Here is a 144,179-nt window from a genome sequence, read left to right on the forward strand (position 1 = left end):
AAAATTACCCTCCTTCATCAGTACAAAGAGGCTCCTTTTGGAAAAAGCTGTGCATCAACTTTACGCCTTCTCTGAGCAGGTGGTAAAATTCTGATGCAGTGGAGTTGCAGAATGACACAGTAAAATGTTGTAAATTTCACTGCATCAGTTATGCATGGCTTTTTGCACGGGAACAGCTACCCTGCATAAATTATACCTGGCACAGGTATAATTTGATACAGAGCTTTACAAACTGATGCATTGGGCTCAATGCGACAGTTTGTAAATCTGGAGCAGTGCAGTGCACTGCTAGCACCATTGCCCTGTAGCAGCCCTAGCACTGCCTTGGCTTTTTTCAGCTTCACAAGCATCTCAGCAGCAAGATAATTTAAATTGTCATGCAGAACCCTTATTTATTTTCTCCAGTTTCCCCTCCTTGTCCTTCCTTTTGACCTCAACTGCAAATAGGGGCTAATGAGGGTCAACATTTTGAGGTCAACAGGTCATCCCTTGTGTCTGGACAAAGCAATGCCTCTCTGACAACCTCTAATAAGAGCAAAGCATGTTTCAGGGGCTGCGTTTATTAATTCTAGGCTACCTGAAATTACAAAGCCTGAAAAGCCTTTTGCCATTTTTCAGCTCAGCATGGATGGCACTAGATAATCCTATGCTGAAAGACTTTGCTTGCAATATATATATATCTATATATCTATATCTATATATATATCTATATCTATATATACATATATATATATATATGTAGATAGATATCTCTCTCTCTCTCTCTCTATATATATATATATGTATATATCTATATATATATAGATATATATGTATATATCTATATCTATATCCATATATCTATATCTATATATATATATATCTATATGTATGCACCGTTTGAAAAATCCTCACTACATTTTCAAGGATAGTTTGTCATTCACTTCAGCTGCTGTCATAAAAGTTATGAGGTGATTAATCATGCGAGGGCTGAGAAAAATGGGTGTGGCCAAAACTCTTTTTCTGCCATGCCATTTCCATAGGGATTTTCAGACACGACTACAACCCGAACCCCTGGATGGAATTACACCAAGGTTAGCAGAATGATAGGTTTTAGTCCAGAAAGCACCCTTTGTGTAATTCAGTGTGAATCTGGAGAGTAGGTTTGAAGTTATTAAAGAAAAATAAATTTGTATATCTGGGCAGAGTCTAAGCCCAGATTTCGTGATGAAATCTGGTTGGCTGCCATCACTTGAACCAGGATGTGTTGGCAGACATCTTGGCACCAATATACATGATAGCACTTCTAAATGATGTAAAGCAGCAATTGCCAACCTGTGGTCCGCGGACCCCCAGAGGTCTGTGAAATATTCTCAGGGGGTCCGCAGGCATGGGCTGTCAGGAGGGCACTTCTCCAGCTGGGGCCTCTCAGAAACACATGAATGTTTTTATAATATTTACTTCATTTGTGCAGCAGTTTTAAAAGCATTGCAAATTTTCTTGTACATCCAGCAGCTTTTGGGCAAAAATAAAAGCGACAATATAACTCTGGTGGTTAATGCTCCTCCTGGGGAGCGATGGGAGTTTTGTCTAGAGGCAGTTTTGACTCATCTTAGGTAGCGCAGATGGTTAATATGCCTTCTGCAAAGAACGTGTATCATGCAAAGAACAGTATTTCATGTGCTCAACAAAGTGCGTTACTGCTTTTGTGACACAGATTCTTTTGTCACTGCGCAGTTTATAAGTTACAAATGTAATGTAGCACAGTGAGCTATGAACTGCCATCAAAGAATTGCATGCACACTGCATGGCACAAATAAGAAAGTTATGTTTTTCCCCTTGTTTCATTATCCTTAGAGGCAACTCTAACAACTGAGTTATATTCTGAGTCCTGAGTTTGTGCATCTCCAAACCAAGCACTCTTAGAAAATGCCTACCACTATGGATGACATGTGAGTCCTACACCTTGTAGTCCTCTTTAAACTGCTCTGACACCCTACACTGGTATGAGAGGTGCTATAAACAAATGAATTTCATGTGACAGAGAGGCTATGGAGAGAAGAGAGGCCCTTATGGTTTTACTTCCTTTTCCCACCACATATTTACGTGGAAAGCTTTCTCAGATCTTATGTACCTAAAAAATATAAACAGAAATCGCTTGGAAAATGTAGTTTTCTGACCAGAGGATTCAGCTTTCATAAATAAAACCAGACATTGAAAGGACAGTCGTTGAGTTGCAGTGCCAACATTCCCATTCAAATTGTTTTGATGTTTGTATATTTTTTCAATATAAAATAATAATATCTTTAGTAGTTCAAGTATTTGTTTGGCGTGTACTTGTTTGCGTATGTTTTGCAAGTTACTGTTTAAATGTTTGAAACTGAAATCATACAATTTGCTTGGGGTTCCCTGGCTTCCAGAAATGATTCAGTGGGGGTCCTCAGGACTCAAAAGTTTGGGGAGGACTTATCTACAGAGCTGGCTCTGGATCCTTGATCATATGACCAGCACCATGGTAACACCATGTGAAATACTCATAAATAACATAAAGAAAGGACAAACAAGAAGCGAATAACGTCCCCATCTCAGAACAGTCAAAATAAGTCCAAAATGCCCAGGTCACAATGCTCCAACCCAATATGATGTGATATGACCCGATATGATATTTACATTGTACAGGGAATATCTGTATATTATATCTAAAAATTAAACAACCTGTGTACAATTAATTTCCTAATATCACAACAAAGGGGAATGCAAGCATTTGATTTCATATGAATAATTAGCCACAGTGGCATTCGCAGTCTCTATCGTACATGCATCTACTAGACCCCAGTGGAACTGCCAGAGAAGTGCCTGGAACAGTAATAGAGCTCATAAGTTGTATCATCTTTTGTCAACATATAACATGTCAAATTAAAAATTACGTGAATAAATTATTTGAGGAATACATCACTTGCAAAGTGATATCGGCCAGATAAATCAAAGCCTACTCAACTACTTTTTCATGCGTGGGAAACAGGCAAACATTTGTACAAAAAAAAATCCCTGTGTTGCAATTTACCAGTCGGACAGTAAATCAAGCACAAGTGGGCATTTACAAAATTTGATACACAGAGAGATCAATAAAAGCGACCCAAAGGAGTACATATTATTATACAGGGAAGGAAAAATACATTTATCCAAAATAACATAAGGACTGACTCGCAGTGAACTACAATAAAGGCAGAGTCCCTAAAATAATCAAATTAAATGTATAAAAAAAATATTCAAAAAGTTCTTATCTGACTCCGTGTAAATGAAGAAAGGGTAGGGGGCCCTTATAACTCCCAGATGAGGAATCCCTTTCTTTCCTCCTGTTAAAAAAGTGGAGACCAGAAAATACATATATATACATATATATATATATATATATATATATATATATATATATATATACCAAACAAAACCGCCTTTCCTTCAAAGCCATAAAGGGGCACTCTCCAGGTTACAGCTAAGTTCATTTCCCCAGCATGACGCGTTTCAGCTAAATGCCTTTCTCAAATGCCAGCAAAATAAAAAGACACTCCTATTTGGCAGTTTAAATAGTTTCCCTTCATTGTTAGTTTCGATATTAGTCATCAGTGAGAAAGGACTTCAATTCTTCCATAAATCACTCTGCTCAGAGCGCTGCCATTTTAACATGTGTTGTTTATAGTTTAAAAGTCCCAGTTGCAGTAGTGATTCTGGGCATATTCATACTGTCATTGTAATCGGCGCGCTTTCAGCATCAAAACTCAATGTTGTTGTGGATTGGCATTAGTCACAAGACTGCTGCCTTCAGGTATGGAAATAATATGGGCATGAGACGGAGATGAACAGGCTAAACTAATTTGTTTCATGAAAAGACATTCGCATATTTCCACAACAACATTGAGTTTTCATGCTGAAAGTGCGCCGACCACTGGCCTATGAAGTGTAAGGGAGAGCTCCTCCATCCTTCCTGCCCAGGGAGACCCATTCAGTATGCAGATGAATGCAGATGTCACTGAGTGTCTGTGTTTGTGGCTGCCTGGGTAGATTGCACATGGGAAGCTGTCAACCAATCAGCCCAGAAGTGTATTGGAGATAGTCTGTAAGACAAAAATGGCAGTATGTGCAGATAAATGCCCACTTTCTAAAAGTGGCATTTCTAAAAAAGTAATATTAAATTGAACTTCACCATTAAGCAGGATTTTCTATTACCATCCTGGCCATCCTAAACATGACAATTTCCAGGGCCTCGATCAAAAAAATTGTATTGTTATAGAGCTGCCTACCCAGAATAAAATCTCATTGGCTCCTATGTACTAACTCACTGATTATAGGATTCAATCTATACACAAATAATTCCATAATAATTTTAAAACCGGTGGTTTGGAGGCTGGTGGGTCTGTAAAAATTTAAGTTTTCCAGGTTCATGTCCTTCTTGAGAAAACTAGCAACAGTTGTATTATTAAAGGATGGTGGAATATTGCCACCTTCTAAAATGTGGTTACTAAATTGTAATATCTGCAGGCTTAAAGAAGATATAAACTTTTTGTAAAACTCAGTTGGGATGCTGTGTTCACCACATACTACCATTTGACTTAGATTTGATCACCTTGTCCATCTCTGTTAATGTGAACAAGGCAGTCAAATCCAGGGCCTTGCATTGGTTGAATTTGGGGATTGAAATCCCATCAATAAAGGAGCAGAGTTGTCCTATATCTACCCCTTGCTCCGAATTATAAATATGGTTAAAATACCACCTAAACAAGGCATATATCCCTAAGGGATAGGAGGCTTGTGTTTACGTTGCTTCATCATATAAAGAGGGCATAATGTTTTGGGTTTGTCCAGTCAGAGCTTGCCAGGCTAAAAACTGCTGTCATACTTCTTTCTTCTTATGATTTCTGCAAGTAGGCACTATTCGAGATAAACCTATTTCACTGTCTGGCTTTCCTTAATTTGTGTCTAGATTCCCCAGTTTTATTTTGCACAAACTCCTCAGCAGCTTGTTGGAAATCCTGTTCTAGACCTGTTCTCTTTTCAATCAGCCTCTCCTTTCTACTATATTTATTGATATTGAGGTTATTGCTGCACGAACAGAAGCTTTAAAAACATTCCACACCCTTTTTACGCTGGAGCTATTGCTATTTGCTTTGAAATAACTCTCAATTGCTATCTTCATCGCTTGGATCCAGGATTCATCCTCTAATTTTACTCAACTCAAAAACAATCTGTAAGCAAGTCTATCCTTTCCAATACCTATCACCATAATTTCTACTAAAAAGTGGTCCAAAAACCGTTCAGAATATGATGTTATTTACTCACAGGTAGAACTGATGTAATTAATAAAGGCAAGTGTAGCGGGAGACTTAAACCTTTCTGGAATACACGTATATTCTTGTTGAACTGGATTTCCATTCCTCAATGGGTCAATGAGGTTCAATACCTGAATATGGTGAGATATCAGTTTAGCTCTTTGGGGCTTATTTTGTTTTCGGGTGCCTGAAGAGGAGTCTAACGCAGAATTCTGTAGGAAATTAAAATCTCCCCCGAGGATGAACTTACCTGGGATGGTCATTAGCATAGATTGCTGCTAAAGTTTTACTGGCTCTGTTTATTTGAGCATTGACCCAGATCCACCTACCTTTTATTATTGTGGAAAGTAGTCATTTCACACTTGACATTTTTATTTATATACATATTGCTACTTCCTTGTGAGCAACCTTGGCATTTACAATGAATTCATACCCAGACCAGTTTTTAAACATACAAGTCTGCCGATTCATACCTTCCTTAAAATGGTTCTCTTGTATCATTACAATATCAGGTGAGTAAGTTTTGATCCAGTCTTCAATTGCCCTCGCTTTTTATTGATTATTCAGGCCATTAGTATTAAATGAGGCAACCTTCAATTCCGTGCCTTGTCTCTCTTTCATCTTCATCTGCTTACACAGTTTACCAACAGTTAGCCTTTCAAAGACAAGGATGAGCATCCTTATAATAAAGCAGGGCTGATTAGATGGCTGATGTGCCCTCGGAGATGCTAACATGATATAGTTCTCCTCCCTCATGCTCATTTAAAAAAAAAAAAAATCATCCCTATATATCGAGGCAGTCGTCCAAACAAAAAAATCTTGTTCTCCAAAGGACCTGAAGTGTCAAAGTGGTAAAGTATTTAAGTGCATAAATATTGCTTAATCTGGTAAGTCATACAGTGCCAATAAGATGCCAAGATATCGAAAGTGCTTAAAATGCTTGACTATGCCCTACGTCCATAGCTTTGTTAAGTAGTACCTTTGTCACGATGGCCTAAAGGGACACGTGCCAGAATACGATAATACTAAAGTGCCTGTATAGATACCAAATTATGGGCCTCATTACGAGTTTGACGGTCAGAGCTGCAGACTGCCATGTTGGCGGTCCCAAAAAGATCCTCATGTTATCAGTCTTTCAGATATCCATATTACGAATCATACAGGCAGGACGGCCGGCGGCCAAGTAAAAAAGGCAGACCGCCAGTGGCACAGCAGCCTGGACATAGGAGGTTCGACCTCCAGCACCCCAACCAATCACCGAGCTTACTACAAGCACACAGTCGCTGTGGCGGTCCCTCATGTCGGTCAGTCAATAGCGGTCCAAACCATGGTGGTTCACGGTCAGCAAAGTAACAGGCAACTGCACAATGGATGAATTTGAAAACAATACAACTTACACACATTGCCACAGTGGGCACACCTGCAAAGGACACTATAAAATACATCCCTTACCATACCACAATCCTTTGCATCACAAAACACAGAAGCCAGAGCACCTTATTTCCCAAACACTTCAGAGATTAGGCACACCTTTTTTTATCATCCCATAGAACACTCTGTGCACACTTTTGTCCATTTACACCCTTTTAAACTTCCCCTATTTAGTGAGTCACAGTCACCTGTAGTTTTTTTTCCCACCATGTTACGCTTAAAAAATCCCCATTTCTCAGAGGATGAGTTAGGAGTCATAGTGGATGAAATCATAAGAGTAGAGCCATAATTGTTTAGACACAAGCCCAGCACACTCATCTCAGTAGGAAACTCGAAATGTGTCACAGGATGGTCAACAGAGTCAATGCTGTAGGCACACCTTGCACACAAGTGAGGACATCAGGAAGAGGTGAAATTACCTCAGGGGCAAGGTCCATACCCTGGTCTCCAGTCACCAACTTCAGGGCAAGAAGACTGGTAGTGGCCCTCCCAGTGCCCCACTACATCTCTTTCCCTAGGAGGAGAAGGTCTTGGCCATCCTGAACCCTGAGGGCTTGACAGGACTACTTGGGCGAGTGGATTCAGTTAAGTAATGACACAAAAAATGACACAAAAATGCCTTGGCATGCATGCTCACAGCTCAGCTTTTGCCACTTTCTTGTTCATGTGCCACACCAACATTCAATACCCAGAGAATCTGAGTGCTAACACTGTGAATCTGTATTGTAGGGCCCTGTATCACAGCTACCAAGGCCCATCACATGCCATATGTCCAAATGGGGCCTGTCTTTCAATATACAATAATACAATAATAATAACAGGACTCATGGTATGTCTAAACAGGCAAATCTATACCCAACCCTAAATGCAGTCTGCATACAGATATGTAATGCGCAACATTTGTGTAGTGTGTGTAGTACAGAGAGTTACCTGACTGCAACTCCAGGGATGCACTGTTTCTCTAACTCCAAAAACCAGACCAGTGTTCATTTGTCCAAATATCCCTGTTTGGAAACTCACAAATGAAGTGTACCCACCTAGGAGGATAACATCTGTATAGTGTGTATAGTACAGGGACTGACAAGACTGCTAAGGTCATGAGGCTCTGTTACTGTTATTCAACTCACCAGCCCTGTGTTCTAGGCTCCAAATACTCCTGTTCCTCGACTCTCAACTGAAGTGTTCTCACCTTGGAGGATCCCATGTGTATAGTGTGTGTAGTACAGGGACTGACTGGACTACAACTCCCCGGAGGCACTGTTCCTGTGACTCCAACACCAGAACAGTGGTCACTTGCCCAAATAAACCTGTTTGGTAACTCTCAAATGAAGTGGACTCACCTGGGGAGATAATAGTTATACAGTGTGTATAGTACATGGACTGACATGACTGCTAAGGCCAGGAGGCTTTATGCCTGTAACTCCAAACACCAGACCAGAGTTCACTTATACAAACCTGTCTGTTAGTGAACTCTCAAATGAAGTTTACTCACATGGGAGAGTACCATTTGTTTAGTGGTGGGAAGTAGAGACATGAATGCAAAGCCCAATATGCCCCGTTTCTCTAACTCCAACCACCAGCACAGAGTCCACTTGTCCAAGTACATCTATATGTGAACTCTGAAATGAAGTTGTACACACCACAGAATTTTGCTGCCTCGGCTGGAGCTCAGGCTTTGGAACACGAATGCTCCTTAGTTTTTCTTGGCAATGAACTTCATACTTTACCACCTGCCGAAGTGGAAGATTTCCTGTCTTCAATTATCCCGGATTCAATTGGCGATTTGACAAATTTCGACAGCAGGACCTTAGGACAGTCTCTGTCGAAGGGGTCCACCACCTGTGTTCCAAGGAGCATGCTTGTTGCCAGGAGAGGAGTCCAAAAGAACCGGCTTAGGAGGTGCCGTCACTCCACGGGAAATTTATTCAGTCCTTCTGGTGCAGGGTGAAGACAGGGAGTCCCCAGAGAATGCACACCATGGAAACTGTTGCAGATGCTGACTGGAGCTGAAGTTACAGAGGAAAAGTAGCCCTTCTAAATACTTTGTTGCTGTTACAGCGGTGCCTGGAGCAGGCGGTCGATCCAAGGTCAGAGGATGAAGTAGCAGTTGCAGAGGATTCCTGCTGGAAACTTGCAAGTAGAATCTGAAGAGAAACCCAGAGGAGAGACCTTAAATAGCCCTGAGAGGGGGATTGGCTACCTTATCAGGGTTGGACCTACTCGGAGGGGTCTCTGACGTCACCTGCTGGCACTGGCTACTCAGAGGCCTCCAGAGTGTCCCTACACCTTAGAAAACAAAATGGCTGAAATCTGGGACACACTGGAGGAGCTCTGGGCACCACCCCTGGGGTGGTGATGGACAGGAGAGTGGTCACTCCCCTTTCCTTTGTCCAGTTTGGTGCCAGAGCAGAGACTGTCGGTCCCTGAACAGGTGCAGACTGGCTTATGCAAGGAGGGCCCTTCAAAGCATTTCCAGATGTTGGGGAAGGCTACCCCTCCCCAGCCTGTCACACCTATTTTCAAAGGGAGAGGGTGTAACACCCTCCTGCCAAAGGAAATGCTTTGTTCTGCCTTCCTGGGACTGAGCTGCTCAGACCCCAGGAGAGGAGAACCCTGTCTGTGAGGTAGAAGCAGCTATAGCTGCAGTGCAATCCTCAGAGAGCTGGTTTGGCAGTACTGGGGGCCCATCGTGGAGCCCCCAGGATGCCCCAGGATGCATGGAATTGGCTCCCCAATTCCAGATTTGGTATGGGGGGACAATGCCACAATCTTAGACACCTTACATGCCCATATTCGGGGTTATTATTGTGAAGCTACATATAGGTATTGACCTATATGTAGTGCACGCGTGTAATGGCATCCCCACACTCACAAAGTCTGGGGAATTGGCCCTGGACTGCGTGAGAGCACCTTTGCTAGTGCGAGGGTACCCTCACACTTAGTAACTTTGACCCTAGCCTTCAGTAATTGAAGGTTAGACAACTAGGTGACTTATAAGTTACTTAAGTGCAGTGAAAATGGCTGTGAAATAATGTGTGCACTATTTCATGCAAGCTGCAGTCCTGTGAAAGGGTTTTTCTGAGCTCCTTGTGGGTGGCAAAAGAAATGCTGCAGCCCATAAGGATCTCCTGGAACCCCAATGCCCTGGTGTTAGAAATAGGGTCTTTGGTTGGCAGTCAGGTTACCCCCCTGTCCAAGCAAGGACCCTCACTCTAGTCAGGGTGAGTCACACACAATCCAAATTATCCTGTGCCCACCCTCTGGTAGCTTGACACTGAGCAGTCAGGCTTAACTTAGAAAACAATGTGTAAAGTATTTGTGCAATAAATCATACAATAACACCATATAGCACCACAAAAATACACCCCACAGTGTTTAGAAAAATATATAATATTTGTCTGGATAAATGCAGGTCAAAACGATTAAAGATGCAATAAGTAAATGTTGAGATATCACTGAAAAGTGATATAAAGGGGGTCATTTTGACCTCGGCGGTCTTTTTCCAAGACTGCAGAGGGACCGCCGTGCGGAAGACCGCCAGTGGTGGCGGTTTGCCGCTCAACCTATTATGACCGTTGGCAGCACTCCGTCCTTTTTCGGACGGAGAGCCGCCAACAGCCATACTGGCGGGAGGCGGGGAAGTGGAGGTTGCTCCACCTCCACCGCCACGCCAACAGAACACCGCCCAGCGAATCACGTCCTGTGATTCTGTTGGCGGTGTGGTGCCGGCGGAACAGCTCCTATGGGTCCCGTCCCCTCCCGGAGGATCGATGGAACAGGTAAGTCGATCGTCCATCAGGGGAGGGGGGTGGGGGGGGTTTTGTGTGTTGTGTGGGTGCATGGGGTGTGCGTCTGTGTATGTGGAGGGGGTGTGTGAGTGCGTGTATGCTTGCGGGGGTGTTGCGTGTTTTGGGAATGAGTGCGTGTATGTCTGTGGGTATGTCTGTATGGATGTGTGCGTGTATGTTTGTATGTGGGTGTGCATGTCTGACTGTGTGTGTGGATGTAGGCATGTGTGTCGGTGTGTGTGCGTGTAAGTGTGTAGGTGGTGCCTGCGTGCATGTCGTGTGGGTATGGGTGATGTAATGTTGGGGGTCGGAGTGGGGAGGGGCCCTGCCACCTTTGGGGGGGTGGCAGGTTTGGTGGGGGTGTAGGGGAGGGAGTCGGGTGGGGTGTGGGAGAGACCCCTATCAGTGCCAGGGAAGGAATTCCCTGGCACTGATAGTGCTTACCGCCATGGATTTCATGGCGGTTCAAACCGCTGGAAATCCGTGGTGGTAAGCCGGGTCAAAATACCGCCGGCGGTATAGTGATGGCCGCCGGGCTGGAGACCCAGGTCTCCAGCCCGGCGGTCGTCTCCGCCCTTGTGCGCGGAACGGAGAACCGGCGGATGACCACGGCTGTAACCGCCATGGTCATAATACTACAAAGAAAGACCGCCAGCCTGTTGGCGGTCTTACCGCCGCTTCTCCATCTTCTGCCAGGGTCATAATGACCCCCAAAGTGTCTTAAGTCTTTTAAAAGCAAACAAAGTCTTTTTCAAGCACAAAGCACCTGGTTCGCGTGCAAAATTTCTGCAAAGAACCGCAGAGGAGGAGATGCGTGGAAACAAAGGGGTGTGCGTCGATTTCTCAGGCTTCACACGGCAAAGCGTAGTTTAGTATTCATGCAGGGACGGCTGTGCGTTGATTTACGGTGCTCGTCGTGGATCCTCTTCGGGTTGTGGGGTTTTCAGACTACCCGGAGACGGAGGGTGGATTTCTCGGGTCGCAAACGGTGATGCGTTGTTTCGTTTTTGTGCAGGGACAGTTGTGCGTCGATTTCTGGAGCTCGGTTGTGGATCCTCTTCGGGTTGTGGGGATTTCAGATGACCCGGGGACGGTGTGTGGATTTCCTGCGCTAGCAGGACGGAGTCACAGGAGCTGCGTCAATCCGGTGGGTGTTGTGTTGAATTTTCTACCGCACGACAAGCGCTGCGTCAATTCCTCTCTGGAAGTCAGGCTGCATCATTCCGATTTGGCTGTGCGTTGATTCGGTGGGCCGTGCGTCGAAGTTCCGGTCGCTACACTGGTGCTGTGTACATCTTCTTGTTGCGGAGTTGGGCTGCGTCCTTCTGGTTCGGCGTGCAGTGGAATTTTCACCGCGGTGCAGGCTGTGCATCATTTCTGGCAGGATGTGCATTGAATTTCGCACACAAGGAGCCCTTCTTGAAGAGATGAAGTCATTTTGGTTCTGAGACTTCAGGGAACAGGAGGTTAGCTCTATCCAAGCCCTTGGAGAGCAGCTCTTCACCACAGCCAGAGAGCAGCAAGGCAGCAGGGAAACAGCAAGGCAGCCGTCCTTCACAGAAAGCAGACAGGTGAGTCCTTTGGGCAGCCAGGCAGTTCTTCTTGGCAGGATGCAGGACTTGGTTCAGGGTTCTTCTCCAGGAAGTGTCTGAGTTGGTAGGGGCAGAGGCCCTGTTTAAATACCCAAATGTGCCTTTGAAGTGGGGGAGACTTCAAAGAGTGGCTTAGAAGTGCACAAGGTCCCCTTTCAGTTCAATCCTGTCTGCCAGGTTCCCAGTAAGGGGTGTGGCAGTCCTTTGTGTGAGGGCAGGCTACTGTCCTTTGACATGCAAGTGTCAGGCCCTCCACCCTCCCAGCCGAGGAAGACCCAGTCAAAATGCAGATGTGTGCAAGTGAGGCTGAGTATCCTATATTTGGGGTGTGTCTGAGTGAATGCACAAGGAGCTGTCAACTAAACCCAGCCAGACATGAATTGTAAGGCACAGAAAGATTTAAGTGCCTTGAAATGCTCTAAAAGTGGCATTTCTAAAATAGTAATATTAAATCCAACTTCACCAGTCAGTAGGATTTTGTATCACCATTCTGGCCATACTAAATATGACCTTACTACTCCTTTCAGATCAGCAGCTACCACTCAAACAATGTATGAGCGCAGCCCCAATGTTAGCCTATGAAGGGAGCAGGCCTCACAGCAGTGTAAAAACGAATTTAGAAGTTTTACACTACCAGGACATGTAAACTACACAGGTACATGTCCTGTCTTTTGCCTACACAGCACCCTGCCCTATGGGTTACCTAGGGCATACCTTAGGGGTGTTTTATATGTAGAAAAGGGGGTGTTTTAGGCTGTGCAAGTACTTTTAAATGTCAAGTCGAATTGGCAGTGAAACTGCACACCCAGGCCTTGCAATGGCAGGCCTGAGACAGGGTTAAGGGGCTACTTAAGTGGGTGGCACAATCAGTGTTGCAGGCCACTAGTAGCATTTAATCTACAGGCCCTTGGCACATATAGTGCACTCTACCAGGGACTTATAAGTAAATTAAATAGTCCAATTGGGTATGATCCAATGCTACCATGTTTTAAGGAGAGATCATGTGCACTTTAGCACTGATTAGCAGAGGGAAGTGTGCAGAGTCCTAAAGCCAGCAAAAATGAGGTCAGAAACAGAGAAGGAGGAAGGCAAAAAGTCTGGGGATGACCCTACAGAAAGGCCATTTCCAACATATCCCCCTTCCAGCCTAAAGCCAGGGTAGAATAATCAACACTCTGATGGACTTCCCTGCTTAAGGCGATAGAACATGGACAATGGCCCACTACTGCAGGGGCGTTTGCCAGTTCTACGCCTTTCTGAACTCAGTGAGGCTTCTTTGTCTATACTCCCCGGAGCCACTGAACTGACCCATGGAGAACACTTCTCATCACCTGGGGACCCCATCTGTGAAGCTCCTAACTTTAATTTGCTCACAGATGGCTAACAAAGTGAGGTGGCCCGTTCCATTCCTTGGGTCTGACTTCTGTCCCCAACCCAGGGAAAACTCTGTCCACAAGGACAGGAACCAACAGACGCTACTGACAGCTGTCAGTGTCAAGAGCCAGGCCCCAGACCATCCACTGCTAAGTGGAGTCCCTGAGTGGGGTCTTTGGATGAGCTTCTCCTCCAGCCGGGGGGCTGGTAGGGAGCTCCCAACGGGCTCCTGAAGCTTCTCCGAATGGGGGGCGGTAGCCCCAGAGGTCTTGCACCCCTTCTCCATTCTTGCCAGTTCAGGGGTGGGTCCCTGATACTGGTCACTCAGCCCAGGGTCTGTACCCTGAGGCTGAACAGAGGACAAGGGGGAGTCCTTCCTCACCTTGCCTCCACCTCTGGGCTCACGTACCCTCCTCTGGGGAGAGGTAGGGCCAGACAGCTGAACTGTCAGGGCACCCTTAGGGGTCAACCCTCTTAGTTCTCCTGACACTAGGGGTAACTCATTCCCCAGAATACAGTCAATGGGCAGCTGGGGACTAACTATGACCCACCTCTGGGTCACCTTGCCACCCCACTCTAGGGACACCAGGGCCCTGGGGCGGAAGAAATCCTCCCCAATGGCTGGAGTCACTCTACACACCTGGCCAGTGTACTGCTCTGGTGACACTAATCTTTCCACCATCATGGTAAGACTAGCCCCTGTGTCCCTCAGAGCAGTGACTGGGACCCAGTTCACTCCCACCTGTTGGAAATGACGACTCCCACCCTCAGGGATCACCCGCTTATCCTCTGAGTCAACCTCCCAACTAAAGGAGATGAAGGCAAGGTCTAAGAACTGCCCCTGGGGACTACATTCCCCTAAGGCCTCATTGGACACCCCTGTAGAGGTCCCACCAGGGGATGATTTCTTTGGATAGACAGAGTCCCCTTTCCTGTGTCCTAGCTGGGAACACTCAATGCAGCGGGGTTGGGAATGGGATGCTTTGGGCCACTACCCACCAGAACCACCACCCTGTTTCTCAGATGGGGCATGGGAACCCATTCCTCCCCCCTTACTCCGGGACATGTCTGAGTCATCTCTAACCTCCCCCTCACTCTGTTGGAGGGAACCGGAATCACCCTTCTTGGGGTCACTCCCAGATACCTTTTTGGACACTCTAGTACTAGTCCAGAGGTCCGCTTCCTCAGCAAGCTTCCTGGGATCAGTCAGCTTACTGTCAACCAAGTGCTGGTGCAACTCTGTAGAACAAAGACTGAGCATATGCTCTCTCAGAATTAAATTAAATAACCCTGTGTATTCATCTACTTTGCTGCCCCACACCCATCCATTCAGTGCCTTACCAGAGAAATCAAAACAGTCTACCCAAGTTTGCGTGGAGAGTTTGGTGCTGTCCCTGAACCTCTGACGGTATTTCTCAGGAGTCAGCCCAAACTTGGCAAGTAAAGCGGTTTTCACGGGTGCATACATGTTTTGATCCCTAGGATCCAGTGTAAGAAGTGTGTCCCTCCCCACAGCTGGTACAGACCACCACAAGGCTGCCCCTCCTTGCTCTACAGGAACCCCATGAGCCCTTAGTGCAACTTCGTATGCAGCCAGCCATTTATCAATCTCATCTCCCACCACATAACTGGGCCCAACATTTTTAGGTATACAAACCTTTCTTTCTCCTGCAGGTTCTGCATGTATGCTGCCACCATTACTGCTGGACTCAGAATTATTCGCCTTGATCTCCAGCTCCTTGAGACTCAGTTCATGAGCCAACAAAAGTTTCTTCTCAGCCAAGGCTCTCTGAGCTGCAGCCTGCTTGGCTGCTCTCTCACCTTCAGACTGTTTGGCTTCTATCTCTGCCTTCCTTACCACCTGTTGAGCTTCAATTTTCAGCCTTGCCATTTGCAATTGAAATTCCCTCTCCTCTCTCCTTTCCTCTGCGGTTAGGCCCTGATCTGAGACACTGCTCCCTGGTTTTGCAGGGGACACAATTGCAGTGGTAATTTCATCCACTGATGGCAAAAAATCCTCTGAGGGGCCTTCCTCTGTACTCTCCTACTCAACATTCTCATCTCAAAGGGCTTCTGCCCATGGCCTCAGCACCATTTGGAATTCCTCCTTCCTGGAGGCTTTCTGGGTAGGTACACCCATATCCCTGCAGAACGCCCTCAGCTGTTTAACAGTGTAGATCTCCAGCATGGCCAGATCAAAATCTTTATCTCCTGCTTGAGACCCAGCCAGAGGCATGTTGAATGAGGATTTTTGCCAAACAATTGTCAGGAAAAACAAAATTGCAGAAAGAGATAAAAAATAAAGTTAACCTTCGACTGTGGGTAGGTAGTGAAATACTTAGCTACTGTATGTAACTGCACAAATACAAGTCCTATCCTCACCGCTGATCACCAATGTTAGAAATGGGTTCTTTGGTTGGCAGCCAGGTTACCCCCTGTCCAAGTAAGGACCATCACTCTAGTCAGGGTAAGTCACACACAATCAAAAATATCCTGTGCCCACCCTCTGGTAGCTTGGCACTGAGCAGTGAGACTTAACTTCGAAGGCAATGTGTAAAGTATTTGGCAATAAATCATACAATAACACCTTATAGCACCACAAAAATACACCACAAAGTGTTTAGAAAAATATATAATATTTATCTGGATAAATGCAGGTCAAAACAATTAAAGATGCAATAAGTAAATGTTGAGATATCAGCGAAAAGTGATATAAAGGCCCTCATTACAACCCTGGCGGTCGGTGTTAAAGCGGCGGTAAGACCGCCAACAGGCCGGCGGTAAAAAAAAGGGAATTATGACCATGGCGGAAACCGCCAACATAGACAGCCACTTTAACACTCCGACCGCCATGGCAGTACAAACAAACAGCATGGCGGTCACCACCAACAGACAGGCGGAACACAATGTACCGCCCACACTATTATGAGAGGCCAATCCGCCACCTTTTCCGGGGCGGATTCAACGCGAACAAAAACACGGCAGAAACTGCACTTGGAAGGGGAAACACTCACCTCTACACAACCCACGAGGAACCAGGACGCCATGGAGCCAGAACTCCAAATCTTCCCTGCAATAGTTTTCTTGTTCCTCTACCAGGAGCACGGACGACGGCGGCGATGACCACAGTGAGTACTGCACCTACAACACAGGGGAGGGGGAGGGAAACACACACACACGCAACACGCAACACCCACCCTCAACCACAACAACACACACACCAATACATGCTGCAACAATAGATTTACACCCCCCAGCCCCCTGGAAGAACGCAATGACAAAAGGAAATGATTGTAACAATTGTAATCAATAAAAATCCATTATTCAAAACTTTAAATACAGTATAAACAATTATGTACACCAACTATACAAGTCTGGATAGTGCACCATTCAAAGTCTGTGGACCACTGGGCCCAAAAAGCATGAGCGAGGCCCACACTCAATACCACACTGCAAACGGAGAGAACACTGCTGGGGCATCAGATCGAAATGAAACAGGCACCTCAGGGGGAAGGGAAGGGGGGGCACTTCAGCTGGATGAGTGCACGACGCCAGCTCAACGAGAGGGCTCCATGCCCATTGATGCATCCTGGGGAGTGCAAAGCCACAGTCTCTCAAGTCTTTTCAGTCGGTGGGTTGCCCACTGCTTTATCCTGGGGAGTGCAAAGCCGCAGTCTCTCAAGTCTTTTCAGTGGGTGGGTTGCCCACTGCTTTATCCTGGGGAGTGCAAAGCCACAGTCTCTCAAGTCTTGTCAGTGGGTGGATTGCCCACTGCTGCATCCTGGGGAGTGCAAAGCCACAGTCTCTTAAGTCCTTGCAGTGGGTGGGTTGCCCACTGCTGCATCCTGGGGAGTGCAAAGCCACAGTCTCTCAAGTCACTTCAGTGGGTTGGTTGCCCACTGCTTTATCCTGGGGAGTGCAAAACCACAGTCTCTCAAGTCTTTTCAGTGGGTGGGTTGCCCACTGCTGCATCCAGGGGAGTGCAAAGCCGCAGTCTCTCAAGTGGATGCCTTTCTCCACTGGTTCTGGAGGGAGATTTGTGCCCAGAGTGCTTCATCCTGCCAAGGACTGAGGTAGTGGATGCCTTTCTCCACTGGTTCTGGAGGGGGCTTTGTGCCCAGAGTGCTTCATCTTGCCAAGGACTGAGGTAGTGGATGGCTTTCTCAACTGGTTCTGGAGGGGGCTTTGTGCCCAGTGTGCTTCATCCTGCCAAGGACTGAGGTAGTGGATGCGATACTCCACTGGTTCTGGAGGGGGCTTTGTGCCCAGAGTGCTTCATCCTGCCAAGGACTGAGGTAGTGGATGTGATACTCCACTGGTTCTGGAGGGGGCTTTGCGCTCAGAGTGCTTTATCCTACCAAGGACTGAGGTAGTGGATGCCTTTCTCCATTGATTCTGTAGGGGGCTTTGTGCCTAGAGTGCTTCATCCTGCCAAGGACTGAGGTAGTGGATGTCTTTCTCCACTGGTTCTGTAGAGGGCTTTGTGCCCAGAGTGCTTCTTCCTGCCAAGGACTGAGGTAGTGGATGCCTTTCTCCACTGGTTCTGGAGGGGTCTTTGTGCCCAGAGTGCTTCATCCTGCCAAGGACGGAGGTAGTGGATGTGATACTCCACTGACGGTGGTGCAACATGCAAGCTGGCCAGGCTACTGGAACTGACCACCAGCCTCGTACGACTGACCACTGGGGATGACAGCCATGTCTGCGGTGGTGCCACTGGCGGTGCTGGCGGCGGTGTCAGTAGCGGCAGTTCTGGACTCTGTGGCATCGGTGCTGGCGGCGGGCTCTGTGGCATCGGTGCTGGCGGTTGGCTCTGTGGAAACGGTGCTGGTGGCGGTCGTTGTGGCGGCGGTGCTACTGGCGGGCTCACTGACTGCGGTGTTGATGGCGGGCTCACTGACTGCGGTGCTGGTGAAGGGCTCAGCGTCTGCGGTGCTGGCGGCGGGCTCACTGACTGCAGTGCTGGTGGCGGGCTCACTGACTGCGGTGCTGGTAGCGGGTTCACTGACTGCGGTGCTGGCGATGGTGCTGGTGGCGGCGGTGCAGGTGGTGGTGCCGGTGGCAGTCTTGTCAGCCGTGCAGGTTGGCATCGACGTGGCCCTGCCTTTGATTTTGTGGCCCTTCCCCACCTTGGATGGTGGTGCAGCTGTCTTGCCACTTTCCACTTTTGTTTTGCCTGAGCCCTTGGTGGCAGGTGTTTTCGCCTTCTCCCTCCGGGATGTGGGGAACTTTTTCTGTTTTGGAGGTGGGGGAATGTCCTTTCCCTCGCTCCTTGGGACACTGGCAGCCCTGTTGCTTGGCGCACTCCAGAATCCGGCTATTGCTGGCACCACTGTGCCCGGTGATGTGGCACCTGAGGTGCTGGGTTGGGACCTGGAAATGAGGGCCCTAGGGTACAAATGGGGGGGGAGGTGTAGGGAAGAGGTCAACATTTGATAGGAAAAGCTCTTTAGACACACTGGGACGGGTAGATGGAGGGGGTTTGGGAGTGGAGGAAGAGGTAGTGGATGTAGGGGGTGTACGTTTGCTGACTTTGGATGAAGGTGCATGGGCTGGAGGCTATTGTGAGGTGGATGGCTGTTGGGTGGGTGTGTGACTGCTTTTGTGTAGTTTGGGAGGAGGGCTCACAGACACACTGGGAGAGGACACAGGTGATGTGTGAATGGTAGTGGGAGTGGTGAGTGCATGTGAGCGGTGTGTGGTGATGGGCGTGCTGGTGATGGAGGTAGTGGCTGAAGATGTAGTGCATGCAGGTGTGAGTGGAGATGAGACAGGGAGAGTGGAGGGAGATGTAGAGGAGGTGGACACAGTGGAGGCAGTCGATGTTGGTATGCCTGCATGGGAATGGTGCTTGTGTGAGTGCCTGTGGGATGTGTGGTGCTTATGTTTGCCTGAGCCACCCTTGTGTGTTGAGGTGTGTGCATGCTGGTCTGATGGTGTGCTTGGGATAGGCTGAGGTACACGGGATTGGGTCTGGGTGGAGGAGGTTGGAGGAGGGAGGCTGGACACAGGGACAATGGCTGCCATTAGTGCTGAGTCCAGAGCATGAAATGCTCGCTGTTGGGCTGCCTGGCCAGAATGAATGCCCTCCAGGAATGCATTTGTTTGTTGCAAATGCCTCTCTACACCCTAGATGGCATTCAGAATGGTAGACTGCCCAAGAGTGAGGGATCTCAGGAGGTCAACAGCCTCCTCACTGAGGGCAGCAGGGCTGACTGGGGCAGTGGCTGAGGTTGCCTGGGGCAAAGGAGATGCCCACCCTCCTGGGTGAGCGACCACGGGACACACGGCGAGGGGCTGCTGGAAGGGCGGTGCTGGTAGGGGGGGTGGCGGCTGTACCTGTAGATGCGGTGGGCACAGAGGGGCCCACCACCGCAAGGGAGCTCCCATCAGATAAGGAGTCGGTGTCGCTGGACTCTGCTCCTATCCCCGCCGTGGAGCTCCCCTCGCCCTCTATCCCACTGGTGACTTCAGACACCGTTGTCTCGCCCTCCAGTGCCATGTGGGATGCAGCTCCCTCCTGCTCCGGTGGCACTGCTACTCCACCTGATGATGCTAATGCACACAGGAACAGGGAGACCACAAAAAGGGGGGGGGGAGAAAGAAGAAAGACATGTTCATTGCATGCAACACCGCTACCGTTGGCGGACACTACAGACACAGCAGCCTTCTGCACTACGCCATGTACTTAGAGTTCCCTAATTAATCACAGGGACAGGGGGTACAAGGCCTATGCCCGATTGCTGCACACATGGAAGTCACAGCAGCCTGACTAGGTGTAGATGGCTCTTCTACTGGTGGGGTTGGGGTGCCACATAGCCTACCTCACAAAGGGTCCTTGCCTACAAAGCTGGCCCTGGCCTAGGATAACCCACTGCCCATCCCCCCCAACCAGACACCTCCTAATGCGCGCAGAGTCAGATGGATTTGACAGTACTCACCCCCTTGTGGCTGCTGTGATGCCCTCAAGCGCCCATCCAACTCCGGGTACGCCACCGCCAGGATCCGGAACATCAGGGGAGTCATAGTGCGACAGGCACCCCTTTCACGTTGGGAGGCCATCCCCAACTGGGCCTCCTCCGTCTTCTTGTTCCAGCGGCGAATGTCCTCCCATCGTCCTCCCATCTTTTCCGGCAGTGGGTGCTCCAACTGTGGTGGACCCCCAGGGTCCGGACGTCCTTGGCGATGGCATGCCAAATATCCTTCTTCTGGTGGGCGCTGACCTAGAGGAATAGTACAGGGGAAAAGGAAAAACGTTAACCGACCAGACCTCCACAGTCTTTGGCCCACGTTCCCACCCTTGCCCTGACGCACATACACTCACCGTCCGCTCATGCAGGCCTCAGTCCCCCCCCACCCCGTACCTTCCATCCACACCACTCCAAACAGGCATTGCCCATACAGCATGCTCACAGTGTACTCACCTGTTTGTCTGGAGGACCGTAGAGTAGCGTGTACTGGGGGAGGACCCCATCCACTAACTTCTCCAACTCCTCCGAAGTGAAGGCAGGGGCCCTTTCTCCGGACACATGAGCCATCGTCGCTTCCAGATACAGGTCACAGCAGCACTTGCAGTGTAGGTCCTCTCCTGTCGAAGGTCAGGTATCAAGTGAGTGAACAGAGAGAAAATGGCAGTCACGTCCACGGTGGTGCGTACCGTCACCACCGGCGTACATTGTCATTGGCTCCTGGGACCCATAGGGCCCAATGTTAACCAATGCAGGATTGTGCCGCGGTCTTCGACCGCCTACTGTGACGGTGTACAGCGCCAGCGCAGTTACCTCATAGCCCCTTGTCCCACATTAAGGTCAGGCAGCCGCCATTGCAGGTGGCCACATGGCATTATTTTTAAATACGTCACACATATCTAGGCATTGCATACACACAGTGACAGGCACATAGCAGATTGACAAATGTGTGCAATAAATTCTTTTTTTTTACCTCAGTGTTGGCAGACTCTGTGCTTGCTGTTCTCGTCCATAGGGCACATCCGCTGGGGCAGGTGAGAAGATGGCAGCATCCTCCGGTGTACAGACCGCTGGTGGACCTGTCGACAATGGAAGACAGACACATCATTATCACTTACAGACTTGATCGTGCCACAATCCAGGAACTGTGTGCCCAGTTGGAGCCAGACCTGATTTCAGCTATCCCCCATCCCACAGGAATCCCCCCTCTAGTGCAGGTCCTGTCAGTACTCCATTTCCTGGTAAGTGGGTCTTTTCAAACAACAGTGGCCATTGCCTCAGGGATGTCCCAGCCTATGTTCTCAAACGTGTTGTCCAGAGTGTTATCTGCCCTGCTGAAACACATGCGCAGCTACATCATTTTCCCTCAGGTGGAAGATTTGCCCACAGTGAAAGGTGACTTCTATGCCCTGGGACATATCCCCAACATCATAGGTGCCATTGATGGGACACATGTGGCCGTGGTACCCCCCTGCAGGAGTGAACTGGTGTACAGAAACAGGAAGAGCTACGGTTCAATGAATGTGCAGATGGTGTGTTTGGCCGACCAGTACATCTCCCATGTGAATGCCACGTTTCCAGGCTCAGTGCATGACACTTACATTTTGAGGAATAACAGCATCCCTTATGTGATGGGGCAACTCCAGAGGCACCGTGTGTGGCTAATAGGTAAGGACAAGGACCCCATACCCTGTGAATAGTTGTCTGGGTCTGGGGTTGTCTCTAAGGATTGGTGTGTATCTAACAGTTGTCCCTCGACATTTGCAGGTGACTCTGGGTACCCCAACCTGTCATGGCTACTGACCCCAGTGCAAAATCCCAGGACAAGGGTAGAGGAACGCTACAATGAGGCAAATGGGTGAACTAGGAGAATGATCGAAAGGACCTTCGGCCTACTGAAGGCAAGGTTCCGGTGCCTCCGTGTGACAGGTGGTTCTCTCTACTACTCACCAAAGAAGGTGTGCCAGATCATTGTGGCCTGCTGTATGCTGCACAACCTGACTTTGCGACGACAGGTGCCTTTTCTGCAGGAGGATAGTCCAGAAGGAGGTCTTGTGGCAGCTGTGGAGCTTGTGGACAGTGAAGAAGAGGAGGCAGAAGAAGAGGATATCGACAACAGAAACAACGTGATCCAGCAATACTTCCAGTGAGACACATTTAAGAAGACATCACTGCCTCCTAAATCTCATAAAATTGTTAGACCTCTCATATGCCTGTCACTTTCACCCAGTGTATGGACCCTAACCTGTCACTTTGCCTTTCCATTTCACAGATGTGGGTCTCTATGTGAGACCTTGCTATGTTACCTCATGGACTAGAGCTGTGTGACATAGGTATGTTGACAATACAATGGACATTGCTATGTTCCTTAGTTATAGCAAATACACATTTGTGAAAGCACAGACTGACTCCAGCTTGTTTTGTGATTCACTTATTTAAGTGCAAATTAGTGGAGGGGGCTGTAAAATGGTCAGGGGTGATGATGGAGGAATGTCCATGGCAGAGTCCAGGTATTTGTCTCACAGGTGCATTTTCCAAAGGGGCATAGGAAGTGGAGCTAGGGCAGTTTAAGGATGGACATGGTGACAAAGTGGGACAGAAGGATGACAATCGGGGTGGTCTCATTTCTTGGCGAGGGTCTTGGCATTGTTCTCTTTCTTTGTCCTGGATCTCAGGGACCGTTTGTGGGGTGGTTCTCCATCTGCAGGGGGTGGGGTGCTGGTGTCGTGGTCCTGTGGCAGTGCCTCCTGTCCACTAGCGCCAGCGGAGGTGGTGGGCAGTTCATCATCGAGGCTAATGTCAGGGGCCCCTTGTTGTGCCACAGTGTCCCTCCTGGTGTTCACCAGGTCCTTCAGCACCCCTACAATGGTGACCAGGGTGGTGTTGATGGACTTGAGTTCCTCCCTGATCCCCAAATATTGTTCCTTCTGCAGCCGCTGGGTCTCCTGAAACTTGGCCAGTACCGTTGCCATTGTCTCCTGAGAATGATGGTACGCTCCCATGATGTTGGAGAGGGCCTTGTGGAGAGTGGGTTCCCTGGGCCTGTCTTCCCCGTCGCACAGCAGTCCTCCCAGTTCCCATGATTTCCTGTTCCTCTGTCCCCTGAACCGTGTGCCCACTGCCACTGCCCCCAGGTCCCTCATGTTCTTGGGTTTGTGAGTTTGCCTGGGTTCCCTGTAGTTATGAACACACTGCTGCTTGACGTGTCCTGGGGACAGAGGGATGGGCCTGCTGGGTGGGTGCTGTGCTGGTGTTTCCTGAGGGGGAGGCTCTGTGGTGGCATGTGCCAGTGTGTGGGGAACCAACTGTCTCGAGGTCCCTGATGGGCCGGGCTGGTCATCTAGATCCAGTTAGACAGAGCTGCTGTCATCACTGTGGGCCTCTTCTGTGGGGGGGGTGGACATGTCTGGAACCTCCTGTCCAGTGACGTTGGGTAGGGGTCCTGCAGAGGTGTAAAGGCATGATTATTGCATCTGTGTGAGCCATTGTGTGCAATGGGTGGGTGACCCTGTACCACAGTGCTTACATTCTTGTCTAGGACCTTGTGTGATATTTGGTTCGGGGATCTGTGTGGGTATCTGTAGTGGACATGCTTTGGTGATGGGTGTCCATGCTTTGGTGTTGCATGCAGGGCTTGGTGTTAGTGGGACATATGTGAGGTGTTGGAGTGATGGGGGTGAGGGTGGGGGTATGTGATAGCATGCAGGTAGGGTGGGGGATGTCATAGTTAAGATTTGACTTACCAGAGTCCATTCCTCCTGCTACTCCTGCAAGGCCCTCAGGATACAGTATAGCCAAGACCTGCTCCTCCCATGTTGTTAGTTGTGGGGGAGGAGGTGGGGGTCCGCCGCCAGTCCTCTGAACTGCAATCTGGTGTCTTGAGACCACGGAACGCACCTTCCCCCGTAGGTCATTCCACCTCTTCCTGATGTCATCCTGTGTTCTTGGGTGCTGTCTCACTGCGTTGACCCTGTCTAAGATTCTGCGCCATAGCTCCATCTTCCTAGCAATGGAGGTGTGCTGCACCTGTGATCCGAATAGCTGTGGCTCTACCCAGATGATTTCCTCCACCATGACCCTGAACTCCTCCTCAGAGAACCTGGGGTGTCTTTGCGGTGCCATGGTGTGGTGTGGGTGATATGTGAGGTGGTGTGTGTTGTGATGTGTGAGGGGATGTGTTTGTGTGTGTTGTGGGAGGTGCGTGGATGTTGTGTGAGTGATGGTTTTGTGTTCTAAATTTTTGTCGTAGAGGTTTGTGGGTGATGCAGGCGTGTGTTTTATATTGTATTGAGTGTGTGGGTGTGGTGTGTGTATGTGTATCAGGTGTGTGTATTTGGATTTGTCCAATGTGGTTGTGTTTTGTAAATGTGTGTGTATTTTGAGGGTGGACTCGTGGGTCGTGAAAGTGTGGGCATGTTCTTGTTGGCGTGGCGGTGGAGGTTTTTTTATTGCCAATTCATCACTGAACTTTGGTATGGTGGACTTGTGTGGGTGTCTAGATTTTGGCAGATTCCAGCCTGTGGGCCGCAATAGCTGTAGCGGATTTCCGCGGCCGCAGCGATGTGTTGGCGGCCTTCTGCACAGCAGTAAGCGGCATTTACCGCCAATGTTGTAATGGGGGCCAAAGTATCTTAAGTCTTTTAAAAGCAAACAAAGTCTCTTTCAAGCACAAAGTACCTGGTTAGCATGAAAAATCTCAGCAAAGAACCGCAGAAGAGGAGATGTGTGGAAACAAAGAGGTGTGCGTCAATTTCTCGGGCCGCACACAGTGATGCGTCATTTAGTTTTCATGCAGGGATGGCTGTGCGTCGATTTCCAGTGCTCCGTCATGGATCCTCTGTGGATTGCGGGGTGTTCACGCCCCGGGAATGGTGCGTGGATTTCCTGCACTGACAGGGCAAAGTCACAGGAGCTGCGTCGATCCAGTGGGCGTTGCATCGAATTTTCTACCGCACGGCAGGTACTGCGTCAATTCCTCTCTGGAAGCTGGTCTGCCTCTTTCCGAGTCGGCTGTTCGTCAATTCAGTGAGCTGTGCGTCGAAGTTCCAGTCACTACGCTGGCTCTGTGTCGATCTTCTCGTTGCGAAGTTGGGCTGCATCATTCCGGTTTGGCGTTTGGTGAAATTTTCACCACGGTGTAGGCTGTGCGTCATTTCTGGCAGGCTGTGCATCGAATTTCACCGCACAAGAAGTCCTTCTTGAAGAGATTAAGGTCCTCATTTTGACTTCGCCAGTCTTTTTTAAAGACCGCCGTGCTGTAGACCGCCAGTGCAGGCGGTTTTCCGTGCAGCGTATTATGACTGCTGGCAGCCCTCCGTCCTTTTTGGGACGGAGAGCCGCCAGCAGCCATACTGGCGGTCAGCGGGGAAGTGGAGGCTGCTCCACCTCTACCGCCCCTTCATCAGAACACCGCCCACTGAATCATGTCCCATGATTCGGTGTTCTGGTGACGGGGAGCTGGCGGCGGGGCAGCCCCCATGGATCCCGTCCCCTCCCGGAGGATCAACAGACAAGGTAAGTTGATCGTCCATTAGGGGAGGGGGTTATTGTGTGTTGTGTGCATGCATGGGGGTGTGCGTGAGTATGTAGAGGAGGTGTGTGAGTGCGTGTTTGCATGCATGTGTTGTGTGTATGGGAAATGTGTGCGGGTCGGTCTGTGTGCATGTCTGTATGTGTACGGGTATGTGTTGTAGTGTATGTGTGCATGTAGGGATGTGTGTGTATGTGCATGTTGGGGGTGGGGTGGGGAGGGTGTGTGTGTATGTGCATGTTGGGGGTGGGGGTGGGTAGTGGGGTCCTGCCACCTCTGGGGGGTGGCAGGGGTGTGGGGGGATGGATGGAAGACTCAGGGTGGGGGAGGGGGTGTTGTAGGCCCCTATCAGTGCCAGGGAAGGAATTCCCTGGCACTGATAGTGCCTACCGCCATAGATTTCGTGGCGGTTCCAAACCACCCAAAATCAATGGCTGTATGCAGGGTCCTGATACCGCCGGCGGTCTGGTGACGGCCGCTCGGCTGGAGACCGAAATCTCCAGCCCAGCGGCCGTCACCACCCCCGTCACCACCCTCATTATGACTATCCGCCAAGGTCATAATGAGGGCCTAAGTCTTTTTGGTCCTGAGACTTCAGGGAACAGGAGGCAAGCTCTATCCAAGCCCTTGGAGAGCACTTTTTCACCACAGCCAGAGAGCAGCAAGGCAGCAAGACAGCAGCAAGGCAACAGTCCTTCACAGAAAGCAGACAGGTGAATCCTTTGGGCAGCCAGGCAGTTCTTCTTGGCAGGATGCAGGTTGTGGTTCAGGTTTCTTCTCCAGGAAGTGTCTGAGTTGGTAGGAGCAGAGGTCCTATTTAAATACTCAAATGTGTCTTTGAAGTGAGGGAGACTTCAAAGAGTGGCTAAGAAGTGCACAAGGTACCCTTTCAGTTCAATCCTGTCTGCCAGGGTTCCAGTAGGGGGTGTGGCAGTCCTTTGTGTGAGGGCAGGCTACTGTCCTTTGACATGCAAGTGTCAGATCCTCCACCCTCCCAACCCAGGAAGACCCATTCAAAATGCAGATGTGTGCAAGTGAGGCTGAGTATCCAGTGTTTGGGTTGTGCCTGAGTGAATGCACAAGGAGCTGTCAACTAAACCCAGCCAGACGTGGATCGTAAGGCACAGAAAGTTTTAAGTGCAGAGAAATGCTCACTTTCTAAAAGTGGCATTTCTAAATTAGTAATATTAAATCTAACTTCACCAATCAGTAGGATTTTGTATCACCATTCTGGCCATACTAAATGTGAGCTTCCTACTCCTTTCAGATCAGCAGCTACCACTCAAACAATGATTGAGGGCAGCCCAAATATTGGCCTGTGAAGGGAGCAGGCCTCACAGCAGTGTAAAAACGAATTTAGGAGTTTTACACTACCAGGACATGTAAACTACACAGGTACATGTCCTGCCTTTTGCCTACACAGCACCCTGCCCTATGAGTTATATAGGGCATACCTTAGGGGTGTCTTATATGTAGAAAAAGGGGAGATTTAGGCTTGGCAAGTACCTTTAAATGCCAAGTCAAATTGGCAGTGAAACTGCACACACAGGCTTTGCAATGGCAGACCTGAGACGGGGTTAAGGGTCTACTTAAGTGGGTGGCAGAATCAGTGCTGCAGGCCCTCTAGTAGCATTTAATCTATAGGCCCTAGGTACATAGAGTGCACTCTACCACAGACTCATAAGTAAATTAAATAGTCCAATTGGGTATGATCCAATGTTACCATGTTTGAAGGAGAGAGCATATGCATTTTAGCACTGATTAGCAGTGGGAAAGAGAGCAGAGTCCTAAAGCCAGCAAAAATGAGGTCAGAAAAAGAGAAGGAGGAAGGCAAAAGGTATGGGGATGACCGTGCAGAAAGGCCTTTTCCAACACCTGGATATCAAGGTACCATATACTAGGGAATTATTTGCGGAGGTCCAGTGTGCCAATTAAAATTGGTAAATGAAGTCACTAGTTAGCCTAAAGTGACAAACTTAAAAGCAGAGAGAGCATAAACACTGAGGTTCTGATTAGCAGAGCCTCAGTGACACAGTTAAGCACTATTCACAACACATACATTAGACCACAAACTATGAGCACTGGGGTCCTGACCAGCAGGATCCCAGTGAGACATGCAAAAACATACCGACATACAGGTAAAAATGGGGTTAACATGCCAAGAAAGATGGTACTTTCTTTCAGTTCTTATTTCATTCACACCTTCTCCTCTAAATTTTGGCTTAATACCTTCAGCCATACACTCAATATTCTCCAGTATTTTCAGGGGATTCGCGATAACTTTGGCTATCATTGGTGCCAACTTGCTATTGCTACTTTTTCTGTGCAATAGCTGCCACTTAAAACAAGGAGGACTGAAAGCGCCTTCACCAGCGCAGCTGTGTCGTGAATGTATAATGTAGTACTTTGGAGCATCACTCCTAGAGCAATTGGAGTGTGACTGGTCTCTGTCATTTAGACCAGTTTTGCATTGTGTGCAGTCTGTGTTTCGGTGCCTATGGTGCCCCTTTGAATGTGAACTGAAAGTTTGTCTTTCTATACAGCGCTGACTTTCATTGGACGCTGAGGGCTCATTACCAGACATCCGCGTTGAGGGTGCATTTGCTACGGTAAGCTATTTATGAGTTCTCCTTTGTGGATCATGCAGCTCTAAATTCACTGTTGGGCACCCCACGGAATGCTGCTGCCTCGGATGGAGCTCAGCCTTCAGAACACAAATGCTTCTTGGTTTTCCTTGGCAATGAACTTCATACTTTACCACCTGCTGAAGTGAAAGATTTCCTGTCTTCAATTATTCTGGATTCAATTGGCGATTTTAAAAATAACTCTGACTTTTGCAATTCGGCTTTCTTGGCGCCACAATTGACATCATCAATTGTCCTTTTAATACATGCTCACGTGTCTTTTACCTTGTCATTATTGACATTCCCATATATATATATATACAGGGAGTGCAGAATTATTAGGCAAATGAGTATTTTGACCACATCATCCTCTTTATGCATGTTGTCTTACTCCAAGCTGTATAGGCTCGAAAGCCTACTACCAATTAAGCATATTAGGTGATGTGCATCTCTGTAATGAGAAGGGGTGTGGTCTAATGACATCAACACCCTATATCAGGTGTGCATAATTATTAGGCAACTTCCTTTCCTTTGGCAAAATGGGTCAAAAGAAGGACTTGACAGGCTCAGAAAAGTCAAAAATAGTGAGATATCTTGCAGAGGGATGCAGCACTCTTAAAATTGCAAAGCTTCTGAAGCGTGATCATCGAACAATCAAGCATTTCATTCAAAATAGTCAACAGGGTCGCAAGAAGCGTGTGGAAAAACCAAGGCGCAAAATAACTGCCCATGAACTGAGAAAAGTCAAGCGTGCAGCAGCCACGATGCCACTTGCCACCAGTTTGGCCATATTTCAGAGCTGCAACATCACTGGAGTGCCCAAAAGCACAAGGTGTGCAATACTCAGAGACATGGCCAAGGTAAGAAAGGCTGAAAGACGACCACCACTGAACAAGACACACAAGCTGAAACGTCAAGACTGGGCCAAGAAATATCTCAAGACTGATTTTTCTAAGGTTTTATGGACTGATGAAATGAGAGTGAGTCTTGATGGGCCAGATGGATGGGCCCGTGGCTGGATTGGTAAAGGGCAGAGAGCTCCAGTCCGACTCAGACGCCAGCAAGGTGGAGGTGGAGTACTGGTTTGGGCTGGTATCATCAAAGATGAGCTTGTGGGGCCTTTTCGGGTTGAGGATGGAGTCAAGCTCAACTCCCAGTCCTACTGCCAGTTCCTGGAAGACACCTTCTTCAAGCAGTGGTACAGGAAGAAGTCTGCATCCTTCAAGAAAAACATGGTTTTCATGCAGGACAATGCTCCATCACACGCGTCCAAGTACTCCACAGCGTGGCTGGCAAGAAAGGGTATAAAAGAAGGAAATCTAATGACATGGCCTCCTTGTTCACCTGATCTGAACCCCATTGAGAACCTGTGGTCCATCATCAAATGTGAGATTTACAAGGAGGGAAAACAGTACACCTCTCTGAACAGTGTCTGGGAGGCTGTGGTTGCTGCTGCACGCAATGTTGATGGTGAACAGATTAAAACACTGACAGAATCCATGGATGGCAGGCTTTTGAGTGTCCTTGCAAAGAAAGGTGGCTATATTGGTCACTGATTTGTTTTTGTTTTGTTTTTGAATGTCAGAAATGTATATTTGTGAATGTTGAGATGTTATATTGGTTTCACTGGTAATAATAAATAATTGAAATGGGTATATATTTTTTTTTGTTAAGTTGCCTAATAATTATGCACAGTAATAGTCACCTGCACACACAGATATCCCCCTAACATAGCTAAAACTAAAAACAAACTAAAAACTACTTCCAAAAATATTCAGCTTTGATATTAATGAGTTTTTTGGGTTCATTGAGAACATGGTTGTTGTTCAATAATAAAATGAATCCTCAAAAATACAACTTGCCTAATAATTCTGCACTCCCTGTATATATATATATATATATATATATATATATATATATATATATATATATATATATATATATATATATAAAGTTTAGTAGCTTTTATGTACAATTAGGCTTTGAACCACCTTTGAACTAGCAAAGGGAGGGTGTCATGTAGCAATTTTAGCTATACACGTTATTTTAGCAAACTAGCCCTGCCGCTGTGCACTTTAACCTAGATATGTTTTATTTTAGCTTTGTTATATTATTACTTTAACAGTAGCCACATTTGCTATCTTGTTTTATTTTCTCTATCTAGCTGTTCTTCGCCTAGGTCAGCGCTACGTTCTTAAACAAGACATTTCTTTCACTCTGTGCTTTTCTCAAGGCTGCAGTAAGATAGGTTGCCGGCAAAAGTGGTACACTTTGTCTCCGATATTCACAGAAACATACACACTCTTATATGGGGATTCTTACTTGGAATATCAGCTGTTTTATTATAAAAACACTACTTTGACCCATGTACGTTAGAGGGAGATTCCAGCCAGATGACTATGACTGTATGTTGATTGCTTCGCTGCAGCTGCTTATGTAGACTACAGGTCTCTTGCTCAGGTATGAGGGATGATGTCTTCCCAGGGGAAACCTGAAGGGCAGAATTAGAGCTTAACATGCTGTGCTCTAACATAGCCTACGTATGAAATATGCTTAAAAACCTTAGTGACAACATGGTAGCGTTATTTTTGTGTTTCACTCTCCTTGTCACAATTTTAATCCTATTGTGCTTCATCATCCTAGTTATTGCAATACATGCCTTATGACCTAAGATGCAGTTACTTCAATAAAACCTTATTGAACCATTCTTCGCCTCTGATTATCCTTGCATATGTGAGACTAAAGTAACTAAGAGAAATGGATGAGATCTGAGTGACCATGAGTCACCTGAGGAGTCATTTAGGTAATGCACCTGGTTGCCCCAATCATCCTTGCTCTTGGGTAGAAATGAGACCTTGCTAGTTAGCCGGAACAAAACCCGGATTAGGCCACCAGGTTTCACATGGTGCGGGATCAGACTCGGTCCCACTATACAAGTGATTCTGCCGTCCAAATCCAGTAGTTTCATTAGGATAATGAGAACCTACGTGACAATACCATTTGACAGGTGGTGAGAAGTAGAGTGAGTGACCTGACTACACCTCCTAGGAGTCCCTGTTTCCGTAACTCCAACCACCAACACAGTGGCCACTTGCATAAATGCACCTGTTTGGTAACTTTCAAATGAAGTTTACTCACCTGGAAGAATAACCTTTGTCAAGTGTGTGTAGTATACAGAGTGACGTGACTGCAACTCCCAGAAGGCACTGTTTCCCCAACCCCAAGCGCCAGACCACTGGTCACATGCTACAAAATGTATGTTTGTCAACTCTTAAATGAAGTATACTCACTTGGGATGATCAAGTGCAGATTATGCCCAAATCACAGACATATTTGACAACATAGATCCATCTTGACTTGCTAACCCGAGATGAAATTTTCAAGGACAGACATGACACCTTACCCATTGTGTAGAACAATGATCCATAAGGCCTCAATATGTATAATCAGAATGGTATTAACAGCAGACACATTCACACTGCACTGACCACATAGTGACTTTAGTCACATATACAACAAAATCCTGGGACTGCCTGCTTCACAATCAACTAGGCCTCAAAATAGCAAACGCCATATCTTGCCTAGCCACTGTTTTGCATGCACTGGTGGCAAGATGGCATTCTCGGGCCATCTTCCCAAGTGCCAATGTTCTGTACATTTCTGCAGCTGCCTGACTTAAATGGAATTGGCATGCTACACAAATGTAATGTCAATACAATCAATACCATGGGCACTTGCCACAATTGGATTAACTGCAAGTTAACTTTGTGCAAGGTCTCTGCTTACTGTAACACTAAACTGTTGGAGATGTCACAATACAACCAGTAACATTGTACATTTGACATCAACAGGTTGAGCTGCCACTGGGCACACAGAGGCCACAGAAGAGACTGCCACTACACCCCCCCGGATGAAGACCCAAATGAAGAAGACACTCCTGGGCGTCTGGATGTGGAGGATAGCTCTGGCTGCTTTGGCAACCTGGTCAGACACCTGAAGTGAGTATCACTGTGGCCACATCAACACCCTCCAGCCCAGTTTGCCTCAACATCACAGGCATCTATTCACCCCCCACCTGTGTAGCTAGCACATTATCTACCATCTCTTGTCCCCCAGTCCTGGATCCTGAGTTGCAGCACAAGACTTCCAAATATGAGGGTCCAGGAGCAAGTTAGAGAAGGAACCCTGTGGCAGGGCACAGGTGCACGGGGACAGGGTGCATGGAAGGGATGCTCTGGGCCAATGGCATGAGGCTGCTGGGGCCGCTGTCAGCCAGGACACCTTCAGCCATGTCTTGGGGGTTTATCAGGAGTCCCAAGGCATGATGGGCCAGATCTTGATCGAAATCCAGAAACTCAAGTAGCTACATAGGGACATGCACAGAAACATGTGAGAACAGATGGAGGCCCACAATAACAACATGGCCTCCCTAACAGGGGTGCTGAAGGACATTCATATCACCTTAGCAGGGCTTCTAAAACATCAGTCTATCCCTTCCTTTGGCTCATCAACACCAGGCACATCTACATCTGTGCTAGCCATTGGAAGGGGGCCCTGACAGTTGAAGGACCAGCCCCAGACACCCCTGGCCCTGTAGCAGCAGATCCTCCACCAACACACAAGCAGGGACATCCAGCGAAGAATCCTGAAGGTGCAAATGGCAAGACACCCACCACTGCGAGTAATAACCAACTTCCTTCTGGACCTCATTTGCGTACCAAACATTCACTCTGTTGACTGATCCTGAACCTCCTACCAGTTCCAATGAGAGGAGTACTCTGGATTTTGGACTCCCAGTGGTGTGGCATCTACTCCAATGATTTCATTCACCATGACTGACACCTTCACTTTTCTTTTTGATTACTTCCCTAATTTACTTTCTGCATTAGCATTGACATAAATTTACCCATCACATGCTCATTGTCTGCTTGCTTAACTTTCACATTTTTGCTATGTTGAGATGGGAGACCATGTGAACCATATGATGAAGACACACGCTACTTGTGCAAGGAGGGATTTGTTAAAGGCACACAGTGCCCAGCTCAGGATTATAACCATTACACAGAAGCATATTTGTACAAGTGTCTGGTCAAACCAAAAATGTAATTCCAATGTACAACATACAGGCTGTCAATATTTCAGGACTTTTAAAAGGAAGAATGTGTGACTCATACTGAGTCAAAATACATATTTCATTCAATAGGCCACTGACGGAAGGGATTTGTCAGACATTATACTGTATAGTAGGCAAACATTAAAGTGGTTGATGTCACCAGCTTAAGACTTATCACATACAACACCAAAGTAATCCAACATCACATTGTCCAAGGAACAGACAGATGGCAATACAACAGTCCCTGATCACAGGCCCATCATAATTCAATGACCTTCATCCGGTGGTATGACACAAACATATGTTAGTGCTGTGGCACAGGCACTGTGGCCTACAATGATGAAACACATCTACAGCTAGATACAGGTAAGGGAAAAATGAATGCTTAGCCAATGTGAAGGAAAAATGACTTGGTCAAAAGTTAGGACCATATATCTTATGAACACATCACGACACAAATGATGCATCAGGCCCCCACAAGAGACAAAACAAGTCCAATATGTACCTCCACCCAAACACTGTGGAAACTCTCTTGGTACAGGTCTTATACATTCAAACTCTGCAACCTACATTACCTGGAACAATCCACTTTGTATGTCAGAACAGCATTGGATACTTACCAATGTCTCAACTCTGAAATGCCCACATGATGATGCCATGGTGAAGGTACCTGTACAAAGAACAAATGAAGGAGCATAGGCTTGAAACCATATCTATGACACAAGTCACATAGCAAGCAACTAGAAAACAAAGTACATTGCAAAGAAACTAACACAAACAAAGCAACATCATCGAGGTGGGGATCTGCAAAATCTATTTTATCAAACAGCCTTTGGATGATTATTGCAGAGCATCAGCTCTACCGACATGACTTGTACAGTGGGTGGCGTGCTGGTTGGATAACTATTAGCTGGCATCAGATCTGGCTCTAACTGATGGCATAAGTCCACTATTCTCTGCCTATTCAGACAGTAGTACATGATGATATGGTGTTCTCCCATGGTCTAAAGGTATGGCAGTGGACAGTAGACAGGAGGTTGTCACATCCTTCCTCTCCCAGGGTACCTAAATGTGATAAGACATGAGTTGTGACATTAGTTAGTGTGTCCACAGTGACACATGATGCATGCCAATGATACCATGTGACAAATAATTTCTGACTGGATGGATGACACCCACAGCACATTACAGCTGATAACTACACAAGGTGTCCAAAAAACGTGTCCAAAAAATGGATTTGAACCAAAACTCATTGATGTGCGACACAACTGCCCTTCAAAATGTGACTGTATCTTCTGATTGCCAAAATTACTGTTGGTGGTGGTGGACCGTGCACCGCTGTAAAATGCCACCTGTGCCCTGCAACTTACTACAATGGTGGTTGTGTGGAAGGACCTACATGACAAAACATGGCAAGGCTGTTTGTGAAGCAAAAAACAGGTATTGTAGGTGTGACTCAGTTTAGAAAGCCCAATACAGCATTTCAGCCCACCAAAATGGAAAATGCCTGACCTGCTCCACAGGACATTAAGAACCGCCCACTACCGCCGGCGGAAGTCATCATGGCGGTAGGCTGATGCAACTGCGGCGACCACAGCCATAGGCTAACGGTGTTACCAGTGGCAGTCACTGCTCATTGGCTGTGTCCACGAGTGGTGACGACCGCGTATGTGGCAGACGTGATTACCATTTCATGCACATTCACTCACTTGACCCCTGACACTGCTGACTTCAACACCTCCTTCACTTGAACTGCTGAGTGCCCCCTCTGGGAGTAATCATGCCATGTCCAGCAGGTGATAAGGCCCCTGCCTTCTCTCCAGAGGAGCTGGAGAGGCTTGTGAATGAGGTCCTACCCTTGTATGGACATCTCAATGGCTCACCAGAGGAGCAGGTAAGTACCTCATGTACACAATTTTCTGTGTACTTCACCATCCGTTCTCTCTTCACAAGCTACAATGTGTCCATTGACTAGATAAAGAATGGGTGCTGAGGTAAATCCCTGAACTAGTCCATGTGTGCATTTAGCATCATGGTCATTGTGTGTATTTGACAGGTCCCTTGCTCCCACAGTTCTGTTGTCACCTTCACGCAGATCATATTTGTCCTATGCTGGTGTATTACACAAATGCCAGTCTCACAGTGCAGACAGTGTGTTGATTCCTGGGAGGCCATATGTGAGTCAGTAGCTTGTTCACATAGAAGTAATTCTACAATGCATGCCTTTGTATGTTGGATGCCATCTTAGTAAGATGGACATGTAAGTCAAAAGGAGTGTTCTGTGGTACAGGTACATACCACAGAAACTACCCCCTGAAGTTGCATGAATCTGCATTTGGCAGGCCACGTGTCCACACATAGAAAAGGAAGACACTTTCTGTACCCACCATGCCAGCCCTTCTATTGTAACTCAAGGGTAATGGTTAAGTCTGTACTATGGAAGTTGCCTGTGGGACTCTTTGCAGCGAGTCAATCTCACAGAGTGTGAATGTGTTGGTCCATTCAGGCCTAAGGAGTTTACCCTTCAGAAGCCACATATTTGTGTAGTGTTTAATTGTGGCTCACATCACAGAACATGTTTTTGGAGCATGAGCTACCTGATGTCAGTAATCTTCCTTAGTCATTGTGGGAAATGAGCAAGGTAGTGGGTTAGTCTGCAGGTGTAAATACATGTTTGTAATCATGTCCCTGCACTTACTGGCTTGTGAGCTTCACACTTGTGGAGTGTTAACAAATTGAATACTTCTAGCTTAGTGTATCTGACATGTATGTGACTCAACCATTTGGGTAAAAACTTCTGACTGTAATCTCTTGATTTTACTTTTACAACCATGCATGTTAATGCCAATCAGAAGAAGGAGATTTGGAGAGCCATTGCCTGTAAGGTGGGGACCCTGGGGATCCACAGCCTGCAAAGCTTCCATTGTCGGAGGATGTGGGAGGTCTTACACCTGGGGGAAGAAAGAGGCATAAAGGCATGCCATGTTAGCCTCATTTCCTATCACTCACACATCTATTGCATGGCACTCCTATATTTATAACCCAGAGTTCTTCTTTTAAAAGAAATCTCTATTGTTCGGACCCTTCCTACTCTGGAACTCCCAGAAATCCCAAAGATTTGGGCGAGATGGGCATGCTTCATCGTCCGCCACTTCATCCCATCCTGGTAAGATGGTACTACCAGGGCAGACTCGACCTCAAGTGGGGCTATTTTGAGGGAGTTCTTAGATATTATCTAACTTGACAGGAGACTTAGGTCCAGATGCAAACTTAAAAATATCTAAGGATAAACCACAAAAGTGTCCTTTTATTAATGTGGTATACTGGATATGATTAAAATACCTCCATCAAGAAGTAAACCACAGGGTTTTAGTTGGTATTATGCCCACTTTGTAACACTATATGTATTGCCTGCTGACATGTTTCTCTCCATTTGTTCTCAGGCCTAACAGGGTCTCGGGCCTTTCTCAGGGCTTCATCCAAAAGGCTAAACTAAAAAGATTATTTGAGGTAGGTGCATTAAACATAAAAAGTGGACCTACCTTATTTATTCTGTTATTTTGTGCTAGAGTACCCCTAAGAAAGGATAAAATACGCCAACAATAGAAAATAGGAAGTGTAAACAACTTAATTGTAAATGTATTTCTGGCCCAGAAACGGGAAGTATTATTTAGTTCCTCATCCGTGGGAGACTTCTTACTTTATTCATGAAATAAATAGTGGCACTCATGGTGGATTGACACACTCACATGCAAAGTATCAGTGACAAAGACTCAGGGAAATAAAACATGATGACACGTGTAATAAAAGAAAACCTATACATCATCTCAGATTTGTTAATAAAAGGCTAATTACATCAATTATTTGGCCTATTCGCCTCATGATCTGTTCTGAGGGGGCATCTCCTATTGTCACACTCTGCACAGAAAGGCCAAAAGTCAGTTGACAGGGACTACTCCTATAAGTTACATTCAAGTTATAACCTTTATATATAACAATAGTATTGCTTTTATGGTTCTGCATATATTACTTGCAGTGCAAGTGTTAACTAGGCTCATCCAGCTATGTGTGCCCCCCCCCCTCATTTTATTAGTACACTCCAGGTCCCGCTCTGGGTTCAGGGGTAGACTATGCATTTGATAAGATAAAATCATCTGTTAGACCGAGGTCAAAAGAATCGCCATGTCCTGGATAACATAGCATATTTTTTGTAAAAAGGTTTAAATTCTCTCCATGCTACAGCATGTTTTGTGCCTCCTAGAAGTGAATGTGCAGCCCCGTCCTGGAATGCTACTTACTTTGCAAGGAGAAGCTCCGGCAAAATACCTACCCCTCCTACGGGAACAGCCGACTAGGTGTAAATCCCAATTGCAACTGACTGAGAAGGTGAAAAACCTCTTCTGCTTTGTCTCGAGTCAGGCACGAGAGTGGTCCCAGCTGTTCATCTCTGATTGCCGTGACTGAAACTCCGAAACCACCGTGCCATGCCCATAAGCCGATACCCGCGCATGTGCAGGGGATTCTCTTAAGTTTGTCTGAGTTACCCAGGCATTCTTATATTACCCACTAATAACTCAGATAGCGATGATAGGTGAGGCATGTGAGTCTTTTTTCAGCATATTCAACTGTTTTACTTTTTAATTTTAAACACATTGTAGTGCCTCCTTTATTCGGGACAGGAAGCCACAAATATCTCCCTTTTAACCTCAGCTCCATTTTTTTGCATACTTTAAACTATTAGACAAAAGAGCAGTGAATAGCTCCCTTATTCCAAATACGAACTGTAGGATACATTAATCCACATTGTATTCTGGGATAATAATAAAGAATCCTTTTACTCTCTTTTTTTCCATTCCTTTTGCCTCATTTCTTGGTAACCATGCAAAATATCACAGCGAGGCTGAATAAGAAATGTTGCTGCTTACCGATGGAGATACATCATTCTGGCTATGTGTGTACCCACTATAGGCTGTCTAGTTACAGGCTCTAATCACCAGCTATAGAACGTTCATAATATTCCAGGATGGGGCGCCATATTCACTTCTAGGAGGCACATACAATTTTAGGGCACAGAGAAAAATGCAACCTTTTTACATGCTATATTATCAAGGACATAGAGTTTCTTTTCTGCAGGTTACAAATATAGGTGTGCCACACAATAGATGTGTGAGTGAAGAAGTTGGAGGACCTAAGAAACTGGGCCCAGAAGATTGCAGAGGTCCAGCTGGGGATGTCCACCAACTGGTGGACGGGTCATCAGACCATGACCGCCCCCTAATGGCCCACATTCTGGCGGTGGCCTACCCAGACCTTGATGGGTGTTTGAGGACAGCACAGCAGTGACAGGGGGTTGTCTACAGGGCATATTCCTGCCTTTCACATTGCCAAGTGAGTGTGCTAGGTTCTGACAGCTCTCCTTGACGATTAGGGATGAGCCACATTTAACACAATAGATGATTGATTGTTTGTGTAGACATGCCATGTGGTGCATACTAATGTGCCTTGCATATTGGGCCAGGGACCTAGGACACAACTGTGTACAATCCACAAACATTTTTCTCTCCATGGACAACATATGACCTTGTACATTATTCAATCAAGTATTGTTTGTTGTTCTATGTAACAGACCACTGCTCCGGAGTGTTACAGGCCAAAAGAAAGGTAGTAGTGGATCACTGTCCTCAGCCATCTGTCTGGTGAAATGAGTATATTGACATCTGCCACCCAGAGGCTACATGTCTTCAGCGTGTGATGGGTGCTGGTGCCTCACTACTGTCTGTGATGTGAAGATGGCCATCATGCATATGACAGAGCATACATTCTTTATAGGGTGCAGCAACAGATCAATACTTTCCTTTGGTAAGTGGGGAATGTCCGTTGACTTGATTTATGTGCAATCACTGTTGCCAAAATTCCTTGTGCCCAATTGTCAACTTGTGCCCCTTTCTCCTTTGGAAAACATGTGTAAGCTGCTGTTCCATGCATGGTCTACCTGTGGTAATTGGATAATTTCTGCATACCCTCACATATCTGTGCATGCCAACCTGTGTGTGGAGTAGGACATTTACATTGGGGTACATTTTATGTGGTGCCACATACAAGAGTGTGTCACCATTGCTTATTGGCTGACAAATACCATGACCCATCACAGCATGTGACTTGGCATGTACAACTGCAGTAGCAATCAGGGACAAGACATGTATGTCTAGATATTGTAGCCACAATAGCCCTCATTATGACACTGGTGGTAAATTTCGAATTCCGCTGCAGTGACTGCCACCAACATACCACGCGGAGGCAAACATCCGTCCACCAGATAATGACACATACACACAAAACTGACAGAAAACAGCCACAACCACAAATCCGCCAGACCCACTGAACTTGATAAACTGACAAAACTCCCACCCATATCTTTACGCCACCAAAACAACACCCTCCAAATAATGACCCACGAATCACCACAGCGGACATTCAATGGCAGTAAACCATTGGCAGTGAACACCGCAGTGGCGGATATGGCCACCAAAATACAAAACAACACAACATTGACCAGAACCGAAACCCACACATGACGCAAATACACACACCCACCAACAGCACTATAAAACACACACCAACATCACCCACAAACATCTGCAAACACAACAAGATGAGGACAATCCAAAAGGAAACTGCACACACATCACAACTACCAATTCAGCCGACACGCACCACACACCACACAGCCCACCACATCACAAATCACCCCTGGACAACCTATACACACCACACAACATCCATGTCCCTACAAAGGCAACCCTGTTTCAACAATGAGGAGTTGCGGGTCATGGTTGAGAAAATAGTCAGGATAGAGCCACAGCTGTTTGGAGCACAGGTACAGCAGATTTCCATTGCCAGGAAGATGGAGCTATGTTGGAGGATCGTAGACAGGGTGAATACCATGGGAAAGCAGCCACGAACAAGGGATGACATAAGGAATAGGAGGGATAACCTAAGGGAGAAGGAGAGTTCCATAGCAACAAGGCACCAGCTCGCCATCTGAAGGACTGACGGTAGGCCCCCACCTCCTCCCCCACAGCTGACAGCATGGGAGGAGCAAGTCTTGGCAATATTGCATCCTGAGGGTCTCACTGGAGTTGCCGGAGGACTGGACACAGGTGAGTCAACATTTACTACCTATCACCGCCCATACCTGCATGCTATCTCAACCCCCACCCTGGCTCCCATCACCCCACTCCATCCCACACAGTGCACCACCACAATCAACAAACCTAAATGCCAATCCCTGCATGCCATACCCACTGCATGCACATCCCTTCCAGCCCTACATGTACACCCACCACCAATGCAATCACAGCATGGAGAACTCACGATCCCACAATACATCACCATGCACAAACAAATTTGGCAGGGCAAAAGCAATAATATAGGGGAAGTTAGGGATGCAGATATTGTCAAAGACATGTAGTATAATACACCACGCGCATCCCCAAAGGTGCCACCACCAATCTCAGCGGCAAGAAGGTGCCACGGCTACCCAACCCCCCACCAGAAGATGCTCCCAGTGATGAGAGCAACTCTGGACTTCTGGATCTGGATGAACTCCCTGGCCCATCAGGGACCATTGATCAGTCGGCTACCCCAGCCCACACCCAGTCCACCACAGAGCCTCCCCCTCAGTATCCAACACCACAGCAGCCACCTAATGTCCCCAGAGCTCTGCCCCCAGGACACATCAATCAGCTGTGTGCCCACTTCTACAGGCACCCCAGTCCACACCTCACAGGCAAGACTATGAGGGTCCAGGGGTCAGTGGCAGTGGGCACACCGTTCAGGGGACACAGGGACAGAAGGCCAGGGACGGTCGGAGGACAGCTGTGCACCAGGGGGAGGACAAGCCCAGGGAACCGACTGCCCAGGAGGTACTCACTAATATCCTGGGGACATATCAACAACCCCAAGACAAGATGGGTCAGGTGATAAACATCATGCAGGAGAACCAACAGCTGCAGGGGGAACAACACCAGGTAATCAAGCAAGAACTGCAGGCCCTGAACACCACCATGGTCTCCATTGCAGGGGTGCCGGGTGACATGGCCAACATCTTGAGGGACTACACAGCACACCAGCGGGCCTCTTCCACTAGCCAGTGTACTGACCAGCCCTCCACATCTTCTGCAGCTAGTGGACAGGAGGCCCAGCCACATGACCCACAGGCCCCCAGCACCCCTGCAGAAGGTGAACCACCCCGCAAACTATCTCTGGGACCCAGACAGACACCAGAAACACTTGCCAAGACGAAGACCACTGCCAGGAAATGAGGCCTTCCTGAATGTCCCCCTTGTGTTCCACTGTACCACCTTGTCCACTTTGAACTGCCATAGCTCACCTTCCTATGGCCCCTTGGACACTGGACCAGTGCTACAAACAGACTGGCCCACTACACTGGACTTTTCTCAACCATCACCCCACTCTATCGCACTTCCCATTGTATACCAATTTTCAATAAACGCCCTTGGACACAACTTGCGTAATAGTGCTTTATCTACAGGTAATGTACAATGTATTGAACTGTAATGAACTGCATGATCCTGTGTAAATGTCCAATAACATGTTGAGCCATCCTACAAATGTGTCTCAGCAGTCTACACATCATAGCAATGCACTGTTCGAACAACACCAACATCTGCAATAAGGGAAGGCATAGATGACAGTCAAGTGGGATGCGGAGGTAATGACTTGCAGTCTTACCTGAGTGTCATTGGAAGTACTGCCGGATCATATGTGACTTGTTCCCCACATCCTCCTCCTCTTCCTTCTCCTCACTTCCCCCAGTGTCCACTGCTGCCACAGCTTCATTGTCACCCCCCTCCTCCTGCAGATAGGGCACATGGTGTCTGAGGGCCAAATTGTGAAACATGCAGCACACAACAACGATTCTGCAGACCTTCTCAGGGGAGCAGCTCAGGGATCCACCTGTCAGATAGAGGCACCTGAACCTAGCCTTCAGGAGACCGAAGGTCCTTTCGACGATCCTCCTGGTACACCCATGAGCATCATTGTACCTATTCTCAGCCCTTGTTCTATGATTCCTAACAGGGGTCAGGTGCCAGGACAGGTTTGGGTAGCCGGAATCACCTGCAAGAAGTAAGGGACACACATTAGCCCTGCACAATGGCATGGGCTATCACTCCTGAAGGCATACACTGACATACATTGGGTGGGGACCCAGGCTCACCTATTAACCACACTCTGTGCCTCTGTAGTTGTGCCACCAGCTGTGGGACACTGCTATTCCTCAGGACAAAGGCATAATTCACCAACACTGGAAACTTGGCAGTGATGTGGGAGATGTACTGGTCAGCAAGGCACACCGTCTGCACAATGATTAAGTGAAACTCTTCTGATTCCTGTACACTTGTCATGGGCCCTGGGGCAGACTAAGGAAATATGGACCCTGTCAATGGCCCCAGTAGCATGTGGTATATGTCCCATTGCATAGAATCCAGCCTTCACAGTGGGTAAATCCTCTACCCGAGGGAATGCTATGTAGCAGCACATGTGTTTGAGCAAGGCAGAAAAAACCGTTGCAAGCACAGTAGAGAACATTGGCTGTGACATTCCTGCAACCAAGCCCACTGTCACCTGGAAAGAGCCGGTTGCCAGGAAATGGAGCACTGAGAGTACCTGCACAAGACGGGGTATTACTGTGTTGCAATGGATAGCAGGTAGTAAATCGGGCTCCAATTGTGCGCACAGCTATGTGATTGTGGCTCTGTCCAGACAATAGGTGAGTAAGATGTGCCTGTCCTCCAGTGTAGCCAATTCCACAAGGGGTCTGTACACAGGTGCTTGCCTCCTCATCCTATTCCTCCACAGTGGTTCGTACCTAAGGGACCCAAAAGTAAGAAGGGAGTGACTTCAGGAACCACGAACACACTACAGCACTGTTCACAGAGCATGCTTCAACTACAATGACACACTTATCAATCTGTACATGTGTACCAGCATTAGAAAATGGAATCTGCCTTTCCTGTATGCAGGGACAGGTGGAAGTGCCCTAACTCCGCTGGTGTTCACTTTATGGAGGGAGGCGGTCTGCACTGCTGTGCAATTCCTCATTGGTTAACATAGCCCTCTATGGAGTATGGGAACCAATGATGATCAACGCTGGTGGTGACGCTGTTCACCACCGTGGACGGGACCACCATTTTCTTTCTACCACTTCACTTGATTCCTGACTTTCCACAGGACGACATCTTCACTGCGTGTGCTGCTGTGACCTGTGTCTGGAACCTGCCATGGCTCGTGCAACAGGGAAATCGTCCCCAGCTTTCACGTCGGAGGAGTTGGAGAAGCTCGTCCAGACCAACAGGTGAGTACACCATGGGTACGTTGAATGCAACATGGCTGCATGAAGATGTGTATGTGTGTGTGTGTGTGTGTGCTGGCGGTGGGGGGCATGGCTGGTGGCAGCGCTAATGCAGGAATACGGGTCATGATTGAGCCTGATAAGGGGATAATGCATTTTGTAGGCCATATTTGTGACAGGTTGGAATGTCTGGTTAATGTTGTCCCGCTATTTGTGTTTTCTCCAAAGGTCAGCACCCATCAGAGGAAGAGGTTGTGGAGTGCCATCACCGAGGACCTGTGGACCATGGCGGTCTATAGCGGGTGGAGCACCCACTGCAGGAAATGGTGGGAGGACCTGAGACTCTGGGCCCGAAGACTTCGGAGGCCCAGCTGGGGATGGCCTCCCAACGAGGGAGGGGTGCCCTTCGGAACCTGACCCCCCCAATGGCCTGCATACTGGTATTGGCCTACCCAGAGCTGGATGGGTACCTAAGTGCATCACAGCAGGCACAAGAGGGTGAGTACAGTGTGTTTGACAACCGTCTATGTTGCCTGGCATGGGATTTGGGTACTAGTCAGTGGATACCCCAGTATCCCAGTTTAGAAATTGCTGCATGGTCCAGTTAAGGATAATAGGGTGAAATGCATGTTTGCGATAGGTAAGTACCTGGCTTCCCATGTCAGACAGGGCTTAGCAGGTACCAGTTGGTGTGTAGCTGGCAGTGTTTGGCTCCTACCTGCTGTGGTAATTAGCCAATGTTATGTCAGTGTGGTCCATACTGCACATTCTCAGTCTTAGTGTGTGACAGTAATGTGTTTGCCATTTGTGCTCTTGGTGCTGTGATTGCCCCTCTGCTCCCTTTCTTTCTCCCTCCCCCCTCTCCTTTTGTCATCCTGTCCATGTGTGCATAAGCATCATCTGGCGAAGGAGCAAGGGTCCCGGCGAGTGAGGGAACTGCTGCCCACGGGATCCAGGAGGCAGAGCCCACTGACGCTGAGGGGACCAATGGGATGGAGGGCAAGGGGAGCACTACAGTGGGGACAGGAGGTGATACCACTGACTCTGATTCCTCTACCGATGGGAGCTCCCTGGTGGTGACGGACCCCTCTGGGACCACCCCAGCTACAGGTTCTACAGCCACCCCGTACCAGCACTGCCCTCCCAGGAGCTCCCCACTGAGTTGTCCGTACCCGCTCACCCAGGAGGGTGGGCATCTCCTTCGACCCGGACACCTCAGGCCCTGCACCAGTCAGCCCTGCTGCTCTCAGTGAGGAGGCTATTGACCGCCTGAGATCCATCTCTGTAGGGCAGTCAATAATAGTGAATGCCATCCAGGGGCTGGCATCCCAGATGCAGCAATACAGTGCCTTCCTGGAGGGCATTCACAGTGGCTTGGCGGCCCTAGAGAAATCATCTCGGGCTCTGGCCTCTTCACTGATGGCAGCCAGTGTCCCTGTTTCATCCGTCCCCCCTCCAACTCCCACTTCCCAGTCCCAGTCTACTCACCCCCAACCCATACCACGCACACATTCTGACAAGCATGCGCCCAAAATGACACACAAAACTCACACAAACACAGGCACCACACTTAACTCACATAGCCAACACCCAGATGCACACACAACATCATCTACTGCCTCCACTCTCTCCCCCTCCTCCTCCTCCCTCACAGTCACATCCTCACTCACACCTGCATGCACTGCATCAACAGTCCCTGAGCCTGCTCAGCCTTGCTCACAGTCACCACAACAGCATGCCTGCAGACATGCACCCCACACACCACATGCGCAGTCACCACCACCATCACCACCTCATGCAGCACACCCACGTCACTTGCAGATACCACCACATCAATCGACACATCATGTTTGTCACACCCAACCCTGAATGACCCCCTCCACAGACACACAAACGCTCACACTCAGACCCCCAACAGCCATCCATCTCACACATGCATACTGTCCATTCATCTGCACCCAAGTCCAGCACACCTCCTCCTCCTACAACCACTCCCTCTACCTCCACTCCCATCCCTCCTCCCACATTCTGCCCCATTGGCCCTAAGAAGCTTTTCCTTGCCCGCCTTGACCTCTTCCCTCCCCTTTCCCCCTCCTGGTCGTAAGAGGAAGGTCCCACCCCCCTAGCCCAGTACCTCGAGCACTCAGTCTGACACAGCTCCACCCCCAAAGTCTTCAGCTGCCAATAAGGGGCACATGAGTGTGATGCCGCCCCCCCTTCAAGACACTCCTCCACCCACAAAACGGTGGGCTAAAGTGCTGCCCTCTCCCAAACAGACTACCAAGACCATGGAGCCACCTCCAAAACCTAGGGCCAAGGAGACCCCACCCAGATCCAAAGCCAAGGAGGCCCCATCCAGATCCAAGGCCAAGTAGGCCCCACCCAGCTCCAAAGCCAAGGAGGCCCCACCCAGAACAAAGCCAAGGAGGCCCCACCCAAAACCATGGACAAGTAGGTCCTACCAAAAATCAAGGAGGCCCCACCCAAAAGTGTGCCCAAGGAGGCCCCACCAAAAACCAAGGACAAGGAGGCTCCAGCCAAAAGTGTGCCCAAGGAGGCCCCACCCAAAACCAAGAACAAGTAGGCCCCGCCCAAAACTGAGCCAAAGGAGCCCCACCCCGGGCCAGAGGCCAAGGAGCCCCTTCAGTAACCAGTGGGCAGGGAGCCTTCTCCAGAACCAGTGGGCAGGGAGCCCCCTCCAGAACTGGTGGGCAAGGAGCATCCTCCAGAACCAGTGGGCCAGGAGCCCCCTCCAGAACCAGTGGGCACGGAGCCCCCTCCAGAACCAGAGGGCAGGAAGCCCCCTCAGTAACCAGTGGTCAAGGAGCCCCCTCGAGAACCAGTGGGCAAAAAGCCCCCTCCAGAAAAGTGGGCAGGGAGCCCCCTCCAGAACCAGTGGGCAGGGTGCCCCCTCCAGAACCAGTGGGCACGGATCCCCCTCCAGAACCAGAGGGCAGGGAGCCTCCTCAGTAACCAGTGGGCAAGGAGCCCCCTCCAGAACCAGTGGGCAGGGAGCCCCCTCAGTAACAAGTGGGCAAGGAGCCCCCTCCAGAACCAGTAGGCAAGGAGCCCCCTACCAATAATATGACCCCACACCCCCTCGTCTCCCCTGAGGTGCCTGTCCATTTCCAACATGATGCCCCTGAACAGTGGAGTCCCGATGTCGTCAGGAGTCAAGTTGGGGCTTGGACTTTGCCCTGTGGGCATTTGTGACATTGGACTGGCCTTTCGGCCTGCATGTATGTATGTATGCAGTTGTGTATGTTTTTGCATTTTGAATATTCATCCAACAGGAACACAGTGGTTGGAACAGTGTATGTGTCCTGGCTTTCTTTGCTCTGGGGTTCTGTTACTGTTGTTTTATTCTGCAGCTGGATCTGGGTGTGTGGTGTGTGTGTATGGTGTGCGCTGTGTGTGTGTGTGTGTGTGTGTGTGTCACTCTCCTCACCCTCTCTCCCTCCCTTTTGTGCTAGGGGGCTGTACTCAGCGTTGTCATCTTCGTTGGCGTTGGTTCTCCAGAACAGCCATGGCATGGTACAGCATCGGGAAGACTTGCAGTTCGGGTTTCATGGCGGCCACCGACTCCTGTGTGGCCCTGTAGGTGAGTGTCTCTTTTAATATGATGTGTTTCCATCAGGCTTTTGGTGTCGTTGCTACCACCCTGGAAATCCTGGCGGTGTGCTGTGTCATAATATGGTTGGCGGATCCTTGTCTTCCGCCTGCCTGTGGGTGGCTACCGTTGTGTTCAGTGTTCGTACAACGCTGGCGGTTGGTGTGGTACATTGGCTGTCTATGGGAGAGTTCACCGCCATGGTCATTATTTGGCGGTCATTACCTCCAGACTGTTGGCGGTGGTACGGCCACGTGGTCATTACGACCACCAAAGTTCATTTTCATGCCATTGATGTGGCATCATGTAGCAAAGTCCACTGTCCATGTGAAATGGGAAAGGTTTGTGACCTGACTGCTGGCATGCATCATGGAGTGACTTGCACTTATGTCGAAATCACTTGAGATTGGGTACAACCATTTATCCATAGACATCTGGGTTTGCATGACCATAATAGAGGCAGTGATGTAGCTCCCCATTAGACAACATGTTGAGGGCCTTCTACAGGTACTTGCAAATCTCTGGGCCTCTCCAACATCCAACGAACTAATGGCGTCTACTGATGCAATCAGTGTATGTCATTGTAAGGGTGTCAGATATTAGTGACGATTTCCCTTGATGATTCATTGTGTTGTGGATTTTAGGGACATATTTCTCTGACATTTTGCAAATGATGCCTACACAGTACATTTCCATGCCAAATGTGTGGCATATCTGAGCAACATTGGTACTACCTCCGTGATTCCACTGGGTCAAAGTTCACATGGTGAAGTGTGCATTGTTGATATGTTTGCAGTGTTAGGAGTATTTCCGTGTCACCTTCGCCAGGCTATTGTATTGTTGTCAGCAACATGGCATGTTCTGGGAGCATCATTTCTTATTATTGTGTATATGGCAAGTGTATGTCTGCATGACCTTGTGTGGGATCTGTGTGAATGCAGCTGGCATCGGGCTACTATTGTATGACATCAGGTAACTGGGGTATGCTCCATGAGGCAAAGCATTAAAGGTGATGTGGTCTCCTAATTGTTCAATGGTCACTGTGATTGCACAACTTCAGCCATTCAATTGTAGTTGTCTGAGATCACCGTTTTACAGTGGGGAACTGTTGACAGTTTAGATGGCATGGTCATGTGATGAGCCTTCTTCTGTGCTTCAGCCCAGGGAAGTGAAGAAGACAGGGCATAGCTGAGTGGGGAAGAAACTGGTCACAAGACCTCGGGCCAGACACCACCAACATAGAAGGACCTTGTGCCTGTAGGGTGTGGGGAGTGCCGTGGATGAGATGGAATCTACATCATCATCATCTGATTCTTCCTCCAGTGGCTACTCCCTAGTGGTGGCGGACCAATCGGGACGTACTCCTGTGCCATCTTTGTCCGCCACCCCTAGTTCTATTGCCACCCTCCCTATTGCCCCCCCACCCAGTTGAACGTGCCATCTCACCAAAGAGGGTTGGTGTCTCCTTTGCCACAGGCACCTCTGCCCAAGCCCCTATTACTCCTGCTGCCCTGAGTGAGGATGCTATTGCCCTCCTGAGGAGCATCCCTGTGGGTGAGATTGCCATTGTGAATGCCATCCAAGAGACTGGCCTCCCAACTTCAGCAGACCAATGCTTTTCTGGAAGGCATTCATAGTTCCATATCTGTCCTAAATAGATCTTTTCAGGCTCTAGCCTCCTCACTGACAGCAGCCAGTCACCCCTCACCTTCTGTCCCCCCTTAACCTCCCTCTTCCAAATCCAAATCCCCGTTCCCCTATCTAGCCCAAGCACACAGACAGATTTGCAAACAGCCACCTCAGCATACAAAAGCAGCATACATAAACACAAACACCACAAAACACACTGACACACAAGCACTCAACAGTCCCCCACACACACATCAGCCACCTCTTCCCCAGCCGCCCCCACAAGTAGGTGTGTGTACTTACAGTCAGTTACATCAACACCGGCATAGAGTTTGTGTTCCATCGATGAGCAGCAGCAGGACGTGTGTGACGGGCTTCATGGTAGCACAAGATGTGTAACGCTGCTTGTAGGTGAGTTGCTCCCTTTATACCGTACGTTTCCGCCTGCTGAGATGTGGTGGTTGAACCGTCACAGTCACATTGGCGGTGCGCAACCTCATAATGTGGCCGGCGTAAACACAGGTTCCGCCGGCCTGTTTGTGCTGCCTCGTGACCACAGTGGTCTGTGCTGCCTGGCGGTGCCGGCAGAACAGTGTTTTTCTTTGTTCCATAGGGCTGACTCAGAATACAGTGGTCTGACCACTAAGCCGATGGAGGTCGGTCCACCACCATCCCATGGCGGTAAACAGACCACCAAACTCGCAATGAGGCCCTATGCCTGAAATCAGTATATACCATACAGTTCAAAATAGTTTGATAAAAAAACTTTTCCATAGTAAACTCTTCCATTTTTATCCCTGCTATTTCCCCCCACTGACCTCCCACAACCGTTCATTCTTCACCCTGGCTGCTGAGATCCCCACATGCTCTGCCCCCAGAGCGGCCCCCCAAACCACTATTGGGCACAATGGAATTGCACCTGGCCTCCCCGCCACCCTGCCCTGCCTGTACTCCCCCTTCTCCTCCATGCTCATTCCAAATAAATGATCTAATCACAATCTCTTTGGCCTTATCACAACTGATTCAAAAATTCCTGTGATCCTTAAGTTAGACTTACCAGAGTGGTTTTCTAGGTCTTCTTGCTTGATCTGGAGGATCATCAATTGTTTTTCTATTTGCTCAACTACCCCTGAAGTCTGCTCAAGTGAGTCCTCGCAGGTCAAAATACGTTGTTCCATTTAATCCATTCTCTCCAGTACCTGAGATATCTTCTCCTCTAGGTTGAATAAGCGATCAGCCATTAACTTGTGAGTTTCATACTATGTTTTCTTAATTTCTTTCATCTCCCTGGTATTTCCTGAAGCATCCGTTGTAAGGCCGGTGAGGGGCTGATCTCAGTTGTCCTGTCTACAGTTCTCAAATTTGTATTATTCTCTGGATTATGCATAAATGCTAGCGCTAGTGAAGGGGCAGATGCTTTGCTGAGATTGGGGGGGATTATTTTAGCTCTCAGAGTTGTCCATCAGAGACACTGGGTCTTCAGATAGGATACGATCAGCCCTATCATTCATGAGAGAGGATTCTGCACCCGCAGCCTCCCCAGTACTGCTAATTGTATTCACCTGGCTTGAGAATAGGGGAAAGAGCTGTCATCTTACAAATCTTTGTTGTCACCATAGTCTCTTGTCTTTCAATTTCTGCCTTATCGGCTGAATTAGACAACTCAGCCATTGTTCCCTTTTCTCCTCTTGGGGAAGCACTCTGTGCCACTGAGTGGTGAAATATCCCAGCCTCTTGCTCTACATTCTGGACTAGAGTGGGCTCTAAGAGTACTTCCATGTTTTTGCTTTTAAAAAAACCACAGCGGCTCCCCCTCTATCTTTTAAAACATCGTTTGGACTACCTGTTGAAAGGCACAGATGTTTCACTGAAAAAATGGCTTTGCTAGGTCTTGCTCCTCCTCTGAGCAATTTTGCAGGCATTATTCATCTCCCTTAAAGTCAATTGTGGTTGGGAGGGGGCCTAACCTCACAGAGACTGATATCCATAAACGTTTGTTTCAAAGTCTGCTTATTAATTAGATTTGTGTGCACACCTGCGATCTGTTATATCTTACCCTATCTATGGGGCCATCTAAAGGGATTATGAAGTGACTTACTGTTATCGTGCTTACTTCTGAGTTTTAGGAGTAAGCCAGTAGTTTTGTCTTACTACTGGAATTCAGAATTAAGTTATAATTATTATAAGAGAACCTCACATTGTCCAATAGCAAACTCTTCCTGAATTGGGCCAAGTTACTTTCATGTCTCGTAGCAAGTGCACTGTTATTCGACATATCAGCGGCAAACAAATACTGAAATATTTCCCAATGCATTTCATTACACAGATTATAAATGGTTCAGGTGGGTGGTGCTATTGTTTTTAAATGCCCACGTGCAATCCTTCAGTCACCGCGGTTTACAATTGTGCCATTACATATAAATAGCAATTGCTGGAATAGGCGTTAATTATTTCTATTTTTATGGAGTGCTTTTCTTGTTGTCAAGGTGAAGTCTCATGGGGATTCTGCAATGTGGAGCGCGTGCATCGAAACCGAGCTTTTATAATTGCGAAGCTCAATGTTTTGCTTGAAAATGAAAATATAATTGTTCCACTTTGCCCACATTGCTAATACCTGAGCGGTAGCTCGCACGGTGATGGCTCCATTATTCAAGACTCTATATCAGTGTCAATTTTTCTCAAATATTGCATCGAGATATCATGTACCGAAGAGCATTTGACAGCTTGGGAAATCAGCGTTTGTTCCCACATATTTCTAATATTTTAGACATAATATTTAAATCTGAGGATTTGTAGATTTTATTCTTGATCTTTGGGGTATGAGTCACGAGTGTTTCAGGTTGATTCAGACAGTGGGCAAAGGCACTTTTTTTAGAATTAGGCCTTGACTTGTTTTATACTCATCAAACTTTGACCAAGATGTTGAAAGGCAGGACAAAGTGAAATAAAGAGAAAGACAGGAAATTATGACACAGGGATGAAGCAGGGATGCAAAAAGAACCTCCAGGAGTTACATAAAAAACACAAGAAATGTAGTGTACTACCATTTTAAACCTGGAAAACAACTGAAGTTCACCAGTTATTCTTTACTGAGTGTACTAAAACTTGCACCCCTGACATGCATGGTTATGACCTCAAACATTAAACCACTGGTGGTTTTTAGAATCTAAAATGGTAGTTATGACTGACCTTTTCACCTAACTATAACTTCACTGTAAACTTTTTTCAGTAGTTTCAGGAAGTATTTTAATGTAAATTTATATAACATTACTATATTTCTGATCATATTGACCCAACTTCCTCACTAAGGATACTTTTTCACCATCTGCAGTAGATAGTCGGACACTGGTCTGGCTAGGACCCTGAAGATGGACAACCCTTGCTGAGCCCAGGTGTGTCCCTTTGGGACCTCACTACCAAAGGCCAGCATGTAAGGGTACCCCCACCCTGACCCTTAGTATGTTTTATACACTAGGCCCGTGTCCCCATGTCCTGTAATGGTGGCTGCAAATTTTTTTCCACACGTTGCAGCCATCCAATCAAATCACCCGTCCCACAGGACCTTCTGGGTCCCACAGAACAGATACGGCTGACAGGGAAAAAGGCTGTCTTGGCCAATCAGAGTGCTCTATTTTTTCAAATGTAAGATCCCACACAATACCCGCAAGAGTCCCGGGGGACCTACCATCCAGATATCTCTATGTTTTTAACTTGAATCTCTCAACTTCAAATCACAAAAAAGTATGCTTTCTGACTAAAGAGCTAGCTTTCTGACAAATCTGGTGCAATTCGATTCACTCAGTTTTTCTGCATCATCTAAAGTCCAACATGAAAATTTCAAGGGGACCCCTCTTCCTTTTTATATCAGCCTCCTCATGATGGATCATTTGGAAACTTTCCAAGACAGATCTGAGGTGGATGAATGGCAGGGAGTGCAACAGCCCCCTAACAACATTAAAAAAAAAAACACAAAATCTCCTGTGCCATGAAATCCAGGACCCCAGCAGAACCCACCATGTTTTGTAAAAGCACTCCAAGCCAAAGTGCAAGGCCCTCATGTGGTTGTTTGTTTTCTGATTTCATGTTGTGGGCTGAAAAATGTTAAAATCATAAAAACAATGTTAAAAGAAAGATTCACAGACATGTTGATTTTTTATTTTTTATTAAACCTGTATTAAACATTTTTATAATAATCACTATTATTAAACATTGCATTGTGTGAATTACTAAAATATACATTTGATTAAACATTTTGGCCACACACTAGAGGAGCTCTCTGGTCACTGGGCGATAAGCCCCTGGCATCTGCCCTAAAATCCTGTATAATCATGCTTAGCAGGGCCCTACTGCGCCCCTATCAATTCAGTGCCAGTTATATGATGTGGCGGATAAGGCCATCAAGTTGCTGGCCTGGCTTGAGAGGATCTTGGGTCCTTGAGGTATAAGAAGAAAATGGGAGGATCTGTAAGAATAGTGATGACATAGTGGAATCCTTTGCAACTTACTATGAGACAGGAGGAGGCCTGTGCGGAGTTCCTTAAAGATATTAGTCTCCAGACACTGACAGGGTAAGAGAGAGAGAGAGGCTAGAGGAAGACCTACAGATATCAGATATAGCATTAACAATCCGAGACCTCCAGTTCGGGACAAGGGTAGGGCCCAATGGACTGCCAGTAGAAATGTTCAAAGGAATGAAGGACAAGGTAGCGGCACATATGTCCTGTTCAAGGAAGAGTGGGATGGGGATCACTTTCAGAAGACCAGAGACCAGCTATGAAAGTCGTTATATATAAAGAAGGTAAATCACCCACCAACTGCAGTTCCTGTGGATCAATCTCCCTACTCACTGTGTCCTGGCACACAGATGGCGCGCAGTAATTGCCTCTGTGATACATCCTGACCAATCAGGCTTCATGCAGCATAAAAGCACATGTCTCATTTTATGCCGCATTTGTGGGGTGTTCCACACAACTAAGTCCCAACATCCGGAAGCAGCTGTATTGATGACTTTAGATGCAAAAATGGCCTTTGACAGTATAGAATAAACTATATTTTGCGACTTTGATAAGACTGGGCTTCTGTCCTAAATTCTCCAGCAGGGTGAGACTCCAAGAACAAAGTCCATTTGGCAAAAGTAAAGGTAAATGGTGCAGTATCACGGGTCTTTGCGTTGCGCAGGGAGGCAAGACAAGGCTGTCCCCTACCCCCCATGATATTTGAGCTAGCACTGGAACCGTTAGAACTGTTGGCCGCCTGGGTCTGCCAAGACCTATTGGTGTAGGGAGTAACATTGGAAGGGGATTGGGAGGAATGCATCTCCTTATATGCTGATGACATTTTGTTGTACTTAACCCAGCCCACCATTTTCACCGGTAGAATCCTACAAATATTCAAGAGTTTTGGTGATCACTCAGGATATCATATTAATTGGTCCAAATCCCTGGTCTTCCTACTATTGGACGACCACCCTGGAGTTCCTGTGAGATGTGCAGCACCTTTGGTAATGGAATGGTTTAAACACCTAGGGATCCATATCACCCGAGACCCTGACAATTTTGGAACCAAAATTTAATCCCGCAGATTGACAGATTTCACCAAGATGTCAAACATTGCATAAAACTGCCCCTCACACTGATTGGCACTATATAAAATGATGTCTCAACCAACGACAACTTTATGTACTTCAGAACACTACCTTCAGGGTTCCGCAGGTACCTTTCGAACGAATAGACCATGCAGTCAGTCTCTTATTATGGAAAGGAAATAGCTCTCGCCCATTGTACACTTCAGAGGGGTTGCATGATAACGGGATAGCAGTCCAGACATCAGTAAATACTATTGGGCCTCACAGCTGGCAGTTGTAAGTGACTGGGTCTTTAGAGACGGGAATTGACCTATAGAATAGACAGAGCTGTCATGGGTAGGAGGAGCTACATAACAGCATTATATCACCAGAGCCTACCGACCCACACACAGACCATGGTTTGGGGTTGATGGGAAGCTCCAAACTACCTGGGCTGGTGTAATAAACTCACTGAGATGACCCCTCTCTGTGATAGTGACTTATTAAAAAAAGTGGGTGCCTTGACAGGCTTCTCAAAGTGGGCCCTCATTGGCATTGAACAGTGGGGGGATTTCTGGAGGGAGTGATCCCTCATACAGTTTGAAGTCCTTCAATAGGAATTCGATCTGGCAGAGACCAAAAGACACAGACACCTCCAACTTGGGCATGCACTCTGATGCCATATCTGAGAGGGTGAACAACTGCAAGAAGCCACTCCTCTCAAGAACAGGCCACTCACAGAGCCCATGCCAGAAAAGGCCATCATGCTGATTTATGAGATGCTTGTGAATAACTTCCCAGATCGACTGGTGTCGTTGATGGGGGCCTGGTTCCGAGACTTAGGTGACTTTGATGATGACGACTGGGCGGAAGCATTACAGAGTCTGAAGACAGTAGCCATTCCCACCATCTAAGTAAAATGAAAATCCTGAAGAGGTCTTATTTCTATAGGACCCTCCTCTATAAAATCGGACAGAGCAATGCTAGGCTGTGTCTTAGACTCTGTGGCCATGAGGGATCAAGTTTCCACATACTATGGGAGTGCGCAATATTCCAGAAGTATTGGCAAGCCGTAACTGATAGGAGCTCTTGGGTTTTGTGGTGCATCATTCCCTTAGATCCTAAAGGGCGGCTTCTGATCACGTGCACGGATGAGTCAAGGCCGAAGTACCAGAGAATATGGGCAACACTGGCAACAGAAGCAGAAAAATGTAATGTGGCATGATGCTGGGTAAACCTACCCCTCTTGAGGTGAGGGAATGGGAAGCAGATGTAGACTGGTGTCAAAAAGCAGAACACATGGTCTATGAGAGTAGGGGTTTCCCCAAAAAGTAGGAAAAAGATGTGCGGGGTGTGGAGTGCGTATTGAGGTGGAGGTTGATGGGGAGAAAATGGTGGAATAATAACTAATCATTGCTGTTACTCGTTTATCTTTAACAGCTGGAAGCCAATAGTAGTGATAGGTTTTATGTGTATGTCAGTTGTTGTTCAATATTTCTGGATGCAATAACATCTTAGAGAGAAACCAAAATACAGTCAGGGTGGCACCCTATGGGAATCACAGAAATGTATTTTACATGTTCCTTTTTAGAGAGCCCCCATTTTTTTCATCCCACTTAAAGATCTGTCTGCACATATTTCTGTATGATTGATTGCAGCCAGCAGCTGTGGGTGCTTCCTGATGCCTGGTTAGAGCATTTCCTTCCAAAGTTGATGCTGCATGCAGAGCAGGACACTGGGCAGCCACACACCTGAAGTTGTCACATTGTACAATTTGCACATTAAAATAACTGTTAAACGTATTCATACAGTAATATATGGGGCAGTTTTTAATGTGTTTAGTATTTCAAGACTATACGTTCCCACTGCTTTATAAACCTTTGTTTCTCACTTAATTAATTTGCTTTCAAATGCACCATTTGTCAATCTTTTTTCTATTTTTTATGGGGAGGAGGACTCACCTTGGACCCCGAGTTTGTCCATTAAGCTTGCTCGCGTCACTCGCTACATACCTAACTTTTACGCCCCACCACTTTCAAATGTCATCAGCCACCACTGCTCCCAAGGCAATAAATTGTCAGTTGTTTTATTTGTAGTGATGTCAGGAAAGGAATACCCTTAGAAATACACATTATGTCTCACATTTTTCAAAGTGCCCTTAAGAGATGTACCTCCAAATCTAATGTAAAGTTGAATTTAAAGTCACTTCAGTGTTCATCAATGTAACCAGCATAAGGTGCTTTACGAAATACAATTTGCCACAAATTTCCCAGAAAATGCTTTGGAAGAAATTCAGTAACTATGAGAGGATGCAGCTGAGCAACTAAAGCTGCTGTGCAAAGGGGAGAGAGAAAAACAGTGCCATATCTACTAAGATATGTTGGCCCATATTTATACTTTTTTTTGTGCCGCGTTTGCATTATTCTTTGACGCAAAAGCGGCGCTAACTTACAAAATACAATTGTGTTTTGTAAGTTAGCGCCGCTTTTGCGTCAAAGAATGACGCAAACGCGGCGCAAAAAAAAGTATAAATATGGGCTGTTGTTTTTCTATCCAGTAAAACTGTTGCATTGTAGGTTGCCAAGCACAAACACATGACCCTTGCACCATTGATCAAGGGCATGTGCATTCTGTCAAGCCCAGAATTTGTTCTTGAAGGGGACCTTTCTGGGTTAAAAACTGTGCTTTAATACGTTTCCAACTTTGTAGCTCTGCTGTACAGTGCAGCACTCTTTCAAAGCTGGAATAATGTGTAGACTTTTAAAACTTGCTCCACTATTATCTAACGTCGAGGGGCAATCATTTTTTGACTTGGTGCAAAACTTCTGTCTACCAGTTTTAGTAGATAAAGATTTGTGTCAAAATCCATGGGTGGCTGTGTGGGAATACCTGCTACGGTATGGCTTCTTGACACAAAGTGAAGCAAACTAGTGCATAACACTACTACTTTGTGTTACTTTAAGAAGCTTTCCAACACAAATCATAATTTGTGTTGTAAAATTAACCCCACCACAGACACTTAGCACAAGCTTTGATACAGTTTTGTGAAGCAAATCCGGTGGAAAATGTCAGTAAGTTTACCCCTCTGAGTGGAAATAATGGGTGCAGGTACATTGTTTTTTGACCAGTGTACCTCCACCCATTATTCAGGATAGAAATAATTTTTTTAAAATAAGAAATGTATTGCCCTATCTAATATCTTGCCATATTGTGACATATTCATAACAAAACTCTAGGACTTAACCCTGTCATTTAAAGACTCCTTTTATTGTGGTATTTAGGACCCATAATCCCTCAAGCACGTACTCCTGACTAGGTGCCTGTATTTATACTACTCCCAAACACATGGTTCCATCCTGAGCCTCGACATTTTTCAACAATTTGATTATGTGATGAAGAAAGCTAGAGTTGGAATGGACTCAACAGGATGGTAGAAAAAACAATGAGAACATTTCTCCCTGATGAGCTGATATGTCTGTATACACCCGCTTCATATCCAATGCTGAAAAATGATGTGCAAAACAGAGTTACAGCTCATCAAAACTCGGTTAAAAGGTATTTTCTCATTGAATGTTGCTAACTGATCTGTTTGTTTCAGTTTATATATGTGAAGCATGTTTACAGTGCCATCCTGATCATAGGAAAACAGTGTTAATTTGAACAAAGATAAAAATAGTCACCCCCCAGAGAAGGCTTCTAATTTTAGTTTATTTTTCTTGCACTGGATACTCTACTCAGTCAGTCAGTCAGTCAAAGTACTTTATTTCGATAAATAAATATCATAAAAAGGCATAAAAAAAAGTACAATCAAATATTACAGGCAATCAACAATTTATATTATCTACAATGTTCAAAAAGGGGGGTCAGTAAAGTAAAACATCCTAAAAACATAATTTAACGTGAAACATTCATATTCTCCCAGATTCGCAGAAATTACATTTCCTATAAAAAGTTAATTAATCACTCAATTCATTACAATAAAATAATCGGATTGATGGCGAACTTCTTTTTCTTAACCCTAACAGCTCCCACTAAAAAACTAGCAACATGGAACATAATCCTAGGGGTCTGTAATAACTGTAAGAACAAGAAGGCAGGTTTGACCTGTATAAACCCCTCCTCCTTTAAAATTGGGAACAAATATTTCTTTCTTAAGGCCGCGTAATGGTCACAGAATAACAGAAAATGCATTGTATTCTGGATCGAAAAATTATCACAATTACACGGCGTTCCTTTTACCGGAGGAGACCAGGTTTGAAAATGGCCAAGAGTTAGATGGATCAGGTTAGACCGAAAGCGTGTGAGTAGAAACCGGTGAAAGGGTTGATTTACAATAGACAAATATAATTCAGGGCCCACATAAGTACTCAAAATGATACTGGCCCGCACCGATGGTTTCTCATATTCAACTTGTTCTCTTTCTAGACATAACAGATCTTTCATCATGCTTTTAATCAGTCCAATATATTTAACAGTTATTGATTCCGGGGAATAAAAAAGATCCGCTCTCCCTAGTCTAACAAAACAATTTTTGATATAAACTAGCCACGCTATTTTATTTACTTTATCCAGCTGCAGGCAATCTTTTAAAATGGAGTGGTTGAGCGGAATTTCTTGATTCAGCCAGATCTTTAGCCAGGCTAGAACGGGGGCCAGTTTGATCAAGTCTGAAATGTAGCCCACACCCAATTCAGTATGGACAATGTGTGTGGAAGTAGACTGTGGGAGAGAGAGAACCGATCTTAGAAATTTATTTTCCGTGATCTGTATACTTTCCATAGAGCAATAGCCCCATATCGCACTTCCATACGTTGCTATTGCAAGGCATTTTGCTTCATAAATTTTTAGCAAACTAACAATTGGCCTCGCCCCGAGTTTATTCATAAAACCCCGAAGAGCAGAAGACGACTTTGCAAGGGCAACATTTCTATTTTTTATCTGGGGGCCCCAGGAGCCTTTCTCATCGAAAGTGATCCCTAAGTATGGAAATATTGCTACTCTACACAATTCTTGCCTCCCACAAGTAAAAGTTTTGGGGAGTTTATTTTTATTACCCTTACCCATGATCATAATCTGGGATTTTTTAACGTTGATCTTTAAATCCAAGGAAGTCATAAAAACCTCAAAGGCGTCCAATAATCGTTGAAGACCAACACCAGTACGAGAAAGCAGGACAGCATCGTCCGCGTATAGGAGAACCGGAATACCGAGTTCTCCTATCCGTGGGGTGTCCTGGGTAGCATCTTCTAGTGTAGATTCCAAGGCATTTATATAAATAGTAAAAAGAAGGGGAGCCAGAATGCACCCCTGCCTGACTCCCCTTTCTGAGTTAAAGTGGCTGGTGCATCGCCCCGCAGTAGTAACTCTAACAGAAGATGTTAGGTCAGTATGTAAATCTACTAAGAGGTTAACAAGAGCCTTGTCCAGTCCCATGTCAAGTAAGATTTTCCATAATTTAGATCGATTTACAAGATCAAAGGCTGACGAGAGGTCCATGAACCCCAGATACATGGAACCCTCCTTTGCCTTCGTGTATTTCTCTATTAATAAATACAAATTCAAGCCTTGATCTATAGTACTCCTTTTAGGTCTAAAACCATACTGCACATCTGCTAGGACCCCTTTCTCTGTTAACCAATCGTTCAATTTATTTAAGATAACTCGACCTAAAATTTTCACTGAGGAATCAATCAGTGAAATCGGCCTGTAACAAGATGGGTCTTGCCTATTACCCTTTTTAAACACTGGTATAATTATAGATTTCTTCCAGGAAGACGGAATTTTATCAAATGCAAGATTATTAAAAACCTTGTGTTGGAAAATGGGTTATTGGTAGGGCAGGTAGGTACCTACACCTAGCAACAAGCCACTAACCTCCACATAGGTACAGTTAGGTCTCAGTAAATTAATCCCAGCTCAACCCTTGGTAGCTTGGCAACGAGCGTCAAGGCTTAACTTAGGAGACAAAGTGTAAAGCATTCAAATATCACAAAACAGTAATTAAATAAAACACAGGAAACAGTTTAAAAATCAAAAACCAATTTATAAAAATAGTTTATATTTGTATCTTTAAAATGACACAAAAACGATTAAAATCGGTTCAGGGGAACCGGAGATATGAATTTTTAAAGAATTATTACTTTTCTAGCGCTTAGAAACAAAAAGCGCCAATCGGGTCATCTGGTTGCACCTCGACCGGGGCAAAGTCAAACTTTCAGGCTGACCGCGATGGAGCCCTGCTCGGCTACAAGTCGCGGGAGGCCTCGGTTAAAAAGTTACCTTCTGACTTAGTCTTTATTTTGAAGTTTTTCTTCACCGGGACGAACCTGCCAGTTGAATCCGACCTCCTGGAGCCCTTGTCCGGATACGCGATGTGGGTTTCCTCGGTGGAGACTTTTACCTTCGGACTTAGTCGTTTTTTCGAGATGAAAATCCTTCGACCGGGGTAAACCTGGATCTTGATCCGACGTCCATGGAGCCCTTCTCGGATACGATGGCTGGGAGGTCCCGGTCAACTTTTTACGTTCGGACTTAGTCTCTTTTTTGGATGTTTTTCTTTACCGGGACGAACCACGAAGTCAGGCCGTGTCGCGGTTGAGGCAAGCCGGCTAGAATTTCCGCGGCGGGTCGGTCCCTCTCTGGAGCTTTTTTCCAAAAATTCTCAAATCTTTTCCAAACTTCTGGGGCTTCACCCAGATGTTCTTTTAAGGTTCTTTTGGGGTCCACAGCTCACCCCAAGGGTCCAGAAGTTCTGTGATGGTCCTTGGGGGGTGCAGACTTCAACTCCCAGAATGCACCTGGCGCAAACTCCTTTTTGGCCACTGGACAGTGGTCAGCTGGTCGCTTTCTTCAGGAGTTGGTGCAGGGGACTCTGGTTTAGCAATTTTTCACCTGTAGCAAACAGGGAGTCCCTCCTTGAACCAGTTGAAGCCAGGCAAAGTCCTTCTTGTGGTGAAGCCCAAGTGTGCAGCTGGTGCAGTCCTTCTGAGTGCAGGGTCCAGGTGCAGGCCAGGGGTCCAGCAGGGCAGTCCTTCTTCTTCTTTAGTTCCTTTCTTGTTGAATTCTGGAGGGGATCTGAGGCGTGGGTGCAGGTCTGACAGTTTTATCCTTGCTCCTGGGTGAAAAGCAGGGGGGCCCTGGTTCTCCAATCAGGGACAGGGTCGTCCCCCTGTGATGACCACTTCCTGGGAAGTGTGGCAAAAATCCATCCCTGAAGGCAACAGTCTCTAAAAATCCAACATGGATGAATCTGATTTTTGGAGGTTACATCTGGCTGAGCCCACCCACTGGTGTGGCTAAAAATCATAAACACACCCCTCTCCTGCCCTCTCCTAATCTAATCAAGGGGGCACCTAATTGTCTGGGGTTGCAGGATGTGGGGGTGTTGCTGGGTGCTCCAAATGTCCTTCTCTGCCTTTGAAGACCAGTTTGGCAGCCCTCCCCCTTCCTGCCTCACCATCTGCTGAGGGGAGATTCTCTCCCCCAAGCACATTCCTTTGTGTGAAGCCTGGCCACTTCACACCTCATCAAGGCAGCCTGGCAGAAGCTGCTGCAGGCTGGCCAATCAGAGCACAGCAGCAAAAACAATGCAGAGCTGAAATTGGCAACTTTTTAGGTAAAGTCTAAACTTTTTACCTGGACAAGTTATATTAAATCCAACAACTGGAAGTTGTGGGATTTATTACAACAATCAATTTGATACCAAATTCTTGGTATGTAACATTTAAGGAGACTTTAAAATTTAAAATAAAGTCTGCCCATTCTAGCCTATGAAGGCCATTTACTTCAATGAGGGAAAAATGAATTTGGCTGTTTTTACCTCACCAGGGCTTATAAATCTATTTTTATAAAGTCCCTGCTTATAGTTACATGGCACCCAGCCCTAGGGGCACATAGGGCACACCTTAGGGGTGACTTATATGTAAAAATAAGGTAGTTTAAGACTTTGGAAGTACCTTTAATTCCAAAGTCGAATTTGCATATAACTTTAATTTAAAAGCAGCCAGCAAGGCAGGCTTGCTTTTAAAATGACACTGGGCACCTCAGCAGTGCACCTAGGTGTGCACCACCTATGCTGTGGTCCCTAAACCTACATGCCCTACCATATACTAGGGACTTATAGGTAGGTTAACTTAGCCAATTATAATTAGCCTAATTTGCATATCCATTTTACACAGAGCACTGGCCCTGGGACTGGTTAGCAGTACCCAGGGCACCATCAAAGTCAGGAAAACACCAGCAAAAAGAGGAAAATGGGGGCAAAAAGTTATGGGGCCTCTGCAATCAGCCCTGTTTTCTCACACCTTGCATAATACCTTAGACCAAAATTTTGGAAAACTTTTAAAAACGTCCCCAGGTACCCCATCTGGGCCCGGGGCTTTGTTTTTTGTGGTTAGGTCTATAGCCCTTTCAACATCTGCAACTGCAAAAATAACTGCATCCTTGTCAGGGGAGATTTCCCCAACTTCATCTGCTAAAATTCCACCAGGAGGACCAATATTAGAATATATCTGACTAAAGTGTTTTATCCAGCCCTCATCTGGAATGTTTGCCTCTAAAGGAGTATTAGTTTCATCAGAAAAAAAGGGCTGATTTATTATTTTCCAGAATAAACCACTGTTTTTTAGGGTATCTGGATCCAAGAGTTGAGCCAAGGCGTTATCTTTCAGAGTCCTTTTCCTCTCCAGAATAGTTTTTTTATACACTTTCCTAGCATTTACTATTTTTGATCGATCTTTAGGAATAGTTTTTAATGCCTTAAGTAGTACACCATGTGCTTTAGAGCATTCCTTATCAAATCATCTATTGCCCTCTAGCGCCTTCTGGCTAGATTTAGCCTGGAGACTACGATTAATTTCTAAGCAAATCTGATCAAATGCTACTATAACCTCCTTAGGATCTGGATTTTCCGCTAGACATATAGAGATTTCATCCTCCACTTTGGATAAGACCTCCTGAAAAAAAGTTTCAGGGACTATTTTTTTCCACTTCAACCTTCGATTCTGGTCTTTGACTTTAAGGTTCAAGCCCCCACTCTCTGCGACTAGTTTGAGAGAAATCAGTTCAGTGTTCTTAAAAACAAGTACAACAGGATTATGATCACTAAAAACTGACACCTCAGTACAATAATTTAAAACACTATTTAACAAAAAAGAAGACAAATAAATATAATCTATAATAGTACCATTTTCTTTGCCCTTAAACGTAGGGGACCTGCTATTCCCGTCTCCACAGCCAGACTCATATAAATTCCATTTAGCAAGGAAAAGCTCAAGATAATCCCCCTGCCTAGTATGTTCTGGATGAGCAGTTGAGGAAAAGGGAGGGCCTTCCTCATCCCTCCTAATACATGGTAGGGTACATGGATGTATGTTAAGGTCCCCTAGTAATATTAACTCAAAAGTATTAACATTTATACTATAGACTGACAAACATTTATCCAAGTCATCCAGGTTTTGACTGGTGCAATCAGCATGCGAATTATAAAAATTTATAAAAAGGATCTTACCCTTATCCTGGGTGGAAAGCTCAACAATTAGACAATTTACTGAGCCCGAGGGGCATTGAGTTAAGGTACCTTTCATATCCAGTTTGAAAAGGCTTAATAGTCCCCCCTTAGGTCTTCCTGCCACACTTTTTGTAGCTGGAATGCAAAAATGACAAAAGCCATCTAAGGAAAAGCTATTTGTTTGATCCCAAGTCTCTTGTAAAGCAATGACGTCAAAAGATTTTAGTGTCCTTTCCCATTCGGCTATCCCAGACTTGCTCTTTAAACCAGCAATGTTCCATGTAGCAATCTTGATGGACGATGCTGAAGACTGGGAAGAATTTCCCAAGACATTTGGCAGTCAATCATTTTCCTCCATAGAAGATAAGGCAGCATACCGATTGTGAAGAGGTAAAGTGTTAACGGTCTGCCTGTAAGACAACTGATGACGACTTGGCTCCCCCCTAATTTGAGACCGGGACATATTCACAAATACATTCGGGGTACAGACATCCATACCTCTTCCGTTCTCATTTGAACATTGCCCTTGCACATACGACGAGCGACATTGAGTATTGGTCCCATGATTATAAAAGAAGCCAAGAGGTCTAGCATGAACCGCATTTTCTAGAGTTGGCAAAATTGCAGCTCTCAGAAGCACTGTTGCCACGTGTTGTGGGTGTTTAAAATTTATAATAATACAGTCTCCACCTCTATTTTTAGGGCCATTGCCAATCCAGCTAACTCTGCGGGTAAATAAAATGTCATTTGCAAGGGCACAAGGAAATCCACAGTTCTTATTCAGCCAAGCAAGCGTCTTGTTTTTAAGAGCAGGATACGTTTCTACCCCAGAACCATTCAGGCACAAGTCAACCTCTGGGACATTTGTTAGAACCACAGTATATGGTGCACATTCTGGCGGGAGATTAATAGAATTATGTCGCCTAGTTATACTTCTTCTATCAATGACTGTCCCTCTTATAGTGTCCTGAGTACTCCTTTGTATTGATTGTGGTTGACTAAATGTGTTTTGTGCACTAGCCGACCCTACTGGCAATGTAGACGAGGATGAGGCGGTCGGCACACTTACAGTCGGTGGGGCCTGAACAGTAGCCCCCAAGCCTTCCACCCTATTACTGACTATAGAGTGTGTAACTGAACCCACTGGGCGGTTATCCATAGAGCCTATTGAGTCTAAGTGGGTGCTCAGTGGAACAGTGGACCGAGTCAAACAAGATTCTACAAGGCCTTCCAGTCTAGTAACCCTAAGAAGCACTAGTTCTACCTTGGCCACCAGGGGACTGATCAGTACTTCCAATTTAGATTCAAGAATTGTGACCAAAAGATCAATTTGACTTGAGTGCAGACTAGGCCCCTCAATAATATTGGTGGGCTCAGGGACATTTCCCCTATTGGTAGCTGTTGGGCCAGCTTTTTTTGGCTTCCAACACCCTGCTTTCTTGACAGGCCCCTTCCTACAGGCACGTACCGCTCTCCTAATGGGAGATTGAATAAGAGGAGACCTTGATGGTAATGTCCAATCCTGTACTTGAATAGGCTCGGAACAACAAACCTGCTCTACCACAGAAACATCAATATTTAAATCGTTCTCATTGCTGTAAATAGTCGAGACACTCTGAGACAGTGATGTAGAGGGTAAGCACTGCCTTATGGGAGATGTTTCTGGACTAACCCTACTTAATGATGATCTCCTATCTTCGTTAATTTTACTAACTACTTTAAAAAGATAGTTATCCAAGGTCTTTGAGTCATTATTTGTAGCCATTTTAGAGGACCTCAGTTTGGACATGATGGGAACAGCAGAGTCGTCGATTATCTGAGTTTGCACGTACTCTTTCCAGTTCACCCTACAATGTAAGGCTCCTTTCCAGTACTATATTGTTTACGCAATCTTCCCGTGAAACGCCCGCCAGTGTTCAGTCAACACTGGATAGGGTCAGTGGTGTGTCAGGGTCACAGGGTTCCGACACTGCGCGGGACTCGAGTCCGGCTCCCGGCTCCCCTTCCACAGTCTGCAGCTCTGACCTCGCCTCTTCCCGTGGTCTCACCTCGTGTCCGCTTCCCCCGGGGTCTCAGGAGCCGCTTGTGCCCTCGGGCCGGAGCCGGAGCCTGGGGCCTGTCAGTAGGGACACAAGCTGCGACTCTCCGCGGCGGCGTGTGCTGCTCGTTGGCCGGCTGGGTGCTAGCGCTCTCCCCTGGCGCGCTCTGCAGCCGCTGCTGGCTGGAGGGGGTGTGTGCGCGGCGTGCTCCGGGCAGCGACTCGGCACTTCCTGTCTTCAATCCAACTGCTCCTTCGCATCCTGTAGATCCCAGATGAAAGACATGCCAGTCGCAGAGAAAGTCACCAAAGAGGAAGCTACCAGCAAAAGCACTCCTTTTGGAGGGCGGATGCACGTTTGGGAAGACCACACCCGCGAACGACGAAACCACTCAGTCCGGTAACTTGGAGCAAGCAGCCCCTGGAGAGACCATCTAGAATCGGGGGAACGGCCGATCCGAGCACCTCAAACGGCACAGTCCAGGCGCTAGCTCCAGAGCCTCTCCTCCTCGGGAGCCCAGCGCCAGGACCTTCCACAGAGCAGTGCCGGCGGAAGTGGGGACGGGGCAGGCGAGGGTCTGTTGTGGCGGGTGGGGGTCCTCACCGCTCTCGGACTCCTCACCCGGGGCTCCTGGCGCCGGTGACACACTCCCTCGGTCCCCTGTGGTGGGAAAGTTTTCCCGCGGGTCCCGCCGGCCACGCACCCGGGATTGAGAGGGCCGTGTCCACCGCGGGGATGCCGCGGAGATGCCTGTGGGTCCGAAGAGCTGCAACGCGCCCTCTGCTCCCTGCTCCCGGAAGTACTGGATAATTACACCCTGCCTCTTGAGGTGAGGGAATGGGAAGCAGATGTAGACTGGTGTCAAAAAGCAGAACACATGGTCTATGAGAGTAGGGGTTTCCCCAAAAAGTAGGAAAAAGATGTGCGGGGTGTGGAGTGCGTATTGAGGTGGAGGTTGATGGGGAGAAAATGGTGGAATAATAACTAATCATTGCTGTTACTCGTTTATCTTTAACAGCTGGAAGCCAATAGTAGTGATAGGTTTTATGTGTATGTCAGTTGTTGTTCAATATTTCTGGATGCAATAACATCTTAGAGAGAAACCAAAATACAGTCAGGGTGGCACCCTATGGGAATCACAGAAATTTATTTTACATGTTCCTTTTTAGAGAGCCCCCATTTTTTTCATCCCACTTAAAGATCTGTCTGCACATATTTCTGTATGATTGATTGCAGCCAGCAGCTGTGGGTGCTTCCTGATGCCTGGTTAGAGCATTTCCTTCCAAAGTTGATGCTGCATGCAGAGCAGGACACTGGGCAGCCACACACCTGAAGTTGTCACATTGTACAATTTGCACATTAAAATAACTGTTAAACGTATTCATACAGTAATATATGGGGCAGTTTTTAATGTGTTTAGTATTTCAAGACTATACGTTCCCACTGCTTTATAAACCTTGGTTTCTCACTAAATTAATTTGCTTTCAAATGCACCATTTGTCAATCTTTTTTCTATTTTTTATGGGGAGGAGGACTCACCTTGGACCCCGAGTTTGTCCATTAAGCTTGCTCGCTTCACTCGCTACATACCTAACTTTTACGCCCCACCACTTTCAAATGTCATCAGCCACCACTGCTCCCAAGGCAATAAATTGTCAGTTGTTTTATTTGTAGTGATGTCAGGAAAGGAATACCCTTAGAAATACACATTATGTCTCACATTTTTCAAAAGTGCCCATAAGAGATGTACCTCCAAATCTAATGTAAAGTTGAATTTAAAGTCACTTCAGTGTTCATCAATGTAACCAGCATAAGGTGCTTTACGAAATACAATTTGCCACAAATTTCCCAGAAAATGCTTTGGAAGAAATTCAGTAACTATGAGAGGATGCAGCTGAGCAACTAAAGCTGCTGTGCAAAGGGGAGAGAGAAAAACAGTGCCATATCTACTAAGATATGTTGGCCCATATTTATACTTTTTTTTGTGCCGCGTTTGCATCATTCTTTGACGCAAAAGCGGCGCTAACTTACAAAATACAATTGTGTTTTGTAAGTTAGCGCCACTTTTGCGTCAAAGAATGACGCAAACGCGGCGCAAAAAAAAGTATAAATATGGGCTGTTGTTTTTCTATCCAGTAAAACTGTTGCATTGTAGGTTGCCAAGCACAAACACATGACCCTTGCACCATTGATCAAGGGCATGTGCATTCTGTCAAGCCCAGAATTTGTTCTTGAAGGGGACCTTTCTGGGTTAAAAACTGTGCTTTAATACGTTTCCAACTTTGTAGCTCTGCTGTACAGTGCAGCACTCTTTCAAAGCTGGAATAATGTGTAGACTTTTAAAACTTGCTCCACTATTATCTAACGTCGAGGGGCAATCATTTTTTGGCTTGGTGCAAAACTTCTGTCTACCAGTTTTAGTAGATAAAGATTTGTGTCAAAATCCATGGGTGGCTGTGTGGGAATACCTGCTACGGTATGGCTTCTTGACACAAAGTGAAGCAAACTAGTGCAGAACACTACTACTTGGTGTTACTTTAAGAAGCTTTCCAACACAAATCATAATTTGTGTTGTAAAATTAACCCCACCACAGACACTTAGCACCAGCTTTGATACAGTTTTGTGAAGCAAATCCGGTGGAAAATGTCAGTAAGTTTACCCCTCTGAGTGGAAATAATGGGTGCAGGTACATTGTTTTTTGACCAGTGTACCTCCACCCATTATTCAGGATAGAAATATTTTTTTAAAAATAAGAAATGTATTGCCCTATCTAAAATCTTGCAATATTATGACATATTCATAACAAAACTCTAGGACTTAACCCTGTCATTTAAAGACTCCTTTTATTGTGGTATTTAGGACCCATAATCCCTCAAGCACGTACTCCTGACTAGGTGCCTGTATTTATACTACCCCCAAACACATGGTTCCATCCTGAGCCTCGACATTTTTCAACAATTTGATTATGTGATGAAGAAAGCTAGAGTTGGAATGGACTCAACAGGATGGTAGAAAAAACAATGAGAACATTTCTCCCTGATGAGCTCATATGTCTGTATACACCCGCTTCATATCCAATGCTGAAAAATGATGTGCAAAACAGAGTTACAGCTCATCAAAACTCGGTTAAAAGGTATTTTCTCATTGAATGTTGCTAACTGATCTGTTTGTTTCAGTTTATATATGTGAAGCATGTTTACAGTGCCATCCTGATCATAGGAAAACAGTGTTAATTTGAACAAAGATAAAAATAGTCACCCCCCAGAGAAGGCTTCTAATTTTAGTTTATTTTTCTTGCACTGGATACTCTACTCATTTTCCTGAGTTATTTAGTGTAACTGGAGTACAGAGTCCTGAAACTGTCCAGCCTCATATCAAAGAAACTTAATTGGACAAGAAAGGTCCAGTGAGAAGTCTCATAAACATGACAGGCTGGTTCCCAAGGTTTGAACATGGGCCATCCAGGAGCAGGAGTGTGCGAGCTGGGTAAGGTGTCTCCAGTAGGAGAAATAGCTTTCTTTAATCCTCAAACCAATAGTGATTGACATGCAAACATCCTAACTCTGCAATATCTTCCTGGTAAGATTGCTCAAATTATCAATGCTCTGGTCTGACGCTTGTGTGTTTCTAGAGTTTCAACTTTTTGATTTTGGAAGCGGTATTGCTCTTCTAACTGTGCTTGTTTCTTTTCCCAAATCAGGGTCCACCTTTGGTTCAGTTTCAGAATCAGAACTTTAGCACTCTTGCTTTCATTATTTGCTGGGCCACTGTGGCAAGATATGTCACATATCATACATGTACTTATGGTCCCCGAGTATTCTTAGCAGTATACTAGTGCAAGTAAGTAAACAACACCTTACAACGATGTCCCTCAACCAGCAACTATCAGCTTTGTCAGTTTTGTTCTCAACTCCTTAAGAGGTTCCGCAACAAGTACACACACTCAAAATGGCTGATTTTGTATCCATTTGTCGACGTGTGTCTTCATATGCGTTTCCACAAATTAATTCTATTCTTTAAAAAAGTGTGCATTTCGGAAAATAAGATTGGTTTGTGCGCAAACGTGCTTGCACACACATAATTAGTAAATATGAGAGTAATACTATGAAAGAGTGAATTAATTTTAAAAAACTACTTGGAACACATGCCGGTCACAAAAATGTCAAAGTATGGAATTAATTGGCGATTGTTAAACTTGTTGTGTAAAGAAAATCCGAGTTTGAACCTACCCGACCAGCTATACGTGCTGTCAAATGTTTTATTCCTGCAAATTCCACGTTTTGCACACATAAGCAAAACCAAAAAAAAAAAACCCCTTACCTGGGATGAACAAAAACAGACATTTGGAAAATTTTACACCAAAAATAATATAAAATCCTAGTTCGACATCATCGACAAACTGAAAAGAATGTTTTTATGCATTGTTTCGGTGGTAATGGTTTCAGTAATACTGATTTTTCCACATTTTCCACTGTATATATTAGTCTCCCTTGGTTGTGCTTTGGCTACGCCAGCGAAACATCTAAAGGGATATGTACCAGACACCGTTGTACACATGAATTATACATTACATTGTAAATGCAAGAAAGAACATTTTATGGGACTCTCCTACCAGCTAATTAAAGTTCACATCTGGAAAATTTATGACAGAAAAATGCTGTTAAGGGAGGTTGAAAGGTTTAGTTGCTTAATGTAAAAACTTAAAAAGTAGAAAAATGACAGCCGCTTCATAAAGTCACTGTGAGGGGAACCGGTTAGAAAAAGAGTCATGCCGCCAAAGGCCTGGAAACATTTCCCTATTTTCTATGAGATTAGGACAATTCTAAAATGGTACTGACGCTCCCTCACACACACAGCGCGCACTCCCACTACAGATTTATGATTGAGTTATATTTCCAGACACCATAAATCAGTCTGCATGGCAGGGATTATATTTACTGCTTGAAGTAAGTGTTAAATAAATTAGGAAAAACGACACAGGGTGGCAAAGCTGTTAAGATAAAAAAAACTAGAAAGATCAGAAGTAAAACGGTAAATCTTTGCTTTGAAACCCTTTCTGTCATATTGTCGACTGACACTTCATGTACTGAATTTTTATGAACAGTCGTGCATAATATGTAAGCATTCTTTCCAGTCCTCAATCTCGGTTGTTTGTTGCTCTTGTCCTCGTTTTCCCTAAAAAAGATAGGAAACCACTTCAGGACCACTTTTGTGTTCAGACCTTACAGTGTTGAAACCTTTTCTTTCAAATTCCTCGCACAAGGGTACCTTTTGAGAATGTTTACCACAATCTGATCATTTGGTGCAATCAAATACACCTACATTTTGTTAATAATTGTAGCAGAGTTAGACTTTTTTTGAATCCTGTGTTGTTTGTAGCATCCTCCCAAGCCCAGGAGCATGCAAATGACCATGACACACAGAGCAATGTAGCATATGTCTTTGTACAATCACACACTGCATTCTGATCACGTCGTAACCATTAATAACCACATCTTAACACCTCCCAGCAGGTTACTTAATTCCTCTGTTGAGCCGAGCATTGAACCACAAGTGACCTAGCACACATAGGGCCTCATTTCCAAGAAATGGTGCACAACTGCATTAGCACAGTTGTGCGTCAAAACATTTAACACCGCACTGAGTAAGTTCTTACCGCCATGTGTGTGCCGTATTTACAAAAAGGTACACCATGGCGGTAGGAACAAAATGGCGTAAAAAGAAAAGATGCTAGCCTTTGCGACATGTCGCAAAAAAAGTTGCGTTACCCTGACTAACGGCATGCATTTTGACGCTTGCCGTGCTAGGCTCACTTGGGTACCTAAAAGCATAAAAAAGCCTGCAAAACACAAAACAAACACACCACAGAAGGAATAGGAGACATTGCATGAAAAATGGAGAATCCAGGAAAGCAAAGACCCCAGCAAAGACCCCAGGAGGACCTTCCTGCACAGACACAAACACAAAATGCGTTTCCATCTATCTATGTCTGCTGCATGATACGGCACAAATTGCAAGAGTGGACAAAGAGGAGGAATGTGGCATAGGAATCTGACACATTCCCAAAATTCCAAATTTGGCAAAGTGACAGATGCCTTATGCTTCCATTGGTGTTGCATGGGAACACCCCAAGCAACACCCATGGAGTACCACAGGCACACAGTGGAATGAAAAGCCACACAAGCTGGCTTTGCATGGACTTGTAAATGTGGCCTGGCACAGTGTTCAACCGGACTGTCCCAAAAAATGACACTCTGGTGGTGCAGTGTGCCACTAGGGGTTTATAAATGAGGCCTTTGAAGCGCCGCTTTGCACCATGCAACATGTAAATCAGGCACCATGATTGTCAACCTGATGACTTATGTCAACAGCTTGCACAGATCAACATTAGCTTATCTCCATTTAATTCCAGAGGATTATCCCATACCTCCTGGCCAGATGCCTGACCTGGACTTTTCCAATGATGTGGATGACCAGTTGTAAACCATACATCCGGATACCATCCCAGAAATCCCGGGTGCCATACAGACAACATCTCTGGTCGCGGGGAGGACAGACACTATTGCAGGGGTCTTCAGATGATCCACCCAACATCCCACATGCACCAGCGGCCAGCTCAATCACAGTCCTGAACTCCCAGGACCCACAACATACATTTCAAAAAAGAGTGGTAGGAGTACAGCATGAGCTGGCTGATACAGTGTGGGTGAGGATGGAGACTGTAGCGGTTACCATAGAGGCAGTCCTGAGGTGCCTCAGTACAAATGAGGACAACTCGCCTTCAGCAGTGCTTGGTTGACATCACTGGTGTCATGAGGCTGAAGCATGAGCAAATGCTCAGCCCAAGTTTCAACAGAGAATTTGCCAACAGGCTGGGGGCAATTCAAAATGTTTTGGGGTCTGTGGAGCAGAAGCAGGAGTCCCTCATCACCACCTTGGGTGCCCTTCGCCATGACGTTTCTGCAGTGTTTTAGACCATGCAGGTCCTTCTAGTTGCTATGCTGCCTCATGTGTTACCACAGATGGGAGCTGCCATGGATACAACATCCACATCTCTAGTCCCTGATGTGTGGGTGCCTCCCTCTACTTCAGCATCTACAACACCCCAGTCACAGGAGGCACTACTTAAATCAGAGGATGAAAATGTGGAAGGAACATCTTTCATCAAGAAAAATGCCCGGTAGCTTTTCTCTGTGGTACATGACCCCTTTCTCCTTGTTCAGTGCCAAAGATCATGCCAGTGTAAAAACACCTGGCATCATCCTCAATTATTGGAACCTCCCACTGTTGACCTCTCAAATATGTGGACTGTCATTGTGGCCAATCTTCTCTAATGGCAATGTGGTCACCTTCTCACTGAAACACTCCTCTCCCACACATGTCCCAGCAAAGCCAGCATCTGGTTTGTTTTGTGTTCCAGTTTGGTGATTTTTTAAAATTTCAGGTCTGCTATCTCCGTTCTAAATTTCTGCTCAAATTCTGGCCCAACGACTGGAGGTACAGCCTGGGACATCGATGGGGATTTTTTTGTGGCAGCTCATGTCGATGGTCCAGCACCTGCAGACTCAGCCCGGTCTGTGACCCTAGACTTGCCTGATGTGTGGATGCGGGAGGTGGATGGTCCCTTGGGTGGTCCCCCTTGTGGTAAGGCCCTCCAGCAGCCAGATGCTTGCTCCCTTTCATATAGCTTCCCCATCCTCTGGAAGCCATTCTGTACTTGACGGATGTGACTGTAGAGGTCCGCCTACTTCTCAAAGTCCAGCTTCTGAGATGGGGTCATGTTGGCAGCTGAAACATGAATGAGACATGTCATCCAAATGTATATTAGGCAAATGAACAACAAGCATGCAACGTAAACACCATTTCTAGACATCACACGTTGACCAGCACAAATCACAATTACATCTTGAAGAGCAAGGTTAACACTCATCTGCACAACAACCATCATCTCCATATTGCTCATGTCCAAGGTATCAAGGCTAGCTAATGTTGCGCAGTACCATTGAACCATCATGGAACATCTTCAAATGACCATGTCACCATTGACTGTGCACATCATATGAATCAGTTATGTGACCATGGTAGGTCACACTCATGTCGGATTGCTCATCAGTCTCCCTTCTGCATACGCCATTGTCCTTAGATCTGTTGGCATGTACCAAACTTATCAGAGCAAGTTAAATGTAGTCTCACAACAGTTTGTGCCTGATATGGCAAGGACAGATGTCTGGACACACGGCTACATAGAATATATACATGTAACAAGTATCATATATGAGAATTATTAAAGGGTGGATCACTCACTCATGTCACAGGGATGCATGAAACTACTCTCATATCCAATCAAGTCACTTCATGGTGGGATATGCCATGACTTCATGGATAGCCCCAGAGAAACTTGATGTGTCCCACTATGCTTCCCATTGCCTGTATATGTGTCCAAATGTCTGGTCAGTGTATTGCACAGCAACATTCAGCACCGCCATCTCATATGGGTGTACATGCATGCCCTACACCTTATCTGCACAGGGATCTTGGAACAGCACTGGGTAATACTGTTCAATGTGTGAAGCTCTTTGCATGACATCATGGACACTATCACAACCAGCACTATCTGAAGATGTTTTGAGTAATGGCATTGCATATGACAATGTTGAACGGACATCCCTCAGGTCAAACACAAATGCCCAGATCTGTGAAGATAACATGGGTTGGCCTTGTTGCTACATACAACATAGAGTATGGGGCATTACACCACATGGGTGGGCAATTCAACTGCATTTCACTGTCCTGCTAACCTTAGGGACCTTTCCACACAGTCATCCTAATATGATCTGAGTTACTGTGTGCTACGTGTGGCACGCAGAGTAGTAACATGTTTTGTGAAAAACATATTGTCACCCTGCATACATGTGTAGGACCCTTTACTTCTAGCACATGTCCTTAATGTCATAACTTTGGACTCACACACCATGTCCAACATTTACAAGGCCCTTGCAGCACATGTTGCCACAAGCATATACATTTTTTTGGGATGCACATCCTGGACCCAACATCGACCATACTGTCCATATCCATATCCATGAATAGCATATGGAGTCTGAATTAGCATACATGCACTTGGTACATGGCATTGCACACAGCAAACACCATTACACAATACTTGCACTGCACATTACACATACAGGATGAAACTCACTGGTAACATCGCGGTCTGCAAAGCTTGCCACCTCTCCAATGGTATATGGCTCAGGCCCACCTGAAAGAAATAAGGAGACATAGAACTGTGAATGTTGAACAATGAACACTATGGACAACTATTGTACATTACAAATGATTTGCTAATGGACATTGGAGACTTAGCTTAGTGAATACTCAAATAGGCCATTAGACATGTTTCAGTGACATACATTGGTAGGCTAAGCTGACATGTACACATATGTGCTGTGTTCACATATACATGTCTCAGCTACATTGTTTACGTTTTGCAGATGACTTTCTACTGAAACATTGTTCAAGCATAGCTAATTGTAATGCCACTCAGCACATCCAACACTCACAGACACCCTGAGCCATGATTCCCTTTATTCCTGTGTCACTTTTATCAACACATGACTATCAAAATACAACAGTAGTCAGACCCTTAATGGACATGTACACTTGTCCCTTGTAATCATGTACCCTGGAACCATGACGCAAGTGTGTCAGCATTGGCACACATCAGAATTTTGCGGCTAAGCACAGGGGACAAGGACAGGAATATGCCATTTGTCTTATTGATCATGTGGTGCTGCACATTTCATTAGATGTTGGTTGGTGCAGAAACACTACTTGCAGCCCTGCCCTTAGTCATAACTTGGTAAAGGAGGCTCTTTGGCCAACAGACATGTAATTGCAAATGCAAAACAGACTTCAGCCACATAGATGGTGTACTTCCCCACAGTTTTACCGACCTCGAATCCCAAATGGTCTAGAAGGTTCCATTCCCGGGCGATGACGTCTGCCCACCAATGTTTCAATTTCTGGTCCTTATGCTCAACTTCAATTGTATGTATCATGTGGTACAGGACCTTCCTCCACTTCTGCTTGTGTGCCTCTGTCTTGTATCCCAGGATGACAAACAAAAATACCCATACTACCCCCAACTACCTCAACACACTTAACTACCCCAGAGACAGACCCCATGACAATGCACACTTAAATACAACATAATATGACATTAAACACAACAAAAAAGACTTTAGGGACACAACACAGACAGCAGATAGCACAAAAGACTTACAAGCACCACTCCTCACAACAGCACCAGCATCACACAACCTCTCCCAGGCACAGACTAAAAGACTGTGAACGGAAGAGAAAGTGAAAGTAACTTCAAAGTCCTGGTTGCAGTAATGATGTGCAATTGTATCACTTCCTGAGTGTATGCGTCACGTTTTGAGGCAATGCTTCATTTTTTTTTACGCATGACGGCCATGCATGTGTTTTTAATGGAAGGCTGACAAGGCACACTGATGAAATTTTTGACGCAAGGAGTGTAATGTGTGTCTTACTGTGCGTAGTTATGTGGGATATATAGAAGGAGTAGTATGGATGGCAATTGTGCATGTGAACAGTTGTGTTTACAACCTTCCTGTCTTCCTATGTGTACAATGTGTGTTCTTTGAGTGTACATATGTGAGGGTAAATGCATTAGTGAGATCACACTACGCAGATGGTACATTTCCTCTGTTTGTTCAACCACACAGCTTAGGATAGCCACCCTATGTGCAAAACACGTTTTTGCACATGATACCCTTGCTAATTGAACACCCAGGGATGCTGGTGACTTGGCCTGGAATGTGATAAGCTCACCCACTCCTATGAGAGTGCATGCATGAGACAATCTATGGTGTGTCCCAATAGGTAGGCAACAGGCTGTCATGCAACATTGGTAACTTACAGTTCCCCATGGAGGCAAATGTTGGGATGTACTGAACAGATGTGTCACGGATGTGTTTTGCATGGCATGCAAGTGAGAGGCATGTGTGCTTCATGTGTGATTTGTTCTGCCTACTACAGTGGTGTTTTTTGGGATATCAGTTCAGCAATCTTTTGAGTCTTTTCATGACTCAGAATTCCTTCAGAGCAATGTATTTGCTTATATCAGTGATTCACATGTTAGTCCATTGTTAGAAATGGGGTCTTTGATTGGCAGTCAGGTTACCCCCTGTCCAAGCAAGGACCCTCCCTCTAGTCAGGGTAAATAATACACAATCCAAATTATGATGTGCCCACCCTCTGGTAGCTGGGCACTAAACAGTCAGGCTTAACTTAGAAGGCAATGTGTAAAGTATCTGTGCAGTAAATCATGCAATAACACAGCATAACACCACAAAAATACACCACACAGTGTTTAGAAAAATATATAATATTTTTCTGGTTAAATGTAGGTCAAAACGATCAAGATTTGATAAGTACAAGTAAAAATATCACTTCAGAGAATGATAAAAATAGTTTTTAGTCTTTAAAAAGCAACAAGTGTCTCTCGCAAGTACAAATTTGCTGGTTTGCGTTCAAATTCTTCACAAGGGACCACAGAGGAGGAGATGCATGGAAAACGGGGAGGTGTGCGTCGGTTTCTCTGGGCGCACAAAGACAATGCGTAGATAATTTTCCACTCAGTGAAGGCTTTGCGCCGATTTCTGGCGCGCGGACTTGGATTCTCTTCGGGTTGCGGGGTTTCCGGACGTCCAGGGGACGATGCAGAGAAATCCTGGGTGTACAGGATGAAGTCACATGGGCTGTGTCGATCCGGTGGGGAATGTGTTGAAATTTCTGTCACACGGCAGGTGCTGTGTTGATTCTTCTCACAGGAAGTCGGGCTGCCTCGTTCCGGCTCGGCTTTGCGTCGATCCATTGGGCCGTCCATCAAAGTTCCGGTCGCAGCGCTGGCACTGCGTCGATCTCCTCTTAGGGATCCGGGCTGCATCGTTCCGGTTCGGCGTGCAGTGATTTTCCCACCACGATGCAGGCTGTGCATCATTTCTTGCAGGCTGTGCGTCGAATTTCGCTGCACAAGAGTTCTTTGCAGGATGAAGTCTTTATGATCCTGAGACTTCAAGGAACAGGAGGCAAGCTCTATCCAAGCCCTTGGAGAGCACTTCTCAGCAGAGCCAGAGGGCAGCCAGGCAGCAGGGCAACAGCAGGGCAGCAGTCCTTTGCAGAAAAGCAGTCAGGTGAGTCCTTTGGGCAGCCACGCAGTTCCTATTGGCAGGTTGCAGGTTCTGGTTCAGAGTTTCTTCACCAATGGAGACTTGTCCAGAATTGTCTGAGTTGGTGGGGTCAGAGGCCCTGTTTAAATACCCAAATGTGCCTTTGAAGTGTGGGAGACTTCAAAGAGTGGCTTAGAAGTGCACAAGGTCCCCTTTCAGTTCTATCCTGTCTGCCAGGGTCCCAGAAGAGGGTTTTGGCAGTCCATTGTGTGAGGGAATGCCACTGTCGTTTCAGATATAAGTGTCAGTCCCTCCACTCTCCCAGCTCAGGAAGACCCCTTCAGTACGCCGATGTGTGCAGGTGTGACTGAGCATCCTGTGTTAGGGGTTGTCTGAGTAAAATGCATCAGGGAGCTGTCAAGTAACCGAGCCAGACATGGATTGTAAGGCACAGAAGGATTTAAGTGCAGAGAAATACTCACTATCTAAAAGGGGCATTACTAAGATAGTAATATTAAATCCAACTTCACCAGTCAGCAGCATTCTGTATTATCATTCTGGCCATACTAAATATGACCTTGTTACTCCTTTCAGATCAGAATCTACCACTCAAAAAGTATATGAGGGTAGCCCTAATGTTAGCCTATGAAAGGAGCAGGCCTCACAGCAGTGTAAAACGAATTTAGGAGTTTTACACTACCATGCCATATAAACTGCACAGGTACATATCCTGCCTTTTATGTACCTAGCACCCTACCCTATGGGTTACCTAGGGCCTACCTTAGGGGTGACTTATTTGTAGAAAAAGGGGAGTTAAAGGCTTGGCAAATTACTTTTAAATGCCAAGTTGGAGTGGCAGTGAAACTGCACACAGAGGCCCTTCATTGGCAGGCCTGAGATATGGTTAGGGACCTACTTATGTGGGTGGCACAACAAGTGCTGCAGCCCACTAATAGCATTTAATTTACAGGCCCTGAGCACATGTAGTGCTCTTGACTAGGGACTTACAAGTAAACTAAATAAGCTAATTGGGTATGAGCCAATGTCATCATGTTTTAAGGGGAGAGCATATGCACTTTAGCACTGATTAGCTGTGGTAAAGTGCGCAGAGTCCTAAAGCCAGCAAAAATGATGTCAGAAAAAGAGAAGGAGGAAGGAAAAAGCTTTGGGGTGACCCTGTAGAAAGGCAATTTCCAATATCTATGTAGGTAAATATTTATGGCATCTAAACGTTTAGAGGTGGAGTTTTCCGAACACCAGGCCCTGATACATCTTTGTATTTGTCCCTGCTTAAAATTACCGGCTACACAAACCCTGGGGCATCTAGGGGGGACATTAAGGGTGAAATTTGTGTCAATGTTGTTTTAACCTACACTTTGTGTTTACAATTCCTCACCATGTAGTTTGGCACAGACTTCACTTTTAGCACACATCTGCATGGCAGAGCTGCTGTCAGACAGGGATTGCAGGCAACGCAGCAGTGCACAGTCAAGTGCAGGAATCCTACTGTACATCTAAACTCCCCTGCCCCGTTGTCTACTAGGGACTTACAAGTTGTTTATATCAGACTTGTCCTATTATCTGCTAGGGGCTTACAGGTTGTTTATGTCACCCTTGCCCAATTATCTTCTAAGGACACAGAGGTATTTTGATTCAAACTTGCACAATTATTTGCTAAGGACTTACAGGAGTCTGTTGTTGGGAATTGTACTTGTGCTAATGTAGCATATGCCTTTTATTCTGAGTAGTGGCCCTAGGCCTGATTAGCAGTCACAGAGTACAGCCATGGTCAGTCAACACCATTTTCCGTGACTCAAATGTTGGACGTTGGAAGACTTTCTCACACTGTGAGCAGGCAGTTAATTTGGCTAAACATTGATTGTGATACAATGTGTTATCTTACATAGGTACACTCTTTCTTGTTCTCGGGCTTTTCTAACATTGTGTGAGTCACGCATGTATCATACACATGACTAGTTTTTGTACCCTCAGCAATGTTGATGCTATTGATGTTACTTTTTGTGCTTGCTCCCCATCTTCCATATACTCATCATCTAGTTCTTCCTGCTCATCATTGTCACTGGGCCATGGGAGAGTATGGCCTGCACATGTGTCCTGCAATGTTCAATACAGTAGTATTGGTTTAGTTGATATTAGTGGGGGGTAGGTTAAATCTTCCCAAAACCAATCCTAACTCTAGGAGGGATACTGGTGTACTCTGGAAGTCCCCTCCACAATGTAGCTGGTCATGTTTAGGGCATGATTTTGACCCTGCTAAGCTTCCATGTGGGTGTGTTTGTTAGGAATAGTAACCCACAGCTACAGACTATGGCCCTCATTATGACCCTGGCAGTCTTTTGACCACCAGGGTTAGAGTGGTGGTATTACCACCAAAAGGCTGGCGGTACATACCGCCCATAATGAGTGTGACGGGTTGGCTGCAGCCAACCCGCCACTTCTCCACTCATACTGCCATGGCGGTATGAGCCGCCAGGACAGAGATGTCAATCTCCAACCCGGTAGCCCACAGAGTACCGGCGGCGGCATTATGAGCCAGCCTATCACCATGGTTTCCGTAGCATTAGCAATGCCACGAAAACCATGACACACGCCCTACCGGTGATAGGGAATTCCTTCCTTGTCACCGGTAGGCGGTTACCCCACCCTCCAACTCTCACCTGACACCCCCCTCCATCCAAACACCCCCCCACTCCCGATTAAAACACCACCCCCTGATTCAAACACCCTCCCACCCCCTCTGATACATGCACTCACCTTCCCATGCCCCAATAAACACACATACGTACACATCACCCCCATCCCCAACCCCAACTACAGTCACACGCCCCTAACCCCACACCCCATCACCATTAAGCGCACACATAGACCCACACGCACCATGCATACACGCATTCACTCATTCATTGGCATACACTCATTCACATGGACATTCGTCCAGACATACTCACACACATTCTTCTACACAGCACACTGACATGCAGACACGCATTCTTTTCACCATTCTTACATGCATTCACTCACACGCATACAAAGCAACACAAAGATGCATTTACACACGCACTCACACACTCAGACACACACACACACACAACACCCCCCACCCTCCCAACCCCCTTACCCGTTGGATGCTTGACTTACCTTGTCCGGCGAGGAGGTTGTCTGGCAGGGAACGGGAAGGGGCCGTGCTACCACCAGCAGCGCCCTGCCAGCAGAACACCGGCTCCCTGTATTTCTGCTCAAAATACGCCTTGCGGCATTCTACTGGTGGGGCGGTGCTGGTTTTAGAAGCGCCTCGTCACCACCGTCCGCCAGTATAAACACTGCTGGATTCCGCACCTATTGTGGCAGAAGTCAGGCAGTGTTCCTAATCTGGCAGATGGATAGTCGCTGCCGCGGTGGTATGTTGGAGGCAGTCACCACGGTGGTAGATGGGTATTACCACCAACGTAATAATGAGGGCCTATATCCTTTGTCAGATGCACAGTGAGTAGAGGTGGTTTGGGGGAATGGTCTTTGCAGATAATGGTCCCACATTCAAATACAAGTCATTCTGTGACCTAATGTGCTCAAAAATATTACCAACAGCATGAGACATGCAATGACATTGATTGGCTTACATGCAAGATGAAAACTGATTTGTCGGACACTGTGCTGCACATACAGATGTACTGTCCTCTGTGATACGCTTACTATTTGTTATAAATGTGAGTGCAAAATATGTGGATGTTGTGATTTCTCAGCAGTATTATGAATCTTTCAACCATTGACTTGACACATATCTCACACTGATCAACTGTTGCAGTTCCTAACAACTATTTACAGAGCTTGGCACAGTGTTGACCTGATGCATCACATAGTGATTCCTATCTGTTTTCCTTTTGGAACAACAGTTCAATGGCAGGTATAAGTGTTCTCGGATGAAGATGGTTGGCAGGCAATGCAAACATTATATACCACACTTTTCAGACCTCAGTGCATTGTGTCTGGTACGTAACGGGTGACAACACTATATTGGCAACTCTTGGGGCCTACTCATGGTTTCATGGATGTTGTTTATTTAGGACATGTCTTACTCCACGTTTTCAGGAAAAAAAATGCTGCACAATGTGGTCATGCCATTGTGCACCAGCAGCAGTTTTGTGTACATCTGGATGATTTAGGATCTCATTCTCATCCTCTTCCCAGTGAGCCTCCTGCTGCTCACCCCAGGGGACATTGGTTTTTATGTGGATATTGTGCAATATGGAACATGCCAGTATCATCTTGCAGACCAAGGGTGGGCAATACAGCAGTCACCCACCTGGTACATCAAGGCAGCGAAAGTGGGCGTTTAGCAAATCAAAGGTCCTCTCCACGGTGTTCCTGGTCTGAACATGTGCCTGGTTGTAGGCCTTGTCAGCGTCTGTTTGTGGGTTTGCAAAAGGTGTCATCACCCATGGCAGGTTGCTGTAACCTTGGTCAGCTGAAAAGTTAAAGAATAGAAAAGTGTCATTGCTTTGGATTACTGCCTTTGCATATATCCTGGCCATGTGTGTTATTTGTATTGGTACTGCCATGCACTTCTCCCAATTATGAGCACATGATCCGTCAATCAGGTAGTTTGGTGCTATTGCCAGGGGCCTGTTCATTCACTGTTAATGATGTCAAATGTAATGCATGGGAAGATACATCATACAATTCAACTTCCTGACTAGCCTATATGTGCAGCAGGTTTGGCTGGTGGCTGATTCCCATCGCTCTAGTCCAGTCAATGTTTTGTGTTGCCACTATATGTGTGGGGAGACAGAATGGGGCTGTATATCTTTTTTGTAGGTCCGGGCTAGGTTTTTGGTGTCATGCTAGACATGGCTGACACAGACACATGTATGGGTCCATGCTCTTCCCCAGATGTTGGTGTTGCCCGACAATACATTTGGTCATGCTTGGATTGTCCTACATTGTCCATGACAGATGACATGATACTATCCACACAGTATGCCCTCATGCATCCCAGTTGAGTGACAAGATGTGACAACTGCCATTTCCAAATCGATGATGTCACAGTGGTTTAACATTGAGCACATGTGGACAGAATGGTGCCCAATTGGTGCACACAACATATGTATCCTGTGTGTGTTCTTGTGCAGTCCAGCAACACAACTTCTTGCACTGTACTACATCTCTAAGAAGGGGAACTAGAACACATTACTTGGGGCCTCCTGCAAATTTGGGGTCCATGCAACTAGACTTATACACAAGTTCCCTAGTGAGTACTCATTACCACTTGAGTTGTAGGTGTTCCACTTCGCTTTCAGGATGGAATTTGTGTATGAGGGAGCACCTTCCAGCCAAGGCTGCTGCCTCTAAGACATGGTGAGGGATGTCTGTATGTAGCATTACACTTCCATCATATGAGATGTGAGTTCTGTGACTTTGCATTGTACATTTGCACAGTTACAGGTCACCTGCCCATGGGCTGTGGTTTGTCACCTAACACCTAGGGCCTCAGTTATGAGCCACATGGCACAGGGTGGCGCAGCAAGTGTCTTGCTATGCTGTCATGCAGCACCAGGTAAGGGCAGGAAAGTGCTATGTCTACAGTATTCAGCACCTTTCTGTCCTCTTCCCTGCACTGATGCACAAATGCTGCCTAGAGCCAATGCAGGCAGACTTGCACCACGGTGCCAGGATGCCTGCATTGTGAGGATGATTGTTTTTGTGCAGGAAGGAACACCTTCCTGCACAAAACAGCATCACAAGAGGTGTTTCCATTTTACTATGTGTGCTGCATAATGCAGCACACATGGGAAAGGGGAGGATACGGGGAGTGATAAAGCTATTTCTCCCCATTGCATCAGTCCTACGCCGCTCCTGAGATGGCGTAAACTTCTGCTACATTTGCAGCCTTGGAAATCTGTTGATATTTCAGATACCTTCACCTTCCTTGGGTGTTGCATGGGTATACCCCAAGCAACACCCTTGGAAGACCCCTTTTGCACAGTGTCATGTATGTAAATTGTCCATATTTATAAGGCCATGAAAAGCCATGCAAGGTGGTTTTGCATGGCCTTGTAAATGTGGAGTGGTAGAGTATGCCAGAGGAACATCCATATTATGTTGCTCTAGTGGCACAGAGTGGTGCAAGGGCCTGGTAACTGAGGTCTCCAGTCCGTGATGTATGGGCCATGACACAGCTGATGCCACGTGTGGAGCATGTGGCCACCCCTACTATAGATGTTATACCTTCCTTGCACACAGAGATGGAGAACAGATTTCCTGTCTGCCATGTGTGTGCCTTTACATCATGCAGCATTTGCAATAGTGGCTTGAGATGTGTTCACCTGTATGTCAGGATGATTTGTATTTGATATGTGTACAGAAGCATGGGACATGTATGTGTGGCAGGCCTCATCGTGCAGTCCCTGTCTGTGCAGACAGACAGTTGTCTGTGTATTGTGTTCCCCACATCTATTTGTTGGTGTGTGTGTTAGTTACTTGCTGTTTGCTTACCTACAAGCAGGCCATTTCCAAATTGTCCATCCTGGAATCTCTGGTTGATGATGGACTGGCAGAAGATAAAAGGGTCATGGATGCTGCCCCGGTATTTGGCCAACAACCCACGATGGTCCATGAAGGCCTGCACAGTTATCGAGTGGGTGTGTTTCCTGTTGCTGTATACATGTTCTGCTGTAGAAGGAGGTACAATTTGCACATTTGTTCAGCCCATGGCACCCAGCACATGGGGAAACACAGCTACAGCTTAAAAGCCCTGTTTAATTTCATGTTGCAATTGCTGGGTGTTGGGGAAGAGGATGTGGCTGGGTGGGAAGCGGATGATTGCATTCAAGACAGAGGGCAGGAATACAGATAGGGATGGCAGTGATACTCCAAACACTCATGCTACAGTGGCCTGAAAGGATCCCGACACAAGTAGATGAAGCACGGCTAGGAACTTGGTCAGTTGCAGGATGATGATGTCCCTCTCAACCTTTGCCTGCAGTTGGGGTGAATGAGGCAGAGTAGTTGTATGATGGACCCCTTGTGCAGCCGGTGGAATGTGATAACCTCCTCCGCCCTGAGGGCAATCAGGATGCCAGCTGGCGGTATACACGCTCTTTTTTCTTGCACTGCCTCTGTGGTATGGGTAGTGGTGACTGTGGTGGTGCTGGTGGATGTGGCAGTGGTGGTAGGGGATGCGTTGGTCTCCTTGGTGCCCCAAATCGTAGCAAGAGTAGATCCATTGTGTACTCCAGGTTGCCAAAGTGTTTTGGATGTGTTCTCCTTACATACCCATGCCTAAGCATCATTTTAATGCCTGGTCTGACCAGGTGTTAAAGGTTTGACGCTAGTCAGAATTAGCATGATTTTTCCTAGATTTGCATCATTTTTCAGAAGGATGGTAAATACGACACTAGCCTCCCAGTGGCATTTTTAAAGAGGGAACATCTACCTTGCATATCATTGTCGGTATCTTATGCAAGTCAGATCTGATGCTCCAGAAAAATGATGCAGACCTGGGAAAAGTGGCACTGTCAAGTCCTAGCAGCACTTTGTAAACATGACTTTAAGTTAGCGTCGCTGCTGTGTCAAAAACAATGATGCTACGGCAGCGCTTAATCCTTGTAAATGAAGCCCATAGTCTCCCAACACTACATCTCTCCCTTTGTTAAATCAAAAAATATAAACAACAGCCACATTAAATTTCTTCAATAAGTTGTTGAGGTGCTCACACTAGTCAGCCAGATCAAGTGGTATGAAATGGTTGAGATGCACTCCAGTCGTGCACCAATGGCACAGGTTCTGATGCTTGGTCTGGACTGTTAGGTGGGATCGCCTGATTCATATTTGAAGGAGCTGACGAACGTCAAGGTAGGTCCTTAAAATGTGATGAGTCCCGTATGATGTACTTTCCAGGCCGGTGCACCATCACCAAGTGTACCTTGCATGCCACCACCCTCAGAGGATCCACAGCAAATGCAGTGTCTGTTTTCTGCTTTTGTTACTGCTTGAGGAAGACCTAGTCACCTTCATCAAAGACTGTTTCCTGGGCTTGTGGATGCCAGTCAGCATATGTTCTTTGCACTTCCGAGAAGTGTCTGTAACATAAATCTTATCAGCATTTAATGGTCTGCCCACTGTCCACTGTGGCAGTTTAGTTCCAATGGCTCTCCTAAACTGCAAGGTGGCAGGACTCTCACCAGTTGTGGAGTGAGAAGTTGAATGATAAGCATGGAGGGTTTGACACAGTGCCTGGTTAACTTGATCCTGGTTTAACTCGAGTTGATGATATCTCTTGTTCAGGTCAAGACTGGAAAAGACTTTGGCACCATTTAGTTGCATGGTCATGTCTAGGATGTGTGAGCCAGGGTATCTTTCTCTCTTGATTGCTTTGTTGGCATGGCGCATGTCAACACAGTTGCGCACTGAACCTCCACTGGTGTTTTTTTTGCACCACCACTAAGGGCGAAACCTAAAGCATAGGGCCAAGTGGAGTTCTCAATTATGTTATGCGTTTCCAGTTCTCTCTCAACGGTTTCTGGCAAGTGGAAAGTGACCCTGCGGTGCTGCGGGGTGACAGAGTGAATGTCCTCATTAATGCGAAGTCACACTTTCATTGTCTTGAGTCTTCCTAGGCCATGAAACAACAATGGAAAGTGACTCACAACTTCAGATTGAGTGTGGTGGCTGTAATTGAGAGATGTCATTCCCATGTCAGCAGCAGTGGCAAAACTGAGTAGGCATGTACTGGATGAAGTTCCTTGAAGAATGTGAATTGGTCCTTGCACTGTTACTCATTGTCACTGTGAATGACCCTTGACTCTGCAATGGTATAGAAGCAACCTACTTTTATACCTTCTTGTTTGACAGGTTGAGGTGTGGCACAGGAGACAGGCTATTGAACTTCTCGACTGACATGATATGAATCAACGCCCCACTGTCTATGTTAAAGGTGATGGGGCAACCATTGACCATATTGCAATCTTGGGGCAGTGTCCAAATTAATTTACTTGTTTAGTTGGATGGTTTGCCTTTGTGTTTTGTTCTCCCCTGCAAGCAGCCAAACCAACATCGCCTGTCAATCCTTGGACGATACCATAATCGCACATCCATCTTCTTCACTGGCACTTGATAATGACACTGAAGAGCCTGTGTAGGATGAGTTTGACCATGATGAACTTTGTCTGGTTTCTACTTGTCATAACTAGTGCTGCTATTTGGCCTTGTGGGTGTGGTGAGAATGCTTTTGGAACCTTCTGGTATCCATTTTCTTCTTCCCGCTATGACACATTTGGTTTCTCTTCCACTTTGCAAACCGTTATGAAGTAGCTTTCTTTCCTGCAACTTTTGCACGTCAGTCTTATTGCTAGAGAATTACCTTCATGGGGAAATGGAAACCCACTTTGGAAACACAACCTTTTCTTCTTTGAAGACATTGACTTGCGTGCATCTACCTTGTATTCGTGCTTGCTTTTCATGACCATTGCAAATTGATTTTTTGCAGTTCCAGCTTCCATATCAGCAGCTTGTCGATCTGCTCTTTAATAAGCTCTTGCAGCTTATTAATATTTTCTGTAAACTGAGTGTCTCTCTCAACATGCAACTCCTGAAAGAGTTTCAAAGACAACCATCAATGACTCTAAGGTGTGTGACTTCTTCATCATTAAATTCACCAAACTTACAGTGTTTGATAAGCACATCAAGTCTTTCAATAAACTCATCCATTGTTTCACCTGATTAAAAATGCATCTTTCATTGGCAATATTTGGCATCAAATTAAACTTGGTCCCCAATGCTTCTTTGATCTGACGGTACAATATTGCATCAGTCTGCAAGAGTTTCTTCAGTTCTTCTTTTCTCTGTCACTGATAAGGTTCTTCAAATACTTAATGGTTTTCTTGTCATCTATTTCTTGTAGGACATCCATGAAGTCATTGAACATCTTGATCCATGCGGTCCACCTGGCATCTTTGGCAGTGGTAGTTTCAGAAACACATGTGCATCATACTTTGTGGTCATTTCTACTACCTCTGAGAGAATATGCTGTTCAGATGACTGCCACTATTCACCTGGACCTGTGACTTCTGAAAGCACATGTGCTCGCACCTGGGTCATCATGTCTGATCAGAGCTTGTAGATTGTCATCTTCTTTCTTGAAAGTCGGTAACAGGTTAGATTCTCATACATGATCATTGTTGTGTTTAGCCTTTAGCATTGTACCTGGTTGTCAAGCTCTCTAGCGTTTCACTTTGTATTGATGATGGCTCTGTGTTATTGCACAATGCAGTATTTCTTTTCTCAGCCTTACCAACAGTTCCGGTGTGCTTTTTTGAATGCTCTCCCCACCGGGCCTTCAACTTCTTAGAGGCAGGATATGGCCTGGAGCAGGGCTTTTACTTCCTGTGCACAATTCACTGAAAGGTGATAGAGACAGGAAATAAAATCTTTGCCGAACACACCAGTGATATCAACTAACTTTCATGATGTGATAATGATACATTTAAATCCAGCATAAAATGCCGTGTGAGAGCAAGAAACAGAAAGACAAAACCCTTTTTTCACATCAGGCTTGATTCCTCTCCTAAACCTTTTCTGCCCTATTTTATTAAATATTAAGCCGTTATGTTATTCTTCATTAACCTGGGGTCTTTGGTGAATGTATGCAGGTAACTTCTTGGTGGGTTGCAAAAGTATGCATAGATGTGCAGAGTTCAGGTTTGTACTGTGCATACACATGTTGCTTAATAACACCTAAGCCTTCGGTTGGAAGTTAGTGAGTCACTGTATTCCTGCATAAAATGCCCCCTTGTGAATATGTTAGCGTCATTCATCCACCTAACAATAATATAATTTGTCTCTAGAAGCCAACTGGTAACAGGAGGAAGGAAGGAAACTCTTCCAAGAAGGCAGTGGGATAGCAAGAGTGCCATGGGCCCCAGTGCAAACCAGGGACATGCTCACTGGTAACTAAAATACAACAACAATCCAGGATCAGTAAGCTCCTTGGGCCTCTGTGCCCCTTTGGCCTCCATTCCTCGGGCCACTAAACCTGCTGCACCATTATTAGCTACACCCCTGGAAAAGGGCCATACTGTGGCTTTTTACAATGATGGAGGATTACGCTGTACCCATTCCAAATGAGTGAGAGTGCTGAGCTGTGAAACAGAGCTCCTGAATTGAGGAGTTGAAAATCACATTGGCACTTGAGGGGCATCTCTCTCTCTTGTGTTTTCTCATTAACCAAATAGCATTTAGCACAGATGAAAGCATACTTAATTTGTGTGAAAATATGTTGGTATCCCAATACTCCATCACTTACTTTCACCTCTGATGTGGCCCATTTTCACAAAGACATATTTAAAAAAAAAAAAAATGGATGCCTCTTAAGGGCAACGTCCTCAGCAATTGCCACTATATACCCCTTGTATAGCCATTTTACATGTTATGGGTTATTTCAACAAGGAATTTAGGAGAATGCAAAAGAGTATTGCAGAACTATGTTTTTTCACACTCCATAGTGCCTTTGCGAACAGGCCCCATTTCCTTTCTTAGAAAGGGGGCCCTCCACAGTACCTAACATTTATGTTCCTATATGGTCAATTAGGCTACCAACCCTTTAATCATGATTTGGACTGATGGCCAGCTAAATAATGATCTAAATGTGCTACTAAATCTATGTGCTCTGCACATTTCACAATAGGATTAACACCCGTGCTAGTATATCCTTTAGTTAATTTCCTAACTCTTGATAAAAGAGAGTAGACATGTTTCCATAGAGATGGACTTGAGAGATTTGCATTGGAGGAGTGGGTAAAACAATGTCTTGAAAAGAATGTATGAGTAGAAAGCAGAGTGAGGATTTCTCATTTTTAAAGAACAAGTGAAAAGGAAAGGAGGTGCAATTAGCTGATTTACGTTTCAATTTCTGGACTGTATCTACAAATGCTAGTTTTTTATGAGACTAAGGCCCTCATTTTAACACTGGCGGTAAAAATCGCCTACCACCGACGCGGCGACGGCCGCCAAAAGACGGTCGCCACGGCTACCAGCCATCTGCTGTATTTTGACCACAGCTGAATTTCCGCCACAAGAATGGTGGAAACCTGGCTGTGGCCATGCCGGCGGATGACAGTAAGGTGGCGCTGCTGCCATCAGCAGCACCACGCCAGTAGACTGCCACAAGCTGTATTATGACCCATAATATGGCCTGGTGGTGTTCTGCTAGCGGGCGCTGCCGGTGGCAGCAGCGCCCCGTCCCGTCTCCTGCCAGAGGACCACCTGAACAAGGGTAAGTCCGGTCTCCAACAGGGGAGGGGGGTGCTGTGTGTGTGTGGGTGTGTGTGAATGTTTGTGCGTGCATGGATTCGGGTGTGGGTTGGGTGTTGAATGCGTGTGTGCATGTATGGAGGTGTGAGTGCGTTTATGCTGTTTAATGTGAATGCGTGTTTGCGTGTATGTTTGAAAGTGTGTGCGGATGTGTGTGTGAATGGATGCAGGCATGCATGGAAGCATGTGGGAATGGGTGTGTGTATGTGTGTGTGTATGTGTGTGTGTGAAGGGGCGTGAATGTAGGGGTGGGGATGGGGGGCATTTGAGAAGTGGGGGGTAACTGGAGAGGTGGGGGAGACCCCTATCAGTGACAGGGAAGGAATTCCCTGTCACTGATATGGCCTAACGCCATGGTTTTTGTGGGGTTATGAATGCCACGGAAACCATTCCCATAGGCGGAGTCATAATCCGGCAGGCGGAACAATGACGGCCGCCGGACTGGAGATGGAAATCTCCAGCCCGGCTGCTGTTACCGCTGTGGTGGTCGGAGTCATTCATTGGCGGGTTGGCTTCAGCCAACCCGCCAATGTCATAATATGGCGGTAAGTACCGCCAGCCTGTTGGCGGTACTTACCGCCACATTAACGCCGACCGCCAGGGTCGTAATGACCCCCTAAGTCGCAAGTGTGCTGAGATGATACGAGTCAAGACAGTTACATTAGGCAATGAAATGTACTTTTACACTGGGCTTCGCAGTTCAAGTGTTTTTTTCTAATAAATTCATTTTTTGGGAGAGGGGCAGTTATCTAGGTACATGGATGAATGTATGTAGCATTGGCACTGAACATGGAGCTCTGCTTTAAGAGGTGAACAAGAATCTTTATTGGGCTAACGAATGGAAAAGAATAGGCATGTGTTATCATCAAGTTAGTAGTAGACACTAGAATTCCAATGAGGAATCTGGAAAGACATAGGTGGTAATTATGACCCTGGCGGTATTATAACCGCAGGGCCAAAATGACGGGAGCACCGCCAACAGGCTGGCGGTGCCTCCCGGCGTATTTTGACCGCGGCGGTAGCGCCGCGGTCGCAGCGCCGGGGCCGGCGGTTTACCGCCACAATGGCCCCGGCGGATGTAATCTGCCAGGGCATCGCTGCTTGCAGCGCTGCCCTGGGGATTACGACCCCCCTATCGCCAGCCTGTTTCTGGTGGTTTGCACCGCCAGGAAGAGGCTGGAGGTAAGGGGTGTCCTGGGGCCCCTGGGGGCCCCTGTACTGCCCATGCTACTGGCATGGGCAGTGCAGGGGCCCCCTAACATGGCCCCGGCCAGCTTTTCACTGTCTGCATAGCAGACAGTGAAAAGCGCGACAGGTGCAACTGCACCCGTCGCACGGCCGCAACACCGCCGGCTCCATTAGGAGCCGGCTCCTATGTTGCGGCCTCATTCCCGCTGGGCCGGCGGGCACAAACTTGGTTTGCGCCCGCCGGCCCAGCGGGAATGTCATAATGGGGGCCGCCTGAGTGCGGCCGCATTGGCGGCCGCACAGCGGTTACCGCCTGGCGGGCGGCAGTAGCCGCCCGCCAAGGTCGTAATGACCCCCATAATGTCCTGGAAGGAGGTTGTGTTTTAGAGTGAGGTACAGAGCAAATGCATCACAATGCCATTGAGGGTACTCACTTGTGGTGGGTAGGCACAGAGCTAAAGCTGATGCAGAAGAATGAGAATTGGCCTCTTTAGTAAATTCAGTTGGTTTTCCAAATATTAACATCAGACAAAAGTACTTAATGCCGAATATTATAACACTAGATCTATTTTATCCCCACATGGAATTCATCAAGGACCACACTATGGTACCTCTATAGACAGCAGCAGCACTGGCACAGTAGCACCAGCGGCAAAGAAGAATCAGAGGCAATGCAAAATTATGAAGGTGCCTGCATGATATAAATAAATAAACCAAAACCATTGTTCTGCTAACCAAACCACTCACACCCAGTTGTGACACATTTCCTTAGAAATAGGTTATGCCGAGAGGGACAGTTCTTACTTTGAGCCAGTGGTGGCCGGTGGGGCCCACCAGCACTCATTTTTGGCAACCAACACTAATTTTTCCTCATCAGACGTTGACCGCAAGCAAGAGAGGGAAAAACATACAAAGGGATGAGACGTAGATAGAGAAAGATGGAAGAACGATCGCAAAGGGAGAAAGCAGGAATGTGCACAAGTGTGATAAAGGGGCAGCGAGTGTCTAATAGTAGATAGAAGAGCCAGAGGAATGAGGTAGAAAGCAGTCTTGGTATTTGGTACACTGTCATTTAAAAGCATCTGCAAGAGGTTTTTTGAGCAGAGCATTGAGCACTGGCACATGTATTATAAATTAAGTACTGCAGAGGGGTATTTGTTTGTGTGAAAAATTAGCTTTTTTGAATGAGAGTGGGAAGACCCTTCTCTAGCAAGAACCACAATCCTTGTCAGGGTGATCCACAAAAGTCACTAAATTAACTTGCGCTTAACCCTTTGACAGCATGGAACAAAGCAGTCAGATTTAACTTAGAGGCATTGTGTAAAGTATTAGAATGAAACACAACACAAGAACGTTCTTACCATGATACCACAATGCCAAATATCCAACCAGTAGAGCCAGAGATAGTCAATTTAAACATTTATAGTTAAAATAGTTCTTAAAAGCACAAAGCACCACTCTCGGTCATCTGGTTCTGCTAGATTGGAGGAAGTCACAAGTTTAGGCCGACCATGATGGAGAATGGGTCATAGACAGTGACCAGATTAGCCATGCTGAAAAGCTACCTTCTAAGTCCAAGATGAAGAGTTCTATTTATGATGGAGGGAGTTGTGAGGAGGTGGCTGAGAGTCACGGGTGGGAACCGCTGTAGAGCAAGCAGCAGGTTGGGCATCAAGTATGGTTGACCCTGAAGTGCGAATGGCCAGTGTGGTGTTGTGGATGGTCATTACTGTAGCTTTGCCTTGGCAGTTGTCACTGGATATTGTTGCTGTATCACAAAGAACAGGCCTTGCATTGCTTGTCACTGCAGACAGTCACAATTGACAGGAAGAGAAAGTTTCACCAGAACTTCATATTGGTGGTCATTGTGGGTGGCAAAGTCTTGGTGTGAACTGGTCTTTTTGCAGTCACAAGGAGCTCAGACTTCAGGATTTTCACCTTTTCTTCTTTGGAGGAGCTCTCACTGATGCCAGCCAAGGGTCAGGACCTCAGGGCACCTCTTAGAGATCAGGACTCAGTCCAGCTGAGGACAGCATCAGGGCTCACACAGGCCCAATTGCAGGTCCAGGAGAGTCAATTCGCACCAGGTCAGTTGCAGTGAGGCCTCTGAAGTTTGTTGTTCCTGAGGCTATCTCAGGAGCACAGGCAACTCTGGTCTTCCCCCAACCTTTTTACCTTCAACCCTGTGTTTTTGAAGTTGTTTTTGTTGGTATTAGTACTCTATGGGCCTCATTTACAAGGATATTGCGCCATTTTGTTTTAATGCTATGGTGGCGGAAACAGTCCCCCACACAGTGCCACATTTACAAACTGGTGAAATGGTACCATTGCGCCAGCTTGTGAAACCTTCTGTCGCATCATACCTGCACCAGGTATCATGTATGCAAGGTATGCCTTCCCCTGCAACAAGCACAGCAAGGTCACCTTTATAATGCCTGCTCAGGGCAAGCATTAAAGTGACGCTGTACTGTTTTCAATGGTCCCCCCTTAGCATTGCTGGACACACATACCATTTTTAACTGTAGTCCATCAATGCTAAGGTTTAGCACCACAACTGCATCAGAATTACTGATGCAGTTGTGGACACTGTGATCTGTTGAGCACTGTATGGTAAATAGAGCCCTTCCATGGCATTGTTAGGGGGGCGAGGGGCAGCACAAGAAAACTGGTGCATTGATCACAATGCACCAGTTTCTTGTCAATGAGGCCCTATGTACTTTACTACTGCTAGTAAAGCAGTTGACTGGCCTCCTTTGTGAGCTACAGGAACATAACAATCTCCAGAGAGCTTGAGATCTGCACCTGACCTCTGCTAGAGTGAGTCCTAACCCACCAAGCGGTGCCCTACCTGGCCCTGGACACTTGGAAACGGTTTTAGAGATGCAGTTCCTCTCTAACTTAAACAATTGGGACTTGAAAAATGTATCAGCAAAAAGTGCCCTGAGAACCTACAGAAGACTGTTATTTACCTGCCAGTAGATCAGGCAATGGTGCATCACTGGCCAGCCTGACTTCATGATAGCTCCCACCAAGTTCTTCTCCCCAGCAAAAAATCCTGATCAGCTCTCGGCTAAGGTATCAGGCCTCGTGGACCCTTCGTCGGCTACAGCCTGGAGCTTTGTCCCATTGGAGGCTTTCGACTTCCAAAATAGTGACAAAGTCAGAAGGCAAAACAATCTACACTGTGACTCCATCCAGTAGCTCTCTGATGATGTCACTTCCTCCACAGACACCGTCTGCTGCATCTTCGCACTGAACTCTACCTTCTCAGGAACCTTTCTTCGAAATTTCTTCTAAGTCTGAAAGTTAGCTGAGAACAGGGCCAATCTACCTCATGTATCTGACTTGTGCTCAATCAAGCTTGACCTTTACTTTTGACTTTGCCCCGGTTTCGCGTGACAAGATTCCAGAAATTGGCACCTTGATCTTTTAGGTACTATTTTGCACTAAAAACTTATAAAAACCATAACACCGACTCCACTAATTGGATTTTATTTGTTTTGGGGTCAATTTATTCATTAATATTTACTCTATTTTTCCTAATTGGTTTGGGTTTTTTCTTGTGTTGTGTTTTCACTTTATTACTGTGTGTGTGCTGCAGAAATTCTTTACACATTGCCTTTAAGTTAAGCCTGACTCAAACGGCATTGTGAATCACCCGCCTGTAACAACTGCAATGACCACCAATATGAAGTTTCAGTGAGACATGCTCTTTACTGTGATAGTGACCATCTGTGATGACTGGCAACATGACCTGCACTGTGTGCCACCAGCCACCATCTGCGATGATCATCCAAGTGAAGCTTCAGTGATGACTGGCTTCTCAACTACAGATGTCTGCAACACTCGACCTGCTTCTCACCTTGAAAGCCTCCTCTTTGTGGCCATCGCGAGTGCAACTACACTTGTCTCTCTATCCAACCCATGCTCCATTGCAGTTGGTCTAAACTTGTGACTTTACCTCAGTCCGGTGCAACCAGATAACATGAGTGGCAATTGGTGCTTCTTGGTGCTGTTTTCACCAGAAACTTTAAAATTTACATATATGGTTCTACTGGTTGAATTTTGATTGTTTTGGTGTTGTTTTATTCATTAGAATTGACTCTGTTTTTCAAACCTAGTTTGGTATTGTTGTGCTGTGTTTTCACTTTATTGCTGTTTGTGTGCTGCAAAAATTCCTTCCACATTGCCTCTAAGTTAAACCTCACTGCATTTGTGCCAAACTATCAGAGAGTTAAGCACAGGTTAATGTACTGAATTTGGTGGTTCACCCTGACAAGAATTGTGGGTTTTGCTTGAGGGGGATTTAAAAAATAACCCTTCTGAGTTTGAAATGCGCCAGAAAGATAAATTTGGGTTGCATTCAACATTTGTGTTCATTTTCTTTAAGACTTACACCCGCAGTCATTTGCCACCTCTTGTAGTGTGTTTCAGACCAGTACACAAGCCTGCTTCACAATCACAGCAGTGAGAAGTGGTTTGACTTCCAGGGGCTATTGAAGTTGTACAGCCTACATAGGGACAATGTCAGTCAACCTGCGAGCTAGCCTTTACAACTGGGCTGCAAGATGTCACTAAATTTAATCTCAATGTTTTCGCATGCTTAATCCCACAGTTCAATAATTGTGCCTGTGGTTTGGCATATAGTTAATAAGTTAAACTAAGCATTCACCATTGGTAAATATGTTAAGCTAAATGTTCACCATTATTATTGACTTTTCTCTTCCTGACTACTTCTGTTCCAACTTTCACAAATAATATTTTTTGTTTATAATGTACAAAAATTAGATCATTACTTACCAATAAATTCTTTACCCCAGTCAAGGTTCTCCTCATCCCAGTCCTAACTTGTTGAGGCGGTCCTGCTCCTAGGCAGACATTTCACATGCTAATTCTTTCTCACTCTTTCGTTCCCCTTATATGATCCTTCTTCCCTCCCATAAAGCTGTAAGTAGCAAGTCCAGATGTTTAGGAAATCACAAGCAAAGAAGGCCACGTTTTACACCCTCTCGAAATGCTCATGTAACTTTTATTAAACTCAACAATTACTTCATTGCTGCCTTAACCACATCAAAATCAAAAATGCCCAAAGTAGAATTCACTGCATTCAGTTGATTATTATTAACAAATGTATGATGGGATGCCCAAGTGGCTGCCCTAAAACCCCCAGAAATAAAACATCACCACCTCTGCCTAAGAGGTAGAAACTGATCTTGTTGAACAACCTTGAACTCCAGAAGGGGAGACATGACTTAAAGATTTGTAAGTGTGGCAAATAGTCTGGCACATCCATCTGCTCAGAGAAGCTAAGGTAAATGTTTGGCTCTATTTACACTGCCAAAAAGGATAACAATTTAGTTGGACAACCTGAACTCCTTGGTACGTTGAAGGAAAATCAGTAAAGAATGTTTGATATCTAATGAGGAAGGAAGCTGATCATTCCTTTTTTGAAAAACAGGGAGGATTATCTCCTGCTATAAATGAAATTGCAAATTTAGTCTAGGAATTAATTTTGGATGAGACTTAAGCACTAATCTATCTGGAAGAACCTGGAAAAAGGCAAAAAAAAATCCATGTTCAAATGGGGGAAACTGTAATCCCCTCAGGACAGTAGGCAAATCCCATGTGGAAACAATGGTCTGAATGACAGATCTGCACATCCAAAAACTCTGCAAAAAAACAAAGGGGATAAGCAGGTAATTTTTTATAGCTCACCCTTGAAACCCCTAAAGGCTTTACTTGTTGCCCATTGAGCTGCCAGCATTTCTGGGGACACATTCTTAAGGAAACCCTCTCTCAAGAACTCAAGAATTTGAAAAGGATTCACTGTCACTAGACCAAAACGTCTTAAAGAACACCATTTGGCAAAGAAACCTCAACTCTTTTACATGAAGAAAGGGTAGATTTTTATTTCTAGATATTTGGATATCTTCTGCCACCTGGGAATTACACCCCATACCGCCAAAATTATTCTCTCAAATTCCAAGCTTTTAGGCTCAACCTCTGAAAGTGTACCGAATGTAAAGGAGGAAACTGGAGAGGAGGGGGTGATTTTAGAAGTCTGAGATACCTGCCCTTGGACAAAGTCAACAAAAGTGGAAACTACTGGAACCTTGACCAGAAGAAGGCTGTCAATATCACTGAAACCCTCTCCTCCCGAATCTTCTGAATCACCCTTGGAAGGGGGTGAATCGAAGGGAAGGCATATAACAGCCCCTAGGGCCAAGGAACTGGTAAGGCATTCACCACCTCTAATTGCTGGCAATTTATTTTATTGCAAAAGACTGGCAGCATTGTACTGTGAGGGGAAGCAAATAAATCTATCCAGGGGTTCTTGAATATTTGACAAATCAGAAGAAACTGAGAAGGAGACAGGTGGTACCCTACAGAGGATGGAAAGTTGTGACTCACACGGTCTGAAAATTCAACACCCCCTGAATGTTCACCGCCCTCAATGAAATCAAATTTTTCTCCACTCAAACACAAATCTGATTTGCCAAACTGTTCAGAAGAGGGCTTTTGGTACCCCACTGTTGATTCAAATAACATCTAACTACACAATTGTCTATTTGTACAACTAAGCTCTTGCCTTTTAACTGGGGAGGAAAGTTTTGACTGCCTCCCATATTGATGCCAGTTCCTTCTATTGGAGTAAGGGTCTCTGTCCTCCTGTGACCATTGCTTTTTGTACTTTAATCCCCCAGGGCTGCTCCCCTATCCCACAGGCTTGCATCTGTCATCAATTGGATCAGTAACGGGGCTTGGAACAGAATTCCTTTCTGTAAGTTGGATGTATCCAGCTACCATTGCATTTCTTGGACAATTGCAGAAGCCACAGGTACTAGGGCCTCAAAATTGGCTGAGTCTGAATTCCAGTGACCCGACAGGTAATTTACTAATGACATGAGGTATAGGTAAGCCCATGAGACCACGACAGTTGTTGCTGACAACAAACCTTAGACTCTCAACCAGAATCTAGCAGGAGCTTCCCTCTGGGACAACAAAGATTGTAGGGTTGACTGTAAGGAGGTGATTCTGTCCAGTGAAGAAAAACAGCCCTTTTCATGTTGTTGATGACTGCCCCTACAAACTGAATCTGTTGGAATGGTTCCAGGTGAGATTTCAGAAGATTCAACTTGAAACTCAACTGCTGCTGGTAGTAGATGTCATAGCTTCCTGGGCCTGTTGGACAGAGGGAATGGATTTTAACCAGTAATTCAAACAGGGAAAGATAGAAATACCTTTAAGCTGACATAACGCCACCACAGGGGCCAACACCTTTGTAAAAGTCCTTGGACCTGTTGACAATCTGAAACTGGAAATGTCGACCTTCAACAGCAAACCTCAGGAAATGTGGACATGGAGGGTGCACTAGAATATGGAAGTATGCACCCTCCTGATCCAGTGTTGCCAAGAAGCTGTTGATTTTGATCAGAGGGATAATAGACTGAACGGTGACCAAGACATATGACCTTAACAAATTTGTTCAGAGATTTCAGGGTCAGAACTGGTTGAAAATGACAGTCTGGTTTCAGACCAAAAAGAAGAACTGAAGAAAAACCCTTCTTGTCTTGTTGAGGTGGCACTGGAATGACCACCCTTTTCAAGATTGATTTTTTGAGTCATGTTGCCATATGGCCTCTACCTTCACCTTTTACCTTGATAATGGCATAGGAACGGGTTCTTTGGATGGAAAGCAAGAAAAGGAATCTGATAATCCTGTGAATTAATTGACACAACTCATTTGTCTGTTATCTGTTGTGACCATTAGTTTTTGTATAATTTAACTCTTGCTCCTACCTTCATATAGTAATTTCTGGAATGATTCCAGAGAGGATTGTCTTTGTGGTTAGGACTTGCTGGCAAACACAGCTCCCCAACCTCTAGTCTGGCAGCAAAAGAAACGATTAACATTCTGTTGAAACTAGAAATTTTATTTTTGAAAACAAATAATTGTTTGAAACAATTAGAAGGGTTTTAACTTATTTTTCAACCAGAGCTGTTTGAACCATCCCATTTACCTCATCCCGAATAGTTTGGAGTCTGAAAATGGGAGTTTTTGAGCTGGGGATTTTTGATGCGCCTCTAGTTTCCATGGTTTCACCCACAATGATCTGCATCCTGCTACTACTGTACCTGCCACAGAAGCTGATGCCCATAAATTATCAAATGCTTCATAAGAAAGCAACTGGGGTAGAACTCCCCTCTGAGCCAAGACTGGCATGGGATCCTCCTTCTCTTGAAGGCAATCAAGTAATTTTTCAAAATCCTTCAATAAAACTTGTAAAGCATAAGCACCATAAGTACTGGCCCACAAACCAACATGGGAAGCCACATAGGCACACTTTAATGCAAATTCAACCTTTTTGTCTACTGCATCAGACAGAGTGGCCTCGGACGAAAAAGAAGATGCCATGGAGGCCAAAATGGGGTTCACTTTTTTTGGGCACTGGTCCTCAAACTGTTTTATAAGGTACCACTTATTTGGAAACCTTGGAACATTCTGTCTGTCAATATCTTTCCCCTCTTTCAGAAGAATATCCTTTATACTATTATGTAAAAAAAGGTCATCCACCAGAGATGAACTGAACTGAGAGTAAAAGCCTTGATTATCAACAGTTCTTGGTGTAAACCCCAGTACTTCCTGGATATGGACCAACATGTCCTGAAAAATGTTTTCCCTGTATATACTTTCCTTTAGAGGAAACATCCTGGCCATCTTCCAAATCTCATTTCTGGTGCTTGGTTAGGGGATCATTGAGAGTCACATCCACAGCCTAATCAATTTGTTTATGCAGATCAGATTTAGATATTCGCAAAATATCATCCCCCTTTCAATGCTTCCACATTTTTACTCTTCTGTGCCGCCTTTCTTCCCCCTCCAGGAGAAGATTCATGTAATTCCTCTGTGAACGCTGATTTTTTACTACGAAAACATTCATGTATATTTGATCGGGAATTTGCATAGTAATTAATTAATTTTGAAAATAGTGTGTAATTTGAAAATGTGCCCACTTGAGTGGCCCTCATTAAATATATGTAATGTCTTACTAAGTGCGTACTAATGTTTGTTCAGAATGTATATGAACACTAATTTTGCAGTAATGTGTCATATTAATTATTTAATGCTATGTACTTGCTTAATTAATTGCAGGCCTTAAGTTAGCGAGGATTAAGCCTAAGTATTCCACAGCCTCATATCTGAATAAAAGTTTTAATTCATCTTTAGAAAAATAAAGATGTATTGTTCTAACTGAATGTTGACTAAATGTGGCAGTAGCCTCTAACTAGCTCATGAAAACTGCTTGTAGAATCATGCTGTACCAAAAAAGTTAAATTCGAGAACTTAATGAGTGCAAAAGCGATGTTGCCAGGAACTAACAACGGATGCACTGACTAGAGCATGGATGGATACAAGAAAGTTACCTGACGAGTCAGACGATGGGAACGGAAGGAGACGGAAAAATCATCGACGTGTGAAAGATAGTTTAGTTATATCATTGATTTCAATTTAGGCTTTAATTGGACTATATGTAAAAGCACGATTTTCTGACCAGTCGTAATGTGGGAAATACTTTAGGTGATTTTAACTTAGCAGCACTGCACAGAGGAGAAACTTCACTTCTTCACTTCTTCTTGGACACTTCTACTTCTTGTTTATATCGTTGCTCGAGTTTGAAGCTTGATGGCTAAACAAATTGATGCTTGCCTTAGAGATTTCTTTATGGTTCCGATTGCATAGAGACCCCTATGTCTGAACTATCCCCTTCCACTGCCTTTGCCGATGCAGACCAGATGGATGTCCAGCTGACGAAGAGAATTGCCGCTTGCCAATCCATATTGAGGATAGGTATAAAATGTCATTGTCTTGTTGTAGATAATTCTAGTTATATTATGTACCAACTGCTGATGTTTGTTAGAGCCGTAGTCAGATGTTTTCTAAATTAACTTTTGACTGAACTGCTTTGCATGAAGCCCAGCATCCTATTCTAATCCGGATTCTGCATAGAGTCATATTAGAGATGCTGACACCACAGTGATTGGGAGAATTTGCATTTGTTTGTTTGGTGAAACTAAATGTATGCTATATTTAATGCACAGTTATTCTTGGTATTGATTTGTAATGTGATCTTAAAAGGCTTAACTATCAAAGCATTAGCTATATTGAGATGATTCTTTAGAAGATTTGGTCAACCAGTGTTGTTTGTGTGTGTTTACCAATTGCTTTTGAGACTGATTTACATGATTTTAGCATTGTTAATTTAGGGAAATAACATGTTTAAATTTACTAAATGGTGTAGTTATTCATGGCCAAATGGGTCATGGAGTGTGAAGATTTTTGATTCCTGAGATATTCATTCATGTCTATTGATTATGTTAATGTAATTGAATTAGTACATAGGGACTTGTGATGGAGTTATCCTAATCGTAGTCAAATGGTCCATCGACCTATAAACTCACCCCCTTATCTATTAGCATGAAGACCAAATAAGAACCAATGCGCTAACAGACCTTATACCCTACACACAGGCACATAGAAAATCAGGAAGTACACAGTACTAACCGTGCTACTTCTTTATCTATCCTCTTTCATAGACTTGTATCTCAAGAGACCTTGCTGCTAGGAAAAAGTCAAAATGCCAATTGTCATCAACATGCCAGCATTTTCATAAGAAGCTAAGGGGGTCATTACGACCTCGGCGGTCTTTTCAATAGACCGCCGAGGGACCGCCGTACGGAAGACTGCAGGTGCTGGCGGTCTTCCGCATGGGCCATTCTGACTGTTGGTAGCGCTCCGCCCGTTTCCGGACGAAGAGCCGCCAACAGCCATACTGGCGGCAGGCGGGGAAGTGGAGGTAGCTCCACCTCCACTGCCACGCCAACAGAACACCGCCCAGCGAATCACGACCTGTGATTTGCTGTGGCGGTGTTCTGTTGGCGTGTCGGTGTCGGCGGAGCTGCCCGTTCCCTCCCGGAGGATCACCAGGAACAGGTAAGGTGATCGTCCGCTAGGGAAGGGGGGTGGGGGGGTGTTGTGAGTTGTGTGCGTGCATGGGGGTGTGCATGTGTGTATATTGAGGGGGCGTGTGAATGCGTGCATGAATGCGGGGGGCTGTGTGTATGTGCATGAATGTGTGCATGAATGCGGGGGGGTGTGTGTATGTGCATGAATGCATGCCTGTATGTGTGTATGTGTGTGTATATGTTGGGGATCGGCGTGGGGGACGGGGGTCCTGAAATCTTTTGGGGGTGGCAGGGGTGGTGGGGGGGTAGGGGAGGGAGTCGGGGTGGGGGTTGGGGGACACCCCTATCAGTGCCAGGGAACGGATTCCCTGGCACTGATAGTGCTTACCGCCATGGATTGCATGGCGGTCCCCAACCGCATGAAATCCATGGCGGTAAGCCGGGGTCAGGCGGGTTGGAATACCGCCGGCGGTATGTGACGACCGCCGGGCTGGAGACCCAGGTCTCCAGCCCGGCAGTCGTTACCGCCGTAGCGGTCGGAACGGTGAAGCGGCGGCTGACCATGGCAGTAACCGCCATGGTCAGAATACATGAAAAAAGACCGCCAGCCTGTTGGCGGTCTTACCGCCGCTTCACCGCCGACCGCCAGGGTCAGAATGACCCCCTAAGTGTGTCACAGAGTGCTGCATCCAACACAACAAGCTGCCAGAATGTGGCCCCTGTTTGCCAATCGCACAGTAATGCTCCCCACTCCAGCCTTGCACATGAACGGGGAGAGCGATCATGAGCTGAGCGGGTGAAACAAGTATACAAAGAATGCCGCTTCTTACCAACGTACCCCGTCTCAGCTTCACACATGGATGGAAAGCAGAGTAAGCATAAAGATTAAACATTGTTTTGAGCAAAAGACAAGAAAATAATAGCACCATAGCTGTCCCAGGACAGGAAAAAACAGTTTTTTGAGAGGGAAGGAGGAGCCTTAAGGGGGCACGAAAAAGTGAGACACAACTAACGTGTGAAGTGCCTGTCTGCGGGTGGGACCACATCAACATGTTAGGACTGTAATGAGGAGGACCTATCAGGCGGTAATATTAAACCACCAACAAATCATCATGCAAGTTATTATTGCATGAATGTATGGTACAATATAAAAATATTCTTAAAATGCTAAGTAAATATCCTTAACTGGAATTCCAAGTAAATATTTCTTAAAGATATGATGTTATTCACAGTATAGACATGAATTATAATGCAAGTAATTTTTTGGATTCAAGTCGTATTAGAGTAAGAAACCTACCCAAATATTTTGGAAATAAATGGAGGTCCAGTAAGGTAGCTTGCTACTCACCTGATCAATTGTAATTGTATTAATGCTGGAAACAAAAGAACTGTAAAACTTCATGAACAAACGGGAAGACAGTTAGAAAAACTGTTGATTTAGAAGAGGGAATTTCGTGCAAAGGTGAGAAGGTGTCACCACTTCAACTTTGCAAATAAAGTATATGGTATTTGTAACATGTTTCTGTGCATCAGATGGCAGAGGCTTTAGATTCCAGCAGAGAACACTTGAGGTTAAACACTTACGTCCCAGCTACATGTGGTATCATTGCATTTTTGTGGTCTAAACATTTGAAAAATATGCTAGCTGTTCAAATATTATAATTATAATGCAGAAAGAACAGGTTTCACTCATGCTTGGGGGTAGGATTTATTTAAATGATCTCGAAGATGCCATACATAGCAGTTCAGCTAATAAGACTACCTGATGTGATACCCATTGAAATATTTTAAGACATAATTAGGCATTTTAGGTGCCCAGGTTTATGAGTTTTTAAAAACAACCTTTGGGTCTCATAGTGAAAATCACTTTTTAGGAAATGTAACAAAGAAGACAAATAAGGGGGTTATTACAACTTTGGAGGAGGTGTTAATCCGTCCCAAAAGTGACGGTAAAGTGACGGATATACCACCAGCCGTATTACGAGTCCATTATATCCTATGGAACTCGTAATACAGCTGGTGGTATATCCGTCACATTTGGGACGGATTAACACCTCCTCCAAAGTTGTAATAACCCCCATTGTCTTCACATGTTATAGGCTAATCTCCTTCCTGGCCTCTGCTGTCATTTTGGTAGGTTGTATTTCATTGGAAGGATTGCAGGGGTGGGCAGGCTTTCAGACATCCAGTTGAGATTTGGAGAAGGGTTACACACAAAATATGAACAAAACAAAGCTTTTAAAGATGTTATAGTTAAGTTCTGAATTTACACACACAAACCATAGAAATTCAGCTGTTATTTGAAGTAACTATAACTTATACTCTAATGTAACTATAACTCGAACCCCAGCAATTCAGTTTTCTCATCAATAATTGTATTGCAAATGTTGCAGTGATAAAATCTTTGATGCCATAAAAGATGTCACAAATGATGTAATATGCAATGTAATTCACTGTGCATGGCAAGGGTGCAAGTTTTAGTTACCTTAGGGCACGAGTTGAAGTTGCTTGAAATAACTCTAACTATAACAGTTGAATTTCCATGGTTTTGTGCTTGTAAATTCAGAATATATCTATAATGTCCCTGTAAGATTTTTTTTGAAAATTAATTTCTATGGTTTTTTTTAACACAGCAATGGGTGGCCACAGGGCCTGGCCTGCCAACCCCGCATGCATCCAGACCCATGCCTTCGGACGTGGGGGGTAGACCACAGGGGGCCCCCACATGCTCACACCCCCCATAAGCATCCAACCCCACACAATGGATGCCTTTGGCCGTGCATGGAGTTGGCTGCTGGCCTGGCCTGTGTGCGACCAACACTCTATAGGCATCCATCTTTGCATAGCGAGGGTCAGCCAAAGGGCCTGGTCTTTGGCCAACCACCCCATAGGAATCCAACCCTGCGCCAGGCAGGGATTTTGGTCCAAAATGAGGAGGCTTCTATGACATTTTGCACATTTGCCAATTTGTATTAGTTAAAAGCAATGCCAATGCACTCTGTTCTCAATGGGAGATAACAAGAAAAAAAACACTCATCACAGTCACTACAGAAAATACTGCACTCTGAAAGAACAACAATGGATTCACCTCTGTCAAGGATTTCAGGTAATTTCTCAAGTTGGAACTAAAGACAGAACACACTTGCTTTACCTTGCCCAAAAGCATAAAGTTAGGATGATTTGCACTTTATGGAAGCAGAGCTTCAATTGTGGCACCTGCTTTGTTTTTGTTTGTAAGTGCTTCCTGTTGTGGTTTAATTTCTGTGAAATGAGCATCAGTGCCAGAATGCATCCTGACCTGCTTTTTAATCAAGAAGAGGCCACAGTTTTGTGCAAAATGTCTACCCAGCTGGAGTACTTTATACTGGCTAATTAGCAAGTGCTACCTCTATGGGTAAATGTATAGTGCATATTCCACACTGCAGCACTGAAAAGGACCCTGCGGTATTGTCTCTTGTGTGTCTGTAATTTTGGCATTGTAATTGTTCCTCGAGCGTCTTCAATACAGATAGCTGCAATAACATGAATCCTTGTGTAGAGAAGACAATGAGACTACAAATAATTGAAACTCCAACACACAAGGGTGCTTCCTTGTATGTGCTCATTTGTTTGGTGGAGATGGGCTCCTATTCCTCTGCAGCATGAAGGCGTCCTCTGGATTGGCGGGGGAGCCTCCATGCCCCTGCAGTCCCTGCTGACTCCCTCACCTCGAGTGGGAGCACGCATTGCTCCAGCATGCACAGAGCAGCTAAAAATGGTACTCCCTATGTGCCAGTGCAATCCTTTCAGATATTTTCCTGCCCCATGACTACGGGCAGGAAAATAGATAAATATTCCACCCCCACTGAGCTGGAGTCATTTTGCTGCTATGGTCCATTGTGAGTGGACTTGGAGTTTGATCTCGCTTGGTAGCAGCTGTCAAAGCTTCTGACAAGTGAAAGCAAGCTGCTGTCTCCCGAGGGTGGGCACCTTGGGATGTGGTGGTCCCCAGGGCCGAATAGGGCCCAGAAGGAAGGGGGGGCACATGGCCCCATCCCCTTTTTATTAGTTCTGTGCCCCAGGGAAGCTGCAGTCCCCGGGGCAATTTTACACGTCGGAGGGTCCACATGGCCTCCTCCTTATTTCTAGGGCATGCCCCAGGGAAGTGGGGGTCCACAGGGCCTTTAAAGGCCCTTAGATGCCTACGGTGGAGGCCATGCGGCCCACCTCCAGTCAATAAAGTACATAAAGCCCTGGGCAGGTGGTGATCCCTGGGGCTAAAACTGCCTTGGGGAGAGGTCCATATGCACACCCTCCCCTTTTCTTAAATGTAGGGATGCCCACTGGACCTCGCTCACCCGGGGGGCTGAAAGAAACACAAGCATGGGAAACAGCGTTTTTTTTTTTCCCCCAGGGTCCACAGAGCCCCAGCGGTTTTGTGGGGAAATAAAAAAAAAATGCTTTTTGGCCTTGGCAGGGTTCCTGGGGAACACTAGCACTAGGTCTAGGGGGGGCAGGGTATTCCTACCCTAGCCTGCCCCCTTTTCTTTATTTTTAAATTTATTTTTGGGACTTGACTGAGTCCAAGTTCCAAAATGTCTGCCAACACTTTCTGGTTGAAGTGTTAGCAGCCAATCAGATACCAGCAGAGAATGTAGGATTTGCGTCCCTAGATATCTATATTTCATATAGATATCTTTTTCATTCAATATCTCAAAAACTACTGAACGGATTTACACCAAGTAACAAAAAGGGCTCTTTCTGTAACACATCCCATGCTAAATGCAATGGCAACCTCACATAAGGACCCTGCAAGGCCCAACAGTGGAAAAACTGCACAAAATAGGCCTGCCCTGTGCACCCTCATCCGATTTTGTAAATGTAACATACATGTCCATTCCCCCACAGGCACCACCACCCATGCCACCCTGACGAAAAGGCCCAGGAGTGCCAGCCCCCACATGGAGACAGAGGCACCACACAGGACACTGAAGAGAGAACTCTGGACAGTGAGGAATACGCTATCCCTCAGACAGTCCTGGACTGTCGCCATCCAGCAGCCCCTCCCAGTACACCACTGAAACCCCTACCACCCAGCCACCAACATCAGCCCTGGCCACACGACCCCACACCAGTGTATCCAGGCAATAGACTGGTGGAACACAGGGACAGAGGCTACAGTCTCCACCTACCAACAGGCGGGATGCTGATGGCCCCAGTACAAGTAGTACCACCAGACCTGTGCAGGGGACACAGGCACAGGGGGCTAGACTCAGTGGGAGGGCATCAGTGGCCCAGGAGGGAGGCCAAAGGATGGATGCTGCAGCCCAGGAGGTGATCTCTGAGGTCCTGGGGCATACCACCAGACACAAGACAGGATGGGGGCCAGATCGTGGTCACCCTGGAGCAGAGCCAAAGGCTGCAGATAGCCCAACATCAGGAGCCCATGGGACAGTGGAAACTGCTCAGTGCCACCATGGCCACTATAGCAGGGGTGCTGCAGCACCACTTTTCAACCCAGCCTGAGACCCCACAAACCAGGAAGCCCCTACCACTGCCCAGGACACTGACCAGCCATCAACAGCAGCAGCAGCAACTGGACTGGTGTCACTGTCTAAGGACACACAGGAGACCAGCACCCCTACCTGTACAGCCCAACACCAGACAATCAAACGGTCCCTCAGACCCAGATATGGCACTGGTACACCTGCCAAGACCAGGGCACCGTCAAAGAAGTGACTCTGACAGGAACTGTCTCCCAAGTGTGCCCCTGCACCACCAACATCACCGTCCAATAGCAACTCAACAACCTGCAAGGTACAGATGGACAGATAACTACTGCTACCAATCGTTGAGACCATGCAGCCAGTATGGACATCCACCATCAGCTCACTCCCATCACTGTAAAGAGCACCAATGCACCCCTGACAACTACTAAAACACATGTACACCAATTTCAATGTCCCCTGTCATTGTGTTGAATCAAATCAAAATGTGGATGCATTTGCCAGTTACATTAATTATCAGACCTTTATTGCAGGAATGGCACCCCACGCACAACATGGTGTGTAGTAAACAGAAATGTACAACACGTTGATTATCATGTCACATGGCACTTGATATGCATGTAACATTGTAAATGGCTACAGACCCCCACACCCTCCTAGAGAATAAGTTAAACTGACATTATGCAGTACAGACAACATCATCAGTGAACAGTACCTCATAGTCACTGGAAGTATAGTTGGATCAGTTGGTTCCTGGAGTGTACATCTTCCCCATCTTCATCATCACCATCACTCACATCCCCTCTCAGAGGAAGCTGGTCTGGATATACAGCACCTTCCTCCTCCAGTAGGGGGATAGCTTTCCTCACAGCCACGTTGTGCAGTATGCAGCAGGCCACCACTATTCTACACACCTTCTCAGGGCAATAGCACAGGGATCCCTCAGAGAGATGGAGGCAACGGAATCTAGCCTTCAGGAGACCTATAGTGCGCTCAAGTACGTCCATGGGCCTCATTGTAATTCCTCTCAGCATCTGTTCTAGGATTCCTCACTGGTGTCAGGAGCCAATGCATGTTGTGGTAGCCAGAATCACCTGCAAAAGAGGTCCAAACATGACTGTAACTAACTATCCTCAGTTGCAGACAGCCTGGCCGTCAGCTTTGTACAGAAATGGTGTCACACACTCACCAATGATACATCCTCTGTCCCCTGCTATTCCTCAGCACAAATGAAACATGGACTGATCCAGGGAACATGGCATTCACATGTGAGATGTACTGGTCTGCAGTACACACCAATTGTATGTTCATGGAGTGGAAGTTCTTCCTGTTTCTCTACACCTGTTCACTTACTCTTGGGGGATGAGAGCTATGTGTGTTCCTTCGATGGCACCTATCACTTAGGGGATGTTGGCAAAGGCATAAAAGTCTGACTTGATGGCAGGTAGTTCAGCACTTTGGGGAAACTTTACATATGTCTGCAGGTGGGGTACAAATGCATCCAGGAATCTGGAAAGGATAAGGCAAAACATTGGCTGAGAAAACCCTGCACCCATGCCCACTGTCACCTGAAATGAACCCATGGCCAGGAAATGGAGTACTGAGGGCACTTGCATTTCAGTAGGGATGACATGCTGATTCCAATTAGCCGGTCTCAGTGCTGGATCCAGTAATGCACCAAGTTCATGGATAGTAGTACGAGTGAGTCTGTAATTCATAATGATGTGATATTCCACCATGGTCTTCAAATCAACAAGTGGTCTGTACACAGATGGGGCCCTCCCTCACCACATAGGTCTGTACCTAAGAGGAGTGGAGAACACATGTAAGGGACACAAGTTCATTTGCACAACATGTTGTGTTTTCAACACTGCTGTCAAACATGTTGGGTACACATAAGCATTGTAAGATTATAAACTGGAGTAAAATGTATTCATTGTTGCATCTGGACTGTTGTGGTGCATAAATAGTCATTTGAGCATGTGTTTGAGCACTGGGGTCCATAGGGCCTGCATGGGCTCCATTACCAAATAATAACTGCGTAGTAGTTTGCAAATTGTCAGCCCCCTGTCATCCAGATATGTAGCAGTGGAAGTGACCTCATACCGCTAGCGGTTGTTGTAATGGCGTAAGGCTGTGTTCATCACCGTGCACCCATTCATTGGTGAACATGGATGTCAATGGGGAATAGGGCCCTATCATGATCACCGTCGGCGGTGACAGTGAACACCGCTGCAGAGCGTACGCCATTTCGTCACCCCAGGTTCACTTGACTCCCGTATACTGTGCATGCAAGTACTCCACTGAGTGTCCTGCTGTTTCCTGACTGCGGTCCCTGAAATGGCACAAGTCACAAGGGAAAGGACCCCGGCCTTCACCACAGAGGAGCTGGACAAGCTGGTGGACGGGGTCCTAACCCTGTATGCCAAGGTATATGGGCGACCAGAGGTACAGGTGAGTAGGCGGATGGGGTGCATGGATGTGTGTGATGGTGGTGGATGCCTGTATGCATGTGTGCATGAATTGTAACTGCTCAGCCGTTGACTGTATGACATTCAGCGTGAATGGGGTGCTGGAATGCCGTTGCTAAGTGTCCGTCCCATAGGGGACGTATGGCAAGCAGTGTCAAATGGGCATTTTCTTATCTCAGTTTTTCTTTTCTGTGTGTCCCCTACAGGTCAGCACCAATCAGAAGAGGGGTCTCTGACGGGACATCGCCAGGGAGGTGCGGACCCGGGGGTCTACAACTGGTGGAGCACCCACTGCAGGAAGGAGTGGTAGGACCTGCGGCGCTGGGCGAGGAAGACCTGTGAGGCCCAGCTGGGGAACTCCTCCCAACGAGGAAAAGGTGCCCGTCTGGCCCTCACCCCCCTAATGTGCCGCATTCTGGCAGTGGCATATCCAGACTTGGATGGGCGCTTGAATGCTCCACAGCAGACACAAGGGGGTGAGTACATGGAACATTGTATGCCTCCTTGATGGATGTCTGAGGGTGCTGTAGTATGTATGCTGTCTAGTGGCAGAGACTCTGACTGATGTCATATGTCATTATGGCCGACATGGGAAGTTAGTTAATAAGGGGCAGGTCTGCAATTCCTCAGGTCCTTTGGTCATGTGGGGGATGGTTGTATACTAGGATTGTGGCCACCACTCAGAGGCATAGGCATGAGTATAGCTGTAGGTGCTGCATGATTGTGTGTTAGCTGGGTGGGAGTATGGGTGGACCAGATATGTACATCCATTCTGGTATTAATATTCTCTCTCCTGTTTTGTCTCCCCACCCTTTTACTCTTGTGTTGTCTGCGCAAATCAGCATCATCTGGCGAGGGAGCAGTGGCACCGGCGAGTGGGGATGCAGCAGCCCACGGTTCTAAGGAGGCAGAGACTACCAATGCCAAGGGGACCAGTGGGTTGTAGGTTGAGGGGAGTTCCACAGGAGAGGAAACTACCACTGGAGGTAGTAAATCTGATACCTCCTCTGATGGGAGCTCCCTGGTGGTGGCGGACCATAGTGGGCCTACCCATTCTTTGACATCTTCCGCCACCCCCATACCATCACCGCCCTCCCAGTTGCACCCTACCCAGTTGCCCGTGCCCGTTCACCCAGAAGGGTGGGCATCTCCTTCGCCCCAGGCACCTCATTCCCCGCCCCAGTCAGCCCTGCTGCCCTCACAGGGGAGGCTATTGACCTCCTGAGGACCATCTCTGTAGGGCAGACAACCATCGTGAATGCCATCCAGAGGATAGCATCCCAGATGGGGATAGCATCCCAGATGGCATTCACGGTGCCATGTCTGGCCTACAGAGATCTTTTCAGGTTCTGACCTCCTCTTTGATGGCAGCCAGTGTCCCTGGTCTATTCGTCCCCCCTTGAACCACCTCTACCAGCACCCCACTCCCTTCACCCATCCCAAGCACACGTTCAGACAGCCTTGCACACACCTCAACACACAAGAAGCACACACAGAAACACAAACACCACACTTCCCACCACAGGCATACACACAGCTAACATACAAAGGCACCCACAACAACATCCACTTCCCCCAGTGTGTCCACCTCTTCCTCCTCCCTGTCTGTCACCTCAACATGCTCACCCACAAGCACTGCACCCTCAGTCACTGCCGCTGGCCCCATTCTTGCAGTCACCACAACATCAGACATCAGTCATGCACCCCAGACACCACACCTGCACTGACCACAACGACTTGGAGTACCACTTGCAGCACACTCACCAAACTTGCAGACACCAAGACAACATCCATTTACACTGGCAGCCTGTCTTGTCCCACTGAGTCTACCCCCCCTCCTCCCATTACACTCAGACTTACCCAGACACCCCCCAACACACTTCCACCACACCTCAGCATACTGGACAGGCACCTGCATCCACGTCACACACACCTACACCTGTAACAACCACTCCCTCTACCTCCACTCCCACACCTTCCTCCAGGTCCAGCCCGACTGCCCCAAAGAAACTTTTCCTGTCCCGTGTAGACCTTTTGGAACCCACTGGCCCACCCCGTCTCGTCCCTAAATGTGCCCACCTCCTTGCCCTGTCCACTCCTTCCATGTCCAAGTCCGCCCCTGTCTGCCCTTCCCATTCCTGTGCCCCTTCCCCAGTGAGCAAGAGGCCCTGTGCTGGCCCTGGTCCATCTGCCACCCCCGGTCCAAGCCCACTCCCCCACCTTCCAAGGCTAAACCCAAACCCCTTCTACCTCCCAAACGTAAGCCCAAGCCTCCCCTACCAGATGTAAGTACCCACCCCTGCAACCACCTGCCCCTGTTCCCTGAGGTGACTGGCTGCACCATTGATGTCCCTTTATGGTGGAGTACCATGTGCACATGTGGGAGTCAAGTTCGGGCCATTTGGGCCCATCAGCCTTTTTGATATGGACTGGCCAATGGCCTCATTTGGACAATATGTTGCTCCTGGAGCTTTAATAAAGTTTGTGTGCCCAGTGTTGGTGTTGGCACACTCTGGATACATGGTTCCTCGTTTCAATGTGGGTGGGTGTGGTGCACATGTGGGTACTTTGGGCAGGTTGTCTTATGTCGGGCAAGTACCTCTTGCTCAGGTGTGTATACATTGTTATATTTTGATGGGTTGTGGGTGGGGTGGGTGGAGTGGGTGAGTATGTAACTGTTCCCATTCTTCCCTTCGTACGTAGGTTGCGGTACTTACCGTCATTGTCGGTGGCGGCGGTCACGGTCGTGGTGGTATATTGCAAGGAGCAGGGCTGCCATGATTTGCAACTCTCTCTCCATTTCTGCTTCAGCGTGTTGTGTGAGCCTCCGGTGAGTGTTCCCTTTTATTTGTTTTGTTTCTGCCAGGCTTTGGGTGGCCGTGGTTCCCGCCCCGGAACTGATGGCGGTCTGATGCTTCATTATTTGTTGGGTGGGTTGGGCCTTTCCGTCGGCCTGTAGACGGCCTCTTCTGTTGTTGTTGACACTTCTCTGCTGGCAGTAAGTTGTTTTCAGGCTGCCTGTTTTTAATGTGCTTCATTATTTGGCGGGCCAGCCCGCCACCCTGTTGGCGGTAGTTACCGCCACCGCCGGCGGTGCGATCTTTCCCGCCGTGTTCATAATGAGGGCCTTACTATTTTGTTCTGGAAGGGTACCCTTCTATTACAAAACTTATGCTAGTCTCACGTAGACACCCTTTCACTATGGTGCAAAGGTTTGTATGTGGCACACATCAACACATTCCTGTGCAGGCACTAGGGAGAGGGGAGGAGAGTGCCTTATTTATGTAAATATGATGCTGTCCTGCTCCCTCCTTCTCACACAGTACAGCACAGATTCTTTTGACTGATGCACTGCTCTGCATGGGAATCTAGTAAATCTGGACCTAAGAGTATGTCTGAGCGTTGGGATTTGCTTGAGATTTGAAAAGACCAAGGACACCTAGAGTGGGCCAAGGACTCCTAGAGTGGGAGGAATTCTGTTTTCTCAAAAATGTATACTGGGCTTTTCATCCTCTAATTATTCCCCAAGGTCCACAAGGATAGGATCAACCCAATGAGTAGACTTATTTGTGTCTTCATTGGATAGTGTAGCAGAGAAATTTTCCAAATACATATACTTCTTCAGGACATTTGTGGTTAACTTACCTTCATATGTCTGGGATAGTAAAGATTCCTTGGGCAAACTAGAAGGCATGGATTGGAAGGATGATTTCCTGTTGATGACTTAAGATGTTGGGTCACTGTATACAATTATTGATTATGACAGTGGCATTAAAGCTTGCAGATATTTCTTAAAAGCAAAGCCCTTACAGTATTATGCCCACACCAAGATGATGTTGAGAATGTATAATATTGTTTGGAAAAAAACATCTTTCTTTAGAATGGTACCCTGTACAGGCAACACCTTGGCACTACGACAGACACTTACTCTGCTCACAGCTTTGCAGATATCTTCCTTGGCTGGTGGGAGGAGCAAGTGTCCACGAACCAGACTACCTCAGAGGATATACACAATGAAATCCTCTGGCTGAGATATATTGACAATTTGTTTGTCATCTGGAAACGTGGTGAAAGATCTCCCGGCAGAGTTGTTGACAAACTAAGAACAAATTGAATTTAGAATTTACAGTCACTATCAGCAAGCACAGAGTAGAATTTTTGGATGTGGCAGTAGAGATTAAAGAGAATAAGATTAGCACAAGCCTGCACAGAAAATTCACAGCTGGCAACAGTCTCCTGCATACCCCGAGTGATGACCCTGAGGCCCTCAAATGGAGCATCCCGTATGGTGAGCTCTTGAGGGCAAGAGAAACTGTAATATTGAGGAGGCATACCTTCAAGAAGAAAATGCGATGGTAGACAGGTTGAGGGAGAGTGAATTTTCCAAATGGGTTCTCCACAAAGCTCCTAAGAGAGTGAGAGATACTGATCGTAATAAACATTTGACAATAGCACGTACATAAAAGACAGGAAAGAACCCACCACTACATGTATGATCAACACATAGAATAGCTGGTCTCAGACAACAGCATGCAAGCTGATCTGGAAAAATTGGGGTATCCTCAAGAGTGACCCTACAATTGTTAATGTGATCACAGATAGATCTAGTGTTACATACTGCAAGAAACACTCCTTAAGGGATCTTTTGGTCTACAATGACGTCACAGTGACAGGCAGCAAGGAAGACATACACCCCATGGCTTTTTTGGGTGGGACCAGTGCAAGCCCTGTGAGAATAGCAAGAGCAGAACAGAATATGAGATGCCCTAAGAAAAAGGGAGTAAAAACATCAATTAATTTGTCACAAGCAGCTCACAGTGTATTATGCACAACTAGTATGTCCCTGCAATAAATATGTGGGCAGCACGATTAATGCAGTCAAAAAGAACATTTTAGAACATATGTGTGCCATTGACAAAGTTGATCCCCAGCCTCCAGTGGCCAGACATTTTAAAGAAATGCATTTTGAAGACAGGAATAAATTGACATTCTTAACAATAGAGCAAGTACTTTGCAACATAGGAGGTGGTAACAGAGCAGTGACATTATGGAGAAAATAATCCAGATATATCATTATTCTGGACAACAAGAGGCAGAGTTAAGAGCCCCTACCATCTCCTTGCACCAAGTTGGCATTATTATTTTTTAACACCTAATGTGGCCCGACAAGGCCAAAATCACCACGCCAGATTTGCCTGCATTGCACCACTTTGCAACCCTTTGTGCTACATTATGCCTGAGCCTGGCATAATGTATGCAAAGGGGGCATTCCCCCGTTAGGTGGGCCGAAAAATGGTGCAAAGAAATCTAAGAGATTTCTTTGCATAATTCCTTCCTAACTTTTAAGGCCTGGTCAGAGCAGGCGTTAAATGAAGGCACACAATTGTTTATAATGGGCCTCAATAAGCTTTGCAGGATTAGCATCCTTCAAAGCTCTGAACGAGCATCAAACATTTTGATGCTAGTTCCCTAACTACCGCCACATTTTAGATATGGTGCACACATGGTGGTGTTAGGGGGGCACTAATGGGCACAAGAAAGGTGGTACTGTACTGGGTGTAGCGCCACTTTTCTTAAATCTGGGCCCAAGAGTCCCAGGGGCTTGTAAATGGAAGAGGAACTGAAAGTACATTTGGGAGATAGCTAATTTGCAATTTTACTATTAATTGATTCTGCACTATCTGCCAATATGTTGTTGCTTTTGCCTTGCATCTTCCCAGGATGTTTAACCAGCCTTTTAATGTGCACATTTGTTTCCTTTTATTGCAGGAGGAAAAGAAGGGGAATCCTTTTTGTGTACTCAGACATGTTTCCTGGAATTCTGCCACCATTTTCTTCTAGACTACACTGGGTGCACTACACTTCACTTCACAGAAAAGATTTAGCACCTTCTTGTTTTTGTGCAATGTTATGATGCTATAATTTTTACTTTTGGGGTACAATGCCTTGTACAATTATTATAAAGCAGTTATTTTTAGAGAACTATGGTACCAGTGTACTTAGTTATTTATATTTTATATGCACACTACTTGACTATGTGTTTATATGTATTGTCGTTACTCAGAGGATATATAATTTGCATTGTGTCCTTTGGGGTGCAGTGTATTTTATATTTATACCTTGCATTTGTTGGGCAAAACTGGAACACTTATGTCCACAATCCTTTATGTTTTGTTTGGGCATTTTTCAACGTCTAACTATCCAGATGTGGTATATTTTTTAACTTCAGAGCTTTGAAAAGTGATTCAGTTGAAAGACGTGGTTTGGGTTAGCCTTTAATAATTTGTTTATATTTTTTACATAATTCTTTTATGATGCTTTTTGTATTTTGGGGCCAGTGACGCATGTACCTTTTTACAGGGAGGTCCCTGTCAGTGCTTAATTTGTAAATAAAAATGTGCCGGTGCCCAAAGCCCTCCTCTTAAACATGCGGCTGCTGCAATTAAATGTGTGAACATGGAATATTGAGGTGCCATAATCCTGAAGCCATCTCGGGCCTCTTCAATCCACATAAAGCCACTCCCTGCCCCTTCAGCTCACTCTTGCCGCTTTCTACTTTCTTCCTTCGTGACTCTTTTTTGTTTTTCCCTTCCTCCATCTTCCCCATATGTGTCTTTTGCTTGCAGCAAATGCTTGAGGCAGAAGAATAAGCACCGGCCCCTCAAAAATAAGTGCCGGTGCTCAGCACCGGAAACAACAAGCACAAATTAAGCACTGGTCCCTGTCCAATATCCTACTCAATGTGGGTCTCACACTAACTTGCTTAATAATCAGTTGTGTATTCATACTAGATTGTGCCCCCCCATGGTATTAACGCATGTGGTAGGCAGAACACTCCTTTAGTTAAACACTGAGATGATTGGTACTCATGGACATTCATGCTGCAGTGCCTATCACCCTCCTGTACAGTACGGCCACTTGGTACCCTTTTGCTTCTTTTATTATAATGGTGTCAAGTAACAAAGCTTGGGGATACTCAGTGGATATGCACTTGTGTCATATACCATGTGATTGAATTTGGTATTTTCTCTGTGATATTGCATGCCATTGGTATCTGTGGAAACGTTACTGTCAATGTTATAAGTCATTGTTTGATTGTTGCTATTTTACATAAATTTGAAAACATGAATTTACCAAATATTTTGGACAATGTACCAGACAAAGGGCTTGATTTGGAGTTTGACAGATGGGTTACTCAATCTAAAACGTGATGGGTATCCCGTCCTCCATATTATGATTCCCATAGGATATAATGGGATCGGAAAACGGCGGACGGGATATCTGTGATGGAGTAACCCAGCCGTCAAACTGTAATTAAGGCCCATAGACTAAGACGGTGCAGTGTTTTCACTTGTGCACTTGGCCTTTCTTAATGTTTTTTACTTTATAGCACCTGGTGTTCAGCAAGTAGTCATGTAATGAAGGTTGTCCGTTTGCGTCAATTTTCACAATAAACTCATTTATTCACAAGTGGAGCCCTGCATTAGCGTCCTTCACAAGGTGTTGGTGTTTGGGTTTAATTGCTGGTGCACACCGCCAACTTCACGCTCCACCCCCTTGGTTTGGGAGCCTATGAGGAGCTCGATGAGGTGTAATTATATACATCTATTTCTATCTACATATATATATATATATATATATATATATATACATACATATAGATAGATAGATAGAAAGACAGATAGCTAGATAGATAGATAGATAGATAGATAGATAGATAGATAGATAGATAGATAGATAGATAGATAGATAGATAGATAGATAGATAGATAGATAGATAGATAGATAGATAGATAGATAGATAGATAGATAGATAGATAGATAGATATCTTACCTAGTGGCAGTCACCAATAGGTAGTTAGAGTTAGGACCCTATTTCCATGTAAAAAACATTTGTTTTACTTGCTTATATCTTTGGCACCGTTTGCAGAATCTTCAAGAACTTTTCCAAAAGAAGTGTGCTGGTGATTCTTGTTGTGCATGGAAAGTTTCGGGGTGATCCATCAAGTGAGGGCCGAGATAAAGGGGGGGTCAAAATGTTGTGTTTACCTTGTTAATTCCAATGGGACCTTTAGATATTACTACAGCCGAACCACTGGATGGAATTGCACCAAATTTGTTAGAAAGCTAGCTTTTGGTACACAGACTGTGATTTTGCTTATTTGGAGTAAATCTATCCAGTAGTTTTGGAGATATTAAGTAAAGGGAAAATAAATGTGTATATCTCTGGCAGTGACAACTTTGCGAATAATGACGAGCTTGTGCAGAGAAAGGCATAACTCTGATTGGCTGCCAACACTTCAAACCAGGAAGTTTTGGCAGCCACCTTGGGACTTAGCTCACGGGCCCCCCTCCTTGGGCTTTAATAAGCCCAGGGGACCACCACCTTCCCTGGGTGATTGAAGGAATGTGAGTGGGGGCCTGGGCACCATCCCCAGGGCAAAATGCTTTTTTAAAGTGAGGTAGGCCCTACGGCCTCCACCACAGTACCGGGGACCACCACCCCTGCGGCATTTAAGAAGTTAGGTGTGGGGGCTGCTCCCCCCCCCCACAGCCCTGGGGACCACCACCTCCTCAGGGCTGTTAAACAATAGGGTGCGGGGGGCCCATGGCACGTCCGCAGCCCCTGGGATCATCACCTCCTCGGGACAAATACAAAATAATATAAAGAGGGTCTGTTTTGGTCCCCCATTAGCTCTGAGGACCACCAACTCCCCAGGGATTCTTGTAAGTTCTAGGGGTGCTGCACGGCCCTCCTAGAGAAACCACTAATGGCCTTCTATGTCCCAGGGTGCCACCGCCGGGACACAGCTGTTTGCTCTGGCTTGGCTGGAGCTTTGAAGCTGCAGCCAAGTCACAGCAAGCACTCCCGTTTTTGACAGCAGGACCTGTCAAACAGGTCCCGCTGCCAAAAACCAGAGATTTCATCTCTTTCCCCTGCACGCAAGCAGCTTAATACAGTTTACTTAAAGCAGCTCCTTGGTTGCTGAATCAATGGGACCATGGTGGAGGCCTTCAGGCTTCCCCTGCCGTCCCACATAGCCCAGAAAGTGCTTGTTTTAAAATAAACAAAAACGTTAAATAAAGTACATGTGGGGGCTGTGGGAGCCCTTGAGGGATCCCCCACAGTCCCAGATAGCCCATAAATGGCTAATAAAAATTAAAGGAAAAAAACAATTAGCTCAGTGAGAAGGTCACAGACCTTCACACTGAGCGCTGAGGGTTTGAGTCCAGCCGAGGGTTTTTTTTTTTTACTACAAACGTTTAAAGCTCATATCGAAAGGTAATGCTACTCTTTTTAAATGACAACTACATTTTTCTTTTTAATTTGTAGAGAAATATCTAATTCTAAGTACATCATATATCAAAGGCCAAAAAACAAACTCTCTATCTCTCTCCCTCTCCCTCTCTTTCACTCTCACAATCTATCTCTTTCAGTCTTTCTCCCACGCACACACCCACTCAGACATACGCACTCACTTGTAGACCCACTCAGACACTTATGCATCCACTCACAGACCCACTCAGACACTCGTGCACCGACTCACAGACCCACTCAGACTCTCACACACCCACTCATAGACCCACTGACACCCTCATGCACCCACTCCCAGACTCACGCACACACTGATGCACCCACTAAAATACTGATGTATGCACTCTCACACCCAAATAGACACTCTCACAGCCACACTCACCCACTGATTCATGCTCACACAACTATTCTCACACCCAGAGGCTGCAGCCAACTCTCGCCATGCACAGCCAAAGGGCCGTTCACAGCATGGGGTTGGTTGGTTAGGGGGGTTGGCTACAGGGTCTGGCTTCAGGCCAGGTCTTGCGGGCAACCTCATCTGTGCATTGATGAAGGCCGTGCCTAGTGCAAGAATGGGTGCTTATAGGGTTTTGGCCTCAGGGCCTGGCTCTAGGCCAAGCCAGGATACGCTTTGTGCCATGCGCGGTGTGGTTCAATTAACGTATAGTCATGAAAATGACTATACATAAAAAAAATAGAAATTCACTGAAAAAAAACAAAGGCTAAAGGGATGTTATAGTGAGGAAATAGAATTTTTTTACAAGCTGAAATTCACTTAAAAACCAAACGTTACAGCGACTTTATAGTTAGGCCCACATTTTAAATGCACACAGCCATAGAAATTCACCAGTTATAGTTAGAGTTATCTCAAGTAAGAATACCTTGCGCCCTCGCCATGCACTGCTAATTACCCTACAAATTATGGCACTTCTTTGATAATATCATTGATAATATCAATGTAATATTTGCAGTAAACTTTTTGACGAAAAAACTGCATGGCGGTGGAGCGAGTTATAGTTACCCTAGGGCATGAGTTATAGAGATAATTCAAACTATAACTGTTGAATGTCTATGGTTCTGTACATTTAAAATGTGAGCATAAGTATAATGTCCCTGTCACCTTTGTTTTTTTTAAGTGAATCACCCTCCCCCAACTCGGGAGCAAAGGTCATTCCTTCATAAGATTTAATTACAAGATAAAACAGGCGTGTTTAAACTCCTTGGCCTTCGTCAGTGTCAATAACTGCATGTATGAATGACAATAAATTCACTTCGGTAATGGTAACAACATAGATGATGGAACATCACTGATACATACAAAAGGGAACACAATTATCCACGTTGGCCATCTTGGCCCATATATCATTGTAAGTCACTCAATGCTCATTCTGCTTTTAAAACCAGGCTGGCACATTTTAAACAATAAAACAAATTCATGTTTTCCAACACTCATTGCATTCGCAGTCTGAATTTAAATATTGTTGTTCCCAAAACAGGTTATATTATAACACACCTCAACACAATCCTGCCCTGGATGGGCAAATTGGAATAAGAATCATTTTGAAATGTACACTGGTCATTTTAGGGCCAATATTATGCAGCACAATACACAATATGTATGAAGTACTTATTATCAAGCTGGACCAATTTATATGTGGGAATCTGGGAAGCACTTTCATTAATGTGATCCGATGGTATTTTAAATTCCGATACATCTTATTATCAGAATAAAACGTCTGGACAAACATCAGGCACCCTACATGGATATCCCTATCTTCTCTTAATGGAACACACATGGATATCCCTATGTTATCTTAATGGAACACATGTTAACTCCAAACAATAAAGGTAATAGCCTCTTTCTCCTCGTTTTCCTAAAATGTGACATTCCATGAATAATGCTGTCATGCTCTGAACGGGCAAAGGTTACCACTTAATGTATTAAAAGTATTCTCACTTGGCTGCAGCTGAGTACATGATACAATAAAATGCCTTCACATGCACATAACGTGCTTGTCTTGTGTTGATGGACATCCAAGGAATCCCAAATATAGCCTAAACATAATTAAAAAATAACTCATAATCACAAAACACCAATTTGTTTTACACTTGTGACTGTATCAAATATCCCCCTGCTCTGGTATTTTGCACTTTTTTACCACAGCTAATAAAAAGATAGAGATCAAACTGCTACTCGAGGTTCTCCTATTTTATTCATCAGGGCCCAATGTGTACCCAGAGCTCCTCTTCTAAATTCAGACCCTGTGGTGTTTTCGTCTGTAATTCGATGATATATCTATACCCCAACTGTCTTCATTTTCAGACCTGAGTGCCTCCTCTTTCTGATCTCGGTACCTGATCCAAACAAAAAGATCTTACATTTTCCTGCTCATTTCAGTGCAGTGCTGCATAGTGCCTTGGAACTAGGTACGTCAGTCATTGTTCTTAATTGCCCCCTTTTATTCGAGATTATGCTTTCTCACTTGATGTGTGGTACTCATTACATATTTTAAGTTGTATGGGCAAATCAAACAATATACTTGGAACTCTGAATTGCAGTTCAACAGCTTATTGATTCTTCGGTTCATCTGGGACTTCATATTATAGCTCTCTGCTGCTGTTTTTATATGCTTTGCACCCCAGACAAGGAAAAAGAAAACCTTTTGGGGAGGGAGGCCACACAGCCTCCTTCCCCAGGCCTTAAAATGCCCCAGGGAGCCTACCCCAGGGGTGGATTACTTTAAGGGTGGGGGCCAAGGGGCTAGTAGGTATTGTAAGCAGCTTTGAGTTACTAGATAGAATCATCCCAGCATGACAATTTCTATGTGACATTCAAGACGGTGTGCACTAGGTTTTAAGCTATGCACATGTGCCTGTTTTGCTGTAGAAGATGGGCTATCTGTAACATTTTAACCACTTTTTGAAGGCTGCAGGTAGTATGATCTTTAGCACCTTTAGACCTTGGTTATTTTAAGGAAATAGTAACTTTTTTCACAACTGTTGCCGGGAGTGTACACTGTTCTTACTAGATACTTTTTAAATACTCTGTGGTATATTTCTCATGAGAGTTTCACAGTTTGAAAACAGTGTGCTATAGTCTAAGCTCTCTTTGTAGAGTAAATACTGTTTATAGTACCAACTTCTTTACTCATATCAACTTCATTTCTCAGTGTAGGTTCAATGAGTGTTGGGGTTGGATACAGAGAAAAGCTGTCCATAGTAGGAGATTTGTTTTGGAATAGAAGATCAGTATTTTCAGAAACTTGGCTTTCTTTGAATAGTTGGTTAGAGATTGAACACTGTACTCTATGACGGTTTTCCATATATCCATGATTGATTGTTAACGGGAGCTATGCAACCTATGAAGTGTATGCTATAGGGTCAATGTTGCACAGAATGCATGCTTTCTACACCTAAGGGAGTTGTAACTATGATAGCACTGATGATGACACATTTTCTCCTGAGCTATTTTGTACTTTCTTTCAGGTCTCTAATGCCATTCTAATAAATAGAGCACTATGCAGAAAACCAAAGCCTGGATGTATTCATTAGTGGTATCATCAGTGATGTCATCAATAATGTCATAGAACATTTCTTGAGTGATGTAATATGTGGGGTTATAAGCAGTGTATGGCAGGGGCACAAGTTATAGTTAGTTATGTGAACTATAACTGGTGAATTTCTGTGTTTTTTTAATTCAACCCATTAATGTCAATGACATATTCACCTAAATATAAGGTCACTTTAACCTTTGATTTTTTCATTGAATATATATATATATATATATATATATATATATATATATATATATATATATATATATATATATATATCTCCAAAGCAAACAATTGTCAAACTGTGAACAACACCGAGAGGTTGAAACGCGTTGGTGGCGTCGTATTGTATTTCATTGGATATAAGTAATAAACTCCTGGAGTGCAACAAATCAATTGTTTGACAATTGTTTGCTTTCGAGATTGTGGAGGAATGGTCCTTTCCTCACATTTGCACCCATGAAAGTTTCGCGCCACAAGGTGGACCTCTGGATCCTGAATATATATATATATATATATATATATATATATATATATATATATATATATATATATATGTACATATATACACACACACACACAGAAAAAATCAAAGGTGAAACCTTTGGTATAGTTAGGGAAACATTTGTATTCTTTCTATACAGACCCAACCTAAAATATGCAAAAATAACCTATTCTTAAGTTATAGTTATACCATTAATATATAGTTTATGCACCACCTTTAAATTAATATCACTTTATTTATTCCTTATCTACAAAATTAAAGTACAAAACATTTACATTCCTAAACTTATACTTATATATTTTATTTATAATTTATACACCACCTTCAAAATATGATTATTACTCACGCACCTCTGTACACCATACATTCAACTCAGTAGCTTCACTACATTAAGTAGAAATCACTCCTTCCGAATGCACTGCTTATACTATTTGAGTTTATCTCACTTATACCATCTAAAATAACAGAAATTATAGCATTTATAACAATCTTGATAACATTGCAAATCACATAATTTTTCAGAAAACAGTGCATGGTAGAGTGGTGAGTTATAATTAATGTATTATGGCTACAGAGTTCACTACAACTGTGTATGGAGGTGTGCGACATAATAAATTGTAGGAGGAGTGTTATTAAGAAAATTAAGGAATAACTATAACTCTAAAACTTCAAATGTTTGTGCAGTTTAAGTTTGGTTTGTATAGAAAGACTAAATACAGTTATACTAAGTTAAAGGTGATGCTTAAATTACACTAATTAAGGGATATCTATCTATAACTTTAGAACTTCAAATATTTGGGTATAAAATGTATTTGTGAATATATATATATATATATATATATATATATATATATATATATATATATATATATATATATATAATGTAAATATTATTTTATGATAGAAAGTTTACATGGAATTTTAAAAAGTAATGAAATTGATTTACATTAATTCCACACATAACCTTTTGTCATTTTTAATACATAAAAAAATAAGTATAAAGGTTTTACTTTAGGTGGGGTTCTTGTGAATGAATATAAAAAAGAATATTAATTTAATGTAGTATAGTTACATTAATGTAATTTAAAATTACATTAATTGTGCTGTAGTATGTTTTCTTTTGTTCTACATATAAAATATGTATACCAAATGAATGTACATTTTTCTCATTTTTTGATGTTTAAAATGAAATTCAAAATATAATTATATGTCTATATATATATATATATATTTATTTATATGTATATACATATATAAACTTTTAGTTAGGACCATGTTTCCATAGGCAAAGGTTATTTTGAGTTGCCCATATCTTTGGCAATGTTTGACGAATCTTCCTAAAATGTTCCCAAAGAAGTGTTGCGGTGATTCTTGTTGAGCTTGGGAAGTTTCGGGGTTATCGATAGGTTCTGAATTTACTTGTACAAAATCACAGAAATTCAGCACTTATAGTTAGAGTTCTTTTAAGTAACTATAATTCACACCCTAAGGTAACTATGACTCGTACCTTTCGCCATGCACAGTTAATTACTCCACATATTTTATCATTGATGAGATCGTGTATGGCATCTTTGATATTATCACTACGAGATTTGCAATAAAATTATTGATAATAAAACTGTGCGTGGCAAGGGCACTAGTCATAGTTACCTAAGGTTGCAAGTTATAGTTACTTAAAAGAACTCTAACTATAATTGCTGAATTTCTATGGTTTTGAGAGTCCGCCTCGCACCGTTCCTGTCAGAAGCCTCCAGAATCATATGTGGCGTTCCCCAAGGATCTTCGCTCAGCCCCACGCTCTTCAACGTTTACATGGCCCCCCTCGCCAACATCGCATGAACTCACCACATCAACATAGTTTCCTACGCAGACGACACTCAGCTCATCCTCTCCCTCACGAAAGACCCTACAACTGCAAAGAACAACCTCCACAACGGACTTCACGCCATCGCCAGCTGGATGGAATCAAGCCACCTCAAGTTAAACACAGACAGGACAGAAATCCTCATCTTTGGCACTAACCCCTCAACTTGGAATGACTCCTGGTGGCCCACCTCCCTAAGAACCGCGCCCTCACCCACCACCCACGCACGCAACCTAGGCTTCATCTTAGACTCCACACTCAGCATGACTCAGCAGGTCAATGCCATCTCCTCTTCCTGCTACAGCACTCTCCGCATGCTCCGCAAAATCTTCAAGTGGATTCCCATCGAAACCAGGAAAACTGTCACTCACGCCTTGGTCAGCAGCCAATTGGACTACGGAAATGCCCTATATGCAGGAATAACAACCAAACTCCTAACAAAGCTGCAAAGAATTCAGAACGCATCCGCCAGCCTCATTCTGGACATCCCACGCCGCGACCACATTTCCCCCCACCTCAGAGACCTTCACTGGCTACCAGTATCAAAGAGGATCACCTTCAAACTCCTCATCCACTCACACAAGGCCCTCCATGACACATGCCCAGCCTACCTCAACGACAGACTCACCTTCCACACCCCCACCCGCAATCTTCGCTCCGGCAGCCTCGCCCTCGCCTCCATCCCCCGCATCCGCCGCACCACCGCCGGAGGAGATCCTTCTCTCACCTAGCCGCCAAGACCTGGAACTCCCTACCGCTCCACCTTCGCCAGACCCAAGACCTCTTGACATTCAGGAAACGCCTCAAGACATGGCTTTACGACCAGTAGCTCCCCCCCAGCGCCTTGAGACCCTAACGGGTGACTAGTGCGCTCTATAAATCCGTGATTGATTGATTGAATGAGTAAATTCAGGTCCTAGCTATAATATCCCTGTAACCTTTGGTTATTTCAGTGAAGACATATATGAGTTTGTATGTATGTGTATATATGATTCCATTGTTTTCTAAGGGACTGATTCACTAAGGCAAACGTATACTTTTGTCTAAGTTTACTATTTTATTGCGATTCACAAAGTACAATTTGAATTTTCACTATTAGTAATTTTATAACTGCAGAGATTCCGCAGGAGGGGTTCCGCTCCAGTCATTAGAGATAGGACGAGCCCATCGTTTCATGTGCAGAGTCTCCCCAGTCATAATATTACTATTAGTGATAATAAAGACTTAGGCCCTGATTACGACTTGGACGGTCCGACTGCTGGACCTCCAATTCGGCAGTCGGGAGGACACGCCAAGCTGGCGACCTCCCCACAGACGTATCACAACGTTATCGTTGGGCTGGCAGTAGTGTCTGTGGTATGTCACTGCAGTGGCATGCTTCAGCTCAATAAGGGAGCCTGAAGCACATGCCACTGAAGTGCAGTGCCACATGCACCTTGGGCACACTGTTGGCATGCATAATGTTGTGAATGGCAACAGTGTGCACCGACAGTGCAGGAATAGGAAGGGACAACATGTTCACCCAGCCACATTTCCCAATGGGCAAAATCAACCCTGTTTGGGGTCCTTTCCCTGCCTTTCCGCCAAGATTTTCATGGCAGAAAGGCAGGTTGTCATCAGCACAGCAGTGCTGGCATTGGCATTGGCACCGCCACGATTGACCACGGCTTTCCCTACCACCGCAGCCACGGATCCAAGATCCTGGGGGTTGAAGCGGTCTTGTGGCGGTCTGACTGCCATCCTCGTGATCTGGCAGTCGGATTGCAGAGTATGGTGGTGGTCGAGCCCGCACCGCGGTACGGCATTCCCAAGACTGCTTTACTCATAATCAGGACCTTAGCTTGCGAATACCCCAAAAAATTGTAAACTTTCACAAAAGTGTAACTTTACTTTTGTGGATCAGTCCTTAAGGGAGTGTGCTGCAGTATCAGTGGTTCGCTATGTGTGGTCCTGGCCTTACTACATCTTGTAGTAGTAAATTAAACTTGTAAGTTTGGCTCGACAGCCAGTTTCAGGGGGTGGAGACATGTAAGTCCACCTTTTTAGTAACTTTACACTTGTAAGTGGTGAAGAACCAAAAGTAGTAAAGTTACACAAAAGTGTAAGAGTAAATTACGCGTGTAACTTACTCACATGTGTAAGGTACCTTTGTGATCAGCCCTAGTAAGTATCCACTCTAAATATTATACATGTTTGGGAGAATGCTGGCTAAGGTATAGACAGTGAATGGCATGTTTTGGTGTTGTGCATGAAATTCGGAGTTGTGGTTCATTCGTGTTATGCTAGGCATGTCGCAAAACACTATTGCACGTGATGAACATCGTAGAGAGATAACATCATATTTGCTTCCACTGACTTTTTAGTTCTTGCAAGTTTATTTTAGCTTACAATATGGGTTGGGAACAGCCAACAATACTTTATTCAGGATCCCACCAACAAAAAATTGTGAGAAGGCACTACCAATAAACTCTATAACTCCCAACTCATAATTTGGCATATATGACTCAGGAGTATTCTATACCATAATCAACTGGGGTTGGACAGGGCTCTAAACGCAGAAAGTGCAGAGATAAAAAACAAAGAACTTTGCTAATAGAATTATACTCACGTTAACTCAATCATCACATATGCTTTAAAGAAAATAAACACGTGTAATGTAGTGTGTTGCATTGATCCGTCATTCACACTTGTAATATGGTGTGTTGCATTGATCCATCATTTCTAGAAGCAAAAGAGGTCTGAACCACTACAAATAACACAAATAGACTCATTAATGCTTTAAAGCCCCCATTTCAGTCAGTTTATTGTAATATTGTGATTATGATCACTGTTGTGGAAGTGGGTATTCCTCCTCTCACTGTCTGAAAAAAAATTAAAAATGTGCTGCAGTTAACAAGGCTGCCTTTTTGAACAGTGTTCTAAGAATCCATTTTATTATTTTGGACTAGTGATAATGGAAAACAATACATCTGAATGGCGGTTATGGATATGACCTAGCTGCCTACAATTATGACCTCATTCTTAGTAACCAGTAAGTTCACCAACTGTGCTACCTATACCATGGGTACATAACTCTGGGGCAATGTTAACATGCATTAGAATTGGGACACTGAAGGTGCTGGTAACTTCTGTTAACAGCCCCATCAGAATTACACCAGTTCTCATTACCGGCGTAACCCCGGTAAATGCCACATTGAAAAAATAATCTACCTATATCAGCAACAGATACAAAAGTTGCGATGTGTGTTTTATATAAAAGTAGGGGCATATTTACAAGGCCCATGGTGCAGGGAACGGGCAGACGTGCACTGTATTTACAAGATACGGTGCATTTCTGTCCTTTCCCTCTGCTCTGGCGCACAAATTGCTGCCTAACATCAACACAGGCACCCTTGCACCATGGTGCAAGGAAGTCTGCATTGTAGGTAGGATTGTTTTTCTGCAGGAAGGGACACCTTCCTGCACAAAACCCCATCCAAAGAGGTATTGTCCATTGTTCTATGTGTGCTTCAGAATGCAGTGCACATGGAAAGAGGAAACAACGAGGAGAAATAAAGATATTTCTTCTTGTTGTCCCTGCCCTGGTGAGGCATACAGTTTTGAGGCACTACCAGGTTTACAGATTCTTGTAAATCTGGGAATGTGTCAAAGCCTATGGGTTTTGTGTGGGAACGCCCACTGCAGCGCCCAAGGTACATCTCTGTGACTCAGTGAAAGGCAACGCAGCAACTTGCACTGCGTTGCCTTACACTATATCTACAAGGCCATGAAAGGATACGCAAAGTGGCTTTGCATGGCCTTGTAGATATGGATCTGCACTATGTGCCTATAGTGTGTCACAAAAAGTGGCACATGGCGCTTAAAAATAGGCCCCACAGTCTGCAAGCCTACCATATCCATGCCATTTTTCCATTCTGGTTCACATGCCACTGATATTAAATATTCTCTTTTAATAGCAATGTTCAATCACATTTGAATGCTTGCTACAATGTGCGTTTTAAAGAGTTCTGCACGGCAACAGATCGCCCTGGCAAATAATTAATGTTTGGGTTCAGGGGACGCTTATTGTACTTCATTAAACAACTGGCAAATGGATACAATTTAATCTTCATGTTTAGCTTTTAATAAAAAACAATTTAATTAAAATTTACATTGCGAGGCTGAGCCTCCCAAAAGACAAACCATTAATCCTTCTAGAGAGGTGGATGTTAAGGGAAATCATAATTTCGTATTGTGCTTATAATCAATCATGTCAATATTGCCCAAGTGTTATAAATGATGAGTGAAACTATTAAACCTTAGCTCGTTTATGGCTGATTGTCAAAGTGTTTGGTATATATGCTTACGTTGTCGAGAGTTTAATTATACCACTGATTAAATTAATGCAATTCCCGGCAGAATACATGGCCACAAAACAATATCCAAAAGCAGTACCCGACAACAGAGAGACGTATTGGTGATTTTGCAGAGAATTTTAGAATGACCTGATGTTAATAACAGCTACGGCATTTCTGCCTCTTGCAGTCAAAATATGATTTTGTGTAATATTTATTCTAGAAATCCCAGGGTATGTTTTTATTTTTTCAAGGGCTTGGTCTAGCGCTCACAGCTCTTGGCAGCCATTTCAAAGTGCTAGAAGATGATGAGGGGCCGTATGTGTATATGTGTGCATGCATGTAGTATTTCTATAGCGCCAACCCAGCCAAAAGGGAATGGAAGCACTGTACAGAATCAAAGACAACCATAAAGTGAACGAGAGGCAGAAGAGGTGGCTGGTTTGTAGACTGTTAGTGCATTGTCATGTCATATTCTTTAAAGATGTGCATCTTTAACTCTTTCCTAAATTGGAACAGCTTTAGTGCGGTCCCTATAGGTACAGGTGTGTTGTTGCAGATCCAGGGGTGAACTAAGGGGAAATCGATAGCAGAGACAAAAAGTCTCCCAGTGAATGAGAGATCACTGTAGGGGTTGCTTCAACAGTAACAGATATGAGAGTAAAGACTTCAAACGTATTTTTTAGATGCTGGAGAGAAACACCTAAACTACCGTACAACGAATGGTATACCCCTGTTTACAAAGGAAGTCTGTTCCGAATAAATTGACAGGAGAAGTTTGGCTAAACAGGAAAGCATGCTGGTGAGTAATTGATCCTGAAATAATCATAATAAATTGGGAACTGAGTGGGGTACAATAATATTTGTGATCTCTTTGAGACTTTAAAATACACTTAAGGGTTAGGACACATAAATGAGAGGCTTTCAAGGTGGAATAACTGGCACCCATATTTATCAAACATGCTGTTACACCTGCATTAATTAAGAAGGACACGTTGGGACCATCTTGATCTATGGGGAAAAGTGGCATTAGAATGAAGTTACCTCCCTCAGGCTGCCCTTCCTTGTATGTGGACGGAGTTGGTGTGGGTAGTGAGACCTGTTAATTGTACTGGGAAAGGACAAATGAGGCGCTAACAGGTGTTATTACAGGTTGCTAAAGATTAGAACACTCCTTCTTCAGTAATATTCTCTGCCTAAACAATAGCAATCTGTCTACTGCCTCTCCTGGGGTCCACTCCTTCCCATTCCTCATCTTTTCCCTTTTATTTGGAATATCCCTCCCAACACCCTTTCCAGTTGATAGGAACCTGGAAGGGAGGGTTGAGTTGGGAATGCCTGCATATAAATCACTCAGGTGTTGGTACAATACAACAGGGTGTTGGGGGGGGGGGGTGGCTGGTGTTGTTCCTACGTCTGTTTCTCATGTTGTCCTACTGGTTTTCCAAGCCCTTCATTTGAGAATCATGCTATTTTTTAGAAGCTTCATTATACTAATCATTAAAAAACATACCATTGACCATCTAGGGTTCCTCCTTCCCTAGCCTCTAGAGCTACTCCTAAATTTATTATTTTCTCCAAAGAAAGTAGCTTCAAGTTCATCAATTGGCATTTATCCAAATATTTACAAGATATTTTATTATACTATATGCATACAATAAGCAATTGTTTTTTATGTGGTACCAGGATGCCTTTTGATATTTAGCCTCACATTTCGCATTGCACTCAACAAACCTCACTTGGAGAACATAAAATAGAGCAGTACACTAGGCATCACTCAAGAAAATACAAAAATAATGCACTCCTCTGTTACACCACGAGATTCCTCCAATCCTCATGTTTTCAAAACAAACAATTGTTAGGAGTTTTGCTGTGCTTGGATTAGGTTAAAGGCTTAGTTCTGGTCTATTGGTATATTCTCAATTCATGCCAATCACAACAGTACACGCAAAGCACACCATTTTTTACAGGCTTGTCCTTGTTATATGCCTTATGCACATATGTACCATAGATATAATATATGTCTCAGTATATACAGCAGGGCCCACATCCATATGACTGCCATCTGAAGGTGCAAGGCTCCCATGGTGCATCAGGTAAATGGACAGAAACAGCCAGCATGAGATTTTATACATCCCCAAGCAAGCCAGACGTGAAAGACGGCTGGACTCGTCTCTTCTAGATTAAGCAATTTTACAAGCCATGTGGGTGAGTTAGCAGTGCTGTGAGCTACCACTTGCTCTCTCAGGAAAGAGTCTTCCTCTCTTTGTTGATGGATTCTATAATGTGTTCTTGTTTTAGAGAGGAGTTGTGAAAGAGCAACGGGTTATGATATCCGCGCAAAGGTGAATCTCAGTAAGAAGGTGCCGCCATTCATACTCATGCCAGACTACAGAGAAGGTGAATAATTTGTATGTGTCTTACAGGATACACCTAGTGATTGCTGAGTCTTAATGCAACATTTACCCTTTACTTGTTTTACAAAGGCTGCAATGCCACAGAGGGTAAGGATGAGCATGCCTTCACTTGGATATGGCCTGCTTTAGATGTGGTTCTGGGCACTGACAGCTGTCAGTGGCCTCTGCTGGGTGTTAGCCTTTATGGCTGCACTATCCTTGGCATGGTGGTCAGACCCCATGCCAAATAGCAAGTTAGGCCCCCTGACCCTGTTGGTCATGGTGGGGTTACTCCAGCTCTGGGTAACCTCTTTGGGTAAGCTAGGGATGACCCTGGCTAAGATAAGATTAGCAGAGGTGGATACCTCTAAACCCAAAATAAACAGAATGGGTGGAGACATTGAAGAGGCAGACAAGAGGCAATTCAGACTAGGTCCTATCACTGTGGAAGTGGGTCAGTTCCCCAAAGGGAATGACCTGAACAGAAGGATGTAAGGCAGAGTAGGCCCTGCAACTAACCAGCCTATTTCTCCTACTCTTCCTCGCCTGACAGACTAGGAAGACTCTCCCAGCTTGGGCTGAGTCTCCTGGCCTGTGGGCTGGGGGGGGCTTGTGTAAAGAAATGGCTCCCTGTTGCAGTTACCCCCCACTTTTTGCCTGATACTGATGCTGACTTGACTGAGAAGTGTGCTGGGACCCTGCTAACCAGGCCCCAGCACCAGTGTTCCTTCACCTAAAATGTACCATTGTATCCACAATTGGCACACACTGGCATTCAGATAAGTCCCTTGTAACTGGTACTTCTAGTACCAAGGGCCCTGATGCCAAGGAAGGTCTCTAAGGGCTGCAGCATGTCTTATGCCACCCTAGAGACCCCTCACTCAGCACAGACACACTGCTTACAAGCCTGTGTGTGCTAGTGAGAACAAAATGAGTAAGTCGACATGGCACTCCCCTCAGGGTGCCATGCCAGCCTCTCACTGCCTATGCAGTATAGGTAAGACACCCCTCTAGCAGGCCTTACAGCCCTAAGGCAGGGTGCACTATACCATAGGTGAGGGTACCAGTGCATGAGCATGGTACCCCTACAGTGTCTAAACAAAACCTTAGACATTGTAAGTGCAGGGTAGCCATAAGAGTATATGGTCTGGGAGTCTGTCAAACACGAACTCCACAGCACCATAATGGCTACACTGAAAACTGGGAAGTTTGGTATCAAACTTCTCAGCACAATAAATGCACACTGATGCCAGTGTACATTTTATTGCAAAATACACCCCAGAGGGCTCCTTAGAGGTGCCCCCTGAAACTTAACCGACTATCTGTGTAGGCTGACTAGTTCCAGCAGCCTGCCACACTAGAGACATGTTGCTGGCCCCATGGGGAGAGTGCCTTTGTCACTCTGAGGCCAGTAACAAAGCCTGCACTGGGTGGAGATGCTAACACCTCCCCCAGGCAGGAGCTGTGACACCTGGCGGGGAGCCTCAAAGGCTCACCCCTTTGTCCCAGCACAGCAGGGCACTCCAGCTTAGTGGAGTTGCCCGCCCCCTCCGGCCACGGCCCCCACTTTTGGCGGCAAGGCTGGAGGGAACAAAGAAAGCAACAAGGAGGAGTCACTGGCCAGTCAGGACAGCCCCTAAGGTGTCCTGAGCTGAGGTGACTCTGACTTTTAAGAAATCCTCCATCTTGCAGATGGAGGATTCCCCCAATAGGGTTAGGATTGTGTCCCCCTCCCCTTGGGAGGAGGCACAAAGAGGGTGTACCCACCCTCAGGGCTAGTAGCCATTGGCTACTAACCCCCCAGACCTAAACACGCCCTTAAATTTAGTATTTAAGGGCTACCCTGAACCCTAGAAAATTAGATTCCTGCAACTACAAGCAGAAGGACTGCCCAGCTGAAAACCCCTGCAGCGGAAGACCAGAAGACGACAACTGCCTTGGCTCCAGAAACTCACCGGCCTGTCTCCTGCCTTCCAAAGATCCTGCTCCAGCGACGCCTTCCGAAGGGACCAGCGACCTCGACATCCTCTGAGGACTGCCCCTGCTTCGAAAAGACAAGAAACTCCCGAGGACAGCGGACCTGCTCCAAGAAAGGCTGCAACTTTGTTTCCAGCAGCTTTAAAGAACCCTGCAAGCTCCCCGCAAGAAGCGTGAGACTTGCAACACTGCACCCGGCGACCCCGACTCGGCTGGTGGAGACCCGACACCTCAGGAGGGACCCCAGGACTACTCTGATACTGTGAGTACCAAAACCTGTCCCCCCTGAGCCCCCACAGCGCCGCCTGCAGAGGGAATCCCGAGGCTTCCCCTGACCGCGACTCTTTGAATCCAAAGTCCCGACGCCTGGGAGAGACCCTGCACCCGCAGCCCCCAGGACCTGAAGGACCGGACTTTCACTGGAGAAGTGACCCCCAGGAGTCCCTCTCCCTTGCCCAAGTGGAGGTTTCCCCGAGGAACCCCCCCCTTGCCTGCCTGCAGCGCTGAAGAGATCCCGAGATCTCTCATAGACTAACATTGCGAACCCGACGCCTGTTTCGACACTGCACCCGGCCGCCCCCGCGCTGCTGAGGGTGAAATTTCTGTGTGGACTTGTGTCCCCCCCGGTGCCCTACAAAACCCCCCCTGGTCTGCCCTCCGAAGACGCGGGTACTTACCTGCAAGCAGACCGGAACCGGGGCACCCCCTTCTCTCCATTCTAGCCCATGTGTTTTGGGCACCACTTTGAACTCTGCACCTGACCGGCCCTGAGCTGCTGGTGTGGTGACTTTGGGGTTGCTCTGAACCCCCAACGGTGGGCTACCTTGGACCAAGAACTAAGCCCTGTAAGTGTCTTACTTACCTGGTTAACCTAACAAATACTTACCTCCCCTAGGAACTGTGAAAATTGCACTAAGTGTCCACTTTTAAAACCGCTATTTGTGAATAACTTGAAAAGTATACATGCAATTTTGATGATTTGAAGTTCCTAAAGTACTTACCTGCAATACCTTTCGAATGAGATATTACATGTAGAATTTGAACCTGTGGTTCTTAAAATAAACTAAGAAAAGATATTTTTCTATACAAAACCTATTGGCTGGATTTGTCTCTGAGTGTGTGTACCTCATTTATTGTCTATGTGTATGTACAACAAATGCTTAACACTACTCCTTGGATAAGCCTACTGCTCGACCACACTACCACAAAATAGAGCATTAGTATTATCTATTTTTACCACTATTTTACCTCTAAGGGGAACCCTTGGACTCTGTGCATGCTATTCCTTACTTTGAAATAGCACATACAGAGCCAACTTCCTACATACATAAAGTGGAATAATATCAACAACCTTGGCATTCTTGTTTCTTTGTGGGTCAGTACATAACATTAGGACATACAGGTCTTTAAAAAATAGTACAATGTGAAGCACTTTTGCAAGATGGTATTTACAGTAACGTATATATCACAAGCAGGTAAATGTGTAAAAGGGCAATGTGTGGAAGGTTATCCGAGGACTACTATCTAGCATTGAGTTTTGGAGCATGCTCCCACTATCAGCGGTGGTCCGCGGGGTGCACCTATAACTGGTGGCTTTGCCACACCTCCTTTAATACTTTGTAGTATTACCGCTATGGATTCCATGCACCTGGTTCAAGGACCTCAATTTACTGATACCAGGGTTCCTTTGTGGAACGGGCCACCGAAGGTTGGCACTGACCAAGCTGCACAGACCAACAACAGAAGGAGACATGGCTATACCAGATTTATCATATTATATAGTGGGACAAGTACAGTGGCTGACCCATTGGATAGCAACGAGCGTATCGCCATAAGGAGAAGCCTCTACTGGTGCCTCTAGCATGCACAAGTTAGCTACTGTCCCCCTTCAACCGAGATCCCTGACAGCAGCGGAAACTCAGGAGGTCTTGGTTGCACAACTCTGTTGGGATATTCACCTAACATCCCACTGAATTTCCTACTAGCATTACCACATGAAGGGGACTGGTGGGGGATCCAGGAATGAGTAGCCACTGGGGCAACCACAATGGAGGCATTATACAAGGCAGACACCCTTCTGCCCTTTGCAGATGTTAGGGGAAGCTACTCACTGAACCCGGGGAATTCTCTTCTGTATTGAGTGGTAACAGCCACTATTCGCTGCTACTGGAAACAAGGACTAGGAAAACTGCCCGAATCAGAAGTATGGAAATATTTGGTTATCGCGTCTGGGAGTTTCAAGGTGGTCCCATGCCTTTTTCGACGGCACAGATGAAAGCTTACTACCCCAATGACAACACAGTGGGAAGAGGAACTGGACTGCCCCATAAAAGATAAGGAATGGAGCGTATTCTAGAGTGTGTACCCAAGGTACAACACTAGGAACACCATCTTCACATTCACATTCACTTGTGAGACACAACTGCAATATTGAAGACACATAGGGCACAGTGCGGGGCAAGGGAGGATACCAAGGTGGGGCTGGAACTTAGAGGAAGTTGCCTGAAAGTTACTGAAGGCTGGGATACTAAGCTGTGAAATTAGTTCTGTTCATTGATTATGTGCATAATCCCTGTAATAGCCTCGACTTGAATGATGATGATTATGTGAAGTACCATGGAAAACTCAACAAAAGTTGTTTAAAAAAAAAAAAGATGGCTTTTGACTAGCCTGTTTTGGTATGCAGTATGGGTACATGTAGGTGGCACTGATATCTCTTTTATGAGGTATTAATAGCTTTGGGTGTTTTTTTGTGTAATGTAAAAAGGAATGAGATGATGATGTTAATGATTTGGGTGTGGTATTTTTGTTTTTTAGTATAAGTTCACTTGTCTACCTCTGAAGAGACCTTGAAAGTTGTAAAGGCTGAAACACGTCTCTTGGAGGAGCTCACTGAAGATTAACTTTAATTTAAGCATTTAAATTGGGAAGGTTTAGATCAGCATATGTATAGTCTTCTCAAGCCAGATTATGACATAAACACACACACAAATATATATATCTATACACCACCTTTCGGTTCTGAATTTGTGTTTCTGATATGCAAGAAATGACCAAAGAATATGTGTATTTGGTTTCAGTCTAGGTGTTTATGTGTCAATATATTTGTTAATATTTGTTTTGTTTATTTGTGAATGATGCAATGTTTTACAACTTGCGCTACATTGTACTCTCAAATGCATATTGACAAAGAATAAATACGTACAAGGATTTGAACAAAGAAATATGATGATTCATATTTATCTTTCTAACTAAGCCCCACAAATCTGGTGAGCACTGAGTTGCAAGCAAATGAGTTTTGTTTTCCATATGAAAGTTTGTTGTATAAATTGATACTTGCGCTCCCCACTCCTTGTTGGTATAACATTAGATTAGGAGCAGTGAGTGTGCAAGAGCACCCCCTTCTTTTTTGACATCCATACCATAACTCGCACACCAAATGCAATGCTCATGACCTTGCCAATAATGTGACAGGCTGATATTACATCTCACGTTAATCTTATCCCTTTAAAAGAAATGGCTATGACTCTAGTGTTGTTTATTGGTTTGAATATGTGTTGTTACTTAGTTACATTGTGCTTTTATGTGTTATTATTTATTTGTATATGTTAGACCTGGCAGCTTTTTGGCTAGTCTCCCCTGTCTTTTTGCCTTCTGACCTCCTGTATTTATGATGTACTGGACTCTGTTTTTTCTGTTTTTTGTCTCTGAGCATTTTACCACTGCTAATCAGTGCTAAAGTGCAAGTGCTCCCTATAGAAATTGTACTGTTGATTGGTTTGCCCATGATTGGCATATTTGATTTACTGGTAAGTCCATAGTAAAGTGCACTAGAGGTGCCCAGGGCCTGTAAATCAAATGCTACTAATTGTGCCACCCACATTAGTAGCCCTGTAAACATGGCTCAGACCTGCCACTGCAGTGTCTGTGTGTGCAGTTTTAAACTGCTGATTTGACTTGGCAAGTGTACCCACTTGGACTTGGCAAGGGTACCCACTTGCCAGGCCTGAACCTTCACCTGTACTACATACAAAGCACCCTTAAGGTAGGCCCTAGGTAGCCCCATGGGCAGGGTGCAGTGTATGGTAAAGGTGGAACATGTACTGATATGTGTTACATGTCCTAACAGTGAAATACTGCCAAATTTGGTTTTCACTGTTGCAAGGCCTATGTCTCTCAAAGGTTAACATGGGGACTGACTTTAAATAACTCTAAAGTGCAATTTCCCTTTGAAAACAGATAGAAATATGGAGTTTAGGGTCTCTGAACTCACAATTTCAAATTATATACTTTAGTGAAGTTGATTTTTGTTTGAAAATGCAACTTTTAGAAAGTAGGCATTTTCTTGCTTAAACCATTCTGTGACTCTGCCTGTTTGTGGATTCCCTGTCTGGATCAAGTCAAGTCAAGTCATACTTTATTTCGACCATTGGTCATAAAAGTTACACATAAAATAAAAAGAAAGTGCATTCATTGTCATTGTGCTCTTGAAGTGACTTATTAGATAAGATTTAGATTACAATAACTTTTCTAAAACCTTCAGATACTAGCAATAAAAGACAATCATAGGTGATAGTCTGCTATAATCCATAAATGTTCCCAATACATAATTCAACATTTAGATACCAGGATTTATAAAGCATCAGTATCAAAATGAGAAAATGATTTAGTTGTTAAAAAGTTATCAAAACAGTTAAAAGATAGTTACAGATTCAAATTTCCCAACTAACACCATTGTCAAAATAAAAACCAGATGGCCCAGCCGATGGTTTAAAGTGCTAGGTTGATATTAAAAAATGGCACAGTTTCCTAATAATTTAGATGACATGATTGAAACAAAAAGAATCTTCTGCCTACATGGTCATAAAAGCTGGTTTTGAACACAGTCGAGTCATTAGAGACACATTCAGGTTGTAATGAAAACTTATATCATAACTTAAAACAATTATCACGTTTGTATTAGATTGGCACAGAAATCAGACAGATACAAAAAAATAGCTTGTTAAAGCTGACTCAGGTGAAAAGAATAGCAAAAACAGAGGAAGATTGCCTGCGTGTTACCTAAAAGAGATCTATTCCAAAGCCCTGCCCAAACCACAAGGTCAAATGAATCTTGCTCGGGTTGCGGGCGAAGGCACTAGGACCTGGCACTGTGATAGCCCTATAGCGAATAGACCAAGCTGCTGACAGATATTTGGTAACCGCACTTACTACTAAAGTGGATGGGTCATATTTGTAAATTCTACGAGCTTCTGCACGATCATACAAGAGCAGAGCCTTACACAATGGGATGATACATCTTTCCCTTGGGCTCTTGTATAGGGGGCAAAACAAAAGCACATGTTCAGTTGACTCCACACATAGATTACAATTTATACATTTGTCGGCCTCAGAACTATTCTGCGACCAATGGGCAGTAAAACTTTTAACTGGCAAGGTACCATATCTAAACTGGAGGAATAGAGCACGAGCGCGTGCAGGTGTTGGGAGATCTAGGAATTGCTTGGGACATGGCTCCTGTTTAACGAGCAGGAATTCTGATGTTAAACAACCCACCCTGTTACTGTGGAGAATCTGTTTGTTAGCCTTCTCCCAATATCTTGATTTGACCAATGGGATACCATTAGCTGGGATCAACTCAGGCCTCTCCTAAAATTGGGGGAAGCCCAGATCTTCCCAAACTGATTTAATCTCCCTCAGCCATCTGACCTTTTCCCAGTTGATTTGGTTCCTTGTAAGATCTTTCTTTGATAGTCTTGCGAAAAGCTTCTAATTCCTCTGTTTTCCAGAGGCGGATCCAATATAAAAGGGGCCTCAAACCTGATACATCTTTGATGCTGTTCATCCCGAGATCAAGTCTGAGAGGGATCGTCGGTGTACCTGTCCCTATCCTGACTATATGCCTGATGAAATCATTTTCCTTAATGTGTAGTACATCCCGTTCTCTTTGGAAGCCCCATAGCTCTGCGCCATACAGTGCAGCACCCCGAATCTGAGCTTTGTAGATTTCTGCAGTGGGATTTAGTGGGGGGGGTAGCTACAACCCTGGCTTTACATCTCAACTCCCCCCTTTGACATATTCTATGTGCTCCTTTCTAATATGTGCATCCCATCTACCTGAGTCCATCAGCCTTATCCCTAGGTAATCAAACTCATTAACCCTTTCCAATGGGATAGCGTTCATTAATATACTGGCTTTCACTTTCTTCTTTCAGGAGCTGCAGACCATAAACTTAGTTTTCCCGACGTTGACTTCCAGGCCACAGTCTCTACAAAAGAGACAAAATTGGTTGACCAGATTTTGTAATCCCAGGGGTGATTTTCACAAGATGATAGTATCGTTCGCATAGAGCAGTCCTGGGATTTTCTTACCTGCCATCGTAGGTGAATCATTATTACAATTAGTTAGATACTTAATACAGTTGTTTATGTATAAGAGAAAGAGGGTAGGGACAAGGACACAGCCTTGCCTTACTCCTCTCTCAATGGAAACTGGATCTGTTAGTTCACCATCCTTACCACTTCTGATTCAGGCAAAAGTGCCTTCATGAAGTCGAACAATAAGGTTCAGAAGACCTTTAGGGACTTCCATGTTGGTCAATGTCAGCCATAATTTACTCCTAACTACCAAATCGAAGGCCGCTCAAAGGTCAATGAAGGCCAAGTAGAGGTTTCCACCTCCGATAGCAACTGTCTTCCATTTGGTTTCTAAAAACCTCAGGACTTGGTCTACTGTGCTAACTGCAGGTCTAAAACCTGCCGTAGGTCAGAGATGGTCCCACTTTCTGAAATCCACTACTCTAAGTGGAACAAGATCTGCTTCGCGAAAATGTTCTGGAAATTATCGAGTAGGCTTATTGGACAATGGTTAGAAGGGTTGCAGGGGCTACCTTTCTGTAGGAGGCTGGACTGGCTTGTAGTGAGTACCTAGGGGTACTTGCACCTTGCACCAGGCCCAGTTATCCCTTATTAGTGTATAGGGTGTCTAGCAGCATAGGCTGATAGATAATGGTAGCTTAGCAGAGCAGCTTAGGCTGAACTAGGAGACGAGTGAAGCTCCTACAGTACCACTTAGTGTCATATGCACAATATCATAAGAAAACACAATACACAGTTATACTAAAAATAAAGGTACTTTATTTTTATGACAATATGCCAAAGTATCTCAGAGTGTACCCTCAGTGAGAGGATAGGAAATATACACAAGATATATATACACAATACCAAAAATATGCAGTATAGTCTTAGAAAACAGTGCAAACAATGTATAGTTACAATAGGATGCAATGGGGACACATAGGGATAGGGGCAACACAAACCATATACTCCAAAAGTGGAATGCGAACCACGAATGGACCCCAAACCTATGTGACCTTGTAGAGGGTCGCTGGGACTATTAGAAAATAGTGAGGGTTAGAAAAATAGCCCACCCCAAGACCCTGAAAAGTGAGTGCAAAGTGCACTAAAGTTCCCCAAAGGACAAATAAGTCGTGATAGGGGAATAAGGCAGGAAAGACACAAACCAACAATGCAACAGCAATCGATTTCCAGTTGAGGGTACCTGTGGAACAAGGAGACCAAGTCCAAAAGTCACAAGCAAGTCGGAGATGGGCAGATGCCCAGGAAATGCCAGCTGCGGGTGCAAAGAAGCTTCTACTGGACAGAAGAAGCTGAGGTTTCTGCAGGAACGAAAAGGGCTAGAGACTTCCCCTTTGGTGGACGGATCCCACTTGCCTTGGAGAGTTGTGCAGAAGTATTTTCCCGCCGAAAGAATGCCAACAAGCCTTGCTAGCTGCAAATCATGTGGTTAACGTTTTTGGATGCTGCTGTGGCCCAGGAGGGACCAGGAGGTCGCAAATTGGACCAGGAGGTACAGGAGACGTCGAGCAAGACAAGGAGCCCTCTTAGCAGCAGGTAGCACCCAGAGAAATGCCAGAAACAGGCACTACGAGGATGCGTGAAACAGTGCTCACCCGAAGTCGCACAAAGGAGTCCCACGTCGCCGGAGACCAACTTAGAAAGTCGTGCAATGCAGGTTAGAGTGCCGTGGACCCAGGCTTGGCTGTGCACAAAGGATTTCCACCGGAAGTGCACAGGGGCCGGAGTAGCTGCAAAAGTCGCGGTTCCCAGCAATGCAGTCTAGCGAGGTGAGGCAAGGACTTACCTCCACCAAACTTGGACTGAAGAGTCACTGGACTGTGGGAGTCACTTGGACAGAGTTGCTGGATTCAAGGGACCTCGCTCGTTGTGCTGAGAGGAGACCCAAGGGACCGGTAATGCAGCTTTTTGGTACCTGCGGTTGCAGGGGGAAGATTCCGTCGACCCACGGGAGATTTCTTCGGAGTTTCTAGTGCAGAGAGGAGGCAGACTACCCCCACAGCATGCACCACCAGGAAAACAGTCGAGAAGGCGGCAGGATCAGCGTTACAGAGTCGCAGTAGTCGTCTTTGCTACTATGTTGCAGTTTTGCAGGCTTCCAGCGCGGTCAGCAGTCGATTCCTTGGCAGAAGGTGAAGAGAGAGATGCAGAGGAACTCGGATGAGCTCTTGCATTCGTTATATAAGGAATCCCAAGAGACAGAGACCCTAAATAGCCAGAAAAGAGGGTTTGGCTACCTAGGAGAGAGGATAGGCTAGCAACACCTGAAGGAGCCTATCACAAGGAGTCTCTGACGTCACCTGGTGGCACTGGCCACTCAGAGCAGACCAGTGTGCCAGCAGCACCTCTGTTTCCAAGATGGCAGAGGTCTGGAGCACACTGGAGGAGCTCTGGGCACCTCCAAGGGGAGGTACAGGTCAGGGGAGTGGTCACTCCCCTTTCCTTTGTCCAGTTTCGCGCCAGAGCAGGGCTAAGGGGTCCCTGAACCGGTGTAGACTGGCTTATGCAGAAATGGGCACCAAAAGTGCCCATGAAAGCATTTCCAGAGGCTGGGGGAGGCTACTCCTCCCCTGCCTTCACACCATTTTCCAAAGGGAGAGGGTGTAACACCCTCTCTCAGAGGAAGTCCTTTGTTCTGCCATCCTGGGCCAGGCCTGGCTGGACCCCAAGAGGGCAGATGCCTGTCTGAGGGGTTGGCAGCAGCAACAGCTGCAGTGAAACCCCAGGAAAGGCAGTTTGGCAGTACCAGGGTCTGTGCTACAGACCACTGGGATCATGGGAT

The sequence above is a fragment of the Pleurodeles waltl genome, chromosome 11 (genome assembly GCF_031143425.1).
Source record: "Pleurodeles waltl isolate 20211129_DDA chromosome 11, aPleWal1.hap1.20221129, whole genome shotgun sequence".
Lineage (NCBI taxonomy): Eukaryota > Metazoa > Chordata > Amphibia > Caudata > Salamandridae > Pleurodeles > Pleurodeles waltl.